Raw genomic sequence first — 144,179 nt, forward strand, 5'->3', positions numbered from 1 at the left:
GCCTTGATTTGAGGAAGACATTTCTGAGGCTCTGTGTCTGGACCACAGCATTGTATGGTAGTGAAACATGGTCTGTGGGAAAACCGCAAAAGAAGAGAACTGAAGCATTTGAGTTGTGGTTGTACAGAAGAATTTTGAAAATTAGGTCGACTGATAAGGAAAGGAATGAGAAATTTCTGGGCAGAATCAGAGAGGAAAGGAATGTGTGGAAAACACTGTCAAGGAGAAGGGACAGGATGATAGGACATCTGTTAAGCCATTAGCGAATAACTTTCATGGTACTAGTGGGAGCTGTAGAGAGCAAAAACTGTAGAGGAAGACAGAGATTGGAATAGATCTAGCTAGTAACTGGGGACTTAGGTTGCAAGTTCTACTACTAGATGAAGAGTTTGATACATGCGAGAAATGTGAAGGTCCTGTTACGCTCTCTTGTGGCACACCCAATGTTTCTTTCGTTGCTGGAGGACGTTCGCCGTCCGTTATGCCATATTGGGTTCGGTCAGTCAAATATTCCGCGTGATCGTATCTTCGTTAGCAGTCGACATATTGGAACAGTGTCGAACGTGGATGCCTAGGAAGAACGAATCCAGCTATTCACCTGCATTTAATTTTGGCAAGATGTGTATGAATAAAGAGGACAATGTTTCATACAAGTGGACTTTCCTAAATTCGTACTGATGCTTGCAGGGGAGGCTATTCTGAGCTAGTAGTTTAAGTGGCACTTCACCAGTGGGTTTATCTGGCCACATTTCAACAATGTTTATTTCTCTTACCACGTGTACTGGTGTTTACTCCAAAAATGTTACCGTATTTTGTACTGCGCGGAACTTGATTGTAGCAGTTAGCGCGCGATTCTGATCAGATGACGTGAAACATCCTTCTCCTTTCTCGCAGCTCAACCTCATGGGGATAAGAACGGATACTTACAAACGGTTCTCTCTTATTCTGTCCCTCTCTTCTACTACGGAATCTGTGTAACAAGGCTTTTTTTACCTGAAGCGTATAAAAACATGCCTGAGGAATGCAATTTCAGTAGAGAGACTTTTTCTTTAGCGGATATTTAAAGTCAGAAAGAATTTCTAGCATAGTTAATAAAAACACAGCCATTATATGAAGATATAATCTACACTCCTGGATATGGAAAAAAGAACACATTGACACCGGTGTGTCAGACCCACCATACTTGCTCCGGACACTGCGAGAGGGCTGTACAAGCAATGATCACACGCACGGCACAGCGGACACACCAGGAACCGCGGTGTTGGCCGGCGAATGGCGCTAGCTGCGCAGCATTTGTGCACCGCCGCCGTCAGTGTCAGCCAGTTTGCCGTGGCATACGGAGCTCCATCGCAGTCTTTAACACTGGTAGCATGCCGCGACAGCGTGGACGTGAACCGTATGTGCAGTTGACGGACTTTGAGCGAGGGCGTATAGTGGGCATGCGGGAGGCCGGGTGGACGTACCGCCGAATTGCTCAACACGTGGGGCGTGAGGTCTCCACAGTACATCGATGTTGTCGCCAGTGGTCGGCGGAAGGTGCACGTGCCCGTCGACCTGGGACCGGACCGCAGCGACGCACGGATGCACGCCAAGACCGTAGGATCCTACGCAGTGCCGTAGGGGACCGCGCCGCCACTTCCCAGCAAATTAGGGACACTGTTGCTCCTGGGGTATCGGCGAGGACCATTCGCAACCGTCTCCATGAAGCTGGGCTACGGTCCCGCACACCGTTAGGCCGTCTCCCGCTCACGCCCCAACATCGTGCAGCCCGCCTCCAGTGGTGTCGCGACAGGCGTGAATGGAGGGACGAATGGAGACGTGTCGTCTTCAGCGATGAGAGTCGCTTCTGCCTTGGTGCCAATGATGGTCGTATGCGTGTTTGGCGCCGTGCAGGTGAGCGCCACAATCAGGACTGCATACGACCGAGGCACACAGGGCCAACACCCGGCATCATGGTGTGGGGAGCGATCTCCTACACTGGCCGTACACCACTGGTGATCGTCGAGGGGACACTGAATAGTGCACGGTACATCCAAACCGTCATCGAACCCATTGTTCTACCATTCCTAGACCGGCAAGGGAACTTGCTGTTCCAACAGGACAATGCACGTCCGCATGTATCCCGTGCCACCCACCGTGCTCTAGAAGGTGTAAGTCAACTACCCTGGCCAGCAAGATCTCCGTATCTGTCCCACATTGAGCATGTTTGGGACTGGATGAAGCGTCGTCTCACGCGGTCTGCACGTCCAGCACGAACGCTGGTCCAACTGAGGCGCAAGGTGGAAATGGCATGGCAAGCCGTTCCACAGGACTACATCCAGCATCTCTACGATCGTCTCCATGGGAGAATAGCAGCCTGCATTGCTGCGAAAGGTGGATATACACTGTACTAGTGCCGACATTGTGCATGCTCTGTTGCCTATGTGCCTGTGGTTCTGTCAGTGTGATCATGTGATGTATCTGACCACAAGAATGTGTCAATAAAGTTTCCCCTTCCTGGGACAATGAATTCACGGTGTTCTTATTTCAATTTCCAGGAGTGTAATTGTTGTTGTTTATAGGTCCCCTAACTCTGACTTCAGAGTATTTCTGCTCAAAATAGAGAGGGTTCTTGATTCACTTTGTAGGAAGTACCAGATTTCAATATAAATTTTTTATATGATGGTGCAAGAAAAAGGATGTTGGTGGATCTCCTAACTTCATATGATCTGATGCAGACGGTGTTTTTTCCAACTAGGGTGCAGGGGAACAGTAGCATAACCGTAGACAATATTTTATTAATTCTGCATTACTAGATGGGCATTTTGTTAGGAAAATGGTGAATGGCCTTTCAGACCATGATGCACAAATTTTAACACTAAAAGGCTTTTGTACTCAAACAAATGTCACATATAATTACAAAGTATGTAGGAAAGTTAATCCAACAGCAATAGAGAATTTTTTAAACCTTGTCAAGGAACAAGAGTGGCAGGATGTTTATAGTGTCGATAACATAGATGATAAATATAATGCTTTCCTTAACACATTTGTCACGCTCTTTGAGAGTTGCTTTCCATTCGAACGTTCTAAACGGGGTACAAGCAGTAATAGGCAGCCCGGGTGGCTGACTAGGGGGGTAAGGATAGCATGTAGAACGAAGCGGGAATTATATCAAAATGTTAGAAGTAGTCACAATCAAGCTACAGTAGCCCATTACAAACAATATTGTAAGGTGCTTAAGATGTTATTAGGAAGGCAAAGAGTATGTGGTATGCAAATAGAATAGCTAAATCACAGGATAAAATTAAAATGATATGGTCAGTTGTGAAGGAAGTGTCTGGTGAGCAGCACAAGGTCATCAATATAAAGTCAGTTCGTAGTAAAAATATTTCTGTTACTGATAAATCAGATATATGTACTGTACTTAACAATCATTTTCTGAGCATTGCTGGTGAATTAAATAAAAATTTAGTTTCTACAGGGACTCATATAACTTTCTTGGCAAATGCCTTTCCGAGATTGTGTCTGAAATACTACTCTGTGATACAGACAAGGGCGAGACTGAGTCAATAATTAAATCACTGGAGACTAAGGACTCTCATGGATATGATGGAGTGCCTAGCAGAATATTAAAGTACTGTGCTGCACATGTTAGTCCTGTATTTAGCCATATTTGTAACTTTTCCTTTCGGAATGGTCAGTTTCCTGAACGATTTAAGTACTCAGTAGTAAAGCCGCTCTATAAAACGGGATAAAGGGATAATGTAGACAATTTTAGACCTATTTCTATGCTATCAGTGTTTGCTAAAGTTATTGAACAATCTGTGTATTTAAGGATAATTGATCATTTTATGTCAAATGATTTGCTATCAAAAGTACAGTTCGGCTTTAGAAGTCGTTTAACAACTGAAAATGCTATATTCTCTTTTCTCTGTGAGGTACTGGATGGGCTAAACAAAAAGTTTCGAACGCTTGGCGTATTTTTTTATTTAACTAAGGCATTTTATTGTGTTGATCACAAAATATTGCTCCAGAAGTTGGACCATTATGGAATACGGAGAGTATCTCGCAATTGGTTCATCTCTTACTTTAGCAACAGACAGTAAAAGGTCATTATTCATAATGTTGAGAATGGCTACAATGTGGGGTCTGAGTCGTGTACAGTCAAGTGGGAGGGGGGGGGGGGGCGGGTGCCCCAGGGATCAGTGTTTGTTGCCACTCCTGTTCCTTATTTATATAAATGATGTGCCCTCTAGTATTATGGGTAACTCTAAAATATTTCTGTTTGCTGACGACACTAGTTTGGTAGTAAAAGATGTGTGCAGCATTGATCCGGTTTCAAATAGTGCCGTTCATGACCTAAGTTCATGGCTTGTAGAAAATAAACTAACGCTAAATTACAGTAAGATTCAGTTTTTACAGTTTCTAAAACACAAATCAACAAAACCTGACGTTTTAATTTCACAGAATGGGCATATGATTAGTGAAACTGAACAGTTCAAATTTCTAGGTGTTCAGATAGATAGTAAACTTTCATAGAAAGCCCACCTTCAGGATCTTGTTCAAAGATCTAATGCTGCCATTTTTACTGTTCCAACGGTATCTGAAGTGAGTGATTGCTTATTTTCATTCGCTTATCTCGTATGGTATCATATTTTGGGGTAACTCTTCCCATTCTAAAAGGACAGTTTTGGCTGAGAAACTGGCAGTACGGGCAATAAGTGGTGTATGTTCACGAACCTCTTGTCGAACCCTGTTCACGTGTCTGGATATTTTGACATTGGCCTCTATTCCTTACTGTCATTTATTGTTAACAATATTAGCTTATTCCCAAGAATAAGCAGCTTTCACTCAGTTAATACTCGGCAGGAATCAAAGCTGCATTTGGTTCGGACTTCCTTAACTCTAGTGAGAAAGACGTGCAGATACTGCTGCATCCATTTTCAACAAGCTACCGCTCGAATTCAAAAATCTTAGCAGTAATCCTCGCGCTTTGAAATCGAAACTGAAGAGTTTCCTCAAGAGTTACTCCTTCTATTCTGTCAACGAGTTCCTTGAAAAATTAAGATGATTCTTGTTGTATTGTTGAATGCGTTTACTTAAATTTATGGACTGACTTTTTTCCTGTTCATTTTATTTTTTCTGTTATTACTTTTATGTTGTAATTTCATGTACTGACATGTTCCATGACCTTGGAGATTTGCTCTTCAATTTGGTCCTACGGAATTTGTCGTGTAAATAAAATTAAAAAAATATCACCGGCACTTTGTAGCGTTAAAGGACCGATGAAATGATTTAGTGTTCGAGAAATAGGTAAGTTCAGTTATTTACATAACCTTGTGTAAATATATGTATATTTTTCTTTTCTACTAGCTCTTCGTCTGACACTCCAGGCACGAGACGCCACTGATTCCTTGAGAGAAATGTTTGGGTTTAAAATATCCTCTAGGATCCTCCAACAGCTGGACATCAGCAGTAATGGTCGTAATTCTTTGGGTCCTGTGTTTGTCCTTTTTGAAACGTGTGCCCTTTTCCAATCATGTGGGGCAATATGACGCACGAGATATTCTCTATAGATATGAGTTAGGGAAGCAGCTAATTCCACGGCGTAGTAAATGCAAAAACTGATTGGAAATCTGTCAGGTCCTGGTGTGTTGTTAGCTTCAAAATAGTCTGTTTTGAATACCGAAGGTGCTAATATCGATAACGCTCACTTGCGAGTCTATGCTGCAACCACGCACTTGTAGGGCATTATCATCATGTGTGGATATGTTTTAAAATGCGCAACTTAGTATTTCTCCTTTATGTATATTGTTTTCAGTTTCAGCGCCACACTGAGCCACGACAGACTAAATGGAAGGTTTCGACCAGTTCATTGACATTACTTATCAATAGAAAATCCTAGAATTTTCGGGCAGATCTTTCGCTACTGTCACACTGTGAAAACTATTGTAGGCTTCACAAAGAGCCATTCATTTTGATTTGTTATTGCAATGTCTTTATCAATTGCCATGCTGTATCTTTTACAGCACGACGATAGTAATTTCTACCTTCGAAACACACTCTTCATGGTACTATCAAACCAAAATCAGTATTTTCCGTCTGTTATTACTTTATTTGATTCTTATTGATCTAGACTGTGATTTATAAGGCGTTCACCCGTAAGCCACCACTGATCTATGTTTGCCATATCTGATTACCCGTTCAAAATCTTCATATACTTTCTCTATTTCTACATCCTCTGCTAGCGACGTGGACGTGTTTACCTGAACTACTGTTGACGGTGTTGGTTTGCTGTCGAGTCTCATGAGAACAATCCTATCACCGAACTCACAGTAACGTACTCCCTGTCCTGCTTTACTATTCATAATGAATCCTACTCCAGTTATACCATTTTCTGGTGCTTATAGTAGTACCCTACACTCGTTTGTCTGGAATCCCTTTTCTTCGTCTGAGTTCACTTTACTGATCCGAACTAAATCTAGACCGAGCTTCTGCATTTCTCTTTTCAGGCTTTCTAGCTTCACTACCACGTTCAAACGTCTGACATTCCACGTCCCGACTCGTAGAACGTTACCGTTTCGTTGGTTATACAATCGTTTTCTCATGGTCACCTCCCGTTGGCAGTCACCTCTTGGAGGTCCGAATGGGGGACCAATCTGGAAACTGTTGCTAAGAGAAAGATAATCACGACACTTTATCAATTACAGGACACATTTCCTGTGGATACACGTTATAAATTTTTAATGCAGTGGCTTCCACTGCCTTCTGCATCCTCATGCCGCGGATTGTTGGTGACATTTCCGTCTTTTAGAGACAGTTTCCCAACCTAAGGGGAAGAGAATGCCCTGAAACTCTGTCCGCTCTTCCTCAATCTTTGACAAGGTCGTTGGCAAAATCAGCAAGAATCAGTTTGTCTGAAGTCGGCTACTGAAATTCTGAGGAATGAAAAAGAACTTTCGAAGTCGAAGGGACTGTGGATACATGGTTATGAATACGACAATGATCAGTATACCTACAAAAGATTGGACATCCGTGAAATAATAATCAAAAAGACGTATAGTTTTTTCATACGTACACACACCAAAATGTAAATGTTTGTTTGTTGAAAATCGTGTATCCCCGGAAGTTCTTGACCAATGTCTGTCTGTGTGTGTGTGTGTGGGCGCGCGCGCGCCCGCGGGTGTGTAACTTGTTGAGATATTTTGCTAACAATGTTTACCTATTAATAGATTTAAATAAATTTATGAAATAAATATATCCAAAAAAGGTAAAATAAAAACAAGTACGCATACCAGTATAAAAGGCGTACAGTTTTTTCGTAGGTATATACACCAAAATGTAAATGTTCGTTTGTTGAAAATCGTGTATCCCCGAAAGTTCTTGACCAGTGTGCGTGTGTGTGTGTGTGTGTGTGTGTGTGTGTGTGTGTGTAACTTTTTAAGATATTTTTCCAACAATTTTTCCCTATTTTTAGATTTAAATGATATTATTAATACATATATTTTAAAAAAGGTTAAATAAAAACACATACCTATACCAGTAGAAAGCTGTGTGAAAATTTCGAAGCAATCGGTCAGAAACTTTCGGAGATTTGCGAAGGGAAATGTTCGTTTTCTTATAATCTCAAATCTCTGAAAGTTCTTCATAGATTACTTTGAAATTTTCTCACAACATCGCATTCGGATACTCACCTGTTTTATATACCTACTGGAACACTATCTGGTATATATGTAGTACATAAGTAATAAAAGGGAGCCGCTACAATAGGTAAATGTTGGCTTCTTCAAAATCGTTAATCTTCTAAATTTATTGATCGGTTGCTTTGAAATTTTGAACAAATTTGAATTCTAAAATGGGCGTCTGTTTAGGTAGCTAATTTTTTCAAAACATTGTTACCAAAATTTTCAAAATTTACCGTTCCGAATTATTTCAATTTTTTTTCATGATACTACAATAAACGGTTAGACATATATAGAACATACACTTTTAATACATAAATGTGTTTATAAAATATGCAATAGTGGATCGTTGTTAGCAGACAGGAAAGTTCTTAGTTCATGATTAGAATAGAACTGTGGAATTGAATTTCCAATAACTGGAAACAAGGCTGAAGGTGAGTGAGAGGGAAGAAGAAGAGATGGACAGGAGGGTGGGAGGTAATGGACATAGAAAAAAGAGATGGGGGAAATGGGTAGATAGAGGAGGCAGGAGGATACTGAGAGAGAGTGGGGAACGGAGAAAATGGACAGAGGAATGGGTTTGGAGGTGATGGATTGAGGAGAGAGTGGGCAGAAGGGGAGAGAGGGGGAGGAGGAGATAGAAAGAGAGAGGACAGTGAGAGGATGGACAGTGAGAGGAGGAGGAGGAGGGGATGGACAAAGAAAGGGGGAGAGGGAGAGGGGCAGTGACATAGGAGAGAAGGAGATTACGACATATACCCAATTCCCATACATTCTTTTTCAGTTTAGGCAGACAGCCTCAGCAAAGTGTGGCTGGGTACAACTAGTATAACATTAATGTCATAACTGACTTTTGTTTTGAAATTTGTGCAGTGATTTTTGACTTTCTACGATTTAGCTCTTCCTGCCCCCTTGTGCTTTTCATTTAATGTAGTTCTATAGTAACTAAATTCAAGTAATTACAAGTAATTATATTCTTATTTTTAACCAGATCATTTGCTTACCATTGCTGTTTGCTGCTTGCCCCTTTTTGCTTTTGTTTGCCATCGTATATATCGTAAGGTTTTTTTTTGTTAGTCTTGTGCCCTGTGCTTATGTGGGTTTAGTGGTGTTGTTAGAGAATTTTGTGTATTTACATGCTATGTGAAACGTGCATGAGCTCTATAGTACGCAATTATTTTGTTGCTCTAATGATTCTCATTGTTGGAAAGTCTACATAACGTGGGAATTTTAAATCTGATGATACTTACGTTTACGCTGAGGACCCTTCATACTGCAACTTTCTCAGAGTTGTGGGAGAGCTTCCTCAGTTTCACGATTATATTTGGACAATACTGCGATTTGTTTGACTTCTTTCAGAAGAGTGTTCAAGGAATTTTTGTAATTTATATTACTTCGGTTTTATTTATTAATTACAAACGTGACCAGTACAGTAACTTTGGTATCGAGAAAGGTTTTCCAGGTTCCAAATCAATAAATGTCTTCATTACGGTTTTGGGTTAAAAATTTAGATTCCTTAATCTCATCAGAGCTAGTTTCATTACAGATCCGCCTAAAGAGACATTGCCATTTACAACACTCAACCTCAAATACGGTTTTTAACGTTAATTAATTTGTGAATCTTCAGTCCAGGACAAGCAACGACCACAACAAAAATTTGTCCATTGCAGATGTGGATTTGGCATTACGCGTCATTGTTGGGGACCCGTATTAACAGAATCTGAAATAAATGTTGGCGGATCTAAGGTGACCCCCACATGTTCCTATGATGGTTCCTATGATTGCTGAACAATATCGATAACTGAAATTGCAGTTGGCATGGAATCACTGCGAGTGGACCGCGGATCAAAGGAAACGGGTCTCACACGCGGATGAAAGTTGAAGGACAATAGATCAATGAGCGCGTCCAGATACACGATTATCCAGCTTGAGACATGCATCGTACCACTTTTGCAGACCAGTGGCGGCATTGCTATACTGTGGCAGACAATGCCCTTGAGTTCTTCGTGACCTTTGGCAGTAATCAAAGGGTCCATGACGGGTGTAAACTACGTGTGCATTATTGCGAACCTCCTACATACCTTTATGCTAGACGTTATCGCGTATGTAGCTTTTTTTCTGATAATTGAATGAAATGTTTTGTTAAAAATTCTCTTTTATGTTTGTTAAAAGCCACGGCTAAATTTTCTCAGGGCGCTATCGCCAGAAATATCATACGTATTCCAACGTGAAGACATCTATCTTACTCACGATGGATTGAAGATAATCTTTCTTTAATAGTTTGCGATAAGCCAATTAATCACAATGCTTAGCCGGACGGAGTGGCCGAGCGGTTCTAGGCGCTTCAGTCCAGAACCGCGCGACCGCTACGGTCGCAGGTTCGAATCCTGCCTCGGGCATGGATGTGTGTGATGTCAGTAGGTTAGTTAGGTTTAAGTAGTTCTAAGTTCTAGGGGACTGATGACCTCCGATGTTAAGTCCCATAGTGCTCAGAGCCATTTTGAACCACAATGATTAATTATTTTTTCTGTGAGGTTTGATGCTCCATGATAGCTGTCTATGTGCAATGGCAGCGTACACATTTATAGAAATTACTCTCGATAAAACTGTACCTCTGTCGAAAAATGAATTGGAAAATATTGCAAGACGCCGTTTTGTATTGATTGAGATTATTCTTTTTAATACCTTTAGCATTAAAATAGCTTATATCATTTTTATCATTAATGGCGTTGCTAGAACAATGAGCCTATACAAAATGGCCAGGGCAGCATTTAATTATTACGTAACTAAATCATGGGCAGGAAAGGTACTTGCTACTGACAAAAACACAATTTTTATAACCAGTAGTTTCATATATATTCCAAATATTACTAGTATTGCTACAGGTAATTGTATTAGATACAGACCGTGAACAAGAAGCGTCAGTCAGCTAGTGCATCAGAACCAAGAAGACAACGAAACGAAAAACGTTCATCCCCCCTTTTGTACCAAATGACAAAGATACTACAAATTACTATTCAGAGATCGCCTACAGCCCTTCCATTGTTGAGTATCGATAATTTCATTTATACTCTTTTTTTCCAGAGGCTCTGCTATAAAAGCCCTCTGGAATGCCATTTGCATAGATACATACAGTCTTGTAAATGGCATTCCACGATAGCATATTTCAGTTTATAATGTCTACGTAGAAACAGATGACGGTAGACGTATTTCTTTTAATCATGGTATTAATATATTTTAAGTTTGTCTGCGTCCAAACAGGTGACGACAGATTTATGTGATTTATTTTTATTGTTGTTGATTGAATTCATCTGCGTTCAAACAGGTGACGGAGGATTGATAATTGTATTAATAAGTTTGAAGTATGTGACTACAGACACATGTGATTTCAGTAGTTGTGATAATACAGGAACTTTCTTGCAGTTCTTGCACATGGATGATTTTATTCTGAAGTTGACTGCAATCTTTTTACCTTGTTTCCTCGGAATAATTTGTTTTATGCTCCCCCATTTGGGTAAACTCCACTGGGAGACATAGGGAAAACCATGGCAGAGCTATAAGACTGTACTCTTATTTAACATTTAAAGACATAAATACAGAGATAAATGCTTGCAATTCAGTTCATCGTTCATGTTTTTTACAAAATTTAGAATGTTCGTTGTTAATCTTCTTCCGCGGTAAGCTGGTGAAGTGATGAGTGAGTGGGCACCGGATTGCGTCCCCGACAGCGCTTACTGCAGGTTGTGACGTCACTGAGGCGAGCGATCAGCTGACGCGCGACAGCGACGAGCCGCACACAACACAGTTCGTCACACTTTTGTTGCAGTTTATATTTCCGTCTAATGTTGCTGTATGACACTGTTCAAATGTACAGTTTGTCATACGTTAACTTTTAGCTTCACACAGTTGTGCCCCCAGAGTAGGCTGTTTACACAGCCTCACTACTTCTGTCACACACCACACTGTTTATAATGTCACAAACAGGTATCTCCGGACATGCTTGCTTAGAACAGTTGTTATGTTCGCTTGCGAGAGCCGATTCCCATTGTTGACTTACTCCACTCCGATCATCGGTAAGATATTGATTTGCTAACGTCCGTTTAGATCAGCTGTGCTCCGAGTGCGTTAAATAACGTCCTTGTCCGAAACACACTTATTAGTTCGCCACGGACTGTAAGCTATTTACTACATTTTTTTTTTTAATTGTGGTAAGGACTATGGGACGAAACTGCTGAGGCCATCGGTCCCTAGGCTTACGCACTACTTAATCTAACTTAAACTAACTTACACTAAGGACAACACACACACCCATGCCCGAGGGAAGACTCGAATCTCCGACGGGGGGAGCCGCGCGAACCGTGACCAGACGCCTAAGACCGCACGCTACCCCGTGCGACCTATTTACTACATTTAACCTTTATACACTATAATAAAACCAACGTCTCTGGCGATGTACCGTTTATAATGTTTGATGAACACTGTTCATTACACTATAGTTCCCGTGTATGACGTTACTTATGGTCACACTGAATCCAGTTTATTGACACAACATTCATTCGGGTCTATGCAGACACAGTCACTGTTCTTTACAGTCTGTTGTGGCACATTAAATTGTTCATGAAAAATGTAACATTTTATCTACATGATGAAATACACACACAATGTATTCGAATGCACATTATAACTCATTACAATGCATATTATGTATTGGTGGCGTGAGTACCTTTCTGTTCCATATTCTTCGCCAATCAGACATACAATAACTCAGTTTTTTATATATATTGAATACAGAACTCCTTAATATGTCTCTGCTTCCGTGATATTTTTTAAATCACTGTACTTGACAGTCCGGTTCACTAAAAACGTGAACGTATCTTAGTGACATTTTATTTTTAAGAGTTCGGTAGATAAAACTACCTGGTTTCTACGTATTGATCTCTTTTTTTTAAGTTGATTCATGGCTTGTGCCGTTAGGTGTACTACGCTCATGACCAATTAATAAATTCTTTAGTTCCTTTTGCAGGCCGGGGTGTCCGAGCGGTTCTAGGCGCTACAGTCTGGAACCGCGCGACCACTGCGGTCGCGGGTTCGAATCCTGCTTCGGGCATGGATGTGTGTTCTAGGGGACTGATGACCTCACAAGTTAGGTCCCATAGTGCTCAGAATAATGTCACAAACCATTTTTTTAGTTCCTTTCAAAATTCTAGATATATCATTGCATTTGTCAATACGTATTTATAACAAATTCTATTATGACATTAAGTGCATAAAACTTTTACTACATGCTACGAAAAATTTTTCATCTTGACTGCAAATAAAGTGAAAATTCATCAATGTAATGAATCATTTTTAAACCTAAAAATGGTTCAAATGGCTCTGAGCACTATGGGACTTAACATCTATGGTCATCAGTCCCCTAGAACTTTGAACTACTTAAACCTAACTTCCCGGGCCCGGGAAGCGAGAACGCTACCGCACGACCACGAGCTGCGGACCTTTTAAACCTAAACTTTACGTCTATTACATACATACACATTATTTATAAATTTTTTCAGGTCCTTATACTAGTATAAACCCAATGGTTTCTTATTCTCAGGAGCAGTTAGAAAATAACTACATCCATACGGCATCCTTTCAATGATGTGCAGTCCACTACACAATATCTGCCACTTCTTCTTTCTTTTATTTATAAAAGAGGCCTTCTGGTGGTTCCTTAGCAGTACCATCTCTCCTACTTCAAACACTTGTACTTTTCTTAACTGTCTGTCGTACTTCCGTTTCCTAATTTCAGCACATTTTTTAAGAGAGGTCAAAGCTTTGCTGATCTTCTCTTCTCTAGTTACTCCAAAGAACTTTTGTAACTGTTCCTCCAAATTATCTGGCCTAGTCCTTACTGGCACAATAATTTTATTAACGTCACGAGCATCTGACACCAGACGTATTTTTCCACTATCTTTTGTAACTGCTAGTAATGGGCTGTTGTAAGGAGACATTGACAGCTCAATTTTTCCCCATTCTAGCATCATACGTATTACTAGTTTCACTGCCTCCTTTTTCGACCATGGAACGGAGTAAGTACCGTTACAAAATGTTTTGTGTGATATCACATCAATATTATACGTATATCCACTGATGACCCCTTGTCTTAGAGAATACTTCTATACTTTCCTTTAATAGCTCAGATAATTGTAATTGCTGCTCTGGTGTCAGATATGTGGATTCCTCTACTTTATCTTATATTGATTGACAGGACTCGGTAGTACTAACATTCTCTCCACTCTGATGGGTATAATCTCGCCCCCACCCCCAAAAAAAACACTGCTGCATATGCAGTATTTTTGGCAGGTTACATTTGACTTTACCATTCTGACAATATTTGCCATGTGTAGCTTTTGTGCGCAGCAATTCCAATTTCACTCGTACTTCTCCATTCTCTAAACTGCAAATACCTTGAGAGAGGTTGTAACACTCCCTTATAATTTGGTGTATCCGCTCGTTCGCGGATCTGAATAGCAGCCCAAATAAATAATTAATTAATGTGACCGTGTACCTAATGGGGCTGGCAATCGGATTGGACTGCTTGGGAGTTGTTACATTCCATTCTGTCCTTCTCAAATGCTGCAATAATGAAATGTCTGGTGGCAAGAGAACAACAACACAGCTTCACTAATCAAGACCTATATTCATCTCAAAAACCACAAAGATAAGAAGACAGCCACTGCCTTCGTCATACACTGTTAATAACGGCTAATCTCAGCACAGGTTTCTTCGTTATTCATAATCGTCACACGCAAAATCCAATCACTGTAATCCAACACTGTAATCCAAATAATGCCGACGCGGTAGACGCGGAATCTCAATAACGGCACACAAATATCACTGAATCACTCTAATAATTATACTGTTTCACTTTCCCGCATAATACTAACACAAAGGGGTTAAACCGCGGCGATGGCCACTCCCTTTGTCGGTAATTCATAAATTAACTACTGCTGGCTTCTGCACAGCTCTCTGCCCGCCTCGCGGGAACCTACAACACACACTGACTCTCGCTCTCGCGACCCAACACACTATCGATAGTTGCCCTGTCGACCTGTGCTGATGCAAACTTAGTAGTAAGGGCCTGCGGACCCCTTACAAGGTGCATATAGGCATTCCTTTCTCTCAAAAACTGTCAATCCGTTTACAACCATGAATGTGCAATTGAATGCTCCAGTTCTCATAAATACGTTCACCTGTACCTGGCTCTTAACTACCCGTGCTTGGGCACCAATGTCACCTGACACTTTGCAGTTCTGAACTGACAACACTGGCACTTTGCGCAATTGGCAAAATTTCTTATAGAAATCATACCTCATCACATTAACTGTAGCTCCTGTATCAATTATGATACTGACCGGTATACTAAGAACTTTAGCCTGAACCACAGCCTGTATCAACTCACTATCTACTTGGTTACATCTCTTATTACAGATAAAAGTTTATCCTGCATTCCAACACCATTTTTATATCTTAACATATTGACTACATCCTGTTCCTCTTTAGTCTCTTGTGAGCACTCCCTCCGACGCACTGCCAACTACGGAGAGCTAATTGCGGCCGTCATTAGTTTGTCGAATCGGTTGATATAGGACGATCATCATTCGTCACATCAACTATTCTCACACTTTGATTCTGGTCCTGCCCAGCCAGGTTGTTTGAAGTACTTGCTTGACCGTGTTGGTTCCTACTATTGCACTTCTTCGAGTATTTTTCGGGGTTATTCTGATTGTCCTGTCTCGGATACCAGGGCATTGCAAACCTATTCTTCCCCAGTGGCCCTGCTCTCACATCTGCTGTTGATTGCCACCTCCTGAGCCAAATCTTTCCTCATATCTTCGTTTTCATCTGTATTGAGGTGAACTGTTGCCCCAAGCCTGTCTATTTTATTACCTTTGTCATCATTCGGATGACTGATAACTGACTGATTTCCGTTCATAGGTTAACCATTGTGGTTTCGCCCATTAGAACAATTCCCACAATTATTCCAACTATTTTGTCTATTATTCTTCTTTTCTTTGTACTCGTAACCATTTCCATTGCTACTTTGTAACTTTGAGTCTTCCTGAATTAAGTCTATTGAATCCAAGACAGACAAGAGGTTATCCAAATCATTGTCTGGAACATAGATTAGTTTCTCTCTAATATTTGGTGTAAGTCTGGTTTTAATAGCCTGATTACATCACGATTTGAGGTCGGTTCGTCCCAATATCGCGTTTTGTTAATATATTTTTCTAAATACTTTCTTAGGCTTCCTTGTTTAGGACTATATGTCTCTGGACTGCGTACTTCTTTTCTAAATCTTTCCTGAATACAATGTGACCAGTACGTATTTAAAAATGCTTTCACAAATTTTTCACAGGTGTAACTAGTTTCAGCTGCATCTGTCGCACATAGAGCAGCGTCTACTACTATGTGCGAAACAATATCTTTTATCTCTCGCTCCTTGCTGTGGGCAGTATGTTTAGGAAAGTCTTTATGAATACAACGGGGGAATAATGTTCTTGCCGGTGGAGAAGGTTTCAAACTGGCAGTGTTTAATTAAACTCTCCTCCATCATTATTGAAGACACAGTAGACACTGCCCCCGCACCATTCAACAGTTCACTGTTGGAACTACACATTCCTGCCTGAACCCCACAGATTGTATTATAGGTGGCAGAGAAGGTCGGATTCTCGTGTGAAACATGAGACGCATGTATATAATTGCCATCCATTCTCATGTTATTTACCCTTTCCTGTTCTGTCTGATTAATCTGACTAGTCGAGTGAACTGTATAAATTGCGCGTGTCACTTCTGTCTGTATTTTATTGTCTATCTGTTTCTCTATGTTATCTGTCCATCTTTCTACTTTTTCTACGACCTTTTTAGTATGTTCCGCTAGGCAATTCTGTATTCTTACCTCATTTCCTATCTCTGTATTTTCTACCCTCCCGGTTATGTTCTAAATATCTGACTTCATGCTATTCTGCTCTATCTGCAGATTTTGTACGTCTAACAAATTTGGCAATTCTTGGTACGCTTGTTTCAAACTGGCTTTATCTGCTTTCATGACTTCGAAACTTTTAAGCTGTTTATATATTTTGTTTTCCCTCTCCTTTTCCCTTTCCTCTCTCTCTCTTTCTCTCTCCTCCTGCTGTTTCTGCAACTGATCTAACTTCAGTATGATTGCAGTTACGGCGTCGTAACCCTGTGCGACGCACGTATCAGTTTGCTTAGTTGAGGGCGCAGCTGTTTCACCCGCAACAGTTGGCAACATGCTGCTATCAACGCTACACTCTATCTCTGCGCGCCGATGTGCCGTTTCTATTCCATGACCCGTAATATTTTCTTGCATATTTCTATTGGATGTAGATCCTATGGGAATTTCCTCCAATTCGTTATCACTTCCCTCTGGTAAATCTGCTTCCATATCAACTTCTCTCCTAGTCTTACTATATAATTTCATGGACTCTGAACGAGACATTATTTTATCACAATTAGTTTCACACGACAATCACCACGATAATAATAATAATAATAATACAATCTACAGTTTCTAATTCTACACAAAATTTACAGCAAATATAAATTTTCTTGCCTACTTGAATTACTGTTTGCAAAACACTACCGTGCAGTACGAACCATGAATACTGGCAAACAAACGACACACAACAGCAAAAGATATTTTCAGAATCCCTTACCTTCGTTTTTATTGCCGGTTCTATTCTTATTCAAATCTGTGGTGGATTCCAGGTCTTCAGTTTCTCTTAACATCGGAAGTAATAATCATCGTAGACATGAAACGGATTATATATAGAAGCATTAGTTTTCTTATAATAGTAATATATTCTTTTCACATACAGATATTTTCTGGAACATCGAGCTCCACGTTGGGCGCCACTTATCGCGTAACTTTTTTTTAAAGAGAATATTCTGATAATTGAATGAAATGTTTTGTTAAAAATTCTCTTTTACGTTTGTTAAAAGCCATGGCTAAATTTTCTCAGGGCGCTGTCACCAGAAAAATCATACGTATTCCAACGTGAAGACATCCGTCTTACGATGGATTAAAAAAAATCTTTCTTTAATATTAGACGATAAGCCAATTAAACACGATACTTAATTGTTTTTTTCTGTGACGCTTGATGCTCCATGATAGCTGCCCAGGTGCAATGGTAGCGTACACATTTATAGAAATTACTCTTAATAAAACTGTACCTCTGGCCAAAAATGAATTGGAAAATATTACAAGACGCTATTTTGTATTTATTGAGATTATTCTTTTTAATACCTTTAGCATTAAATGGCTATTAAAATAGCTTATATCATTTTTATCATTACTGGCGTCGCTACAACAATGAGCCTTTACAAAATGGCCAGGGCAACATTTAATTATTATGTAACTATATCATGGGCAGGAAAGGTACTTGCTACTGACAGATACACACTTTTTATAAGCAGTAGTTTCATATATATTTCAAATATTACAAGTATTACCACAGATAATTATTTTAGTTACAGACTGTGAACAATAAGCGTCCGTCAGCTAGAACATCAGAACCAAGAAGACAACGAAAAAAAGGTTCATCCCTATTGTACCAAATGACAAAGATACTACAAATTACTATTCTGAAAGCGCCTATAGCGCTCCCATTGTTGAGTATCTATAATTTAATTTATACGCTGTTTTTATGGAGGCTACGCTATAATGTCTTCTCCAGTGGCCATGTCAACTTCCAGCAAAATACGTGTCCAACAATCGAGGGCAGAATCATGTTACAGTGGCTTGAACTGCACTTAGTAGATTCATACTGATGTCATTGTCATCATATTCCCCTGATATGAAACCAAGCCAGGACGAAGTCAGGCACCTGCTCTGCAGCACAAAGCGAGTAATTTACAGGAATTGCGTTATCTGTGAAAGATATCTAGTACGACACATCTCCAGATATCTACCAAGCACCATTTTAATAGCTGCTTTCTTGCTTTCTAAAAGATAACTATCACCATATTAAACGGTTCGTTATAATACTTTGGTCGATTTCTTGTAGGGTTACCGTCCGCAGCCCGTAGTCTCGTGGTCGCGTTCTCGCTTCCCGAGCACGGAGTCCTGGGTTCGATTTCGGGCGGGGTCAGGGATTTTCACCTGCCTCGAGATGACTGGGTGTCTGTGATGTCCTCATCATTTTATCATCGTTCCTGAAAGTGGTGAGACTGGACTGAGCAAAGGTTGGGAATTTGTATAGACACTGATAACCGCGCAGTTGAGCGCCCCACAAACCAATCATCATCATCATTATCATCATCATCTAGGGTTACCAGATGACAGTCTTTAGGACATTTCTAGATTCATATAAAAATTTGCCACTATTTTATAAACACTCGACATTTACATATGTGGCATTGAGATAAATTACAATTTTTAGAACTCCTGTCTTATATCACGAAAATATTTGTACTATGTATACTGAACTGTATGATTTTTCGCTGAAACATATAAAACATGTGGTATTTCATATCAATTTAATTAATCTCACATCATTAGAATAATATGTAGCAGACTTTAGCACAAACACTAAAAAATCGTTATTAGCAAACTAGTCATCTTCATCTATAGTATTACTCACTGAAGTGCTCAGATATATTTGGGATGACCAATTTCTCAAAGTTATTTCTTGTTTTTCAACAAATAATCATAAAACTGTACACAAGAGAAACCTTTATGATTACACTGCATACTTGTAATTTCCTTAACAGGATCAGTACTGGGTCTAATTCTATCTTCAGTTCACTGGCTGTTTACTAGTGAAAAAATCCTTTCTATACTGACATTGTGACCAGGAATAGCAAACAGAAATCTGCAATTTTTAGTAGCTCTGAGAAATGAGCAACATTCTTAGTCTCTTGGAAATACTTACAGTATGTCATTTGAAAACAAGTGAGCTCCTCCATTAACCTTAGCATGGTTCCTCAAAAACTTCTGAAAACTGCATAACTGGTCAGAGCATCTTATAGCAGATGTTTTAGTATTAAGCTTATCATTTAGTTACAGAACTGTTTGTTCCGCAGCTTCTAACTTCTCAGTTTCGAAATTCTTCAAATTGAACACTGAAAACTCTTGAGACTGGACCAATAATTTATTAAGATATTTAGTTGCCCATCATACACAGTGCTGTTTCTCCTTCTAGCATTTCACATTTACAACCATAACCTTCGTCTCTCTTTTTTATCAGAACTTCTTATAAATTCAAATATTTGAATTCTGGATTTGTCTTTCTTGAAAAACATTCAAGACAACTTCAAGAGTGAGTTTTTCTTCTTTTCTATGGCTAAGATATTATGATGAAACTATGACATATGAGAATAAAGAATTCATAATCGTGCTTCGAAAAGCTCATTTTGAAAAAACGTTTTAATCAAAACTGGGGTTTCGTTCTGAGAAATGAGCTACGATTTCAGTGCAGGATGTATTTCAATTACTCTTGTAACTCAAGGGGAAGGAGATAGCCACCTAGTCTTAAAATGACTTAATAGCTGCCGGTATTGTACATCTACAAATTTTTAAGAGTCAGCGGTGTACAGGAAAACAAATATTTTTTAATACAATGGTATCAATATTTGATGTGAGTCCTACATCAGTCCCATGTTGAAAATCGTTAGGCATAATCTAACCACGGCAGCCTACTCCTATTAATCTGTTGTTTAAACTGGTTTTCAGGTGGGAGAAAAGTTTTTTCCCGATCTCCTACCAATTCCACTAAATCCACCATATTTGTATTGTCACTGGAAAAAGCGGCATATTTATTATCATTACCACTACTTCTAAGAGTACCTCTTATGTAAGATGCAATCATTTCAGATCTTCCATTTGGAAGGCTTTTAAAACCTATCATTTTTGTCTGACTTCCCCCGGATTTAATGCCATAGTACTGAATTATAATTGGAAATAGTTTCACAGAACCATGGTTACTGCCATCTGCTGGAAGACCAAAACGTACCCCCTGAAACGTCAATAGACACATTAACAGAGTAAGATGAGAGTAGATAATCAATAACTGCTTGAAAATTAGGTGGACAGATAAGGTAAGGAATGAGGAGGTTCTACGCAGAATCGGAGAGGAAAGGAATCTGCGGAAAACATGATAAGGAGAATGGACGGATGATAGGACGTCTGTTAAGACATGATGTAATGACTTCCATGGTACTAGAGGGAGCTGTAGAGGGCTAAAACTGTAGAGGGAGACAGAGATTGGAATACTTCCAGTAAATAATTGAGGATGTAGGTTGCAAGTGCTATTCTGAGACGATGAGGTTAGCACAGGAGAGGAATTCGTGGCGGACAGCATCAAACCAGTCAGAAGATTGATGACAAATAAAACTGCTTATAGAGCGTGGACATAACATTTTCTAGCAATATTTCAGCCTTTCAATAACACTTTCTGCAGTTGATGTTTGACTGTGTGAAAAGATAGGTGCCTTCAACTACATGGGTCAGATCACTAAGTTTGGAATCCTTTTTTGCAAAAAAGTTGTCAACTTTGGACGAAGATGCTGCGGTACGAACCTCCGCTTTGTGTTGGCCATTGTTTTGGTGAGCTTCTAGGTCTAACTCGTCCCTGCCAAATAATAGTTATATGCCTTACTGTAAGTTATTCGAGAGCAATGAGAGAAGCATTCAACGAATTCGAACATAAAACATTGGCAAACAATCTAAACAAGAACCCTAAAAAGTTTTGGTCATATGTAAAATCGGTAAGCGGATCTAAATCCCCTATTCAGTCACTCGTTGACCACGATGGCACCGAAACAGAGGACGACCGAAGAAAGGCAGAAATACTGAATTCAGTGTTCCGAAACTGTTTCACTGCGGAAAATCGTAACACGGTCCCTGACTTCAGCCGTCGCACGGACGCCAAAATGGAAAATATTGAAATAAACGATATCGGAATTGAAAAACAACTGCTATCACTTAGTAGCGGAAAAGCATCCGGACCAGACGAGATACCCTTAAGATTCTACAGTGATTATGCTAAAGAACTTGCCCCCTTTCTATCAGCAATTTATCGTAGATCTCTGGAAGAACGTAAAGTACCTAGCGACTGGAAGAAAGCACAGGTCGTTCCCATTTTCAAGAAGGGTCATAAATCAGATGCGAATAATTATAGGCCTATTTCACTTACGTCAATCTGTTGTAGAATAATGGAACATGTTTTGTGTTCTCGTATTATGACGTTCTTAGATAATACAAATCTCCTTCATCATAACCAACATGGATTCCGCAAACAGAGATCATGTGAAACCCAGCTCGCCCTATTTGCCCAAGAAATTCACAGTGCCGTAGACACTGGCGAGCAGATTGATGCCGTATTCCTGGACTTCAGGAAGGCATTTGATACGGTTCCGCACTTACGTTTAGTGAAAAAAATACGTGCTTACGGAATATCGGACCAGGTTTGTGATTGGATTCAGGATTTCCTAGAAGAAAGAACACAACATGTCATTCTTAACGGTTCAAAATCTGCAGATGTAGAGGTAATTTCGGGAGTACCGCAAGGAAGCGTGATAGGACCTTTATTGTTTACAATATACATAAATGACTTAGTTGACAACATCGGTAGCTCCGTGAGGCTATTTGCAGATGACACGGTTGTCTACAAGAAAGTAGCAACATCAGAAGACTCGTACGTACTCCAGGAAGACCTGCAGAGGATTAATGAATGGTGCGACAGCTGGCAGCTTTCCCTAAATGTAGATAAATGTAATATAATGCGCATACATAGGGGCAGAAATCCATTCCAGTACGATTATGCCATAGGTGGTAAATCATTGGAAGCGGTAACGACCGTAAAATACTTAGGAGTTACTATCCGGAGCGATCTGAAGTGGAATGATCACATAAAACAAATAGTGGGAAAAGCAGGCGCCAGGTTGAGATTCATAGGAAGAATTCTAAGAAAATGTGACTCATCGACGAAAGAAGTAGCTTACAAAACGCTTGTTCGTCCGATTCTTGAGTATTGCTCATCAGTATGGGACCCTTACCAGGTTGGATTAATAGAAGAGATAGACATGATCCAGCGAAAAGCAGCGCGATTCGTCATGGGGACATTTAGTCAGCGCGAGAGCGTTACGGAGATGCTGAACAAGCTCCAGTGGCAGACACTTCAAGAAAGGCGTTACGCAATACGGAGAGGTTTATTATCGAAATTACGAGAGAGCACATTCCGGGAAGAGATGGGCAACATATTACTACCGCCCACATATATCTCGCGTAATGATCACAACGAAAAGATCCGAGAAATTAGAGCAAATACGGAGACTTACAAGCAGTCGTTCTTCCCACGCACAATTCGTGAATGGAACAGGGAAGGGGGGATCAGATAGTGGTACAATAAGTACCCTCCGCCACACACCGTAAGGTGGCTCGCGGAGTATAGATGTAGATGTAGATGTAACGAACTCTGAACTGTTATAGGCGAATTTCCAATACGGTATTTACGTACAAACTACCGCAAGGTAATTAATCTACGAATATACCAGGGGGACAATAAGACATTCTGCCCTTTGGTACGATTTCCATCTAACGTTAACAATGCTTCACTTCGCAACAACCAACAAGAAACTGAGAGTAGCGCAGAATAAAATAATCATTCTACTTTGAAATTTTTTTGCATTGCTGGATACGTAATCGTTTAAACTGACCACCTCACAGCTCGTATTTCACAAGAACGGTCACGCCAGTAATTTCAATTGTTCTGAAATCGTAACTTGATCTACGCTTGGCGCCGACGTAGAAAATAGAAGAGTCTAGAATAAATATTACACAGTTGGAAGGATGGTTAAATTCTTTTCAGTCTGCCATTGTGAGAGTTCAAAGAGTTGTATTTCCACAATTCCAAGCTGAAGCATTTGTATAAAGCAAAAAAGAGGATTTTCTCTTATTTTCATAAGAACCATTTTAGGATCCATAAAAGAAGAAATAGCTAAAAGAGAACGTCTGGTAACACTACTCTCTCCAGAGAAGTAGCAACAAAGGGAATGTTGATCGTAGAGACTGATTATCAGCTCGAAAAACTCTAAAAAATTATGCACAGACAAAGAGTGGTAACTAATTTGTGTACAGCACTTTAGGATGTTGCTTCAGTTGAAACTACAGAAGTTCCCATCACACATTTCTTAATTTTACATTACTTGGAAACACGAGAAAGTGATAATACTTACTGAAAACATGAAAGCAAGAAGACTTAACTAGCTTATTGCCTTTGTGAGGGTATCTGTCATTTTCTTTATTGTCCTCAGCCTCTAGAGCTCTGTGCTGATTCTCTGCCTCGTAATTGGAAAGATTCATTTCATATGCAAGAACTAATCCTCTTTAAAACAGATCGAAGATTAGGAAAAGCTGTGAAATATGCCGTTCAAATGAATGAACTGGAGTTATAAAGCAAAGCGCAAACCGCCTCTACTATCATATAAATGCTGTTGGTCACAACGTAGTTGACTTGTAGAAGGCAAGGAGAAAAGTTTATTCACAGTCAACATGGGGACGTGCTACACGAGAGAGATTCCACGTTTTCTCGTTATTTCTCCAGTGTTATACGCAGCTTGGATTGCTACTGGATTAGCACCAATGGAAAGAGAAATAAGATACGACACCTTCAGAGTTAGACTAATGTTGTGCCAAGGGAGGAAGTCTGTATTACGTTCGACCATATGGCTCTTAATTACCGCACTTCTGATAGCAATGTTGAGCTACATTAACGATAATTGGAACTTCCGTGAATGGGATCTCGCATTGGTGGCTTATATGTTTCAGAAGTGGATGGGAAGAATAAGTCTGTTGCTTACATACTGGATTTGCGCTACAACTGGACTTCGACATCTCCGGTCTTTCATCAGGGCCTTGAGATTCGCAGATCACTGTCTAAGTGAAAACGCTGGACAATATTGGAAGAAGGTGCTGGGTAATGTCGTCCTCGTGATCTACTGTGTAATAATGAGCAGCATACTTGTTTCAGCACAAAAACGTTATCGTGAAATTTATTCAAGGTTGATTGTCATTGTCGTGGTTTTCTTCAAGACACTGGTAACCCTGCAGTTCGTCTTTCTGGTTCTGGAGCTGCGGGAGAGATTCCGCAGTGTTAACGCCAGTATACGGGAGTTGCTGCCACCTCTCAGCGTTCCCGAGCTTCGCGCAGTGTTTGGAGAGGGTTTGTGCGGTGTGTCACCACAGGCCGCCTCTGGGAGGCTGCGCCAGCTGAGGGAGGTGTACGTCGTGTTGATCCACGCAGCAGAGACCCTGCAGCAGCACTGTGGCCTACCACTGGCCCTGAACATCGCCTGCTGTGTGGGTGCTGCCACTTTCTACGCCTACAGAATGCTCAGCGCGGTGGGAATGCGGCTGCCACCCTACCAGTGGGCCGGCATGACTGCACTGTGGGTGGCCAACTACTCTTTCCGGCTGGTGGCGATTTCGCTGGCGTGTGCGGCGGCTGCGGACTCGGCAGCCGACACTGGGCCACTGCTGCTCAGGGCGTCCGCTATCTGCGACTGGCGCGATCCAGAGCTGGAAGCCTTCATGCAGCTCACCCTGAGAGGACCACCACTGTGCTTCACCGCCGCTGGACTGGTCGTCGTAGACAGGCGCCTGTTGGTGTCTGCACTCGCTGTGGTCGTTTCCTACCTGGTCATCCTGGGGCAGCAGTGAAAAGGGTCCTGTGGGGCATGGTACTGAACGGTGTCCCTATTTGCATACAGCAGTGGGAAGCCCTGAGTGCCTTAGATACCTCTGTTCCATCATTGGAGTATGTTATAGGGTTAGCAATAAAAGTATGAAAAACTTCCTGGCAGATCAAAATTTTATGCTGGACCGAGACTTTCGTGGGTAAATGTTCTAATGACTTCTTTTTTTTTGGGAGGGGGGGGGGTGGATGGAGCGTAGTGGCAGAAAGGGGAGGGGTTACCACCCAAGGCCTGGCCAATGTGTCATCCTGATCACAGGTCTGAAACAGGGGAAGATACAAATGGTTCTTGTTGTATTTTTTGTTTATTATTTATAAAGTCCATACTCAGTACGTAAAAAAAAAAAACCTACAGTAAGCGGACTGTTCAAGTCGTCTTCTCATATGATGAGGAACTCTGTCGCCTGTATACACGAGATGAAATCTGCCTGAATCGAGGATTGTCATCGTTCATCTCTTCTTTCACCTGGAGCACCCCAGATAGCTGTATGGTCCACGAACAATGAACCCAGATACTTGGCAACCCAGGACCAGTACTTTGTCCAGGATTGTAAGCGTGCGTGTTTGTGCACCAGGAAGGAGCAATAATCTAACACTTCTTTGACACCATCGCTGAAGAAAAAGTGCAGCGCCATTCCTTTAATCTAATTGACTGCGTTTGTCCTGAAGGCTGGGAAGTAGAACGCATCTGGTTGGTATAGGGCGTCAGAATCAGTGGACGCAGGAGTGGCATCATAAGAATAGGGCTAAAATACTTTTTTTCAATAGCAAACGTGCAGCCGCCATACCACATGTCAATCAACATATGTCATAATCAATTACTTTGCAATGTAGACACAAAGGTGCGTCGACTAGTTGAATGGCGTGCAATCGTTTACCGTTAGGAAATTTATCATTCACTTCCACGTACCATTAAGACCGCACTTCTGTAGGGAGAAAATGTCGATGGATCGAACGCCGTACACTCTTCCATAGTACGACAGGCTAACTTCGTTCAGTCAAGTTGGCGTGGTGGTGTCTCAGTAACTGGCGATAATAGTCCTTTCCTGTGGGCAATCGTCTAGTAGGCAGGTCATGCAGCAATAACTATAGTCAATGAGGTACGTTCTAATGTAACTAAGGCGGCGAAATATGACCGTCAGGAACTGAAGGACACAGTGATTGTGGCGCCACATCGATGATCACAGTGCCTGTCACGCTTACGTGCGTCAGAATCAGTGGACGCAGGAGTGGCATCATAAGAATAGGGCTAAAATACTTTTTTTCAATAGCAAACGTGCAGCCGCCATACCACATGTCAATCAACATATGTCATAATCAATTAAAAAAGAGTTCTATGTTCCTGACATTGGTCAACCTATGCCACCTTCATATGAGGGAAACGTCAAAGTGTCATAAGAGATTTTTAAAACAAGTTCAGCATTCACGGACCGTGCAAATACAGCTTATAGCCTCGTTGCAATCTAATGGGCATGAGTAGGGCATGAACGAAATGGTTTAATTTTGGAGCTAATTAGACTTTAACGCACAGTGTCTGCTGGAACATGTCAATTGGCCTAGTTTGTGGAGTCTCACAAGTTCACATGTATTCACACCGACTGAGCTACCCAATCACGAATCACGACCCATCCTCACAACTTTTCTTCCTCCTGTATCTCATTCTGGAAACATTTCTCAGTCTTCCAGGAGTGCTTGTCTTGCAGGTTTTGCAAGAGAGGTTCTTCGAAGATGGGATGATGATGTAAAATTGTGTGGGATAGTTGTGAGTCGTGCTTGGATAGCTGAGTCGGTTGAGCATTTGCCTACAATCGGGTTCGAGTCTCGGCCCGGTACACAGTTTTAATCTGCCAGGAAATTTCAAACCAGTGCACAATCTTCTGCAGAGAGAAAATTTCATTCTTAAATAAAAGTAAGCGGTAAATTATTCTTGGCTATGATTCACACTCCACCGTTTGTCTTTATTATGTTGTAAGACAAAGCAAATACCTTTGTTAATTATTTTATGTGATTTTGCCTAAGCAGCAAGTGGTGTGGCAGTACCAGTGCCTATCGGCACTCTATAGATGGACATATTTCATTAAATGGATATAAATGTGACTGGTGTCCCACATACAGCCGCTGATGGAATTTCCCTTCCTTCTTCTTGCTCACAAAGTTTCCCTTAAAATTATCGTAATGGTTAATTTCCCTCTGAAAACCACTAAAGGAAATGCTCTTGTCTTCTCCCAATCACGCTTCTTTCTCTTTCCAGTTGCCGGCCGAAGTGGCCGTGCGGTTAAAGGCGCTGCAGTCTGGAACCGCAAGACCGCTACGGTCGCAGGTTCGAATCCTGCCTCGGGCATGGATGTTTGTGATGTCCTTAGGTTAGTTAGGTTTAACTAGTTCTAAGTTCTAGGGGACTAATGACCTCAGCAGTTGAGTCCCATAGTGCTCAGAGCCATTTGAACCATTTTTCTCTTTCCAGTTCTCAGTCAGTCACTTCACTTCCTTTCCCCTGTTTGCATTTATCACAATGCTCTATTCCTCCAGCTTCTAGGCCTTCTCCCATAGTTTAAATTACTTTCCTTAAATTTGTTTCTATTGTGTTTCTCAAAAGAAATTAAACTATGTTTTTCTTTGTTTCTGGACTACAGTAATTTCTAACTGTTGCTCAGTGTTGTATATTAGGGGTAAGTTATTACATTTTTATCGTGATACACGAGATCCTATTACAATTGGAACAATTACGTGCAACAGTTTAGTTAACGAATTAAGAATACTAGTTACTGCGCCATCAATGACAGATGAGTGCACTCAGCTATAAAAAAAAGCCATGCTAGTTCTGCAACAGCATTTACGTACATTAACCTTCCACCCTGTGTATACGATAACTTTCGATTTAAAAGTTTGCATATGGTTTTGTTGTACGAATAACCAAAAAGAAATGTTTTCATTTTGGTGTTTCTCAGGCAGTTTACGTCATTACCAAGCAGGCCAAGCATTCGGCCAAGACTCATTTTATCGTAGGGTGTCGTAATGACAGACGCTCTGTAATGTGAAATAATTATCGAGTACAATTAATTTCATTAGTCAACATGTGTGCTTGTAATGTCACTATCCCTTAACACCCAGATATCTATTGGTATAGATAATCATCACTTCTGCCAAACACTTAGTTATCTTGATGTCGGAATAACGTGTCCATAATATGATAATTTGCATTTTGATTGGAACATTAATCGATATCCAATACAGTACTCAGTGACCAGTGACAACATCACATATTCCCCCTTAAAGGATCACAAACAATTATAGATAAGGAATATTTTAGCTATAATAAGAAACTTTTGTTTGAGTACAGAGCGCTGAGTGAATATTTTGATAGAAAACTACCTAGAGGATAGCGAAATCCAGTGCAGAACTGCAATTATCTCTGGCAAATACTGACAGAAGGGCATAAGGGTTGCACCAGTCTACATATTAGCTAAGGTACAGGAATCGAAAGAAAATAAAAGTTTCTGTTGTGCACATTGTGCTTGAAAATTAAGACCTACGCTTCATCAACACCAGTTCTCTGAAAATATATTTATTCGTTGCCTGCAGTCACCGACGTTTTCCAGAGAATAAGCTGTATTCTTACTTAATATTTACCCACTACAGCTCCGACGTTTTCTCTTCTTAAGGTGAGTGGGTAATGTAAATGTGGTACCTGAGGAAATAATTTTGGCGTTATTACTGAACCTCAAAAATCAACATTTTGGACTGTTTATTTTTCCGAGATATTCAAGGATTATTGCTCTCCAAGCTGAATTAAAATTCACTTTTAATAGAGTAATCAGAGAACTTCTGGGTGAACCACCATATACACTGTCCATCCATGAAGTTCCGAGAATGATTTATTCCTGGTGCATAAGTGGCGTCAGTGCAGTAACTACGGTGTCAGCTTGAACTAAAAATTGTAAACATTAGCTGTCCATTCCACCAGTAAATAGCGAGTAGGCGGTATTAAGCAGCGGACGTTCAAACGTAGTGCGCAACGTCGCAGAGGCACTGCAGTGACAATCGTGGTGGGTGGTGGACACTCCACACTATGACCTCGACTTACCAAAGTAAGAGTCAAAAAAACTTGACTAGTTCTTAAATAACTCCTACTTGGCATTTGTTCCCTGTGTAGTGCCGATTTCAAAATGGGAATGCTTCCGGTAGCTAGGCGTCACTTTTGGTCTAGAAATATTTAATTTATTTCATTAACTCGTATTATCTAAATCAGAAGCGACTTAGATTTTCGACTTTTTCAGATTATTCCACGGTGATTTCAAAGAGTGAGATCTCTAGTCTCCACGTCTATTTGACGGTGTGATTTTATTCCATTTGGGTTTCGCCTATCTTTTTTGTTAAATAAAAGCCTACGAGCAACAGTGTTAAGAGCAGCACGGTTTTGGAAAGCATCGCTCGTGCGAAGCTCAGCTTGCCCTTTTGTTGCGTGATAGAATGATAACTACGGATGAAGAGCAACAGGCAGGTTCCACACTATAGATTTCCGGAAAGTATTTGACATGGTTCCCTATTGCAGGCTGTTAACGAAGGTACGAGCATATGGAATAAGTACAGAAATATGTAAGTGGCTCAAATACTTCTTAACTAATAGAACCCAGTATGTTGTCCTCGACGTCGAGTGTTTGTCAGAGACAAGGGTATCGTCAGGTGTGCTCCAGGGATGTGTGACAGGACCGCTGTTCTTCTCTGTATACACAAATGATTTGGCGGACAGGATGGGCAGCAATCTGCGGTTGTTTGCAGATGATGCCGTAGTTGTCGGTAAGGTGTCGAAGTTGAGTGACTGTAAGAAGGTACAAGACAGACAGAATTTCCAGTTGGTCTGATGAATGGCAGCTACCCTAAATGTGGAAAAATATAAGTTAATGCGGATGAGTAGGAAGATCAAACCTGTAATGTTCGGATACTGTATTACTAGTGTCCTGCTTAACACAGTCAAGTAGTTTGAATATCTGGACGTGATGTTGCAAAGCGATCTGGGATGGAATGAGCATTTGAGAACGGTGGTAGGGAAGCCGAATCGTCGACTTCGGTTTATTGGGAGAATTTCAGGAAAGAGTGGTTCGTCTATAAAGGAGACGGCATATAGGACAATGGTGCGACCTATTCTTGAGCACTGCGCGAGTGTTTGGAATACGCATTTGGTCGGATTGAAGGAAGACATCGGAGCAATTCAGAGGCGGGGTGCTAGATATGTTACCGGCAGGTTCGAACAACACGAAACTGTTACGGAGATGCTTCGGGAACTCAAATGGGAATCCCTAGAGGGAAGCCGACGTTCTTTTCAAGAAAAATTACTGACAAAATTTAGAGAACCGGCATTTCAAGCTGACTGCCGAACGATTCTACCGCAGCCAACGTAAAGAACACGAAGATAAGGTACGAGAAATTAGGGCTCATACGGATGCACTTAGACACTTGTTTTTCCCTCTCTCTGTTTGGGAGTGGAAGAGGAAAGGAAATGACTAGTAGAGGTACAGGGTACCCTTCGCCATGCACCGTACGTTGGCTTGCGAAGTATCAATGTGGATTTAGATTCGTACGAGGTAAGCTGAAGTGTGCAGGAGCTATCTGAAAGGATTATTAAGGTGTTCCAGTAGTCACAAACATGAAATGAAATTTCAATTGGTATTGACAGCCATATTCGGCTGCAAGTATCGTAATATTTAAGGTAGCAGTGTGTTCTAACAACTACACTTCGGTAATTTTCATACGCATGCTCTGATACCCTAGAGCCTAGAAGCATCGCTGGTGTGAAATGAGCAGTAAATAAACTACGAGAAAAATACACCACCTGCGGAGAGCTGCATATAGGTTGCATCTCATGATCACTTAGGTGAATTTCTTCCTGTTACTTTGGTTTCTCTCTGTCTTAAGCTGTCTCGAAAAGCTCATTCTCCTTTCCTTTGGTTTCTACTTAATGAATGACAGTTTTGCATAAGGATTACAGATTCAAGGAATTACTGACTGCGTTTAGTGTTCCATTTTCCGCTTTCTCATCGCACCTGCCTTATCCTTCATGTTATCAGAAGCTGGAATCAAACTTTCAGTGCATTGATTCACCTGTTTCTTTCTCTTAAGCTTTTTCAGTCCTATTTTTCGATCATTGTGCACGATTTCCTAGCTCAGCTTGATTTGCAAATTAGAAACTTTATGTTTCCCGCAGCTTGTGAAATTTCTTTGGGGAAGGTTGCGTTTTGTAATTAGTGTTATGCAGTCTTTTCATTTGTTTAATTACGAGCCAATGAAATAAATGTTAAGCAAAACTGTTTTTAAGTGCGTAATATTCAAAATCAGGTTATTTACTCATAATGGTAGTAGCATCCAGTGATACCAAGAATACGAATTGCTTCTGGTGAATGCGATTTTTAGAGTGCAGTTAGCTTAAGGTAGGAAAACAAAACCTGATCCGGCAGCTGCAGAAGAGAACTTCCCAAATAATTCCCCCTGCACTTTGTTTATGAAGTTCGAGTTGAGTTGGTGCATCTGAATATTATTTGTACGTTGTAGTCCCAAATCATAGTTGCAGGAATACAAATGAAAATCATTGGCCTATAAATATTTCGACTTCCATTCAAACTTCCCAAATGCTATCCAGCTCAAGAAACACATCAGTTATGGAAACTTACCTTCATGTCCAATATTCAGTGAAGATTTGGCAACAATATAGAACATATTTGGCAACTGTGTGGCCACCGATGCACTTCCTGGAGCGGTACAGAATTGCCCTGCTCAATTAAGTTGATATATTCTTTCCATTTCTCATAAATGATCTGAGTGAATCTTACTGGGTTATCAGATTTATGATCTCAAAAAGGTGGTCCTACACAGAATCTACAACTGATGTCATATATCACGTTGTGAATTATTTGCATTATTAATCGCTATAGCAGCCAATGTCTCCTGTATGCGGTATGGCTCACTAGCTAAGTGACAATGCGGGCACTCTGTGAAGGGGAAGATGCAGCAGCTCTTGGTTCCAGTCTCGCTAGAGACCAAGACAGTTTGTCCTATTCTTAATTCTTGTCTTAACAGACTAAAAGTTTCCAGACCTATCGCCCTATATAAGGATGTCTTAATTTAGCCATTTTATGTCCTCCTGCAGCTTTGAATTAGTGCCTTTTGGATCTAAGGATGAAAAATTTAAGAAATTTTAACGTTGTACCTTTGCAGAAACCTATATTTTTATGCTTATACTAACACAATTTTAGTTTCTTATGATACACTTTGACTGATTTATGTTGGACTGATTCCGTAGCTGAATGGTACGCATTGCTGCTTTCGATGCAGGACCGTGGTTAAAAATTCGGGGACCCGGTCAGATTTTTTCTGGGGTAAGGAGATCTGTTTTGTGGTCCACACAACACTTATGGGACCAAATGAGGAGTTTTTTCAATAAAGATGCAGTGGCAACGTCAGGATTCGTCTACTGGCAACTACGGCTGGAGGGATTGTCGAAATGCTGATCACAGATCGCTCCTCGTACTGCCTTGTAGGCAGCGATAGGCCAGTCGGAACAGGCTTAAGGCTTTACGAATGAGTGGTGATCACTTTTTTTTAATCTCTTGCAAAGAATAATTTGTTAATTGCGTTTCTTGCTGGGTCTACTCTCACTGCCAGATTTACTTATTTTCATGGTAATCCTTAAATGCTTCTTGGGTAGTACACAGGACTGCATGCTAAAACAGATCATATCGTGGTGAAAAGTGAATAAAATATTACCAGTGCCTGAATTTTTGGGCAGGCTTGTTTTATGGAGAGTACTTCTTTCAATAAATTAGACTTTGGTCGTGTGTTTACTACTGGCCTTTTCTGTGGGCTGATATGTGTATATCTCTGAGGAAGTTTTGCATCTGAGTATCTCTAAGACACAGAACCACACTAAAGTTACACTAACGCAAAATGTTTACCCAATTCAAATATAGTGTGTATGAGAAGTTATCCGGCCCTGTTCAGAGAAACTGAATTTATAATTTATTTTATTCCAAGACTATCCATATTACTCCACATTAATAAAAATTATCAAAGAATCCTATCTACCTGAACAACAAACAGAATTCAATATCAGGACACATCTATGACAAAAAATGAATGACATTGAACATGGCTCTACATAACAGATCAGTTGTGAAACTTCACTATAACACCCAAGTTTGTAAATGTCAGGTTGGAGAGTGATAACTATTTAAAGCTTGTTTTCACATCGAAACATGTAAACTTCGGTGCAGGGTAACAGAACTATATGAAAATTTAATTTTGAACGAAAATTTGCTAGATCGAACAATTCGCCTGCGAGCAAGCAACCCGTTTTGAATGAAATTTACGTATCCTACCTGACTTAAAAAAAAACTTCTCAGATTAAAATGTTGACCCTGAATATAGTTAATCTTTATGTCAGTCTGGTAGACGATCACTGTAACTGATCAAATGAACATAAAAATTAATGCATCAGATTTCCTGATAGAACTGCTCGAAAATTTACTGAAATCTTTTACTGGTATTAAGCTCAGAAGTGATACTGATATTTTCACAAAAATGCTCTGACAATCTCAATACGTCACGATGGACATGAGCTGTGACGGTAATTAAATATATTATCATATCTATATGCTCAAAATGCCCGTCTGTTCTGCAGCCTGTTGCTATTATGAATAATGATGTAAATGTAAAAAATCAAATTTGCTTTCCGGTACTTGCGATGTACAATGCAAGACATCTGACCAAGTTTCATAAAAATTCTTCTCAGTATACAACTCGCGATGTGCGATGCGAGTGTGCAAACAGTCATGAAAGTAAATGAAAATACGGAACTAATCTTAAAGACTGATAAAAGAGAACAAAGACTCCAAGTTTAACTATGCGTCATAAGCCATGAGAACAATACAACTTTGCGTAAAGTTCTCACACCTAGACGTATTAGAAGAATATTTCTTAATAACTTACCTGTGTACAACTGATTTCCTTAATACTTGTTTCAACTACGCTGAAGAGCCAAAGAAACTCGTACACCTACCTTATACCGCGTAGGGCCTCGAGGACGCTGAAGTGCAGCAACACGACTTGGCATGGACTCGACTAACGTCTGAAGTAGTGCTGTAGGGACCTGACACCATGAATCTTGCAGGGCTGTCCATAAGTCCGTAAGAGTACGACGGATGGAGATCTCTTCTGAACAGCTCGTTGCAAGGTTCAAATGGCTCTGAGAACTATGCGACTTAACTTCTGAGGTCATCAGTCGCCTAGAACTTAGAACTAATTAAACCTAACTAACCTAAGGACATCACACACATCCATGCCCGAGGCAGGATTCGAACCTGCGACCGTAGCGGTCGTTCGGCTCCAGACTGTCGTTGCAAGGCGTCCTAGATATGCTTAATAGCGTTCGCGTCTGGGGAGCTCAGAAGAGTGTTCCTCGAGCCTCTCTGTAACAATTCTGAACGTGTGGGGTGTCGCATTGTCCTGCTGCATTTGCCCAAGTGCGTCGGAATGCACAATGGACATGAATGGATGCAGGTTATCAGACAGGATGCTTACTTACGTGTCACCTATCAGAGTCGTATCTCGACGTATCAGGGGTTCCATATCACTCCAACTGCATACGCTGTGAGGTAACGAGCGAGTTGCGGCGCCCTGGAAATATTCTAAGTTCAGAGTTGGCGGCCACCGCTCGGGCCGCGCGGCAGGGCCGAGTTCGTTAGCAACCGCGTGGTGCCTCGCAACGGCCGGAGCACGTGGTCCATCGAGCACGTGGCTGGGAATTCCTTGGTGACGCTGTGCGCCAGGAGGGTCCAAGATGGCGGACTTTGTGAAACCTTAATGCAAACATTTCACAGTTCGTGTAGAAATTAATAGTAGCCAGATGAATCATGATACCTCCAAAAGAAACATGTACATTACCATTGTTTGCGCGAATATTCTGATGGTGTAATCAGATTTTCAATACCTTTATTAGTTTAAAGTTTAGTATCTGACTGTAAATTATACAAGTAACACACAGTAACGAATTTCCCAAATATAAACGCTTCATCCGATTTTGTCGATCACCGTGTCTTTAGAAAGCTATTAGTATAAACCTAAATTGGTATGAATTACAGGCATGTAACTTGAATAGTGCATTAGTTATTGGAGGTCAAAATGGCCGATTACTATCGATCACGTCAGGCCACAAGTACTCCACAGTTACACGAAGAAAAAGGTAGCATCATGCTTATAATTATATTTATTCGTCTATGTCTTTGTTTATATCTGATGTATGCTATTCATGAAGAAACTGCTCAATTATTTACTGTGTTTTAGAAAGCACAGAGACATTAGGCTCCTGGCCTACCTTTTCCTTCTTTTCTGTTGATATATGTTTATTTAATTGTTTATGTATTTAATAATGTGTGTTAGAGCGTGTTTATGGTCCAGCCGTAGGAATATTTATTTAATTTCAAGTATTTAAATGTAAATCCAGTATTTCCTATGTGCTTAAATATGTTTGTGAGTGTACGTTCGCTTGGAGACATGGCGGGAGCGCTCTAGCCAAACACAGCGCTCGTGAATGGGGAGACTGTTCTGCAATATCATTACATATCTTCAGAGTTCCTAATGTACACATCCGAACATTCTGATGGCTGAGATCCGAACTGAACTTAGACTTCACAAAGCAATTTTTTAGTCCACAAAATATGCGCTAGCCTACAATTCTGAGATTGGTTGAAACATATCACAGCCGATCTGATGGTATTAACCCTCAAAATTCAGCGTTTTTTGCTTTTGATCAATCACAACCTAAGTTTTTTATGGGCAGTTTATTAAAAGAACAAAATTTAGAAAATCCACAATCATCAAAATAAACTCCTCTTTAAATTAAAGAATCATCGTAAAATATCTCTTGTTTCATCATTTTAGTTGCACTTTATAAATTTCGCCTGAGTGTCTGATTCACTTACTATACATGTACAGTTCTCACATTAACTCAGTTATTAGACTTAACAATCTTCATTTATTATATTTCTTTTCACTCATATTATCATTCACAGAAACCATTAAATATATTAAATCTACAATAATTAATATACGATGTAATATTCACAGAGGATACAGTTTTGTTTCTAAAATATACTGGTTTAACTACATGTCGTTTAAGTCCGTAAGATTCTAACACCTTTCAGCCTTTCAGCCACAGCAGAAACTACTCAGGACTGCTAATGGATCAGTGCGCGCATCTGTATCCCTAGAACCATGACGCATGTATGAATCTGTCTGCTCGCTATTGTCTGGCATCCATAAGCGTGAAACAAGGCACTACGCCTCACATACCACATGACCTTCACAAAAACGCAGATTTGTGAATGCATTGCAAGCATGTATATAACGCTGCCCCTCTAAGTGCCGTTCAGCTGAAGTATCGTGAACGGACAAGGGTTCTTTTTCCCAGTTTAATTGTAATGTGCTTTTGAAAAATTACATTGCTCAAAAAATTTTTTGTACAGGCTAACCGCAACATTAATCTAGCCATTATCCAAAATATATTTTGTAACTATTAAACGATGGTGATGTACTTTACATTCCTGTAGATGGCGGAAATAATGATTTTATTTTTCATTAATATTCAGATGCCAAAATCAAGCGCAGTTACTTTATAACTGATAAATGTGAAGTCCACCAGGATGATGTAGCTAATCACATTCAGCAAAACTTTCTGAAGTCTCAGAATCACCAAACAATGCGAGAGTAGAACAACCAAACACGGAGGAACACAGAGGACAAAAATCTTACTTGCATTCATAACTCACTAGATCTGCACGTGTGTAAAGGAAAGTCAAAGACAATATTATGGATGTGACGCTGTTGACTGGACTCTGAAATCCTGAGGGTAACATGAGTGGTATAACGGGAGAGAACGTTTATCTACAAATTGTACAGAAATAAGAGTCGAAGGACGTGAAAGGGGCTCAGCGGTCGGAAATGGAGCGGGAGAAGGTTGTAGCCTGTCCTGACGTTATTGAGTGTGTATATTAAGCAACAAAACCAAGGAGAAATTAGGGAACGGAATTAAAGCTCAGAGAGAGGAAATAAAAATTTTGAACTTTGACGATGACAGTATAATCGCTTTGAACTGGTGTTATTCGATGAATATCACACAGCAAAACAAGGGTAATGGAATACAGACGAATCGAATCAGGCAGTTCTGGGGGGGATCGTAGCCCTGACAAGGCCGCACGTACGGAGACAGAGCTCTCGTGAAAGATAAGTTATTTAGGTTGTAATCAATTGTAGTTGAACACTTTTAACTAATTAAATACGTTCTTTAGTGTACTCTTCAAGCTCACCATTAAAAGTTTTTCTCTTATTTGCGTAGTGTTCTAGTAATTGCGAAAAGTTCGTTTGTTTACTTACGGCTGCTTAGGCCTAATTTATAGAGTGTGCATATTTAGCGTTATAAAGCAATTGGAAGTGCATTTTCTGTAGTTTAACTGATTAAATACGTTCATTAGGGTGACTTTCAAGCTCACCATTAAAGGTTTTTCTTTTATTTCCGTATTGTTCCAGTAATCGCGAAAAGTTCGTTTTGTTTATATTTCGCGGCTTTGCCTTCCTTTCCGAGTGTGCACACTTAGCGTTATACCGCAATCTTAAGTGCATTTGGTATAGATTAACTAATTAAATACATTCATTAGTGTGCTCTACAAGCTCGCCATTAAAGATTTTTCTTTTATTTACGTATTCTTCCACTTATCGCAAAAAGTTCGTTTTGGTTACATTCCGCTGTTTAGGCCTAATTTTTGATTGTGCATATTTAGTGTTATAACACAAAATTAAGTGCATTTGGTAATAGCTTACTTACATATTAGTTTCCAAAACATATTTAGTGTCCTTTTGCATCTGTATTTAACATATTAACGTTATCACTTAGTAAATCTCTTTAACTAATTTCCAAACTACCATGGATACTAAGTGTGTGAGCTGCAGTAGGAAAGTTAGTTCAGGGGTTTTGTGCAGCTATTGTGACAGGTGGTTTCATTGGGGAAATTGTAGCAGCGTGGGAATTGGGGAAGCAAACGAGACTCTTCCATTCTCTTGCAGGGTTTGCTCAAGAGATAGGATTATAGCTGAACAGGAGGAGAAAATTAGAGCCCTTCAGGCTGATTTGGACATGGCGAGGGAGGAACTGAAGAGGTTAAGGGGGGAGGAGGGCAAACAGCGGTGGGAAGTGGTAACTGGGAACAGGGGCCACAGAAAGAGGACAGTGGCACAACCAATAGATTTGCCTTGCTACCGCAGTTAAGTAAGGAATAGGCTCCAGTAGAAGTAGATGTAGTTAGGATGCAGCAGAATTTCACTAGGAAACCAACAGTTTCAAAAAAAGTAGAAAGTAAGAGGAAAGTTCTGTTGCCAGGTAGCAGCCATGGAAGAGGTGTGGGCCAGATTTTGCAGGAAAAATTAGGTGACAGGTACCAGGTCACAAACTTTTTCAAGCCAAGTGCAGGTCTTAGCCAGGTGGTAGAGGATATAGGTTCCTTGTGCAAGGGATTCACAAAGCAGGATCATGTGATGGTAGTGGGTGGAGTGGGAAACAGCATTGATAGGGACCAGGGCTACAGCATTGAGTGTGACCTGGTGAAAATAGACTCAGCAACGACCCATACCAATGTTGGGCTGGTGCCTGCTTTCGTGAGGCATGATCAGCCTCAGTTGAACCGCTCTGTCATGAGGGTAAATATGGATTTGGATCAGTTGCGTAGGGCGGCCTCTCTGTCAGACATTGGATTGGTTCCTGTCGAGGCTATTGATAGGGGGGATTTCACAAGGCATGGTCTACATCTCAATAGGAAAGGGAAGGGTAAACTGGCAGGGTTGTTAGCGAAATATATAAGGGGGCACACTAGTACTCATGAATGTACCTCTTTTTTAGGCTAATATCAGTGTCCAATTAGAAGTTCAGGCAGGCAGGTGCTAAAGAGGTCCAAAATCCACAAAATTCACACAACAGGAAAGTAAATTATAATTTTACCATATTTAATCAAAATATTGGTGGATTAAAGAAAAAAGTAGATTCTCAGAAAAGTAAAGTAAAAAATAATGTTACCACTTTTCACCAAAATATTCCGGGATTGAAGAATAAAGTAGATGAGCTCCTGGTTTGTTTAGATGACATTGAATCTAATAATGTAATAGATATACTATGCCTGTCTGAGCATCACATTGTGTCTGATATGGAAAAGGTAAATATCAGTGGTTATAAACTAGCTGCACATATGAGTAGAGAGAATAAGGTGGGAGGAGGAGTTGCCACATATGTCAAAAGTTATCACTATGTAGAAAGCTTGGATACAAAAAAGTTTTGTCTAGAGCACCATACAGAAGCATGTGCCTGTCAACTTAAACTGAAGGAGGGCTCTTTTATAATTGTAACAGTATATAGGTCCACTTCAGGTACTTTCATTTATTCCTGGAAAACTTGGATGCCTTGTTGTGCTATCTGTCAGATAGGGGAAAGCTAATTATTATTTGTGGGGACTTCAATGTTCATTCATTGAAAGAGTGTAATAGGGAGAATGACCTGGAAGTCTTGCTCGGTTCTTTCAATTTGACATCTGTCGTTAATTTTCGTACTTGGGTGGTAAAGGACAGCAGCACATTGATAGATAACACTTTTATAGACCAAGATAGGTTTAAAAACATAAATTCTTGTCCTGTTGAGAATGGGCTTTCTGATCATGATGCTCAGCTAGTTACAGTATATGACAGCTCCATTCAATAATTCAAAACTACCCTCCAAAGTTGTGTGTTCAATTAATGACTCAACAATTAGAAATTTCAGAGAAAATCTTCAGCAGTTACACTGGGATGAGGTGTACAAGGAACCCGATGCTAATTTAAAATATATCTTATTTCATGATACACTTGTAAGAGAATTTGAAAACTGTTTCCCCAAGAAAGTAGTTAAATCTAATTATAAGAAACTATGCAAAAATCCTTGGCTTACTAAAGGAATAAAAATATCTTGTAACCACAAAAGGGAACTGTATCTAACAACAAGAAAGAGTAATGACCCAGAAACAGCCAAATATTATAAAAACTACTGTGCTACATTACGAAAGGTTATTAAAAAGTCCAGTAGCATGTGCATCATGTCTGAGATTAATACCTCTGATAACAAAATCAAAACAATTTGGAATATTATTACGAGGGAGACAGGACAACCAAGAGTACAGGATGACAGCATCACCATCAAAGCAAATTGAAACTTTTCAAACAACAAGCTGGAAGTCGAAAACATTTTGAATAATCATTTTTTAAATGTTGTAGAGAAAATAGGATCTAAATGTTCATCAGAAGAAGCAAGGCAGTTAATGGAAGAGGCCTTACCCACATCATTTGATACAACTGAAAATCCACCCACCTCTCCATCTGAAATTAGGAAGATACTAAACTCTCTCAAGAATAAAAGCTCACATGGGATTGTTGGCATTTCCAGCAGGATAATAAAAGCTTGTTCCCAAGAAATAAGTGGGATTATGAGCCACATATGTAATAGCTCTCTGAAGCAGGGTATTTTCCCAGATAGACTGAAGTATGCCATTGTTATACCAGTGCATAAAAAAGGGGATACGTCTGATGTAACAACTACCGCCCAATCTCTCTTCTGCCTGCCTTATCCAAAATTCTTGAAAAAGTAATGTATTGTAGAGTAGCTTCACACCTTTGTAAAAATAAAGTTTTAACAAAATGTCAATTTGGTTTCCAGAAGGGTTTTTCAACGGAAAATGCTAATGAAATGTTAAATGCTTTGAGTAACAGGAAGTCACCCGTTGGGATTTTTTGTTATCTATCAAAGGCTTTTGATTGTGTAATCACGGAATACTTTTAGATAAGCTGAAGTGCTGTGGTATAAATGGGACAGTGCTCAAATGGTTTAAATCATACCTAACTGGAAGGGTGCAGAAAGTTGAAATAAACAGTTCACATAATATGCAAAAAACTGGTGATTTCTCGAACTGGGGAACAATCAAGAATGGGGTGCCGCAAGGTTCGGCCTTGGGTCCTCTGCTGTTCTTAATATACAGGGTGATTCAAAAAGAATACCACAACTTTAGGAATTTAAAACTCTGCAACGACAAAAGGCAGAGCTAAGCACTATCTGTCGGCAAATTAAGGGAGCTATAAAGTTTCATTTAGTTGTACATTTGTTCGCCATTTCAGCCAATAAAGTTTTTGGTCCCCTTTTCTTCGAAGGTGCTACTGTAACTGGACTACAGTATCTGGAGATGTTAGAGAATTGGCTGTTCCCTCAGCTCGAACAAGAAGCACAATTCATATTTCAGCAGGATGGAGCGCCACCACATTGGCACTTATCTGTCCGTAACTACCAGAACGTCAACTACCCGAGGCGATGGATCGGCCGCCAGGCAGCCCGTGACAGAGCACTTCATCACTGGCCTCCAAGAAGCCCTGATCTTACCCCCTGCGATTTTTTCTTATGGGGGTATGTTAAGGATATGGTGTTTTGGCCACCTCTCCCAGCCACCATTGATGATTTGAAACGAGAAATAACAGCAGCTATCCAAACTGTTACGCCTGATATGCTACAGAGAGTGTGGAACGAGTTGGAGTATCGGGTTGATATTGCTCGTGTGTCTGGAGGGGGCCATATTGCACATCTCTGAACTTGTTTTTGAGTGAAAAAAACCTTTTTAAATACTCTTTGTAATGATGTATAACAGAAGGTTACATTATGTTTCTTCCATTAAATACACATTTTTAAAATTGTGGTATTCTTTTTGAGTCACCCTGTATATTAATGACTTGCCATTCTATATTCACGAAGATGCAAAGCTGGTACTTTTTGCCGATGATACAAGTATAGCTATCACACCCGACAGACAAGAATTAACTGGTGAAATTGTAAACGATGTTTTTCAGAAAATCATTAAGTGGTTCTCCGCAAATGGGCTCTTTGGGCTCTCATTAAACTTTGACAAAACACAGAATATGCAGTTCCACACAGTAAATGGAATGACCCCATTAATAAATATAGACTTCGATCAGAAATCGGTAGCTAAGGTAGAATATTCAAATTTTCTAGGTGTATGCATTGATGATGGGTTGAACTGGAAAAAACACACTGAGGATCTGCTGACACGTTTAGGTTCAGCTACTTATGCTATAATGGTCATTGGAAATTTTGGCGATATACATCTGAGTAAATTAGCTTACCACGCCTATTTTCATTCTCTGCTTTCGTAAGGCGTCATATTCTGGGATAACTCATCACTGAGTGAACAGTGTTCATTGCACAAAAGTGTGTAATCAGAATAATTGGTGGAGTTCATCCAAGATCATCCTGCAGACACTTATTTAAAGAGCAAGAAATCTTCACTGTAGCCTCACAATATATATATTCACTTACGAAATTTGTTAATAACAATCCGAACGAATTCAGAAGTAATAGCAGTGTACATGACTACAACACTAGGAGAATGGATGATCTTCACTACTCAAGGTTAAATCTAACTTTGGCTCAGAAGGGGGTAAATTATGCTGCCACAAAAGTCTTTGGTCACTTACCTAATAGCATCAAAAGTCTGACAGATAGCCATATAGCATTTAAAGGGAAATTAAAAGAATTTCTTAATGGCAACTCCTTCTACTCATTAGATGAATTTTTGGATATAGCAAGTGGGTAATTTCCCAACCTCCACAAAAAAAAAAATATTATTGAGTGTCATGTAATATTTTGTCTAATGTAATATCTTGTATAGACACCTTTTATTAACCTGACAAGTTCCACATCATTACGAAGTGTCGTATTCATGATCTATGGAACAAGTACTAATCTAATCTAACCTAAATCAGATTAAAAATTGATCCTGTAAAGTTAGTAAACTAGTTTTCTTGTCTAGTTTATGTGGACGTTACACATCTCAGACAGGAAGAGGATATAAGTTTTAGAAGTCTGCTGCTGCAGATGATTGCTGAAGATTATGCAGGTTGATCTGTAACTGATTAAGAGATAATGCACTGAACTGAGGAGAAAAGTGATTTATGGCACAACTTGACTAAAAGAAGGAATGGACTGAGGTATCAAAGAAGAATCACGGTTATGGAGGAAAGTGTGGGGGGTTCGGTAAAAACTGTGGTGGGGAACCAAGGCTTCAGTAAACAAGGGCATGCTGGAATGTAATTCCTCAGAACTTTTATTCTGTTCTCAGTACAAGTACATGTCATGCATATCACTCGGTCGACTATTGCACTTAGCTGGCGCAAGTTACAATTCTCTACCACTAATGGACTCCTAATTGTTATCTGTAGCGTAGCGGTGCGTAACGCAACTATCTCGGTGCGTGAGAAACAGCTGCGAGACCCTCATAAAACTGAAAGCATGAATTTGAAGAGGTCGTCCACACATGGAGCAGCCTGACCTTCAGGATGACAATACCAGACCACACCCGAGCACTGCACTTCTGCAACTATTCTACTCCTTGGGTTTACTGTCGTCGGTCATCCTCCATACTGTCCCGACTTGGTCCCATCCGATTTTCAGCTCTTTCCATAACTTAAAGAACACCAACGAGAAACTCACTGTGATAGTAATGAAGAGGTGCTAACAGAGGTGAGGTTGTGGATTCGTCAACAAAGTCAAACTTTCTGCAGTGATGACATCATTTTTCCATAAGTTTAATAAACATAAAAGGTACCCATGATCAGACTGTAGTCATCTACAATATATTCGCCTACACTCTTTACACACAGCCTACCAACGCTGGGGTAGCTTTTCGATTGAACTACTGTAGAAATGACGTGGTTTCGAGACGAAGAACTCGTGTAGCCTTATTCGAAGCGCATTTTCATCTGGAAAGGAAGTTCCTTTGAGGTTTTGCGACAGAGGGCAGAAAAGATGAAAAATTGAGGGCGCAAAACCAGGTGAATAAGATGGGCGCGAAATCACTTCCCAACCCAGCTCCTGTGTAGTGTTTATTGTCAGTCTAGAAGAATGTAGACGGGCGTTATCGTGGAGTAGCATCACTTCACTCAGTCTTCCTGGTCGTTGTCCTTGGAATTCGTCTGCAAGACATCTCATATGTTGACAGTCGATGTCAGTAGTGATGACTCCACATCGGGGAAACAATTAGTAGTACACCACACCGTTGCTGTTCCACTGATTAGGTTAGATTAGATTAACTTTCATTCCAATTGATCCATAGTGAGGAGTTCCTCCAGGATGTGGAACATTTCAGAAAAACAATAATACATAACAAACATTTACAATTGAAACAAATAATCTAATGTACCTTCCACAGGTCCCAAGTGGAATGATCGTAATTTTTTTTTATGAATGCTATATGTAAGAATCATTTTACAAACAGTAATGCACTGAATTTAAAATAAAAATGTTTTCTTTATGAGGTGATAAACATGAAATAGAACTACTACAATACTTATTTATAATGAACACATTACTGCACTGAAATGGTGCGGAATGTACTTATAAATATAGAAATCAGTTGGTCCTACTGAGAAATTCATCAATGGAATAGAAGGAGTTGGCCACCAATAATCCTTTACGCTTCTCTTAAACTCAATTTCATTGGTTGTTAAGCTTTTTATGGCTGCTGATAAGTTATTGAAAATGTGTGTTCCTGAATAATGCACACCTTCTTGTACAAGAGTAAGTGACTTTAAATCCTTGTGAAGATTATTCTTGTTTCTAGTATTGATTCCATGAATTGATCAGTTGGTTTGAAAAAGTGATATATTTTAATGACAAATTTCATTACGGAATAAATATATTGGGAAGCAGTAGTTAGTATCCCCAGTTCCCTAAACAGGCTTCTGCAGGATGTTCTTGAGTTCACACCACGTATAACTCTTACTGCACTTTCTTGTGCCCGGAAAACTTTAGCTTGGCTTGATTTATTACCCCAAAAAATAATCCCATATGACGTTATGGAATGAAAGTAAGCATAGTACGTCAGTTTTTTCACTTTTATATCCCGTATGTCTGACACAATTCGCATTGCAAATAGAGACGCTTCAGCAGCTCTGTGGTGTGCTCCTCCCAGTTGAATTTATCAAGCTGTAATCCAAAGAATTTAACACTGTCCACTTCTTCTATCTGCTTGTCATCTTATGTTAGGCATATACTCGTGGGACACGCCTTACAGGTTCTGAACTGCATGTAGTGTGTTTTTTCAAAGTTTAGTGATAAAGAATTGGCTAGGAACCAGTGATTAATGTCCACAAATATTTTACTAGCCGATCTTTCTAAGACTACACTTGATTTGCTATTTATTGCAATGTTTGTATCATTGGCAAACAAAACGAACTTGGCATCTGATAATGTTACTGATGGAAAGGTCATTGATATACACAAGAAAATGCAAGGGCCCTAAAATGGAACCTTGTGGGACCCCACAAGGGGTTCCCAGTTGGATGATGCCTGATAGCTTTATTCATGTCTCTTTCCTAATAACACCCTTTGCTTCCTGCCAGAGATATAAGATTTGAACCATTATAAGATTTGAACCATTGCACAACATTATGTTTTGTGGATGCGTGCAGGTCTTTGTATGAGGAGTTGCTGCTTTGTTGGGCTCAAGCATTTCTTTCTTTCCCTTATGTTACCATAATGACGCATTTCTTGTCACCAGGAACGATACAGGATATGGGTGGTCGGTCTTGTTCGAGAGCCAATTGATGACGAACATGCAGAGATGCACCCACGGATTTTTGTGATTTTGGTTTAGAGCATGGGGTAGCCATACACCCGATTTCTGAACCTTCTCCACTGCATGCAAATGTCGCACGATGGTCCAGTGATCACAATTCACACATTTACCAGTTCTCTCGAGTACACTATGGATCACAGCGGATTAATGCCTTTGAACAATCTTCATCAAACCAGAAAGGGCTTCCTGAACGTGGAGAGTCAGTAAAGTTAAAATGATCATCCTTAAAACGAGAGAACCATTTTCTTGCTGTACTCTGTCCAATGGCATTATCTTCACACACGGCGCAAATGCTTCTGGCTGCATCCGCTGCTGTCACCGCTGTATTGAACTCAAACAGTAGAAGATGTCGAAAATGTTCCAATATCTCCATTTGGCACTCCATTTTCTAGAGTCCCCAGCTCCATTCACTATCTCCAAATGACAGAATGACAACATGTAAACTCAAATAGCAACAGCGGACTACAAATAAAAAATGATAATCGATAAATAAACCCATAGCAACCCGAATGCCATCCTCAAAAACAAAAACGCTACGCACTTGTGCACCAACTTAATACATGCACAATTGTCTTGAAATCATTGACAGTGCAATGGGCTTTCCTTATTCACCACTGTACTTGTTTACTGCGTTATCACCATTTGTTTCTGATAGCAAGCAAGGGCAGTCATATCGTGGTCAGGTAGCAAACACATTCGTACAGCAGGAACCAGCCCTGCTTTCACAAACAGCCGCCAGTGCCAAACAAGACACACCCATTCTGGCTGTCCAATCATGTTATACGTTCTTCTCCAGGAAGAGTTCATCATATACCAACGTAACGGAAGTGCTCTCCCACAACGATCAGCTAGCCCGCACCTTCTATGGTCAAACTTGATATCGCCGGAACTGTTACATTCTTCAGTGCCTCCTATAAGAGATTATCAATATGTCACACCTAATCTAACAAACCTTTTTCAAATGCTAGTACACCCTACGGTAAAAGACCTATGAAACTGGCCCTAATAACCTTAATAAATTCACCACAAAATACATCAGTAACGGAAATCTTATTGCATGCAGTGTTTAATATAATTTTACCTTCACCAATTCTCAGGATGCCATGACTCAAATGCTACCACGCTGATAGACGGCTCGACGCGTCAGTGGCACTGCCGTAATCTTCTGGCAAAACATGCGGCACTGGGAAATTCTTTTGCCTTAGACGGTTAATCTAGAAGCAATTACTGTGAAGATACTGTATGAACGTCCCAAGGTGACATAACATTAGTCTCGGTATACCACCCATCCCAAGGAAAACTTTTACTGGCTGGTCTCGAAAGTGTCTTTGGTGGTCGTACTGATCCCTTAATAGTAGCGGACGATCGTAATTGTAAACACTACAAGTGGCATCCAAGGACCACCTATCATAATGGGAACATATTGTTTACTTAATATAACACCTCACGTCTAACTAATCTTTCACGAAATGAACCAGCTTACCACGCCACAAATACTGCGTTCTTATCGGAAGTTCTGTAAAAATTTACCGTCCATAAAATGTTTGTACTCATTGTACTCTAATTTCTGGTCATAGCCCTTTATTAGTATCCGTTGGAGATACAGAGATAATCCAACCACGCAGGAATATTAACTTGGAACTACGTAATTAACGACTTCAAACAATGACTGATTTTCCCCTGTATACAAACTCTTAAAGAGCTACAAGTTGTATTATTTAAAGATCTTTTCGTCGGTGTATCATAAAACGCCCGAAAGACTAAGCGGAAGGACTGAACCTTACAGTAGGGGACCATTCGGCTTTTATTGTTCACAATATTTATTAAAGTCAATCAACAGAAATAACAATTGTCATAAACTTCAAGTGAGAGAACATTTATACATAAAGCCATCAGTTTGCTTTAGTTACTAACAAACGTATAGCAACTTTTCAAATGAAAAAGGTAATATCTTTTTACAGAAAATAGAAAACACTGCAAGCCCAAAGGGCTACCGTAAGTTCACTTAAAGACAGTTTTAAAATCTTGCCCAAATATATTCATTTAAAAGAAAGAGTAACCTTACATAAGGACCCCCAGCTGGACAGGCAATAATTTACGTCAGACACTTCTCTTACAAATAGTTCCCAGCTCACGGCATCTGCCAACTGTGGACATGAACGTCCTGCAGAGCTGCCAACACGGACCACACCTGGTTGTGCCGTTCGGGCCCGATTTATCGGCCCGACCATGGGTGCGGAGTACAGTACGTGCGTCCGACTTCACTTCCCGGGTGCTCCTTCCCGTCAAAAGGTTGATTCATAGGCCTGTTATTGGGTGCACCTGGGTCTTAACGGAACGTTCATTTCCGTCAGATTCAAGAACAAGCGAGAACCCGATGGTATGGCCCCGACCCACCACCTAGGCAGAGATGTAGAAAAAATTGTCAACAACTATAGTCCAACAAATCGCGTGTGCTGACGCAGCAACAACATGCTACAACCAAATGTCTCAAACACTGCTATTTTAATAAAACCAAAATCAGTCACTTAAAACAACTTTAAATAAAAAACCATAGCAGCAGCATCGCAAGAGTTAGAAGAAATTGCCACTGCTAAATTTAGCTTACAAGTAAGAAAATCAGGGTTGAGATATTTTAAGTTAACGATTGAGCTTACGAGGTGCTTTCAAGTTCTAAGGCCTCTGATTTTTTTTCTCCGGACTGGAAAGAGATAGAAACATGCGCATTGTTTTAAAATGAGGCCGCGTTCATTGTCAATACGTCCCAGAGATGGCAGCACCATACGGCAGATGGAATTTTACCGCCAGCGGCGAGAATGAGAACTGTTTTAAATACTTAAAATGGCGACGTTTTCCTTACTTGAACAGCGTGCAGTCATTCGTTTTCTAAATTTGCGTGGTGTGAAACCAATTGCAATTCATCAACAGTTGAAGGAGACATGTGGTGATGGAGTTATTGATGTGTCGAAAGTGCGTTCATGGGTGCGACAGTTTAATGAAGGCAGAACATCGTGTGACAACAAACCGAAACAACCTCGGGCTCGCACAAGCTGGTCTGACGACATGATCGAAAAAGTAGAGAGAATTGTTTTGGGGGATCGCCGAATGACTGTTGAACAGATCGCCTCCAGAGTTGGCAATTCTGTGGGTTCTGTGCTCACAATCCTGCATGACGACCTGAAAATGCAAAAAGTGTCATCCAGATGGGTGCCACGAATGCTGACGGACGACCACATGGCTGCCCGTGTGGTATGTTGCCAAGCAATGTTGACGCGCAACGACAGCATGAATGGGACTTTCTTTTCGTCGGTTGTGACAATGGATGAGACGTGGATGCCATTTTTCAATCCAGAAACAAAGCGCCAGTCAGCTCAATGGAAGCACACAGATTCACCGCCACCAAAAAAATTTCGGGTAACCGCCAGTGCTGAAAAAATGATGGTGTCCATGTTCTGGGACAGCGAGAGCGCAATCCTTACCCATTGCGTTCCAAAGGGCACTACAGTAACAGGTGCATCCTACGAAAATGTTTTGAAGAACAAATTCCTTCCTGCACTGCAACAAAAACGTCCGGGAAGGGCTGTGTGTGTGCTGTTTCACCAAGACAACGCACCCGCACATCGAGCTAACGTTACGCAACAGTTTCTTCGTGATAACAACTTTGAAGTGATTCCTCATGCTCCCTACTCACCTGACCTGGCTCCTAGTGACTTTTGGCTTTTTCCAACAATGAAAGACACTCTCCGTGGCCGCACATTCACCAGCCGTGCTGCTATTGCCTCAGCGATTTTCCAGTGGTCAAAACAGACTACTAAAGAAGCCTTCGCCGATGCCATGGAATCATGGCGTCAGCATTGTGAAAAATGTGTACGTCTGCAGGGCGATTACGTCGAGAAGTAACGCCAGTTTCATCGATTTCGGGTGAGTAGTTAATTAGAAAAAAAATCGGAGGCCTTAGAACTTGAATGCACCTCGTATTTCCACACGTGATGCAAAAAAAAAAAAACACCAAATAATATTTTATCCTTAACGATAACCGACCCATTGGTGGATGCGACATTCAAACCTCCACACAAGTGTCTCACTGAGTTAGCGTACGTTGCTACAACATACAGTTCAAGATCCACCAGATTGCCTGGAACAAACTAAACACTCAGTTTTAAAACATTATAGACAATAAGCCCCACGGTTGGGACGGTAAGACAGAATGTCGACGCTACTAGATACCAAGCAACAAGAGTTCCGTCAAAATTGTGCAACAAATTGCGAAGGATCCGGTCAGCCCACACGTATTACAAACAGGTTTCCATAACTCAGTACTCGCTAATATTTTGTCTCAGGTAAGGTACACTTGCAACACGGGAGGGAGAAGGTGCATGGCCAGTGAAAGAACTGAATAGAATCATGCCACTTTATCAGTCCAGCGAAATAATCGTCCAACAGCATCGGAGAAGCAGGTCGCCACTACAATCTCCCAAAAAAATGTCATCGGTTAACGGCCACCAACTGCTTGGCTGCGCAGACCATCTCAAGACCCAGCCTTTACAACTGTCGCCTCTTCACCGACCGGTTTACCCCCTCTCCTTGGGCAATCGCATCGTTTTCCCTCTACCTCCCAACTAAAAACTCACTCGATGCACTCACCGCCGCGCCACCTCGCGACCGACTCACAAGCACCGAAAAGTTATCATTTCTGAACAAATATCGATAGCCACAAAACCAGCATGGCTCACTTTCGACCACAGTGGCTAACCTCAGCATGTTGTTCCCCCACCTCCCGATGCACAAATGATGCCGCTAAATTTCATACTGAGTTTCATTGGCCAAAGGAAACTAAGAACTAGACACTCTGGCAATAGACGCGCGATCCAGAGGTAGAAACTAATTAGGTACGTTATGTTATGTTATGTTAACCGGGGACCTCTAAACGACGGAGAGGCTCCGTCCCCGCCGCAGCCGCAGTGATCCGCAACCCAACGACGCCTACCGCAGTCCATTTCACCCCTCTGCCACTCCACACCGAACCCAGGGTTATTGTGCGTTTCGGCCCCCGGTGGACCCCCCAGACGAGTGTAACCCCTATGTTTGCGTGGTAGAGTAATGGTGGTGTACGTGTGCGCGGAGAACTTGTTTGCGCAGCAGTCGCCGGCATAGTGTAGCTGAGGCGGAATAAGGGGAACCAGCCCGCATTCGCCGAGGCAGATGGAAAACCGCCTAAAAACCATCCACAGACTGGCCGGCTCACCGGACCTCGACACAAATCCGCCAGGCGGATTCGTGCCGGGGACCGGCGCTCCTTCCCACCCGGAAAGCCGTGCTAGACCGTACGGCCAACCGGGCAGGCAACTAGGTACGTACTACCACCCTTCCGCACCGACAATTCACCGCGAACGATATGGACAGCATTATATGCAAGATGACTTGCTACTATTTCTGACAATTCTAATGCTTAGCTTTTTTGAGCAATAATCTTAATTATGATTAATTAAGTTCTCTATCTATCCAAATCAATATCTCCATTAATGTGAAACTTCGTTTATTCACAGTACTTCACTCTAAATCAACTTAACATTAAACATTACACTTTAGTTTGCGATACTGTATCCTTGCTACAACACGGCTAGTTCACAACTGCCCTGACTTTCATCACAGATAAATTGTAACTCCTTTTTGCTTCCTGCCTGAGTGCGCCACTGAGTATTGTTGGTGTCAGCGACTTTATATACCAACATGTAAGGGTGCTGTTCCCCTGCATAGGGAACTCAGAGGAAGAATAATGCAACGTGAAAACAACGCATGGCACCATACACTTAAAATGATCAAGCAAGGTTCATATCCAGTCCGGAATGTTACACAGAAAATCCTTCGTAAGCCGACTGTAGTTCCAACACTACATGACGGACCTAGTGTAGCTACGCCATCAAGAGAAAAGGCGCAGATCTTAGCAAAAGAAACTGCATCATATGTAACCCCAAATCTTGCACCTTCCGATCCCTAGAACACTGTTACTTTTAATAATACTATTACCACGACGAAAATGAGTGCATTGGTGTCACTATTCTTTGAGAAATTAACAAGTTCTGTCTCACGTAAATTTGCGTAAATCTCCAGGTATTGATGGGATAAGCAATGTGTCATTACGAAACTTGCCTCCCAATGTCCTTAGATGGTTGGTCATCATAATTAATTAAATGTTAAAACTAAAACTTTTCCAAGCCAGTCGAAGTTGTTATAACCAAACAAACCCAAGACAATAGGTATCGCAAAAACTACAAGCCAATTGGTCTCTTATCAATCTGTTCCGAAAGTAGTTGAACGGGTTATACTTTGTAAACTCCACAAAACATGCAACGACAAATCAGTTCTCCGAAATTTCCCAGCTCAGATATCAGCTCCACTACAGTTACTGCGGCTACGAGGCAGTCGCAGGTAGTTACAATGATGCTAAACCCAAGCCAGTTATACACCTGGACGTTGTTCAAGCATCCGTTAGGCTAAGGCATAATGGTTTACTGTACAAGTTAATAAAATTACAATTCCACGCTATGTTGTCGGATTAATTAGTCCGATCTTAAGGACCGCATTTTTGGTGACACTGCTTCTGATGTCTATCCTAAAGGGTCGGCGTGTCACAAGTTTCCGTTTTCGGACTGACACTATTTAATATATATTTATCTGATATACTTGGATCTGGTCAATATAGCTTCTTTCGCTGATGCTACAGCGATATATTAGGCTGACAACAAAGTACCGAACATCCATTAGAAACTCCAGCGGGCTCTAATACCATGGCGTGCCGATATAGGTGCGTGCAAAAGTCAAGCTTCGTTTTATACGTGAAAAAGATAGCATTTATACGCCCCAGTTATGGTACTGAATGAAGGCGTCTCTTCGATTGACTTAGACAAATACCGTGGAGTTCATCTGGGTAACGTCTTACCTTTAAGAATCGTATAACCAACATTGTGAACAAAGTACACAGTGTATTAGATACCTTATACTCTTTAAGAAACAGAAGTTCTTCCCAAAATAGCACATACACTCTCCCAATTTATAAACCGCTTATGTGACCGGCTGTATGCATGCCCCATATGGGGACATGCCATGTCTACCCATTTCCACCACTTCAGGTTCTTCTGAATAAGGCACTGCGCTTCGTAGCAAATGCTCCGTGGTTCATTTGGAACACAAGGATTCACAATGACTTACAAATAACCTTTGTTGCAGAAGAGATGCGATCCATATCCGAAAGCTCTTATGCCAAACTTCCTTCCTCAACCAACACACTCATTCGTCAATTATCCATGTATGGACTCAATGACCTGCACAAACATAAACCTAGAAAACTGGTACTGTTACCATATTCGTAATCCAAACTGAGGCTGACATCCTGAAAGCAATGTCCTAACCATTGTTCTGACATGCTCATGTATGTTAGCGGTCAACATCATTATAAGTAATGTTTTGAAATATTGTAAATTGTAGCATTGTAACGTTAATATGTAAATTGTAAATAATGTTTTACTCTTTTTATTTCACACAATATGTTGTCCAATATTTACATGTAAGGCTATTTTTATATCGAGCTGTAATAACAATTTTCTAATGACTTGGTCTTTTGTTACACAAAACTTGAATCCATGTTCTATACTTACTTGTATCTTGTCATGCTGTATTGGGAGCTGACTGGATTGCAAAGGTGGGTCTGATTCCAGTAAGTTGTGCCGACAGTTTCGTTTTAAATTTCGGCCACAAAGAATTTTTTCAGTTTTCTCAGCATGGACAAAGAGGCACGATGGTGGTGGCGTGCGATGAACCCAGTGTTAATGAGGGCAATTCAGATTCGTTAGATGACCAATTAGCCCATTTAGATGAATGCCTGGAAAATAAGATCAAGGCATTCTGTGCGAAATTTCTGCAAGCGTTGATTGTCAAATTGTGGGGATACTGGAATTAAGGGATCAGGTTACAGTCAAGAAACCACCTTACAGACTGTCATCATGTGGATGAATGAATTAAGGCAAAATATAGTATTGCATTGAACTGGGGACCTAGAAACGATGGAGAGGTTTTGGCCCCGCCATAGCCCTCGTTGGTTCACAACCCCACAACAGGCAACAGCAGTCCCCTCACCCCACCGCCGCCCCACACAGAACCCAGGGTTATTGTGCGGTCCGATCCCCAGTGGACTCCCCCGCCCCCTCCCCTCCCACGTACCACCCCCCCCCACCCGCCCCCCAGGAACGTCTCACACCAGACGAGTGTAACCCCAATGTTTGTGTGGTAGAGTAATTATGTTGTACGCGTATGTGGAGAAAGTGTTTGTGCAGCAATCGTCAACATAGTGTAACTGAGGCGGAATAACGGGAACCATCCCGCATTCGCCGAGGCTGATTGAAAACTGCCTTAAAAACCATCCACAGGCTGGCCTGCACACCAGAGCTCTACACTAATCCGCCAGGCGGATTTGTGCCGGGAAACGGCACGTGAAGCCGCCCGGAAAACTGCGTTAGACCGCACGGCTAACCAAGCGGACGAGAAAACACGTAGTAAAGATGGCAGAAAAGGGTGCACTAAAACCATCAAAATCCCCGTACTCTGCTCCCGTTTACTTGGTTTCTAAATCTAATGGTGAGCACCATCCAGTAGTGGACTATGACGAATTGAACAGAGAGGTGATGTTGACATCATTTTCACAAAGGGATTTGCATTCATGTTAATAGTGGTTTCACAGAGTGTAGATATTTACCGCATTAGAACTCAACCATGTTTAGAATCAAATATCGTTAGAAGAGGCTTCAAAGCCGATTACTGCATTCGTTACGAACTTAATCTTATACGAATGTAATCGTGCACTGTTTGGATTGGCAACAAGGGCTGCGATTACTTCATGAATGCCATGTTTTCTGACATAAAATTTAAGTATGTTTTTCATAATCTGGATGATCTTGTGATCTACAGTAGTTACATTCAGGGATATATTCGGCACTCCTGGGAGGTGATCGGGCGATTATGGAGGGCAGGGCAGTATCCTGATTAAAATTAGTTTTTGATTGACAGGTGGAAGTTCTGGGAAGCAGAGTTGTCGCTTTGTACAGCATGTCACATGCACATGTGATCGATAGTTGCGTGTGCACAAAAAAAGAAACAAGTCGTCTACTTATCGACTTGCCAACGTCTTTGTAGATAGTTGGGAGAGTAGAACTGGGGCCCGCTGCTTCTGTAGGTACAGTGATGCGTTAAGATTCCGCAGAGGAACAAACTGAATGGCATGGGGAGATATAGCCATAAGGCACAACTTTTTCAAAATTGTGTTTTCATGCTACAACATTCTTAACAACGCCTTCTTCACATTCTCTTCAAAAAGCTCCGTCTTTCTGCAACAGACGGCATTATATGATGGAGTGCAATTATTTGCTCTGCCATCTGGTGATATTTTCAGAAGATGCATAGTCACCAGGCGCCACAAATCGCAGATGGCTCAGTAACATCTGAAGTGTCTGCATCTTCAACAAATATGTGTGGCAGACGGTAGTAGCAATGAAGGGCTTTATCCTTTGGATACAGACAACGATGAATCTTGGCATCCGTCGACCAACACTTCCAGCTCGGGTGATGTTTCGATTTGTATATAAAACTGTATATTTCTGGTGACTAATATCCCGTGGCTTGTGAGTTTGTTTCTCCTAACCTTGCTAACATATTAGTTCGCCGTCCTGTGTGTTAATGATGAAACTTTATGGGCACATTTCTATGACTGATTAACGCTGCAAGAATGTTGTTTTAATGGCAACCCATGTATAAAAATATTTGTCTCATGAATGTCATTTTAGAGGTATTCTATTTTTTATGACTTACGAGTGTATCTCACGCAAACTCTGATACTATTCCTTCCTATTACAGCCTGAAATAAGTAGAGTAAATGAAGAACCACCTGAAAATCAAAGCCCTGACGGAAAAGAAAATGAAGTATTGATCAGGGGGAAAAAAGCCAAAACGTCGATGAAATGCTGGTCAGCAGTATACGTCTTCAAAAACCAACAAGACTCTTCAGGCAGCCTCTATAGGAAGTCCCTGTACCTATTCAAATAAGTGTTACACAAAACTACTTGAGGAAGAAGAACATCTTTTCTATTTATTTTGTGACATGTGAAGGTTTAATGCCCAGAATACTTACCTGATGAGCTGAATAAAATTGATCCTAAAAAAACGGGGTTTGTTCATTTTTAAACACAAATGGTCTAATACGAGTATCTTGTAAATCTGTGTTATCTTGTTCTGTTTTTTCACAATTTCTTTCACAGCTGTCCAAGGAACACCACCAAGAAGACGACATCTAGGGCTGTAAAGTTTTCATATATCGTCAAGATATGTGGAATGGAAGTCATTATCTGCAAGGAAACTTTCGTAAGAATTCATGGCATACAGAATCATGCGGGAAGAGAGAAGAATTTACAGCAGCAAATGAAGCGGGGTTTTACACTTCCAAAAGAAGATGGAACAGGTTTGTGTGTTACACTGTAGTAATATGTTAGGCATTTACTCAAATAGAATATTGTAGAAGTATTTGTATTAGGAAGAGAATACAAACGCAATTTTTTTTTCTTTGAGGAAAACATATAAAGTACCCACATAAATTCCAGGATAAAGTTGTACAAGACGTAAAAGATTTTCTCAGTATCATATCAAAATATACAAGCCTTTATAGTAGGCAATAGAATCCCAAAAATTATTTAGAATGTGGTCTCACAACTGCATCTTTATTTCATGATAAATACTTGGAATACTGCAAAGAAATGCAAGTTCCTACAGTACCTGAAGGTAAATTGAGTAAAACTTTTGTATCTTAATTTAGCATAGTCTTCAAACTTCAAAAAGTGACACCTGTTCGAAATGTGATGCATTTCTAATGGCAGCAAATAACGCAGAATTATGTGTAGAAGAAGTTACAGAAAAGAAGCATCAATATGAGATGCATCTCAGTAAGGCTGACGGTGGGCAAAATGTGATTGTGTCTGTAGCTGCTCTGACTAAAGAGAACTCGAAAAGGCACCATACCAATGGACATGCAGAAGACGTTCCCCACACCTAAACTAACAGTCGGTCCAGCATTCTGCAAGAGGAAAGCACGGACATACAACTTTGGTATTCATGTCTACGGATGAAGTAGAGAAACTTCCTTGATACAACAGTCTCAGTGTAAAATAATTTATTAGTCTCAGTTACTTTTAATGTATGTACGTGTGTGTAAAAATTACAAATACTGGTCACTGTGCAAGGGTTGTTCGATTCGTTACAAATTTATGTTTAAAATTATTTTCTGTGAGATATAGTTATAAGCCACTATTGACTACATCCTAATTAGACTGACTCCAAAATTAATATTACGTAGAATAAAGAGAGTCGACAATTTGCAAGTATTAAGCAAGTGGTTGAAGTACAAAGAAGGTTTCTACATTGTATTAAAGATTTTAGATCTCCGTAAAACTTTAAACTTGCTGTATCTCAAAACTAGATCCAATGGCTTATGATTATTTCGCTCCAACCCATTCATTTTCCTAAATAAGCGAAGTAAATTGTAAAATTTCAACAGAACTGATTTTTTTGGCAACGCACTATACCGCTAACGGATGCACTCCGGTAATATCTGAATCACTTTCACTATTGTCTTTGTAGTCACTGTAACTGCTACCCGCCTCAGTGGCCAAGGTCCCTAGCGCAAGCTTGCGCCATGGTGCTCGACCCTGGGGTCAGCCGATTTGAGTCCTGGTAGCGGACAGCGCTGCTGCTATGCACGTAGCTGCTACTGTCCGACGCTTAGGACTCGATTTCGCAAGTGATCTGTGGTGTACAATTGCCCTCAACTGCCGGCGCTTACTGTCCCAATTACGTGCTGGGCTCCTAGATCATTGTTTATGACCCTTAGATCTCCTGCAACGGACAGAGTATGTTAATGTACATTTGGCGTCACGTATCCCCCATGTAGCACAGATACTCCCTATTCCGCCACTCGTGGTCCGTCTCATGCTATCGCCGTTGGGTTCATATGTTGTTTTTCAAGATACGGTACGAGTCCCTCATACTTCCATGGTGCATGTGCGGTTTAGGCCTGTATCATGTCCCTAACGGAGCAGTAAACCCTTTTGTGAAGCCTCAAATTGTGCTGTGACGTCATTGTCACACGTGCCTTACCAGCCTGTCGCTGGAGGCCCTTGAACCATGGTCTCTCTCATCCTGTATCCAGCTTTCGCACTTCTTTCATTTCTGCCATTTTTTCTCGATATGAGCTATACCCATATTGCAGTATCGCCAACGCGCTTGATGTCAACATAGGCGATCTGGGGTCACTAAATATGGTTGAGGGAAAGCATCCCAACATCGACTGTCCTGACGTCTGGAGATCGGTGTGTGCTCCTTACCTAGTCACTGTCGTCCAGTCTGCATGGAACCTTACAGTCAACGGGAAGCAAGTAAGTGTCAGCTTCACGAGGTTCGTCTTGCAGACACCCTGTTGTGTGTGTCGCCTGTGATGTTCTGGACACGTACAAGTATCGCCGATAGATGCCTGGTTCTTGGTACGACAGATGCTGTCCTTAATTACACGTACAACTCCTCGTCAGATACCTCCTGTCCTGCTCCTCTTTACGAATTCTGCATACTTACCATAAATGAAGACGAACTCCATGAAACGGATTTTTGGATACGCAATTCATTACTTGTTTTCTGAGTATGCGAAAAATGCTCTCGATATTTTTACCCTTCCTCGATGAACGACATTGTGCAATTGCCCGTAATCCCAAATACAGACAATTTTTCTTTAATTCTCTGTTGGAGTGTTACTACAGTGAAAAGTTGATTTATACCTATCCCACTCTTAGTACCGGTTATTCTCTGAAAAACTATGCATCGATAGTCCCAACAGTTGTGACAAATTTCTGCTCCTTCCTTCTCGCAATGTCGGTTTTCTGCTACACTTGGTGGAAGCAAAAAAAGAGAAAAAATAAAAGACAAAATAGTAAACAACTTGTCTCATTAATGCGCTTCGTGCATTTACTCCACGTTCCCTACGCTTTCCTTGGTTCCTGTGGGAACCCACGTTTCCCCCACCCCTCCCTTTGGGCGTCACGAAGATTTTTTTGGAAAAATGAATTCTGACGGGGGAAAAAATTTTCACTGCCAGTATTTGGCCGGCAAGGTGCTGGTGTAATTTCCTGATCACCAGACATTACGTCAATGCCCTGGTTTAAATACCACACCTCTCCGCACTGTCTCATGATCTCGTGAAGTGACGGCATGTGACACTGTTGATGGTGATCCGTTTGTCAGATGGGGACGTTAGGCATGGCGGCTCCCTTGGCGCTATTTACGAGGAGTAGGCAATGTGCTGGGACTGGGTTTCACCCTCTCCATTCTCTCATCACCATCGTCATCATACAACACAAATATTACATTACATTCCAGACACGCACACAGTATATACAGGTAGTGTTATAAATGCGGTAATGGTGTAAGTTGTAAATAAATAAACAAAAAAGAGCTAGAACAGGTGTCAGAATTTACTGATATAATAAGTTGTTCTATGGTATTTACCACTACACATCCATTCTCCCGTGCTTTCACTATTACTTCCTTGACGTGTCGTATATTAAGTGGATCTGACGGCAAAGTTCGTTTTATAGTTCGTTTTCAATTTTCCCATTTCTTCCAGTGTACATTTTAAGTTGTTTCTTGCCACATAAGCCTTAAGTTGAGCTCATATGAGTTTAATGGAATTGAAATCGCAGGGATCTGAGGTAGTCTGAGGACTCTATGGTCATGTTATTTTCCCAGTTCATCAACAACATTTTTAGGTTAAGGGGATTTTTTCTGAGTCATGAGATCCAGCAATTCATCCTTTCTACAGTCAAATGTTTTTGTTGTATCCAGTAGCTCAAGGATAGTTGAATGATAAGGTTATTACCGAAGACATCCTCAAGCTTTTGATGGCTTTTTGATGTCAACAAGAGCTATAGAACACTTCATGGAGTTCTGTATGCCTTTAAGAGAAACAAACCCTATTGTGTTTTGACTCATTGATCAAAAACTGAAACCAAATTCATGGGACTAGAAATAAAACAACATAACAGTTCATTACATTGATGAAAGTATCATACCAACTATAAGGAGACGTACTGATGCTTCTTCCACTCCCCTCTTCCCCTTGCGGCCTGCCATGCCTGATCCCCCCCCCTCCCCCCAACAACTGCTGGTGCGACTGCATTACCTAGCAAGGCTTGTCTCCACACAACAGGCAACACAGCAAGCATGTGGAGCCTGAGAAACTGCTGAAATTGGCTGACACCTTCCTCCTACCACTCGACTCTCTGAAACGTCAAACTAAAACTAATTTTAATCCCAGTGCATAATCACGTGAACAGAATCGACGTAAATGACCACGCACTGTACCACCATAGATTGGTAATGGGCAACTGATTTTCTGGTGCCTCTGTAGGGCAGTTGCAATATTTCCTCACATCAAGAACGCTGCTCATTTGTGATTACAACTCTCTGCAGTTCCCTTACTGACTGAGCTACTGTAGCTGCGCTATTTGCCTATTATGGATAGTCTACAAGATACATTCGTATCCTGTACATGCAGTAATATGTGTCTCGATTTGATCCATAGGTCTTCTCGTTATGCCTCGACAGCATCTTTATCTATCTTACTTAACACATACTTTATTCTAGTTGAAATTTGTGTTTTGGTATGCTTTATTCAATACGTTTTACGGTAGAGGTTTTTTTGGTGAAAGTAAACACAGTTTATAAAGATTAACATTCCACTTTCATTTATATTGTAACGTGAGCTAACATAGTAGGGTACTCAAAAAAGAGCAAATATGCACCTACTTTTGCAGCAACATCAACTAGTGGTGCTGATGCATTATACATACCGCAAAGAAAAGTACAAAATGGATCATATTAGTACTAAAGACTTATTCTGAAGTGTTCTGACTGATAAGTTTTGTAAGTGTGTGCCCTAGATTTCCTAAAAAAATCCATATACACAAGACCACCACCCAAGAAGCTCACATACCACGTAATGGATGGTTGGTTGAGCTAGCATATATCAAGTTTCTGAATGCAATTTTGAAAGCACATGTACTGTATGTTGCTGTATATTTAACTGTTCTTGGGTGGTCTCAAACATATACTTTATGATATTCCAGTAACACTGCAGACATTTGTGCGCTGAACATTGCGGTTATTTGTGCTAATATCTGGCCTGATTCATAGCATTCATAATGTAAAAGCAGTACCTTATTGTCACTGAATTGTGTTTTTCAAAAATTACCATACATTAAACTCATGATCCGAAGACAAGCCTACAGTGACATCTTTAGTGTCACTCACATTGTTTACAACTTAGAGAGCATAAAACTGTTTTCTTAATTGCACTATGCCACAGTAGCAGCTAGATGGGTAGTGTCAATATTGGCGATGCTGAAACTTAAAGTCTAGGAACAGTTGTTGCGTGTCCTATATCGATATATTAGGTAATCCAATTGTGTACTGATGACTTAACGGAGTCTTGGTGCGCCGGGGTGGTGCAGACATTGGAAACTCGAGCAACTATATGTCCAACACAGATAAATCACGTAGCTGAATGAGTGCTGATGTAGACAGAGGCAACTCAGAGTCTAGGAAGAGATGTGTGTCCTGCCCTTCCGCATTATGTATCCGCTGCACTGAGTGAGAAATAATAATAAATGCAAATATATATACACAAAAATAATAATAGTTATGATAATGAGAGAGAGGAAGGGGTTGATTAACTTACAGTTGAATGTGTGAGTCAGTCCTTTTTTTAAAATTCATTCTTCAGGTACCTGATATCTGCTGACACTTCACAGTGTCATGCTGAGCGCAAGTGCTGAGTCCATTTGACGCTTATCAAGCCTCAATGAGGGCTCGGGTGGGGGGTGGGGGGTGGGGGGTGGGGGGATAAGTGAGTGCAGCACCAGAGATATTGGAACAACTATATTTCGGAGTGGGAGGATGTGGCAGTGGAACAAAAATATTAGGTAGCCATTTTGGGTCATAAATTAAAATCAAGATAAGGCAGCCATATTGTGTTATAAATTATAGTAATCAAGACAATATTTGCATACTACATCACAAGTAGCAATTGTCATGATTAGGCAGCCATACTGTGTCTTAAGTTGTAACTATTAAGATAAAGGTGACATAAAGATAGCCATACATTATAGTGATAAGCTAATAAGGTACTAAATTATAGAGATAAAAATAAGAGTGACATAAATATTGCCGTCATAAGTAATCACAATAAGCTCAATCGTTTATAAATTAGATCCCAGGAAATACGGCGACTACACAGACTGGGCTGCTATGCCTCAGGCGATAGAATAACGGCCTGTCCACCAGTTTTTAATTTCCCATCATCTATTCAATTGGCCTAGAAGGGAGGGGGAAGTGAAAATGAAATGGGAGGGGCGGGAGATATGGCAACAATGGGCCTGAAATGTCTTTGCCACCCTACTACTGTTAGTATGTCTCAGCCCCAACGTCCCAAACCCCAAAATTCGTGTGAAACAGATGAAATTTAGAAAAGTAAACATGACAAGGATCGAACCCACAACATTCCAAGCATGGGTGGATCAAAACAGAATGTCCAGACACTCTGTGAGCAAAATGGTACTGAAACAGAGGATGACAGACTAAAAGACGAAATACTAAATGTCTTTTTCCAAAGCTGTTTCACAGAGGAAGACTGCACTGTAGTTCCTTCTCTAGATTGCCGCACAGATGACAAAATGGTAGATACCGAAATAGATGATAGAGGGATATAAATACAATTAAAATCGTTCAACAGAGGAAAGGCCGCTGGACCTGATGGGATACCAATTTGATTTTACACAGAGTACGCGAAGGAACTTGCCCCCCTTCTTGCAGCGGTGTATCGTAGGTCTCTGGAAGAGCGTAGCGTTCCAAAAGATTAGAAAAGGGCACGGGTCATCCCCGTTTTCAAGAATGGGCGTCGAACAGATGTGTAGAACTATAGACCTATATCTCTAACGTCGATCAGTTGTAGAATTTTGGAACACGTATTATGTTGGAGTATAATGACTTTTCTGGAGACTAGAAATCTACTCTGTAGGAATCAGCATGGGTTTCGAAAAAGACGATCGTGTGAAACGCAGCTCGCGCTATTCGTCCACGAGACTCAGAGGGCCATAGACACGGGTTCCCAGGTCGATGCCGTGTTTCTAGACTTCCGCAAGGCGTTCGATCAGTTCCCCACAGTCGTTTAATGAACAAAGTAAAGGCATATGGACTATCAGACCAATTGTGTGATTGGATTGAAGAGTTCCTAGATAACAGAACGCAGCATGTCATTCTCAATGGAGAGAAGTCTTCCGCAGTAAGAGTGATTTCAGGTGTGCCGCAGGGGAGTGTCATAGGACCGTAGCTATTCACAATATGTATAAATGACCTCGTGGATAACATCGGAAGTTCACTGAGGCTTTTTGCGGATGATGCTGTAGTATATCGAGAGGTTGTAACAATGGAAAATTGTTCTGAAATGCAGGAGAATCTGCAACGAATTGACGCATGGTGCAGGAAATGGCAATTGAATCTCAATATAGCTAAGTGTAATGTGCTGCGAATATGTAGAAAGAAAGATCCTTTATCATTTAGCTACTATATAGCAGGTCAGCAAATGGAAGCAGTTAATTCCATAAATTACCTGGGTATAGGCATTAGGAGTGATTTAAAATGGAATGACCATATAAAATTACTCGTCGGTAAAGCAGATGCCAGACTGAGATTCATTGGAAGAATCCTAAGGAAATGCAGTCCGAAAATAAAGGAAGTAGGTTACAGTACACTTGTTCGCCCACTGCTTGAATACTGCTCACCGTTGTGGGATCCGTACCAGATAGGGTTGATAGAGGAGATAGAAAAGATCCAACGGAGAGCAGCGCGCTTCGTTACAGGATCGTTTAGTAATCATGAAAGCGTTACGGAGATGATAGATAAACTCCAGTGGAAGACTCTGCAAGAGAGACGCTCAGTAGCTCGGTACGGGCTTTTGTTGAAGTTTCGAGAACATACCTGCACCAAGGAGTCAAGCGATATATTGCACCCTCCTACGTATATCTCGCGAAGAGATTAGAGCCCACACGAGCATACCGACTATCTTTCTTTCCACGAACAATACGAGACTGGAATAGAAGGGAGAACCGATAGAGGTACTCAAGGTACCCTCCACCACACACCGTACGGTGGCTTGCGGAGTATGGATGTAGATGTAGATGTAGATGTAGATACTTAAACTATTACAAGTCCAACAGAACTATCAGACCCACTGCACTATTTTTAAAAATTCAATATACTGGAATCAAACCTATAACATGTGGTTCCAGAGCTCTCTGCTTGTAAAAGGGTGTAGGGGGACAGGGGGAGTGGTGTGCGGCGAGAGATAATTAAAAGTAATTAGGTAGTGACCTTGACAGTCACATGTCACTGAAGTAGATGGGACCTACACTGCGGGCCGGCCGCTGTTGCCTAGTGGTTCTAGGCGCTTCAGTCCGGAAACGCGCTGCTGCTACGGTCGCAGGTTCGAATCCTGCCTCGGGCATGGATGTGTGTGATGTCCTTAGGTTCGTTAGGTTTAGGTAGTTCTACGTCTAGGGGACTGATGACCTCAGATGTTTAGTGTTTAGAGCCATTTGAACTATCTAAACCTACACTGCAATCTTTCTGTCTTAATCCAAATACTACTTAGTTTTACATTCTGGAGCCCATTATATTACAACATTCCGAAAGCTGGGCAATATTAAGATATGTTTCTCTAATTCAACAGAAGTATTCCTGAGAATTTTGTGTGTTTTTTTTGGGGGGGTGGGGGTGGGGGGGGGGGAGGGAGTTCTTAGCTACGAGCGTGACTTTTACAGTAACTTTCATACTGAAACAGGTGGTTCTAGTTTTCAAGTTATTAAATTTTTCTTCATTAGAGTTCTGAATTAGATATTTAGAAGGAATCACACCTAAAGGTCAGTAGTTTAATTTCATCAGAGCCAGCCTCGTTACAAAAATAAATAACCAAATATTCCGCAAAGTGTTTATTTATTACATCCAAACTGAACTATCATTTTCAACGTAAATGTATCCAAGGACTTGCAAACCTCGAGATTTTCCAAAGTACTTGTGGATTTGGGTTTCAACACCATTAGTGGGATCTCATATTAATGAAATCACTAGTACATATAGATAGGTCTAAAGACAAAACACGAAGTATTCCCTTGTCGACCAAACGATATCGTCTATTACGACTGCAGCAAGTATGTAATCAACGACATTTGTCTGTGGATAAATGGGCGCATTTTTCATAGTTGGATGAAACGCGTTTCTTCTTACACCCGTCCAATGATCATGTCTGAGTATGCTGTCATCCAGGTGAATAATTCCTTAACACGTGCATCGTGCGATGGACGCTGAGCAACGAGGTCAATACTATGCTCTAGGGGACCATAACGTGGGCTGCCACGGGACGTTTGGTAGTAATCGAATATACTGTGACAGTTGCGTACTGTTGATGTTATGGTCTTCATTCCAGTGATTGGTTTGATGCAGCTCTCCATGCTACTCCATACTGTGCAAGCCTCTTCATCGCCGAGTAACTACTGCTACTTATATCCCTCTGAATTTGCTTACTGTATTCATCCCTTGGTCTTCCTCTACACTTTTATTCCCCATACTTCCCTCTTGTACTAAACTGGTGATCCCTTGATTTCGCAGAATCTGTCCTGCCAACCGATCCATTCTTTTAGTCAGGTTGTACCACAAATTTCTCTTCTCCCCAATTCTTGTCAGTACTTCCTCATTAGTTACTTGATCTACTCATCTAATCTTCAGCATTCTTCGTAACACTACATTTCAAAAGCTTCTAATCTCTTCTTGCCTAAACTGTTTGTCGTCCATGTTTCACTTCCATACATGCCTACACTCCATACAAATACTTTCAGAAAGGACTTTCTGAGTCTTAAATCTATACTTGATGTCAACAAATTTCTCTTCTTCAGGAACACTTTCCTTGCCATTGCCAGTCCACATTTTATACTCTCCCTACTTCAACCATCATCTGTTAGTTTGCTTCCCAAATAGCTGTGTACTATGTGATAGTTATTGCGTATCAGCTGCATATATGTATGCTTGATGTCTTTCCCAATGGAGGTGGAAACTTCGAGCAAGATAACTGTTCATGAAACAAAGCCAGAATCGTGTTACAGTCATTTGAGGAGCATGAAAGTGGTGTTTTGATGTCTTGGTCACCAAATTCGCCTGATCTGAAACTGCTGAAACACATCTGGGACGCCCAGTTGCTGGTACTCAAAACATCGGCCCGTCATTTACTGGAATTTCGTGACGTGTGCCTAGACATCTAGTTTCACATACCGCCACAAATCTACCGAGAACTTGTCAGAACCATATCGTTCAGAATCGTTTCTGTACTGCGATCCAGAGGATGACCATCAGCCTATTACGCAGGTGGTTACAATGTTCTGGCTCATCAGTGTATGATTCATCTTTTCTCTCCTGTTAAGAGGTAATCATGAGATTGACCATCGTATAAATCAATATTTGGCATACAGTACTCTTTTGAAAAAGAAATGGGGAAATGAATGTCGGCGTAGATAATGTATGTATAGTATTGACATGTTTGTTCACTACAGCTACAACGAAATCAATGAAAACACACTCATACACTATCTCTAAAATCATAGCTGTACTCCAGCCTGGGTCACATCTCACGGGCGTACATGGTAATCTTACATGTCAGATGGTATGCTCCCAGTTGAAATTCCAGAAGTCCCCCCCTCGCCCACATGTTTCATAGCTGTATGTTACTCTTAGAATATGAGGAAGTCGTAATACTGACGAATGTGGAAACGTGAAGACTTAATTTCGCTTACTACAGTTGCAACAGTACCTGTCATTCACTTTATTTTCCTCAACCTGCAGACCGTTCTGTTTATCCTCGGCCTCGTAATTGGAAAGGTTCATTTCATATGCAAAACTAATCCTCTTTGAAAAAATCGAAGCTTAAGAAAAGGTGCGAAATAGGTCGAATAAATTAATTACGTGAAGTTATGAGTCATAAACTGCTTTTGCCATCAAATAAGTGACTAAGTGACTTTAGTCATAATGGAGTTGATTTGAAGGCAGCATCAAGAATAACTACTTCGTGAGGACAAGCTTAGCAAGTTCCAGCGACATGGAGGTGTGCTGTACGAGTGAGGCCTCAAGTTTTCGTATAATTTCTCCAGAGTTATATGCAGCTTGGACTGTGACTGGATTGGCACCAACAGAAGGAGAAGCAGCATCTGAAACCTCTTGTGCTAATCCACAGTGCTGCCAAGGCAGGAAGCCTGTACTACGTTCGGCAATCTGGCTCTTGATTATTGCGCTCATGACAACAGTGGTGAGCTACTTCCAGGATGACTGGAACGTCCGTGAATGGGAACTCGCCACGGTAGCATATATGTTTCAGAAGTGGATCGGAAGAGCAGGTATGTTACTTACATATGCGACATGCGCCACAGCTGGACTACAGCGCCTCCAATCTTTCATGAGAGCCCTGAGATTCGCAGACAACTGTCTAGGTAAAAACGAGAGAGTTAATTGGATGAAAACTTTGGGTAATATCGTCGTCGTGACCTACTATGTAGTGACGAGCAGCATACTTTTGGTAGCACAAAAGGATTATCGCGAAACGTATTCGAGGTTGAGTCTCGTTGTCATCGTCTTTTTGAAGACGATGGTAACGATGCAGTTCGTCTTTCTGGTTCTGGAACTGTGGGAGAGGTTCCAGAGTGTTAATGCCAGGATACGTGAGTTGCTGCCACCGCTCAGTGTTCCCGAGCTTCGTGCTGTGCTTGGGCATGAGCTGGGGGACGTGTCACCTCAAGCCGCCTCTGGTAGACTGCGCCAGCTGAGGGAGGCGTACCTGGTGCTGATGCACGCGGCGGAGACCCTTCAGCAGCACTTTGGCCTGTCGCTGGCCCTGAACATCGCCGGCTATGTGGGCGGCACCACCTTCTTCGCCTACGATGTGGTCAGCTCAGGAGGGAAGCGGCATTCGCCCTTCGAGTGGCCCATCATGTCCGGTCTGTGGATGGTCCACCACTCGCTGCAGCTGGTGGCGCTGTCACTGGCGTGCGCAGCGACTGTGGACTCGGCAGCCTACACTGGGCCACTGCTGCTCAGGGCGTCCGCTCTCTGCGATTGGCGCGGTCCAGAACTGGATGCCTTCGTGCAGCTCACCCTGCGAGGACCGCGACTGCAGTTCTCGGCTGCTGGACTGGTCGTCATAGACAGGCGCCTGTTGGTGTCTGCACTGGCCGTGGTCGTCACCTACCTTGTCATCCTTCGGCAACAGTGACGAGGGTCCCGTAGAAGCGTGGTACAGAGCTGTGTCCTGATTTGGAAGCAGGACTGGGCAGCCCTGTGATCTTAAGATACGTCTGTAGCAACTATAGTATCTACACCTACATTTCAAATGGCTCTGAGCGCTATGGGATTTAACATCTGTGGTCATCAGTCCCCTAGAACTTAGAACTGCTTAAACCTAACTAACCTAAGGAAATCACACACATCCATGCCCGAGGCAGGATTCGAACCTGCGACGTTAGCGGTCACGCAGTTCCAGACTGAAGCGCCTAGAACCGCACGGCCACACCGGCCACCTCTACACCTACATGACTACCCTGCAATTCACTGCTAAGTACCTGGCAGAGTGTTCATCAAACTACCTTGAGCCTATTTCTCTGCTGTTTTACTCAAGAACAGCACATTTTATTACTACAATCATTTCTCCCTAAGTAGGTGGGCGCAACAAAATATCTTCGTTGCTGATTAAAATTTTGCTTAAAGATCCTACCGGAAAGAAAAATCCCTTTGTTTCAATAACTGCCATCCCAACTCGCTTATCATATCCGTGACCCTCTCTTCCACATTTCACGCTAAGACAAAACGAGCTGCCCTTCTTTGAACTTTTTTTATGTCCTCCATCAGTTCCATCAAGTAAAGATTCCAGAATGCGCAGCATTACTCCAGAGGAGAACGGACAGGGTAGTGTAAGCAGTCTCTTTAGCAGACCTGTTGCATCTTGTGAGTGTCCTGCAAATAAAATGCAGTCTTTCGTTCGCCGGCCAGTGCGGCTGAGCGGTTCTAGGCGCTTCAGTCTGGAACAGCGCGACCGCTACGGTCGCAGGTTCGAATCCTGCCTCGGGCATGGATGTGTGTGATGTCCTTAGGTTAGTTAGGTTTAAGTAGTTCTAAGTTCTAGGGGACTGATGACCTCAGATGTTGAGTCCCATAGTGCTCAGAGCCATTTGAACCATTTGAGCAGTCTTTCGTTCACCTTGCCCCAAACTTTATCTATGTGATCTCAGTTTAATTTGTTCATGCTTGTAATCCGTAGGTATTTAGCTGAATTGACAGACTGCAGATTTGTGTGACTTATTGTGTAACCAAAATTTAACAATTTGCTTTCAATATTCATGTGGATCATATCACACTTTTCATCAGAGTCAGTTGCCACTTTTCGCACAACGTAGATACCTTGTCTAAATCATTTTGCAGTTGATTTTGATCTTCTAATGAATATACTAGACGGAAAATAAAAGCATGATCTACAAACAGTCTAACAGTTCTGCTCATATCGTCTCCTAAATCGTATATATATATATATATATATATATATATATATATATATATATATATATATATTAGAAACAGCAGAGGGCCTCTAACACTGTTCTGGGGAACGCCAGGCGTCAGTTTGTTTTGCTCGATTGTATTCCGTCATTTATTCCAAAGTGTAAACTTTCTAACAATTGCACAACTGAGGCGATATTCCATAGGCACGTTATCTGATTAGAAGTCTCCTGTGAGGAACTGAATCAAAAACCTTCTGAAAATCTAAAAATATGAAATCAGTTTGACATCCCCTGTCGATAGCACTCACTACATCGTGAGAATAAATAACTAGTTGTGTTTCACAAGTACGATCTGTGTTGACTATTTTTCAATAAATGGTTTTCTTCGAGGTAATTCATAATGTTAGAATATATGTTCCACAACCCTATCGTCAACCGACGATAGTGATACGGGTCTCCAATTCCTTTCTTCGGTACTGGTGTGACTTGTGGAAATTTCCAGTCTTTAGGTGCAGATCTTTCGCGGAGAGAGCAGTTGTTTATGATGAAGCAATTCCGTCAGCGTACTCTGAAAGGAACTAGGACGGTACATAATCTGGACGGGAAGTCTTACCTTTATTAAGCGATGTAAGTTGCATCAGTGCAACGAGAGATCTACTTCTAAGTTACTCATATTGGCAGTTGTTCTAGATTCGATTTCTGGTATATTTACTTCACCTTCTTTGGTGAACGAATTCGGAAAAAAATGTGTCTAGCAGCTTTGCTTTAGTGACACTGTCGTCAGTGATATCACCATTGTTAACGCCAAATGAAGTTATTGATTGTGACTTCCCGCTTGTGTACTTAACATACGACCGGACGTCATTGCTTACCGTTGTGTACTAGCAGCAGAAATAAAAAATAAATAAAGAAATAAAGAAAATAGAAAAAGTTCACAGAACCTAGCGTATTCACGCAGCGCTTTCTTCGCAGAGGATTCGCTGTGACAATAAAAGATTGACTTGCTCAGCTGCGGCTCCCGAATCAGAGACCAACGTTACCACTGAACGAAAGTAGAAAGTGAAAGCACTAACAGATTTTTTCTTTGTCAAAACAGAGCACGTAAAGTGTCAAATTGAGGAAAGACTGGTTCATATTTGCCGAACTGTAAAACAATAACACAAGCTAATTTGCATCGAATGTGCGACGTGTAAGAGCAGAGCAACGACATAATTCTGTTAGTATAAAATAGGCACAATTACGCCAGCGCGCACACTCCAGCACACACGTCAGGTGTACACCACGACTGAGTAAACTTACTCGATGTGTTTTAGACAGCGGAAGCCGAGCATCCTCCATAGTGAAGTCATTGAATGAAGATTTGAGACTGCAACTTTGCGTTTACAGGTTCAAATCACGTACTAGCTCATCACGGTGTCGTAACCTTGTCATTTTCGTCAGATGTCAAATAGCCGCTATTTGAGTCATCGTTTGTATAGTACTACATATCTGCTAGTAAAGAAACTTATACTTCATCTAATAATTTCTCTTTTCTTACTTTTTATTTTTTACGGCAGATGAAGTAGATATGATCGAACTGATGACGGGCATTGAAGAGCTCCTCCAAGAGATTCTAGCCGATGAGGAGGAGGACGAGGAGGGGGAGGAGGAAGTTGAATAGAATGATAATTTTTGGGTATATGTAATAAAAGCCGGCCGGAGTGGCCGAGCGGTTCTAGGCGCTAGTCTGGAACCGCACGACCGCTACGGTCGCAGGTCCGAATCCTGCCTCGAGCATGGATGTGTGTGACGTCCTTAGGTTAGTTAGGTTTAAGTAGTTCTAAGTTCTAGGGGACTGATGACCTCAGAAGTTAAGTCCCATAGTGCTCAGAGCCATTTGAACCATTTTTTTGTAATAAAAAAACATTGAAAAAAATAATTTCCTTTTTCTCTGACGTTAATGTGTAAAGAGCAGCTTCAAACACCTCACCAAAAATAAACTAGTGCTGAATGTTTCTAATTTTGCAACAGGATAATTTCGCCGAGCAGCGTTCCCCGAAGGTTTTGACTTTTTGAAAAATCTCATTATAGCATTGTGCATTGATTGTGGATTCAAGCTCGAGAAGATCGACACAGTACATGCTAGGCACCGTCGCTTTACTTCTTCATTCAAGTAGAAGGTGGGCGACGTGTACTCTATACTCCAAAAGGGTATCTTGCAATGTGATTCACTTACAGACGTGAGCTTGTGAAAGTCACCCGCAGCTATATGTGTGATTAGGGGACGCGACTGTCTGATAACCCCCATGCTAGACACCTGTGACAGTACAAACAGTATATTTACTAAGATGGTATCTGTTCTTTCGGACATGTCCGAAAGAACAGATACCATATTACTAAATATATAGTTAAGGCTCACCGGCCACTTGACTATCTTCTTCTTGTGTGAATGCACGAACAGCGCCCGAACTCTTACGGGAATCGGCAACGCGCCGCGAGTAATGAGTATAATGGGCGAGGGCACTACGAATGTAGTCCGGGACAATGCGTTGAGAATGTGGGTTTCGCGGGAGGCATGCCAGAGATAAATCGCTGCAGTCGCTCTATCCTTGTGTCCTCGGTGGCTCAGATGGAAGCCGGCACGGTAACTCAGCGTGTTCGGTCAGAGGGTTAGCTGACCTCTGTAATAAAGATACTGAGTTAATTGATCAATCACGAACTGAAACGGGTGTCTTGCGACGTCCGCCCCGAGTAGATACAACGAACAAACACGAACAAAATGAGATTAAAAAAAAAAGTGGATAGAGGGTCTGCCAAGTAAGCAGGAGATCCCGGGTTCGAGTCCCGGTCGGGGCACACATTTTCATCTGTCCCCGTTGACATATGTCAACGCCTGTAAGCAGCCAATTGTGTTCATTTCATTGTAATTTCAGTAAAAACAGTGTAGGAGTGCCGCAACAGGCGTCATTACATGTGTTAAATTAGGCCGTAATGTTGTGACAGTTATTAGAGCCTTCAGAGACGAGGTTGTTGATGGTTGCTGCTTTCGACGCTACCCCATTCTTGCACCGTAGAAAGCGTCTCCGCGCGATACCACCCTATCGTACACCGTGAGCGTAGACGTAACCCCGCTGACGTCTACGACCACTTGATATGAATGCTTGCTGAAATCCCCTTAGGAGGCTCCCGTCCAGCACATCCCGTGCTGTTTAAAACTGTCCAGACATCCACATGAGGTGGCTCGCTCACGCCCTGTAGAAATTTAAGTTAGCAACTTTTTGTAAATGAATTACCCTTTAAACTCTACAACAGCCCGATTCCATTCAGTCATCGCTATTGTACAATTAACTCTAATATCTCCCCGTGTTTTGAACACCATTTAAATCTTTCTTGAGCATATTTTGCTTCTTTTTTTTTTCTTTTATGGCAGCTGTCCACTCCTGTTTATTCGTTTCTTAACTTCGACGTCCTCCTTCTTTCCCAGTGTTCGTATACATAACACATTAACCAAGCGTAGGGGCCTATTATCTCAGCAGACAGACTGCAGAACACAGTAGGTATCCCGTTATAAGGTTATTCTTTCTTGTGTGTAGTAGGAGCTTATTGTCTCTTGGGACTTTAAATACACAAAGTTTATAAGTAATGTTGACCAACATTACTCTGTAACGACTCAGCTGGTGCACAACAAGGTTTTGATTCAGCTTGTGTACCGTGCCGCACGTGTAATGATGAGAACAGTGGTAATTTGTTACGTGTAGTAAACCTAAACAGTCACCTGATCTAGATAAAGTTGAGGACTGGCTCACACTAGAGAGCTTTTGCAAGGCAGAGAATAAATTGTTTCAAGATGCAAACCCATTTAATATTGATGAATTCTTCTTGGGTTATCAGCCAAGTGGTGGCATCGTCTTGTCGCAACGTTTGAATGAGTTTCTTACCCAGAGTTTCCCCAGTAGATGATGGGTACGAAATTCATTGAAACGTTGCGACAAGACGACGCCATCACTCGGCTGATAATCCGGAGAAGAATTCTTCAGTGGAATACGCCGAGAAAGACTGCAATCGCATATACCATTTAATATTGGTCTTGGACTTTAAAAAAGGACTAGGCGTCAAATAAGAAAGATTGTGTACTTATAATGTTTGTAAAAATGAAAGTACGGATAACGTTCTAAATAAAGCATTTGGTGACAGTATGTGTCTGCGTTGGCGTTTCTTTGATCAAAACTGGGGCCATATTCGTTACTGTCCTGATGGCTTGCGATTAACCTTCCTGGTTCCCAATTATGCATGATCTGATGTACTTGCAATGAAATTCTGTAGCAGTAACATAAATTAGTCTACAGCAGTTCTTGTACTCGAGTAGTTCTCGTACCACACCAAATTGTGAGTAATTAATAGGACAATTTAGGGAATCCTACAGACAGTATTTGTTGACACCAGATGGTATCGGGTATGGTAATACGTACTACGTACGAGACTGGGTAGGTGTCGACCTCTGTGGTGCACACATTAGAACCTCAAAAGAGAGGAAGAAAGTCCATCCTCAGGCACACGGTGAAACAAGCCGCGACAGTGCACCAGCGAATAAGGAGCTCTCCCACTCGGGGTGAGAAAGCTAGGCTTCTTTCAGAAATAATTTTGCAAATAAGATAAGAGTGTGCATGTGTGAGTGTGAGTGGCGCATTCATCGAAAGTTTCAGTGTCTACAATGTGCGTACGAGGTAATGTATTGTAAGGACGGCGTCCAACTTGGGTCCGGCTGCAAGGGCCGGTGAGGAAAGACAAAGAAAACAACTTGCACGCCTTGCAGAAGCTGAACGCGTGTTATTAGAGCGCCGCAGCCTTGGCCTACTTCTTCAATTCCACAGGATCGACCAGAACACGAGCGGCATTTTTCTGTGCTGTCACTGCCGGGAGTTGTCGCAAGCCACCATCAGCACCTTTAGTCTGATTCCCGATACGTAAAGGAGACACTTACTTAGATCGCCACGTTCTAAGGGTTTCGTATACAACTGAGGGTGTAAGTACAGGGTGGCGCACGAAATGTGTTACCAATTGTTTCTTTCACAATTTACGACGCACATTAGATATTCCGCTGGTATGTCTACAGCAGTACCAGCAGAGCACATTTGTTTAATGAGTTACGAAATGACGTGTAATTCACGACACTGCCGCTAGGAGACTAGTAAGCAGCAATGGCTCACAATGGAAGACTGACGACACCCCAACGATCGGCAATTGTGTTACTTTTTCATGAAACGAAAAGCCTTGTTGTGACTCAGAGGCGTTTTCGACAACAGTTTAACACACGATGGGTCCCTTGCAAGAAGACCATCCACAGGTTGTACGATAAATTTGTACAGGAAGGAACAGTATTGCAAGCGAAGCGACCTCGGCTTGTTCGCCGGAGAACATTGAAGCGGTACGAGTTGCTGTACAGAGAAGTCCCTGGAAATCGTGTAGAAAGGTAGCAGTGCAGCTGGGAATATCCAGACGCTCCGTTCAGCGCATTCTTAAAAGTGACCTCCATATGTACCCATTCAAAATGACCTGTGCACAGAAGCTCACTGAAGAACACAAGCAGCAGAGACTACTGTTTCCTCAGTGGGCGGAGGATAGGGAAGAAACTCTCAACAACGTTTGGTTTTCAGACGAGGCGCATTTTCATTTAGACAGCGTAGTTAACAAACAAAATGTACGCTTTTGGGCCACTGAAAACCCACAAGTGCTTCGTGAACGACAACATTATGCTCCGAGTATTACAGCGTGGGCAGCAATTTCCAGTCACGGACTTATTGGACCGGACCCTTTTTCTTTGAAGAAACTGTGAACAGCGAGCGTAATTTGAGCATGCTTCGCAATAGCTTCATTCTACAGCTTCTTACTACTACCTTTCCCTTCAACACGCAGTGGTTCATGCAAGATGGAGCAAGGCCACATACTGCAAACACTGTGTTGGAGTTTTTACACGAGCATTTCGACATGCGGAACATTTCACTCAGGTTTCCAGGTCGCTTCAATGACGGACAAAATTGGCCCCCCAATAGTCCAGACCTCAATCCATGTGACTTTTTTCTTTGGGGGTACCTAAAGGAAAAAATTTTCCCGAAACGTCCACGTGATTTAATGCAGCTCAGAAGATTTATTATTCAAGCTTGCAGTGAAATTACGGAAGACATGTGCCATAGGGTAATCATTAATGTCAGTGTTTGTTTGAAGGTAGTTACGTTCAAATGGCTCTGAGCACTATGGGACTCAACTGCTGAGGTCATTAGTCCCCTAGAACTTAGAATTAGTTAAACCTAACTAACCTAAGGACATCACAAACATCCTTGCCCGAGGCAGGATTCGAACCTGCGACCGTAGCGGCCTTGAGGTTCCAGACTGCACCGCCTTTAACCGCACGGCCACTTCGGCCGGCCGAAGGTAGTTAGGAAACGAAATAGTGGACATATTGAGCATGTGCTGAGTTAGAACAAATCTCCATGGACGGCTCTTCATTGTAGTATATGTTCCTTTCAGATTGTATTGACAATAAAGTTTATATTCAAAAACAAAATGGTAACACATTTAGTGCGCCACCCTGTATTATAGTTTTAATGGATTATTCGTGGATGTAGAACCACGATGGTCTAGTAAAAAAAGATACGAATACACTATGTGAGATGACATGCAAAAAAGATTTTGGGATTATTCATCGCTTACGAAATACCCCCCTCAGTGTATAAGTTGTTACATTAATATGTATTGATGATAGGCGCTAGAAAATAGAAACGGTTTTTAACAAAATAATTTTTATTACTTACGTATATATTCATTTACAGATTTTTAGTAATAATACCCCACGCCACAGCTATGACAGTGACATTTACCGTTCCACTCGGTAATTGCAGGCTGATGAAATTTTGGTACTCACCAATCTGCCACCTAATAATCTTCGTTACAGCACTAGATGACGATGTTGATTTGTAGGGCGCTCAACATCGTGGTCATCAGTGCCCGTACAAGTTCTACAGCATTGGGCAGAAACGATGGAGGATGGTGGAGCTAAAACTGTTAACACGGATTACCTTCGATGCCTTTTGCGTCTGACCCCAATAATTATGCGACTTTACTTCTGCTTTGTGACATAGCAGTGGTAGTAGTAGTAACAGCAGTAGTAACAGACGATTTGCCCATCACTTTCAACGCTGCAGTTCGGACCGACCGAGAACAATAATTATTATTAATAAGCACGTTGCCTTTAAACAATAAGACTGATTCCAGACAAATATTTACCTGTAGAACACGCCATCTTCCCATTGTAGTTCACGAAACATTGTTGTAATACTCACATGCTGATGGAGCCTATCGATGGAGTAACAGTAGCAATAATAATAATATTGTTCTCATTTTAGTTCAAAAATGGCTCTGAGCACTATGGGACTTATCATCCGAGGTCATCAGTCCCCTAGGACTTAGAACTACTTAAACCTAACTAACCTAAGGACATCACACACATCCATGCCCGAGGCAGGATTCGGACCTGCGACTGTAGCAGTCGCGCGGTTCCTGACTGGAGCGCCTAGAACCGCTCGGCCACCGCGGCCGGCGACTCTCACGTTAGTACGACTCGATGGTAGGGGCACGGGTGAGAAAAAAGAATCCGCTTTGTCACCATGTATGGTAAATAAATAATGAGAGTAGTACTGCTTTTTAAATAGTGGATGGGTGCAACTGAGTTACACTGGCCACGTTCGTGGTATTGACGTTGTTACATTCACGACCAACAAATAAGTGCGTTTTTTTTAGTACCCCTTGTGTTACATTATCTCTCTGTAGAAATAAATATGTATATATTTGCAACAAAGAACTTTTCATATATATTTTCCCAATCTAGAAAATACTAATACGTTTCTTTTTTTGCACTCTCATGTGATTATATAGGTGTTTCTACAATGCTCTAGTTCATTTGCCTATGCGTTTTGTAGAATACAATTGCTACATACATTAACTCGCCGTATGCATCACGCAGTACTCAATTGTGTAACGTAGATCTACGTATCCCCAGAGCATCCGTTAGAAGTCTCTGCAATACTTCACTCAAAACGTAAACGATCTGTAACATCTTGCAGTCCGCACAATCCATTTGAACCCTTATTCTTCTTCTTCTCTTGGGAAAAACTTCATGTACCTTCATGTACCTTAAGTAAATAATGATAATAGTAGTAGTAGTTGTTGTAGTATAGCACACCATGTCATCTGCAGACATACAGGATTTTCGTGCGCGTAACACACATTAAACCGAGCAATAAAATGGTTTGTGGGAGCCAGGTGTAATTCGGTAACGTCTATACTTGATGGTGCCTCCTGTTTTAATATAGCACTTCTGTATAATGCTTATATAGTCTTTGTTGGGGTCAGTGTTAAGAATTTAAAAAAATGGTTCAAATGGCTCTGAGCACTATGGGACTTAACATCTGAGGTCATCAGTCCCCTAGAACTTAGAACTACTTAAACCTAACTAACCTAAGCCGGCTGATGTGGCCGAGCGGTGCTAGGCGCTACAGTCTGGAACTGCGCAACTGCTACGGTCGCAGGTTCGAATCCTGCCTCGGGCATGGATGTGTGTGGCGTCCTTAGGCTTGTTAGGTTTAAGTAGTTCTAAGTTCTAGGGGACTGATGACATCAGAAGTTAAGTCCCATAGTGCTCAGAGCCATTTGAACTATTTAACTAACCTAAGGACATCACACACAGCCATGCCCGAGGCAGGACTGGAACCTGCGACTGTAGCAATCGCGCGGTTCCGGACTGAAGCACCTAGAACCGTTCGGCTACCGCGGCCGGCTCCAACGTTTGTCTTTGGAATTCTAAGCAACATTCTAAATTACGTTAATAACCATGGTCATAATCGAGGACATGGAAATAAAGACAAAATATTTCTCACGAAACACTGTTGAGAGGAAAAAAAAATACTTTCAAAGTGGACTGTGATTCTACTATGCCGCCAGTGTCGCATATATCTGACGTAGCGATAATACGAGGGCTTCTTGCTAAGAAGCGCGCCATTTTGTTGTAATTTACTCTGTCGGTGTCTGTCGTGCAATAACCACAAACCAAAGCGTTCGTCGCTTGATGTCAATAATTATACAACTTTCTGACTCACTGTTCGTCACATGCCAGAGTTTGAAGGACGAACTACCTTGCAGGATTGTTTGAGATGCTGTTCATCTCTTTAGATGCGTATTTTGTAGCTCTGTGTTACGCACATACAGTATCTTCGGTTGGAAGCATCAGAATTGTTTGTCTTTATCTCCAGCCAGTATGAGAATAAGTACTTGTTTAACACGTCCTAGTGCTATAGGAAGGCTTCGCAAGAGTTTATACGTCGATCTGTACTATTTCTGCTAGGTGTTCACTTCCCAATCAGTAGCCGGCCGCTGTGGCCGAGCGGTTCTAGGCACTTCAGTCCGGAATCGCGTGACTGCTACGGTCGCAGGTTCGAATCCTGCCTCGGGCATGGATGTGTGTGATGTCCTTAGGTTAGTTAGGTTTAAGTAGTTCTAAGTTCTAGGGGACTGATGACCTCAGATGTTGAGTCCCATAGTGCTCAGAGCCATTTGAACCATTTGAACCCAATCAGTACTATTTGCGCATAGTCTGTGATAAGTTTTTCTGGAGATGATCTCGATTTTCTGGTACAGGATGGATGTGCTAGCAGCGGTAATATGTAGCAGCACTTTGTATGTGAAATGTGAAAAAGATGAGGTGCTTTTGGTAACAGGAATTTTAATAATAAAGTAAGTTTTTCATTCGATCCTACTACGGCGGGGAGACATAGTGGTGTTCCTTCGGCTACAGCAGAGCAGGTGATCACTCTGCTGCTGCGAAGCGTCCGTGGGCAGAGAAGAGGATGCGATCTTGCAGATCGCAGTCGGAATTGTTCCTGCGACTCACTGTAATGATGTATAATCCAGGGAGAACGTAGCAAGTGCCTATTTCCTGAATTCCTAATAATGTTTGTGACGCTGTGTTCCTTCCTATTTATCGACGCATTTTTTGTTAGAATAAAAATTATAAGTAAATTATATTGTGATTGGCTGAGAGCATCATGGCGTCGACGTAATGCGGAATATTGAAATATGTAAAAATAATTTTGTGGTGGTACTTACATACCTTCATGGTACCTTGAAAGCCATAACAGAACACAAGTGGTGTTACTTAACGTAACTTGTCAAAGACAAAAAAGCCCTTTCCCTAGGTGTGTGTTTTTCTGTAGCACAGCAAATTTAGGCAACCACCTAACGAACTTTACTTGATGTCACACGATTTAGTACTGTAGGGATGATTTTGCAAGAGAGAGATCGCAGCATGGTATTTCTTATACATCACCTGTAATCAGAAACTGGTAGTGCTTCTAGAATTTTGCTACGCATGAATATGTAAAAAAAAAAGGTGGGAGTACTTACACACCTGCCTGTCGCCATCAATGAAGTAGTAGCAATGAAGGATGTTTGTTATTAGCAACAAACAGTCACAGACTGATCCTCGCCCTACGTTGTCCTGCTCCACAGTGTCCTTTTTAGAACAACTGTTGCTACTAACGATTTGTGGCTACTGTTCTGTAGTATTGTCGAACAAACAGTCTGTCGTCTTGTAAGACGTATGCGTTGCCGGCGATGGGCAAGACATAGCGGAATCTCTGACCAGAGAGTATGTCGTTAGTTGTTGCTTGTCGCGAGTCAGTCGGCTGTAGTAGTCAGTCTGCGCTAGTCTTGAGTAGTCTGCGTGAGTCGATAGTAGTCGGCGCGTGCCTGCGTGTGTCGGCAGTCTGCTCTGGTCGGGACTCTGGGGGATGAGTATTATTGCAGAAGGTAAAGAAGCAGCCTTGCGCATATCTTGTAATGTATATTAACTGTCATTAATTTATTTTAAAAAAATAATGCCCCCAATACTGATTTTCATAATATAAAGTAATTTTTTAAAGAAAAGCATTCATTTCAATTTAAAGAATATTTCCAATGCATGATCATTCCTTCCAAGAATTATATATATATATATATATACGCCAGCATTGCACGAAGCTGTGCCAAAAATTTCTACATAAGAGGAGATATATATTCGCAGTTTTTATTGAGGTAAGAATTTTTCCTTTTTTTTATTCAGAATACAGGGCCGAGGCGCAGCGCTGCTGTCGTCATAAAATTTACGAGGTTACTGAATTTTTTTTTATTATTTCGGGGTTTAGGAATTGAATTTTGTGGTTACATTAAATGTGAATGCATTTCTGCATAGAGATTATAAATGGGAGCCAAATTTGTTCGGAGGTTACTTTAAAATTAATTTTGTTCTGAGGTTACAATACTTTAAAAATTCATTTAATTATTATTTTCGTGCAGAGGTTACACTTGGTTTCTGGTTTCTTTTATAAAATTATTATTTTGTGGAGGTTACGCTTGGCTCATGGTTCATGGTTCATTTCATTATTTTTGTGGTGAGTTTATTTATGGTTCAAGGTCCGTGGTTCATATTATAATTAAAATTCTGTGGGGAGGTTACACTTGGCGACCCTGCCAGGATCGTATTTCTTTGTGAATCTTCTGAGAAGTAGTCATATATCTGCTCTTATTTATTTAAATGTAGATTGCATCTGGCACAACGCATTTACTAATTTGTCACTCTTTCTTTCACAGATCATCGGCAATTTGTTGCTCTTTGTTGTAATTGTGTTTGTTGCATTTTGCATTGTCCTTGTTTCATTTGTGCTTAATTCTGATTTGTGAAAAATGCCACGAAAAACTGTTAACAGTACATCGCGATGTGTAATGAGTGAAATAGCCGACTCGAATAGTTTGACCGACAATACTTGCGACACTCAGTGTCTTAATGATAGTCCTCCATTTACAGACAATCAGTGCATACCGATCACTAGTAATGATTTTAATGCTAATGATGAGCAAACAAATTCAATTGTGTCCTCTGTTAATTTAACGACAGTTGAAGACGCGGGACGTTCTGTTACAATGAACGTTGCCCAGCTTGACACACCCGGTTTGCAAAATTTACGTAACGAACAGATAAATGTTTCTAACGAAAATGAACAGTGTAATCAGAATACGTCAAAATTATTTAATTCCGGTGTTGTGACTAACAGTGCACATCCGCTTGGCAAACCTTTTCGAGAGTCACAGAATAACCAAATTTTTACAGAAAACGCGACAAAAGCAGATACGCCATCAAACAGCATAGAGAATAGAGTAGGTAATATTGGCTGGGATCGAGTCATAGCATTAATGCTACAACTTCATGAAAATCTCAAACAACAAATTAATGAAAGCAGTAAAAAACAAGACGACAGTTTCAAACAACTTAATGAAAATTACGACAAACTTAATGAATCGTGCAAACAACTCAATGAAAAATATGACAGGTCGATCGAACTATTTCATGAAAGTTTTAAACAGCCGAACGAAAAACACGACAACCTGAATGAACAGAACAAACAAGTTAGTGAACAGATTACAGCCGTTACCGTGCAACGTCATGATACTAAAGAACAATTACGTGAGGATACTAAGACTTGTGCTACGAACAGTAGTGAAGAAACTAGATCTGTTGCACAAGAATTAGGTAATAGACATGCAGGCACAACAGAATCACTTAGAGATGAAATTAATGCAGTCACTGAACAATGTTCAGAAAACGCAACACAGCTACACGACGAGTTTAATTTAAAGTCACCAGAACTTTTACACACTGTGGATACGGAAGTCGATAAGAAATGTGAACAGCAGAACAACCAAATTGACGAACGTATTAAAGTGACAGAAATGAAAAATGTTTCAGTCACTAACACGTCACAGCATATGACACATTCCGAACATTTGTTATACTCATACAGTCAGCATAACTTAAGCAATTTACAGAGACTACGCGACTTAAAATCCGAAAAGCTACGCGACTTAAAATCCGAAATGACACAGACAAACAGATTCTCACACAAACCTGAACGTGTTCTCAAATTCAGAGACGAGAACGTTGATTATAAGCAATTTTTATGCGTAAAAAAATCTAAGGTATTTAATAATGACAGAACACAGAGTCACGCTTTGAACTGGATACGACAATTTGTTTTTGTATTTTCAATAGCATTGCCTGTAATGCAGAAACTACAATTAGCATGGATACAGCAATTTGCTTTTGAATTTTCACCGGCATTGCCTGTAACGCAGAAGCTGGAATTTATTTGCAGCGCGTAGAGACCTCAGGGGATTCATTACGCTTTAATGAATGTGCCATAGCGTGCACAGGGCCCCGAGCCGTAGTAGTGCTGTTTCATCTTTAGTTTTCTGCACTGCTACCTTCTCTTCTACTATCCTTTATATCTATCCTTTATATCTATCAGCTCTTTAACTATTGCCCTATCTATGATTAAGAATGAGTAAAGAAAACCTGATACAACAACTTTTACCGAAAGTGACAATTTTATCATTATACGTTCCCGAAATGACAAGAACTACCAGTATAACTTTAATAACAGACAAAAATTTAATCATCAGTATGTGTAAAATTATCAGCAACAGCGAACGCATTTTGGTAACAATAGAAGTTTTTTCACCGCAATAGCAACAAAACCAGCCGGTTAGCATACCTAACCGACAATGCAGTCTGCAAGCTCAACCAAGTCAACCAAGCTTTAATGTTTCGCCGCCTGCACGTATAGCTTCAGCTCCAACAAATAGTAACGCACAGCAACAAGGAAATCAGTACGTACAGAAGACACACCATTTCAGTTCCTATCGCAATGCACCATATAGAAATGACTATCATGACAGACGTAAAAGTAATGAGCACAATTTTCAGCGTACGTTTAATAACAGTCGGTCTTACCAGCAGCAAACTCATCCACAACAACAGATTATCATGAATGAACCAGACAGTAGATATCATCCCGAACGTAATACGTCAGGACGAAATAACAAAACAGTACAAATAGTGGAAATGCCACAACATCCTCCCGAAAATAATAGCACGTCAGATAGAATTTGACTAAATACAGTACAGGTTGCATCTTCCAGTAACGCAAGCAATACTTTTGACACAAAGAATCTTGTACACGAAAATGTTATTACTTTTGACGACGTCTGAGACATACTTTTACATGAAAAACCAATAGTCTGAATAAGTCAATCTGAAAGATGCTTTGTTGAATGCACCACTTTTATCGCACCCAGATCTTACTAGAAATTTTTCCATTGCCGACGATAGTTCTAACACCACTTTAGGCGTACACATTTTTCAGGAAATTGAAGAAGATGGCACTACAGTAATTAAAAACATAGCCTTTGCGAGTCGCATTCTGTCACCTGCTGAACGCAATTATTCTGTTACAGAACTTGAAACATTATGTCTTGTATGGGCATTTACGAGATTTCGGCATTTTCTTTATGGAAGACACACTACCGTTTACACAGATCATAGAGCTATACAGTTTTTACTTTCGGCTAAATTTACACACGACAGATTAAGCAGATGAAAACTTTATTTACAAGAATTTAATTTTACAATTGTTCATATTCCCAGTACACAAAATATTGTAGCAGACGCACTATCCCGTTCTCTCAGCAACAATCAGCAAGACATTGCAACCAACTTCTACAAAGCAAATTTCAGCGTCATGTATATTCAACAAGTTGCATTTGAAAATTTCATTTCGTCGTCATTACAAGACATAGCACAAGAGCAGAGTAAAGACAACGCGTGGAAAGAAATTAAACACCTTTGGCAAGATAGGAATAATGTTACCATCAGAAACCATTACACTGTACGCAATAACATTCTGTTTCGCCGCTCTCACCCTGACAGCAACAATTGGTCATTATGCATTCCTGACGAACTTGTTAACAAATTAATCTGGTATGCTCATTTAAGTTACGCACATTACGGAGCGAGAAAATGTTTTCTTATACTGAGACAGAACTGTTATTTTACCAACATGGAGAAACGTATTCGACGAGTTTTAGCGTCATGTAAAATCTGCCAGAAAGCTAAGTCAGATACGACTTCACATATTCCTCCATTACATCCCATTGTACCTGTTAAATTGAGACACATGGCCGCTGTAGATATTTTTCGTCCGATTCCCAGAACTAATAGAGGTTTTTGCTACATCTTTGTCGCTGTTGAACTCACTTCGAAATTTGTTACCTTCACTCCATTACGCAAAGCTACTGCTAAAACTGTTTCGAAAGCATTTGTAATACATTTACTATTTCATGTAGGGCATGTGTTGAAAGTAATTTCCGACAATGGACCACAGTTTCGATCTGCTATATGGACACGTATGTTACGAGCCAGAACATTTCTCCGATCTATATATCCACGTACCATGCTTCTTCGAACCCTTGTAAACGATTAATGAAAGAAATTGGTAAACTGTGCAGAATATACTGCCATAAAAAACATATTAATTGGGACACACACATACTCTCATTCCAGGATGTAATTAATTCTATACCAAATGAATCTACTGTGCTATCTCTGTCTGTTATACTGAAAAATGTTGAACCACCTAACAAAATTAGAGAATTAGTAACCTTTCCTACATCTCGTCGACTACGACACCATGAAATAATCGACATTCCGCTGAACAACATCAAACGTGCCGCAGAGCGCCGGAGAAGACAGCAAAAACAGGTTTGTACACGCCGTGATTTTCACATTGGACAGAAGATATTAGTACGCACACATTATTTATCCAACAGAGGAAAGAGTAGGTGTAGTAAATTTGAGCTTCTATATGCAGGTCCATATCGAATTCGCAGCATTCCTCACCCCAATGTAGTACACGTCGAAACTTTGAGATCCAGAAAAACCAAAGGCAATCACCATATCTCCAACATCAAACCCTTTATTGAATGAACATATTTTATGATTTATCACACTGTAATGCCATTTCGTAATTACTTTTTTTATGACCACTTATGCAATTATATTCGCATGAACACTTACTGATGATTATCGTATTTTCTTTGGCAAGTGCCTGGCAAGGTAAGGTTAGCAGGTCGCTTTTCTTGTCGTTACACATCAGACTGTGCACATTTTCCATTCTTCATGTATGTATGATTGTTTTCCTGTTTTGTTTGTATGCACTATGAAATATTTAAGATGTAACAAACACCAGTTGATTTTGACATTTTGCCTTATGACATCTCAACATTGTGACTTTTTTTACTTTTTTTTTTGCTGCTACATTGTGATACTCTGTGTACATTTTGGCCTCTGAACACTGTCTATGTTTTTGACATATTACGTTTTCTGTCATGCTATGCTGTATGCTCAATTACATCACTAGAAACCAGCTTTTATTTAATGGGTATATGATTTAAATGCAAGACATTAATCATTGTTTATCATTTTCAGAAAGAAATAACGTGTAAAAGAAATACATTAAACAGAAATGAGAATTTCACATTCGAAATGAACGAAAGAGGATGAAATACCTCGTCACGAAGAGTAAATGGATCAGAATAAACAAGCATTAACAAGAATATACTATACACATCCTATGATAGCAGTCTTAACTAATTTCTTCTTTCAGAATACGAGGCGATTGATGCAGGCTGTCAGACAGAACTATACATCTTAGTTTTAGTGATGAAATATGTTAGAAATAAGGAACTCTATACTATGAATAGTTGTATAATGAATAATGAAGTGACTTTTTTGCAGATGATAATGAATGATGATGAATAGTGATGACGAATATAGTGATAAGGATAATGAAGTTTTTCTTTACAGGTGATGATAATAATGGAGATATGATGATATGGAATTAATGAAGTTTTTCTTTGCAGGTGATAATAGTAATGATAATGAAGTTTTTCTATGCAGATGAAAATAATGATGAAGTTTATATATTTACTGTTAGTTAAGAAATGCTATGTAGTTATTTAGGTATTTGTTGCAGTTCGTTTTGACAGTATGTCTTATGTCGCATGGTATGATGACTGAAGGTTTTGGAAAGGACAGCTAGAGAATATATATATTTAATACACATTTCATTACCTGTTAATTCGAAGTTCACTACTTTTCAGCATAATATGCGTTTCTTCTTTCAGTTTAATAATCCATTTTGTATGTTTTGCAGGAGAAATTATTCATGAAATTAATGTGCTATAAGGAGTTGGTCATTAAACCTGTGTTATTCATGAATGTGATCACATATACTGCCTTTGTTTCATAACCTTGCTACAGCTGACTCATGACGAATGACGTTACACATCTTCATTTGCAGCAATAAGTCAAATGCAAATATTGTTATGCCCCAGCAATTAATTATCGATCCCAAGGCAATGCATTGTTAGTATAAAAAAATGTATTAACAGTCCCAAATAATGCTACCTGTTTAAGAGAGTTCTGAGTAATACTGAATGATGCTTTGTAATAATGCATAAATACTATGCCAATAATTTCGGTAAATAATATTTTGTTGTACTCTATAAATGCTATGCCAATAATCAACTCTCATTTTGAATGATAACTTCTGAATAATACTGAATAAGGTTTTATAAAAAATATAAGAATACTTTGTAACTGGCCATTGAGTGCCAATAATTATTTTTAAATATGTCAGATGTCACTTGAAGGATGAAAAATGTTTTGTAATAATTAATACTTGCTGATCAACGAATGCCACTGTTTCTTATACTTTAAATTTATATTATGTCACTTTCATGCTATATACGAATTAGCTCCTGTTTTGAATGATGGCTTCTGATGATTTGTATCTGGTCAATGAGTGCCAATGTTCTCTGTAAACAGATAATTTATGAACATTATTCTGTAATACTTCTTACATGGTACAGAAATGTTCAGTAACTGGGCGATGAGTGCCACCAATTACTCAAATCAGTTGTTAGACTAGTAATTCTCAATGAGGACTAGTATGTGACTTAATGTCCTTCACCTTCTGACCTAATTACCAGATATTACTGCAATATCCGTTTGTCCTGTCTATCCTCATGATCATGGAGCACTATATTAGGTTTTTGCACTAATTCTACGTTGGTGTACCTTACAAGAACGTGGTGTTGACACGACATGCTGTCCACTACCTTGAGCAATGGAGATGTTATTATGGTCCCACTGTTTGGTGTACCTAATGTATTACCAAAATGATAACATGGAATATTACTACGATATTTCAGTGTCTTGGCTACACTGATTAATACTTCAGGGAAAAGAACTTCAGATTGTCTCACTTGGTGTTGTGCTTCTATAGAAAGATGTGGACTTTCAGTGCAGCTGCGTGCAACCTAATGTGCTACAACCATGACGCAATCCTTCCCATTCCTTTCCTAGTTCTTGTAAAATGATAAAGACATATACAGTGCGTGTGCACTTCATTTCATTTGTTAACAAGATCAGTTGTCCTAAAAATACTAAAGACTTTTACAGTGCGTGTGCACTTTACTTCACTCCATGATATGTTATGTAAAAATGCTAAAGACTTCTACAGTGCGTGTGCACTTTATTTCACTCCTTGATATGTTTATTTGTTGTAAAAATGCTAAAGAGTTTTACAGTGCGTGTGCACTTTTGTCATTTTGTTAACATGATTTGTATTCATTGCATATACATTTTGTGATTTGCTAATATGTTCTGAACTACAGTGCGTGTGCACTTTATGTCATCTGTTAATATGAATTGTACTCATTGCCTATATATTTTGTGATTTCCTGATATTCTGCACTACAGTGCCTGTGCACTTATGTCATTTGTTAATATGATTTGTATCCATTGCGTATACATTTTGTGATTTCCTGATATGTTCTTTACTGCAGTGCGTCTGCACTTTTGCCATTTGTTAATATGTTTTGTACTCATTGTGTACACATTTTGTCTATGCTTGATATGTTCTGTACTCAGTGCATGTGCACTATATTTTATTTCATGTTCTACACTTATATATATGTATATATTCTGTGATTGTAAACTTAGTTAGTTAAGAAAAATTTGTTGCTCATGGCAAGTCCAATTGACTCACCATCGCTGACAAATTTTTGCCCCCCCAGTGGAGGGTTATGTAAGACGTATGCGTTGCCGGCGATGGGCAAGACATAGCGGAATCTCTGACCAGAGAGTAGTATGTCGTTAGTTGTTGCTTGTCGCGAGTCAGTCGGCAGTAGTAGTCAGTCGGCTGTAGTAGTCAGTCTGCGCTAGTCTCGAGTAGTCTGCGTGAGTCGACAGTAGCTGGCATGTGCCTGCGCGTGTCGGCAGTCTGCTCTGGTCGGGACTCTGGAGGATGAGTATTATTGCAGAAGGTAAAGAAGCAGCCTTGCGCATATCTTGTAATGTATATTAACTGTCATTAATTTCTTTTAAAAAAATAATGCCCCCAATAATAATTTTCATAATATAAAGTAATTTTTTAAAGAAAATCATTCATTTCAATTTAAAGAATATTTCCAATGCATGATCATTCCTTCCAAGAATATATATATATATATATATATATATATATATATATATATATATATATATATATATATATATATACACGCCAGCATTGCACAAAGCTGTGCCAAAAATTTCTACATAAGAGCAGATACATAATCGCAGTTTTTATTGAGGTAAGAATTTTTCCTTTTTTTTTATTCAGAATACAGGGCCGAGGCGCAGTGCTGCTGTCGTCATAAAATTTACCACGTTACGGAATTTTTTTTTTTATTATTTCGGGGTTTAGGAATTGAATTTTGTGGTTACATTAAATGTGAATGCATTTCTGCACAGAGATTATAAATGGGAGCCAAATTTGTTCAGAGGTTACATTAAAATTAATTTTGTTCTGAGGTTACAATACTTTAAAAATTCATTTAATTATTATTTTCGTGCGGAGGTTACACTTGGTTTCTGGTTTCTCTTATAAAATTATTATTTTGTGGAGGTTACACTTGGCTCATGGTTCATGGTTCATTTCATTATTTTTGTGGGGAGTTTATTTATGGTTCAAGGTCTGTGGTTCATATTATAATTAAAATTCTGTGGGGAGGTTACACTTGGCGACCCTGCCAGGATCGTATTTCTTTGTGAATCTTCTGAGAAGTAGTCATATATCTGCTCTTATTTATTTAAATGTAGATTGCATCTGGCGCAACGCATTTACTAATTTGTCACTCTTTCTTTCACAGATCATCGGCAATTTGTTGCTCTTTGTTGTAATTGTGTTTGTTGCATTTTGCATTGTGCACCTGATGAGCATTATCCTACTACTCACGTACTACGTCACAGACTATGGACCGAGCGAGGTGGCGCAGTGGTTAGCACACTGGACTCGCATTCTGGAGGACGACGGTTCAATCCCATCTCCAGCCATCCTGATTTAGGTTTTCCATGATTTCTCTAAATCGTTTCAGACAAATGCCGGGATGGTTCGTTTTAAAGGGCAAGGCCGATTTCCTTCCCAATCCTTCCCTAACCCGAGCTTGCGCTCCGTCTCTAATGACCTCACTGTCGACGGGACGTTACACACTAACCAACCACAGATTATGGGAATAGTGTTTCATTTGCTCGTTTGCATCCTACAGAATATACACAGTACAGATACAATTCATACGAAGTCTTTAAAGAGTACTGAAGTTTCTGTTAACATTTGCAGGAACAAAATCACGAGACACTCTGTAAAATTAGTAACATACGAGAACGAAGCAATTATTCCTCTTCTAATGAAGTTTTGCAATATCATTCTGATCTGACAATTCTCTGCTTCAGTTACTGTTATAGTTCATGACGTACTGTTTATAATGGGAAATAGAGAAATAATCCTTGATCACATGCAGATCGAATGAAACGTTTTACACAATAACAACATGACGTACGTTAAAAAGTCGCAGGACTATGCAGGTACACAAAAGTTCTATGCCCGGAGACCAGAGTCGTATACCCAGTTACTATAGAGGGAACTGGTCCTAAGCGATAAACGACTGCTTACATGCCTTTCTACATTCATTCGTTGCATCTGCACCAAACGCACATAATCGCTGCGAGTCTGCGGTAAAACGACAGGTGAGTGCAATTGCCAGCTACATGGTAAGTCTACACAAATAATGGCATTGTTCATAGCTTGTGGAGGCGTTAGATCGCTGGGCTTCATAGTTGACAATGATATATGTAGCAAAAATCTATGCGATATTTATGTTGTTTATTGATTCTTCAAAATTACAGCCAGTTATCTGGATAATTGAAATAGATCGTGAAACATCTTCTGTTTAAAAATTAAATTATAACGCAGCTAAAGCAGAAGATTTTTCCGCGTCGCAAACCATGGTAATTGATGGCATATTCCAAATACACATCATTAAAAACAACGAAAGATTATACTCAGAAAAATTTTAGGACAAAAAAAAATTAATTTGGATGAAAAAGAAATCACAGGAAATCGATAAAGTTGTGAGCTGTCAAGGATCTACTTACACCATCTAGACTAAAGGTTCCGCAAAGGTCCGGAGTTCGAATCTGGGAGAAGAGCAGAGTTATAATCTGCGAAAAAGTTTCTCATTTTGCCGCATGTTGAATGTTTTTATTGTAATCTTCAGTCTAGGAATTGGTTTGACACAGCTTGTCTATCCAGCGCAAGCTTCTTCACCTACTGCAACGTACATCCGTTAACACTTGCTAAATGCAGTCAAAACTTGGTCCGCCTCCACATTTTTAAACTTCAGGCTGCCGCCCCCCCCCCCCCCCCCCTGCACCATACTACCCTCATTGACAAACTGACGATTTCTTGATGCCTCAATATGTGTTTTACCAAGAGATCCATTCCTTTAGTCAAGTTGTACCAAACGTTTCTTTTCTCCCCAGCTCAATTCATTACCTTCTGATCTATCTGTCCAATCAATAAATCTCCTGCATTCTTCTGTAGCACTGCATTTCAAGAGTTAGTATTCTCTTCTTGTCTGGACTGTTCATCGTCCATGTTTGGCTTCTTTACAAGGCTACACTGCAGATAAACTCCTTCAGGAAAACATTACTAATATTTTTATTTATATTTGGTTTAAGAACAATGTGTTCTACAGCTTTGATGACAAATCTTGCGTACTCATTTCCAAAATGCCATCTGAACGTGTATGGTCTATTTTGTGTATTACTTGTGGAGAAGAGAAAGAAAGCCCATTACATAATTATATTTTACACTTTTTCTTATGCATGCATTATAATTTCTTACAAACGAACTCATCTACATTAACGTACGTAATAAAATTCACATCATATGTTTTTCACGTATTGATACATTTTACATCCATAAACGCTACATTCATAATCGTGACATGTGCTGTGGTGTGTAATGTATGTAGAGCAAATTGCAATGTATAAAGCGAGCTACACTCTGATAGCGGCAACCAACCAGAACATCAAAAATCAAGCGTTAAAAAAATCTCTGCCATAGGCTTATCGTAGACTGCTTCTCTCTTTTTCAGTAGTAAAGCTAAGTCTTACATCAGACTGCCATAATGCTTACACACTAACATTAATATTACTAATATTACTTCCCGTGAGATCACCGAACGTGAGCGCTGTCGGGCGTAGTCGGCACATGGATGGGTGACCATCCAGGCCGCCATGCGCTGTTACCACTTATCGGGGTGTACTCAGCCTCGTGATGCCAACTGGGGAGCTACTCGACCGAATAGTAGCGGCTTCGGTCAAGAATACCATCATAACGACCGGGAAAGCGGTGTGCTGACCCCACGCCCCTCCTATCCGCATCCTCCACTGAGGATGACACGGCGGTCAGATGGTATCGGTAGGCCAATCGTGGCCTGAAGACAGAGTGCTTTTTTTTATCGGACTGCCAGAGGGTACAGCGTGATCTACCGCTCCAAATCAAGCGTTTCGAGTCGTCCACTGTCCAATGGTGTTGCTCCATGCACCACCTCCAGCGCCACTTAGCACTGGTGTCATTGATGTCTCCTGACAGAACCATTCTGCAGTTATTAAATTCTTGTTGACAAGATAGCACTCACTGCCTGGTTTTATACTGGTAGGTTCGTCACTCGTGACATCTAATGGTTCATATGGTTCAAATGGCTCTAAGCACTATGGGGATTAACATCTGAGGTCATCAGTCCCCTAGACTTAGAACTACTTAAACCTAACTAACCTAAGGGCATCACACACATCAATGTCAGAGGCAGGATTCGAACCTGCGACCGTAGCAGCAGCACGGTTCCGGAATGAAGCGCCTGGAACCGCTCTGCCACAGCGGTCGGCTACATCTAATGGTCAGTTTTCCATTACATAGGAGGGTATCCTTATACTTCTGAAATGATAATATACCCTATCAGCTTCCGTCGTTAGAATACTATTAGAGATCTGGCATTTGACACGTATTGTGGTTCAGGAGAAGCATGCGGACATATTTCCATTCGTACAGGCTACACGTAGCTATAGTACTGAAGACACTCATCCTCTCTCACTCTAATGATTAGTGTCAATACTGTAGGGGGTTACGTGAGAACGAAAAGCTTCTGTCCAAAATCAGCACTGTTTTAGAAAGCATTCCTCGCGCGAAACTCAGCTTGATCCTTCCTCACATGATATCCTGCGAGCCCAAGAAGAAGGGCAACAGGCAGATTCCATATCCCTATATCTCCTTAAACCATTTGACATGATGCTTAAGTGCCTACTGTTAACGAAGATACAAGCATAAGGAATTGGTTCTCAGGTATGTGAATTCCTCGAAGACTTCTTCAGTAACAGAATCCAGTACGTTGTCCTCGGCGGTCAGTGTGCATCAGAGATAAGAATACCGTCAGGAGTGACCCAGGGCAGTGTGAAAGGACCGCTATTATTTCCTATATACATAAATGATCTGGCGGATAGGTAAGTAGCAATATGAGTTTCTTTGTCGATGATGCAGTGTTATATGGAAAGGCGATCTTCGTTGAGTGACTGTAAGAGGATAAGACGACCTACTCAGAATTTGTAGTTGGTGTGGTGAATGTTAGTTTGTTCCACGTTTAGGAAAATGTAAGTCAGGGCAGAGGAGTAGGAAAAAAAACCCATAACGTTCGAGTACAACATTAGTAGTGTGTTGCTAGACACAGTCATGTGGGTTAAATATCTACGTACAAGTGATTGGCACGAAGCATGCGCATTGGCCTCCGCCACAGGAGCGTCCTCTATCGAAATCCACGCCCACTGGAGCTACTGTTCTATCTGTGGCGCGCAGGCGCATGCGTGAAGGTGAAAACTACATGTCTGCCCTCTGTCGGAAATCGCGCCCGCATCGCTAAAAACAGACGTCAGATGTCACCAGTCGTGTCATTATGAATAAAATGTCTTCTCCCAGAGGAAACTAGAGAGATCACCGGGTCCCGAGCCTTGTTCAGTAGAAATCCGCCATCACGATTTATAAGATTTTTTGCTAGGCGTATCTCCACAGATTCTATAATTACTGAATCCCAAGAAAGTTTACGCTGGGGCCAAGATTTTCGTGGCAGAAAAATCCACAGCGTGTCCTGTGGTAATACACTGCTCAGCTACGGCCGACTTGCTGGGCTGTGAAAGGCGAGTGTGGCGTTCGTGTTCAACGCACCTTTCATGTACTGACTGTGCGTGCGTCTGACCGATGTAAGCTTTGCCACACTGGCAAGGAATTTTATAGATCCCGCCCTAGGTGGCCGAGCGGTTCTAGGCGCTACAGTCTGGAACCGCGCGACCGCTACGGTTGCAGGTTCGAATGCTGCTTCGGGCATGGATGTGTGTGATGTCCTTAGGTTAATTAGGTTTAAGTAGCTCTAAGTTCTAGGGGACTGATGACCTCAGAAGTTAAGTCCCATAGTGCTCAGAGCCATTTGAACCATCCCGGCCTTCCGCAAACCCAGATCGTCCTTTACTGAACCGAACAGGGCACTAATCTTCGCCGGTGGCCGGAAGATTACTTCAACTTGATGCTGCCTTAGGATCCTGCCTATTTTAGATGAAAGGTTGCCGACGTATGGAAGGAACGCCCTGGACTTGAATAGCTCCTTATCTTCTTGATTTTGTAGGTGGTCACGTTTCTTTCTTCTTAGCGCTGTTCTAATCTGATGTGGAGAGTAACCATGACCTCTGAACACCAACTCTAAATGTTCCACCTCCTTTGTAAGGCTGTCTCCATCAGAAACAACATGAGCTCGGTGCACCAACGTTCTAAGGTTCAAATGGTTCAAATGGCTCTGAGCACTATGGGACTCAATTGCTGAGGTCATTAGTCAACTAGAACTTAGAACTAGTTAAACCTAACTAACCTAAGGACATCACAAACATCCATACCCGAGGCAGGATTCGAACCTGCGACCGTAGCCGTCTTGCGGTTCCAGACTGCAGCGCCTTTAACCGCACGGCCACTTCGGCCGGCCAATGTTCTAAGGACGCCGGTAGTTTGTGCAGGATTATGACAACTCGACGCTCACAGGTAAAGGTCTGTATGTGTTGGCTTACGGTAGACTGGATGCCCTACTGACCCATCCACTCTCTTAGTAACCAAGACGTCCAGAAACGGCAAGCAACCATCCTTCTCTACTTCCATCGTAAACTGGATGTTCTGGGTCTGTGGAAGGCCGGGATCTATAAAATTCCTTGCCAGTGTGGCAAAGCTTACATCGGTCAGATGACACGCACAGTCAGTACATGAAAGGTGCGTTGAACACGAACGCCACACTCGCCTTTCACAGCCCAGCAAGTCGGCCGTAGCTGAGCAGTGTATTACCACAGGACACGCTGTGGATTTTTCTGCCACGAAAATCTTGGCCCCAGCGTAAACTTTCTGGGATTCAGTAATTAAAGAATCTGTGGAGATACGCCTAGCGCAAAAACTTATAAATCGTGATGGCGGTTTTCAACTGGACAAGGCTTGGGACCCGGTGATCTCTCTAATTTCCTCTGAGAGAAGACATTTTATTCATAATGACACGTCTGGCGACATCTGACGTCTGTTTTTAGCGACGTGGGCGCGCTTCCCAACAGAGGGCAGACATGTAGTTTTCACCTTCACGCATGCGCCTGCGCGCCACAGATAGAACAGTAGCTCCAGAGGGCGCGGATTTCGATAGAAGATACTCCTGTGACGGGGGCCAACGCGCATGCGTTTTCGCGCCAATTTTTTGCTATAAAGTTGACTCCGGGAACTTGCAGTCTCCAGTGATGGACACTCACCTGAAGATGGCTGGAAGATTGCCAGCCGAAATATCGTGGCAAGAAGTCAACATGATCCGGCTGCAATCCCGAAATCTCATCGATCATCTACGTATAACGTTGCAAAGCAATACGAAATGGAATGAGCATATAACGATTGTTGTAAGGAAGGCGATTGGGTGACTTTGGTTTATTGGGAATTTTAGAACAGAGTGGTTCATCTGTTAGGGAGACCGTATGTAACACGCTAGTGCAACCCGTTGTTGCGTACTGTTCGAGTGCTTGGGACCCGCACCATGTCAGATCATCTACATCTACATCTACTTGACAACTCTGGAATTCACATTTAAGTACTTGGCAGAGGGTTCATCGAACCACAATCATACTATCTCTCTGCCATTCCACTCCCGAACAGCGCGCGGGAAAAACGAACACCTAAACCTTTCTGTTCGAGCTCTGATTTCTCTTATTTTATTTTGATGATCGTTCCTACCTATGTAGGTTGGGCTCAACAAAATATTTTCGCATTCAAAGGACGACATCGAGGCAGTTCCGAGGCGGGTTGCTAGATTTGCTACGGATAGGTTCGAACAAAGCGCAAGTATTACGGAGATGCTTCGGTAGCTCACATGGGAATCACTGGAGGGAAGGCGACGTTCTTTTCCGAGGAGCACTACTGAGAAAATTTAAAGAACTGGCGCTTGAGGCCGTCTGCTGTACGGTTTTACTGCCGCCAACGTACATTTCGAATGAGGAACATGAAGATAAGACCAACGGCCTTGCCGCAGTGGTACATCTACATCTACATCTAAGGGCATCACAGACGACCTATTCTTGAGTACTGCTCGAGCGTTTGGGATCCCTATATGGTCGGATTGTGGGATGACATAGAAGCAATTCAGAGGCGAGCTGCTACATTTGTTACTGGTAGGTTTGATCATCACGCGAGTGTTACGGAAATGCTTCAGGAACTCGGGTGGGAGTCTCTAGAGGAAAGGAGGCGCTCTTTTCGTGAATCGCTACTGAGGAAATTTAGAGATCCAGCATTTGAGGCTGAATGCAGTACAATTTTACTGCCGCCAACTTACATTTCGCGGAAAGACCACAAAGATAAGATAAGAGAGATTAGGGATCGTACAGAGGCGTATATGCAGTCATTTTTCCCTCGTTCTGTTTGGGAGTGGAACAGGGAGAGAAGATGCTAGTTGTGGTACGAGGTACCCTCCGCCACGCACCGTATGGTGGATTGCGGAGTATGTACGTTCATGCACCCTGACTCATTTGTTTTGCTGCAGGCAGCTGTAATTTCAGAGATTTTTTTTCGTCGCGATTGTCTTAGCCCCGTGGTGCCTAGTATCCGAGAACAAGACAGCTAACGTGTGACCTGTTGTTTTGGGTTTTGGAGTCCTGTTTGGGCAACCTAGTTATCACGCACACAAATGTATTGCTGCCGACTGAGGTTAGTCCTAATCTTGTGGAACTGAGCTTTCAGTGACTGGCTCGTCAGCAAATTAATTAATTTAACCTTTGTGGTGTGTTGTTTTTTTGCTTTCAATGGTGAATTTCTTGTCATTCATTTGTGTATGTTTCCCCGTTTATGATAACTGTAATATAGCAAGGTCTTGAAGGGCTTGCGTATCGTGACTGTATTTTTGGCAACTGTTCAATTTGATTTCTTGTTTGTGGGTCTGGTTAAAACTTATGCCAAGTTTACTAATTTCCGCCTGTGGTCCGGAAGTTGGTTTGAAGATAACTGTTAACTGATCTTGCGTTGAACTAATGCCATTCTTAAATCGTTTCTTGGGTGCTATAAATTGCATTACTATAGACAAGGAGACAGGGCACATTCTGTGGTCGAGGGGTAGGCACGGTTGCTGCTTTGCGCGTGGCGTCTTGTCGCTCGCTATGATTTCCCGCGTTAGTACGGGCGGCGTGAGGTTTGTTTGCTCGTGGTTGTATGGCCGCTAGTCAGCTGTGCCTGCTCCCGCTTCAGGGTGTGCCGTGTTTCGTAAGGCGTACGCCGACTTTCAGTCACTGTTACTCCTGTGTTGCTGTCGGTCGCTTACCGAAACGTTAGTCTATTTTAGCACGGTGGCCACTGGGCCGTGACGATGTCGGTTGATGACCAGCGTTGGGGCGGTCGTCCGCTCTGAGTGGCTTCGGTCGCTTGGACTTGACAGTTACCTTCTGGTTAAACAGATCAGACGTGTTTATTTGCTGTAAATTCCTAAGTAGTTTGTGAGAAAAGTTGTAACTCAGCTTTTCATAATTTTACTTAATTTAAGCATTCTTGTAAAGCAGTCCTTTGTCTACGTTTTATTGATTGGTAATTCTTTATTGGGGTTATTCACTGGTTGAAGGTTGACATATGTTTGTAACCAAGTTTATGTCCTTGCTTAATTGAGATTTGTTAAGAGCCTTTATTGCTGGAAGATCATTAAAGCTTGGGTGCTTCTAATTGTGAATACTGTTGTCTGTCTATGTTGTGGGCTACCCTTCCACTTCCACCGCCAAGTTGTCCTATCTACCAGTACAGACAGCGCAATGCGTATCATGCATTTCTCCAAGTTCAGGAAATGACTAGTACTGGTGATGGGTACAGTCCGCTAAGCGCCAGCGGTGGCTTGTGAAGTATGTGTATAGATGCAGATATAGGGTTTCAATTGGTAACATCAAATCTTGAAAACGTTGAGTAATAATGTTATTAGTTAATCTAAGCCATGTAGACGAATGTATACTGCAAGTTCCTAACACTGAAGCATTTATCAGAACTTTGAACTTGACAGTTGAGTCACATCTAAAAGAGATCACAACACCAAATGAAAAGATCGAGCTGAATCAAAACGACGCGATTCGTGTTATAAAATGACTTGGTGCCACAGTCATTATATTAAAAACCCATGGAATCCCTACAATGTCTCGTATCTAATGATAAAAGTAAAAGGGACGCATTTTAATACACGTTTAAACATCACGTTGCCGGCCAGTGTGGCCGAGCGGTTCTAGGCGCTTCAGTCTGTAGCCGCGCGACCGCTACGATCGCGGGTTCGAATCCTGCCTCGGGCATGGATGTGTGTGATGTCCTTAGGTTAGTTAGGTTTAAGTAGTTCTAAGTTCCAGGGGACTGAGGACCTCATATGTTAAGTCCCAGTGCTCAGAGCCATTTGAACCATCTGAACCATCACGTTCACGCAGTGGTGGGGGAGGAGTACAGACAGAGAATACGGAAGACTATAGCCGTATCTGTGTCTCGTCGTCACTTCCACTTCGTAGCTAATGTCATGTGACTGTTTACGCATGGGCGAGCGTGTTTGAATAAACTTGAAGCCTTCCGCAAGTTTTTGCTTAGATCTCAAGTATTGAATAGTATGTGTCATAAAATTTCTCGTGTGGCGCGAATTTTTGCGTTGTTTGTAGCCGTTCTCTTTTGTGCAGCAACTGTACAATGAGTATTTATGTTGTACTTCCTTTCTGATTTGTTTATCCAGTATTTTGATCGCTCGCCCTTCAGCGCGCGTGTTAATAATAAGCAAGGTGTATTTTATGGCACTGTTATATGACTGTGTAGGTGCTGCTCCCTCTGCATATTTGATTAGACCCTGATTTTTTCCCTGTGACGCACAGTATACGTGACTGGGTTTCCTAAGTTTTGATGTGTTGGCACTAGAGAGGCAGTTCTGACGGTAAAGCCGATAAGGGAAGCGTGGTTGAAGAAAAATCAAGACACGTTCATAGGATTTGTCGACTCGGAAAAAGTGGTCGATAATGTCAAATGATGCAAGATGATCGAAATCCTGAGATAAATACGGGTACGTTACAGGTAAAACGAGTAACATACAACATGTACAAGAACCAAGAAGGAACAGTAAGACTGGAGGACCAAGAACGAAGTGCTCAGCTTACAGAGGGTGTAACACATGGATGTAGGTTTTCACCCCTGTTGTTAAGTCTATAATTCGAAGAGGCAATGACACGAATAAAAGAAAGGTTCAAGAGCGGCATTAAAATCTGAGGTGAAAGGATATCAATGATAAGATTCGGCTATGATATTGCTATCTTCAATGAATGTGAAGAAGAATTACGGGATTTGTTGAATGAAATGGACAACCTAAAGAGTGCAGAATATGGACGGAGAGTAAATCGAACGAACACGAAAGTAATGACCAAGAGCAGAAATGAGAGCAGTGAGAAACTTAACATAAGAACTGTAAATCACGAAATATGCGAAGCTAAGGAATTCTGCTTCCTAGGCAGAAAAATATCCTACGATGTATGGAGTAAGGGGGACTTAAAAAGCAGTCTAGTTCTGATAAAACGGGCATTCCAGGCCAAGAGAAGTTTGCTTGCATCAAACACAGGCCTCAGTTTGAGAAACAAATTTTTTGAGAATGTACATTTGAACCAAACGCTCGTATGGTAAAGAAACATGGACTGTGTGAAAACCGGAAGAGAAAAAAATAGAAGCATTTGAGATGTGGTGCTCCAGAAAAATGTTGAAAATTAGGTGAACTGATAAGGTAAGGAATGAGGAGGCTCTTCCTAGAATAGTCGAGGAAAAGAATACATGGAAAACACTGACAAGAACGGTAGACAGGATGACAGGACATCTGTTAAGACATAATGGATTGGCTTTCATGCTACTAGAGAGAGCTATAGACGGCAAAAACCATATAGTATGATAGAGATTGGAATACATTCAGCAAATAATTAATGACGTAGGTTGCAATTGCTACTCTGAGAAGAAAAGGTTGCCACAGGACATGAATTCACAACAGGATGCTAGAAGCCAATCGGGAGACTTGTCATAAAAGGAAACTTTTACCTAACCTTAGTGTTAGGATTTCACACACGTTGCATGTTTAATGAGTTCAGTAGGGTCTCCACTTTATCAATAAATGTCGTTAAGCGTGAATTTAGTACGTTAAACGTTTCCCCGATGTGGATGCCAGCACGCATTCCCTCCCCATGTGATTGCTAACCTAAAAGAGGAAGTTCCTAGGAAGTTAAGTTCAGTCCCTGATCGCTAGATCTGAAGTCCTGTAGGTTAGTTCCCACTGCGTGGTTTCTTTTCTTTTTTTTGTGGTAAACAAAGGGTTAAAATCCAATTAATTTTTCTGGGACTTCAGGCAGCTTGGCACTCAGGGAAAGACAGAGATTTTATGCCATGTATTTCTTCAATAGGAAAATCACAGCTACGAAAGTCCCTTTTTGTAGGAAGATTGGTCGTCCCATAAAAGAATCAGTTACCAATATTTGGACGGTTTGCATAGTCAATAAACAGTGAGCATCTTCTAGTACTAAGAGTTTTTCGAAAGATATGCTTTTATACAACATAATAATATGTACTGGAGAAGTGGATGCACTAGAGACGTTTTTCGATACCTGTTTTAAAAACTCTGCTGCATTTTAAGAACAACAAACATATTTAACTGAAGCCACAATTACCCAACAATGCCGCAAAAAACTACCATACGTAATCGACACTTTAGTACCGAGTGACGTTGCGCAAGTTGTGAGGTATCTTATCTGCGGAGTGATATTCAGCGACTGCTCCGTTTGCTACAATAACAAATCGGCTGCAGATATCTCCCGCCATCACTGATTACTATCTTCCACGTAACCCACCAACTTGCAGAATATCATACTCCAGAAAACTGGAAAAGCTACTTCATGATCCAGCAAATCATTTATCTTCATAAACGTTATGGTTATCTACAAATGTTATGTTGCACAAGAGTGCAGAGCATTACGCTACGTTGCGCATGTGGAAGCACTCATTTTTATGGTCTACTGACAAACTTATTTTTCTACATTGTTACATGTTTTCGTTGCAATCCTTGTTGTAACTGGTTTGATGCAGCTCTCCACGCTAATCTATCCTGTGCAAGCTTTTCCACTTTTACATGACTACTACGACCTACATCCATTAGAACGTCATCACTGTACTCAAGGTTTGGTGCATCTGTACAATGTTTACCCTCCCACCGCAAGTTTCACATTTACATAATTACAACGAAGACCCATTACAACTTGCTTACCGTAGTCAAGCCTTGGTCAACCATTACACTTTTCAATCTCATTCTGCCTCTATCCACCCCCCTTTCCTCCCCCATAACATACTCACTTCATTAACAAACTGACTATTCCTTGATGCCTCAAGTTGTGTCCTATCAAATGAACCCTTTCTCCAGTCAAGCTGTGACATAAATTTCTTTTCTTCCCAGATCGATTCATTGCCTCTTCGTCTTCCTATCCAATCATTCTAATCTTAAGCACTCTTCTGCAGCACCACATTTCAAAATTTAGAATCCTCTCCTTGTCTGGACTTTTATTATCCACGTTTGGCTTCTGTACAAGGCTACACTGCAGAGAAATACCTTCATAAAAACTTTCCTAACGCTTTTATTTACATTTAATATTAAAAATTTATCTTTTTCTGAAATGCCTTACCTTGTTTTCAGCCAGCATTCTATATTCTTTATACTTAGGCCATCGTCACTTATTTTGGTGCCCAAATAACAAAAATCATCTGCCGCTTTTATTGTCTCATTTCTTAATCTAATTCCCTCACCATTGCCTGATTTAATTCAAATAAATTTCATTACTCTTTATTTTACTTATGTTGATGTTCGTGTTATCAGCTCTTTCCGCAGGATATCCATTTCGTTCAACATTTCTTCGAAGAATTTTGCCGTCGCTGACAGAATTACATTGTCATTGGGCAACTTCCAAGTTTTAATCTCTTCAAACCTGCATTGTAATTCCATTTAGGTAGATCAGAAATAACAGCCAAACTGTTGCAAAATACATGTTTATTAAACGTTGACCAAGGTTCCGACGGTTTGGAAACTATCTTCTTCAGAATATACTGTTCATAGAATCACATTATTTGTAGGCCATATGCTAGTCGTTGACTCTGTCTACTACATGTCATCCACTTCATCATCATTTAAAATACATTATATAAAAGTAGTATCCGTCTACTGTAAGGTATACTCTTGAAACTTTTTTAAAATATCACATATTTGACCCTGGATACAACATACAGCATACGACAGAAAAGATTTGTATAAAACTGACATTTAAATATAAAACGTGGCATCGGATCCTATAGAGTGACATGCGCCGACTCAAGTTTTATATTTAAATATCACTTTTATACAAATCTTTCATATGGCATACTACATGTCGTTGCATCCAGCGTCTAGTACATGATATCGTAATAATTTTTAAGCCTAAGCCCTAGAGAAGACGGGTACTACTTTTATATGTTGTACAAAATGTTCTGAAAAAGACGGTTTTAAAACCATCGAAACCGTGGTCAAGGTTTAATAAACCTGTATTTTGCAACTGGTTGACTGTTATTTCTAATCCACTGAAGCTCTTGGATGCACAGTTTGCTGAAGCGCAGCCATGTCCAAAATCTTGAAATTCCATTTCGATATTTCTCCTTGCTTTCAAGAACAATACGTATTACACATCACAACAGCTGTGATGACAAATCTTATATGCTTATTTCCAACATGTCATTAGAACATGGATGTACGATTGTGTATACTACTTCCAGGGAAGAAAAAAATCCCATTAAGTATAATTTATGCATTTTTTGACACATGTATGGAAGGAGTTCACCTACATTAGGGTATATTCATATCATGTTTTTCACGTCTTGATATATTTTACATCCATAAATGCGATATTCATAATCATGGCATGTGCTCAGCTATGTAATATATGTAGAGGAAATTGCAGTGTAGTAAGAGAGTTACACTCTGATTGCGGGAATCGATTGGAACATCAAAATCAAGCGTTAATAAAATCCGCATCATTGGGTTGTCGAAGAGTGCTCCCCTCTTTTTCAATAGTACACGTAAGTCTTACATCGGAGTGTCGTAATTCTTACTCACCAGTACTGATATTACTAGCATAATAAGGGGACTCAACCCTACCCATGAAAAGCCCCGTAATGGAACACTTTGTTACAGCACACAGAATTCTCCATCGGAGTGCCACAGGGTATAGCGCGATTCACCACTATAAATCAAGCGTATCCAGTCGTCCGTTTTCCATTAGCGTGGCTCTTTACACCACAAGTACCGCTTAGAACTGACCTCACTGATATCAACAAACAGAACTATTCCACCGCTGCAGCTTCTTTACTGACTGCAAGATGATCCCTGCCTACTTTATACTGGTAGATTCGCCTCTCGTGACGTCTAAAAGTCAGTTTCGCATTACATAGGAGAGTATCTGGAAATTTCTGATGTGATAGCGTGCCCTGCCAGCTTCTGATGTTATATCTGGTAGTCTGGTAGCTGACAACCAACATGGTTCAGAAGATGCATGAGGACGTACTTCCATTCTGCACGGGCTACATGTATTTCACTAAAGACACCCCACACACTCTCAGTCCAATGAATAGTGTGAATACGGTAGGGTTTCAATAATTAATGTCAGATCCTCCAAAAGATGAGAAATAGCGTCAGTAGTTAATCTAAGACGCGGAGGTGAAACTGTACTGATAGTTCCGAACACAGAAGAATCTATCAATATTTCGAACTTCTCCGTTCAATCATTGCCAAAAGAGATGACAGTACCAAATGGAATGATCGATCTGAATTAAAACGAAGCGACTGTTGCTATAAAATGACTTGGTGGCAACAGTCATTATAGCAAAAAACGCATGCAATACCTATAAAGTCTCGTACCTAACGATAAAAGTAGATGTACTGGGTATGTCTGTCAAAGGGAAGCATTTTAATACACGTTAACATCACGTTCATGCAGTGGTGGGAGGGGAGTACAGTCACAGAATACCGTAAACGGTAGCTGTATCTGTGTCTCGACGTCACTTCCACTTCATAGCTAATGTCATGTAACTGTTTCCCATATTGGCGACCGCCTGGCCCCGAGAGACAGAGAGAGGCGACGCCAGTCTGTCGATGCTTCTTGTATGGAACACGCATGCATGAGGGAGCGTGTTTGAATAAAGTGAGGCCCCCGCACACTTTTCTTTAGATTCTAAGTAATATATACACTGACGGAAAAAATTCCTGCACCAAGAAGAAGATGTGCGATATAAACGAAAGGTCGTAGGTGTGTTTCTACTCCTAGAAGATGACGTCTATTGAAATTTCGCATCAGTCGCGTAACAGTGGCGCTAGTGGCGCCAGTATTAGGATACAGAACATGTTTGCTTTAAATATGCCCTGTAAGATGTATGAACGTTAGTTACCTTTGACTTTGGACGTAGTGAGTTGATGTAAGCCAAGAATGTCTTTAAGGCGATGAAGACGCCATTATCAAAACCACACTAACGAGGTCATGTAATAGGGCTACAAGGATCTGGATGTCCCTTTCACGATATTACAGAAAGACTGGCAGGTTTGTAGCCACTGCACATGACTGCTGGTAGTAGTGGTCACGGGAAAGTTACGATCGCAACAAGACCGGGCTCCGGACAGCCACTTGGCACTGCCGAGGCGAGACCATCCTGCTCAGCATTTGTCAGTGGCGCATAGTACTGCATTTGCAGCAGCAATTTGAGTAGCAGTTGGCACCTCGGTGTCACATATCGGTTACTTCAGGGGCAGCTCCGAGGCAGACGCTCTGTTGCGTGCCTTCCACTGTCCCCAGACCATCGCCGTTTGCAGTTCATTTTAGGGTAGAGCTGAAGTCTGTTGTGTTTTCTGATGACAGCTGGTTCTGCCTTGCCGACAGTGATTGCCGTGTTTTGGTTAGGAGAGGCCAGGTGAGCGCCTGCAACCAACCTGTCTGCGGCCTAGGCACACTGGTCCTACAGCTGCAGCTATGATCTGGGATGTGGTTTCGTATGACTACAGGAGCACTCTAGTTGTTATCTCAAGCAATTTAACTGCAACTCTGTACGTCAATCTGGTAATTCGACCTGTTTTGCTGTATTCGTGAACTCCATTCCAGCGGATGTTTTCCAACAGGATAACGCTCGTTCACAGACCGCTGTTGTAACCCAACATGCTTCACAGAGTGTCGACATGTTTCCTTGGCCTCCCGATCACCAGATCTGTCTCCAGTCGAGCATGTATGTGACATCATCGAACGACAAATCCAGCGTCGTCCACAACCAGTATTAACTGCCCCTGTATCGACCGACTAAGTGCATCAGGCACGGGACTCCATGCCATAAACCGGAATCCGGTACCAGAACAACACAAGAGATGCATGTTTGCATCCTTGCATTCATCATTCAGCCACTTACGCCAGTTATCAATGTAGCAGCATTTCATATCTACAATGGTTAATCTTGCGCTTACATTAACGTGTGATCTTGTAAATTTAATCACTTATTACTCTACGTGAATTATTCCCTGGTACTGGGATTTTACCCTCTCAGTGTACCACAGAATTTCTCACGAGTCTGCGAATTTTTGGGTTTTTAGTAGTCCTGTTTTGTGTCGGAACTAAACAATGAGAAATTTTTGTTGAACTTCAGTTCCGATTAGTTTCGCCTGTATTTCGATCGCTCAGCCATCAAGGTGCATGTTGATAATACGTAAGGTGTATCTTCATGTCAGTGTGATGTGACAGTGAAAGTCTGCGCGGACTCTACTAACTTTGCACATTTGTCTACATCCTTATTATTCCCCTCGCGGCTCATATGAATACCTGCGTGACAGCGAATTTTGTCTAGTGTAGTTGGCTATTTCTTCTAAGTTTCGACGTTTTCAGTGCTTAACACACGCATTCCACCTACCACATATACGCTCTCGTTTGTTGTGTGCGTTTTTCTGAGGCATCATTCGTTCCATTGTACAGGAGTTGGACAAAAATATAAAAGCACCACCAGAAATGGATGCTCAAATACAAAGGTAGATGCTCTCTTGTTTCACAACGAACGGCAAGTGAACGGTGTCCTCAACACGTTATGTCAGTCGTGATGAGAACCGCGTTTTGTGTACTTTGAGTGCATTTTGTTGATGCTAAGTGAATTAGAACTTGAAGAAATTGTTATTCTCGTATGGTTGGTGCTTCTGTAACCAAAGATGAGGAAGTGTTTAGTGTTTCAAGGTGCACCAACACTGAAGATTTATACCGCATACAGGGAAAGCGGAAAATCATTCCCTAACTCACAACGCTGACGAAATTGAGTGTTGAGTATTCTTGACAGACGGTCGTTGAAGAGGATTGTGACAAAAAACAAGAGGACGACTCCAGCAAAAGTCGCTGCAGAAATAAATGTCCCACTCGCGAATCCTGGTTGGGTTGGATTGCGTTGTTTGGGGGAAGAGACCAAACTGTGAGTTCATCGGTCTCATCGGATTAGAGAAGGACGGGGAAGGAAGTCGGCCGTACCCTTTCAGAGGAACCATCCCGGCATTTGCCTGGAGCGATTTAGGGATATCACAGAAAACCTAAGTCAGGATGGCAGGTCGCGGTATTGAACCGTCGTCCTCCCGAATGCGATTCCAGTGTGCTAACCACTCCACCACCTCGCTCGGTACGAACCCTGTCAGCGACAAACACACACGAAGAGAGCTCCATAATCTGGAAATTGTAGGACGGTTAGGAATTCCAAACCAGTGATGCAAATGCCCGTAACAAGAAAACGTGGTGCCGAAGTTGTAAAACCGAGACTGTGGAGCGATGGAAGAAAGACATTTAATGGGATGAGTCTTGTTTCAATTTCTGGCCGAGTTCGTCTCAAGAGTGACACGGTGATGATCTGGGTAGTCATATCGTGGTTTTCCATGGGCCTCATTGTTACTCTGCAAGATCGCATTATTACCAAGGATTATATGACCTTTTTGGCTGATCCATCCCATGGTGTAATATTTCTAAGCCAATAATGATTGCTGTATTCGAAGACGACAGAGCTGCTGTTCACACAGCTCGCACTGTCCAGGAATGGTTTTGTGAGCACGAGCATGAACTGACACACCTTCCGTGGCCATCTACAATCACCGGATCTCAGTATTACTGAGCGTTTGTGGTCTAGTTTGTGGAGAAGATTGCTTGTGTGCCATCCACCTCCATCTTGATGTTACTATTTTGCAGGAAGAATGATGTAAGGTTCCCAGGAAAACCGTACAGGGTCTGTACTATCCATTACAAGCCGACTCGAAGATGTTTTGAATGCCAACGATTTTTCCATTCCATGTTAGGCTTGGTAATGTGCTGTCTGTGATGTCTCCATATTTTTGTCCACTCCCTGTACTTCGGAAATATGTAGCTGCCGCAAGTAAGCTATACAGTGAAAAAGTTTTCTAGTATAATTTTTTAACAAAATATTTCTGTTTAGTCTAGAATTTCTTGCTGCTCTCGCAGTGTAGACATTCACCTCCTAGTTACCACTATACATCCCTATAATAATAGCCTAGCGGTGTCTGCAGGATGATCGCCATGTCAGTTGCATGCATGTCAGCTGTTTAAATTCAGAAAGTCGCTAATTCGATGCTCAAAACCTGATTACCGCTGTTGCTGTCGTTGAAAACTATTCGTTGGTACTGGATTTATTACTATAAAAATGTTACTATTGCAACTAACGGCGCACGAGGAAAGAGGAAATATGCATTTAATACACACCGATGTGTCTGTATGGAAAAATAACACCTCATCTCTTCAAGGAAGCACATTTTTTACACAGGCGAGCATTGTGGATAGTTCTCATGGTCACTTGCTGTTTTCAGTGTACAACGTTATAGCTTCTCAAAGACTTTTGCTGTAATTACTACGTCTTTATTCTGACACAGTATCTGATGTATCGCACATAATGCGTTGCACTACCCAGAGATGTTGTTTTGGGAGATGACTGTAGACATATTTCTATTGAGTACTGGCTACGTGTATCGCACGAAATCAGCTCGACGCCTAACGTTTCACCAACCCATAATTAGTTCCTTATCATAGTTTCGCTTGTCTGGTGGTACTATCTTTAATTTATAGAGCATATATCTGAGAGCAGACTGTTCTTGAGACATTGGATGCTTTGGTGTTTTTATTTCTTTGTGATGTCAGTATGTATTTTTTTGTTTATTTGTTTAACCTGATTTGATTCGGGCTATCAGGCACTCTCTTACAACGGATCGAGGTTTCACACACACAGTATCTTTTTTGCATCATATCTAACAAAGAAATAACAATTTTAATATGACAAATAGTATTAAAATGTTTTGTGAGTCTATATTGACAATGTGAGTAAATAATACTGGCCATGAACTGAAAAAGTTGATATTAACAGTACTCCTACCATTACTGCTGCTTCTGCCGCCTTTATTAACGATAGTAATAATAATAATAATAACAATAATAAAGACCGTAAAAACACGAATGATACGGGGCAGAAATAAAAAGAATTTATAAATGTACAAAGTAGATGTTTTCTGATATAGCGAGTTCTGGGGAAAGGAAATTTAAGGAACTGTGCCAGGCAAGAATACTTGAAAATGAGGAAGATCTGGTTGGAAATAAGGCTGTAAAAGGGCAACATGGGTGTACAGGGGCAATGGTAACCATTATTGTTGCTTCATTAGATATTTAATTAACTATCTTCCGAAGCCTGAGATGTAATTCAGTATTCTAATATAATGCGGAAGGTTATTCCATGGTCGGGTTCCTGCTACTGAGAAGGACTTCCACAAAGTGGATGAGGGATGGAGTGAGACTGAAAGGATGTTTCTGCCATGTTCTCCAGACAAGAGGGCCAAAATCGAGAAGAGGTATGAGTGACAAAGTGATTAGACAATAGAGATGACAGAGGGTATGGAAAATTTTCGCACTTCTCTGCACGCAGCCAGGATAGCTGTGCATATGATGGTGAAGTATGAGCAAAGAGTCAAACAACACAGATATAACGAACACAGGCATTCGTAACCAGTTCCAGGCGCAGTGAGGTTTTCTGAGAAAGACCTTGCAGGACACCATTGCTCTAATCAATAATTGCAAGTACAAGTGTTTGTACAAGTTTTCTTTTTCAGGTCAAGAGGGATGAGCTCTTTATATTTATGTACGGCATGGAGGGTCGCTAATTCCGTCTTGCTCCTTGGAGTTACGCGCTCAGTCCAGTTTAGATTTTCATAATTATGTAGGAAATTTTATTGCCCTGCTTGTTCGTTTTCTCTAATGTGGACTGCATGTAGAGCAGCAGACGAGTCACTTACTGCTATGCGAGACTGAGCTGTTGAGTTCTATTCTCGTGCAACTTAACGGTCCCGTCGTAATGCCTCTCCGTGTGGGAGCATTCCTTGTATGATTAGGTACGTTCAGCGCTTTCAATTCCTGGCCTCGTGAGATTTACAGGCTGTTATCCGTCGTTTAGCGATGGTTGTACGGGAGAGACGAATGAGTGAACGCGTTTGAATATAGTGGATCCCTCCACACATTTATTTAGATTCTAATTGTTTTATGGCGTTGCAATGTATAGTAGTCTATTGTTTATTAAATCGGGGACCTAGAAGCGACGGAGAGGCTTCGTCCCGTCATAGCCCTCAGTGGTTCACAACCCCACAACAGGCTACAGCTGTCCACCCACACTGAACCCAGGGTTATTGTGCGGCTCGGCCCCCAATGGAACCCCTCTATCCCTGGGAATGTCTCACACCAGGCGAGTGTAACCCCAATGTTTGCGCCCGCATCTCGTGGTCGTGCGGTAGCGTTCTCGCTTCCCACGCCCTTGTTCCCGGGTTCGATTCCCGGCGGGGTCAGGGATTTTCTCTGCCTCGTGATGGCTGGGTGTTGTGTGATGTCCTTAGGTTAGTTAGGTTTAAGTAGTTCTACGTTCTAGGGGACTGATGATCATAGATGTTAAGTCCCATAGTGCTCAGAGCCATTTGAACCCAATGTTTGCGTGGTAGAGTTATTATGGTGTACGCGTACGTGGTGAAAGTGTTCGTGCAGCAATTGCCGACATAGTGTAACTGAGGCGGAATAAGGGGAACTAGCCCGCATTCACCGAGTTAGATGGAAAATTGCCTTAAAAACCATCCACAGGCTGGCCCGCTCACCGGACCTCGACACTAATGTCGGGCGAATTCGTGCCGGGGACCGGCACGCCTTCCCGCTCGTGAACCAGCGTGTTAGACCACACGGCTAGCCAGGCGGGTATGTATAGGAGTACTCGCATGGTTGCAAGTTACGGACAGCGGTTATTTTTTTTTATGTTTTCAGCGTCAAAGTACGAATTTCGTCTGCGTGCAGATTTTGAACCACTTGGTTCTTTGTATGTGGAGAAACTGTATAGGAAATAAGTCTTGATGAAAAAACCATATATTTGGCCTAAAATTTTGCTATCCCTTATTACGAGGGCTATCCACAAAGTACATTACGCTTTGGAATTAAAAATAAAGTATTGGAAATTTTTTTTATTATATACAGATGAAAGCCACACTTAAATACTACTTTTCTACATAGTTGCCATTTAAATTAAGTCACTTATCGTAGCTATGGACGAGCTTGGAAATTCCTTCGTCGTAAAATTCGACCGCCTGCGCCTTCAACCACGTGGTTACCTCTTCTTGAAGCTGTGCGTCGTCATCAAAACGCTGCATAGCCAACCACTTCTTCATTGCTGGGAATAAGTGGAAGTCGCTCGGTGCCAGCTCGGGACTGTACGGCGGATGAGGAAACAACTCCCACTTAAAAGATCCGAGAACTTCACGAGTGGCATTTGCCGTGTGGGCCCGGGCGTTGTCGCGAATCAGCAAGATCTTTGAGCCCAACTTTCCCCTGCGCTTGTTTTGTATTGCTCTTCTGAGGTTGTGCAGAGTTTGGTAATACCTTTGAGAGTTTATTGTAGTGCCTCTTTCCAGGAAATCCACAAAAATCACACCTTTTCTGTCCCAAAAGAGGTAACCACGTGGTCGAAGGCGCAGACGGCCGAATTTTACGACGAGGGAATTTCCAAGCTCGTCCATCGCTACGATAAGTGCCTTAATTTAAATGGCAACTATGTAGAAAAGTAGTATTTAAGTGTGGCTTTCATCTGTATATAAAAAAAAATTTCCAATACTTTATTTTTAATTCCAAAACGTAATGTACTTTGTGGATAGCCCTCGTATATCTCTTAAAAAAATAATGTAACTATTTATTTAGAGGAAACACTCTCCTAGATAAATTTGTTTGTTCTTTGATTTATCGTAATCTGTTACTGATTTTTAGTGAAGTTAGTTTTTACGTTTAGTTTTCAAAAAAATACAAAAGAGATATAATAAGCAAAATAATGAATTTCGTAGGTTGCCAATTACGTATTATATCTGGTTTTATCGAGCGCCAGGCTCCCTACAAATTACTTTAAATGCAATAGCGTAGTATTACTCAGCTCCAGTTCACTAATCTGAAATTATTACTATCACAGAAAATAGACAAGTTTTAATAAAATTGTTTCACTGGATTCCTTCAATTAATCTCAACGAATATTTTTACATAATTTCTTCCGCTCCGGCTATCAGACATTGTGCTGTGAAAAAATATTTTAAATGTACCGCGTAATGGCAGCTAATTGTTTCACTGGATTCCTTCAATTAATCTCACTGAATATTTTTACATAATTTCTTCCGCTCCGGCTATCAGACATTGTGCTGTGAAAAAATATTTTTAAATGTACCACGTAATGGCGGCTAATTGTTAACAGTCAGAGATCACTGTTACTCGCTCCACAGCAGCTAGAAACATGCTGAATAATTTTTATTAAATATTCTTTTCATAAGATAAATGTGGCGTAGGTTCTTGAAACAACACATGGAGATCACTTTATACTAATATATTCTTACCAGGAAACAGTTTACACCATTAAATATTTGCAATTACGTTACGACAGAAACAAATGCTAGCGCAGCACAACAGTTTGCGTACCTTATTCCAGCTAACACCAGAACGAACAGAACGAAACAGACTAGACAGAAGAATGAGCATTGCATTGTGTTCAAATGATTCAAATGGCTCTGAACACTATGGGACTCAACTTCTGAGGTCATAAGTCCCCTAGAACGTAGAACTACTTAAACCTAACTAACCTAAGGACATCACACACATCCATGCCCGAGGCAGGATTCGAACCTGCGACCGTTGTGGTCGCGCGGTTCCAGACTGTAGCGCCTAGAACCGCTCGGCCACCCCGGCCGGCTTGCATTGTTTTATACTCTTACAAAGATAATAATACTTCTTTCAATTATTTAGACATTATAATCCCATACAAAAAAATGTTTTTTCTGCATCTATCGATCTATATTGTATATTTTTACAGTTAGTGTTATTACCTTTCGCAGATAAATCGATGTTTGCAGTTCATTTTGAGTCACATATAGTCATTTTTATTTATGTTTCCCCTCGATAATGGTCAATATTGCAAAAGGGACACTACACCCTCTCGATGTAAACACGTTCGCTCCATAGAACCCATAATCTCCATAATCATGATTTAAATTTCCTAATTACAGCTATACGTTGTAGTTTTTGAGAATTAACGTGTCGACGCATGTGTGTGATGTGTCTATGAGCTAAAATGTTACCCATTTGAAGTATTGTGATTGTTGAAGACTATGTTTATGCGAAGTTGTCTCCCACTTATATTACAGCTTGTCAAGTAAATGGAGTGTTGCAGATTTACGCGCATTCGGGAGGACGACGGTTGAATCCCGCGTCCGGTCATCCTGATTTAGGTTTTCCGTGATTTCCCTAAATCGCTCCAGGCAAATGCCGGGATGGTTCCTTTGAAAGGGCACGCCCGACTTCCCTCTGCGTCCTTCCGGAATCCGATGAGACCGATGACCTCACTGTCTGGTCTCCTCCCCCAAACAGCCAGCAGACGTATGTCACCATCAAAATACATAGCCAATGCTCTCTGCTGCATACGTTCGCTTCCTTATTACCATTATGTCTGCAGTTGCTTCGATAACAGTAGTGAGGGCTGTTACCGCAGAGTCTGAGATCTTTCATTTCAGAAAATGTTTCGTAGCACAGATTTCCTAATTACAGCTATTCTTTGTAGTTGTTTGGCATTATATTGTGCAATGGAGTATCATAACAATTCAAACTGTTTGTGGATGGGGCTGAAGAACAGTTGTTTACCTTTCTGCTATAAGTGTGTGCTGTGATTGTGCGTAGCAAGCTCCAGTAAATTATTTATGGTGTAAAATGGGTTTGAAATCACTTCTTTTTTGGAATAAGATTTGGAGCAGCTAGTTTTTCGTTGTGAGCTGACAGTTAACACCATCAGTGACAGGCTGAGGCCGAGACATCTTATTGTATAATGGAATGACATTCTCGTGTCGTATCAGGTATTCATGTGTGAGAGGTACGATTCATATGTGTATGATTAAAGTATAGGTATGCAACTTCACGCCCACTTATATAATAGCTTACACTATATACAGCTGTGGTTGCAAAGGAAATGAAATTTTTAGTGATAATTATTTGTCACTTTGCATGTTACACATATCTGTAGCTTTACCATCGGTAGATTCACTATCGGTAGCTTCACTATCAGTAGCTGATTTCATCTCAGCACCGGATACCGGACGATGATATCTGTCTCACCTTCGGTAATACGTCGTTAACTCAGGTTTCCCTTCTCCTAATACACGTTTACTAAATTGTGTCAGTGCGGGCGACTTTTGGTGAACAGCTTTAACTTGTATGAACACGCTGACAATTAGCGTGTGTTTGACATGATTAGTGCTGAGACAAATGATGTTGTAACATAATGACAGCTTGGTCTGGGTGGCAGTAGTGTTTAAAGCGGCATTAATATTCGAATGTTATTTTCAACTGTGACTGCATGAGGTGCTGTAGGGTGTTTCAGAAAAGCGGGTCGGTTTGGAGAGAGCGAAAGAGGCCGATTGCAGGACGCCGTCACAACAACGAAGCAATTGCGTGTTACCATTTCACACTCTGCTCTTGTTTTGAAAATGATGTGTTGCAGGTGGCTAATATTGTTACATGACAGACAATGTGCGATATAAATCGTTCGCGGTATGTTCAAGCATCTGTATAGCAATGTATCTAATTCTGCGCGAATGGTGTATCTCAGTTCTACAACTGTGTAGACGTATAGCATGCAACTTGTATTGCAGGAACGCCCAATGGAAGCAATCACATACCGTTAAGTCCGGAGATTTGTAAGGCCACGAAATGCCCCCATTCCTTGAAACGATGTGATTACCAAACACTTTGAGCACTGCTGCCATTGAAAGTTAAGCACCATCTTACTGAAATCACTACTTCTACAGCGGCAATTTAAAATAGTTTTGTAATATTCTACGACTGGACATTCCTACTGCTGCCGTTATTTGTCTCAGAGAACGCTTTGGACTTTTGGTTACATTTTGCAACTCCGCTATTCGTTCTTGTGAGCTACAACTTCTGGGTGTTGCTGTCGAATTCAGCTTAAGTGCACTTTGTGTTGCTTCAAACTTTTTCAGTCATAACCTCAATGCATGTGCTCATGGTACAGGATCATTCCGTCCAAGGTTGAATGACGACAGTATTCCCGTCTAGCAGCAGCAACACAGTCACCGTTTTTGTAAGAGGCCTTGAGTCATATCAATTACAGGCCTACGCCAGCGCTCCATCTCAGCAAATGGGGTACCTACCTGAAACGTATGACAGACATTCAGTATTGCCAATAATACCATTCCAATTTTAGAGACTGATTAAAACGGTCCGCTTTTCTGTTGCATTCTGTATATTAAGTGTGATTCCGTATAACCTTGGACGTTTTCTGCGCGATATTCCTAGCATAACACTGATGTTTCCTTCATGTTATTGTAGTGCTCAGAATCGGTTTTGTTTTGCATTTTCTGTTGCCATAGTTATAATGATGTTCGTTTTTTCCTCGATTTGTTTAGCTTGTATTTTGACCGATCAACCATCAGCGTGCGCTTAAATATTACGTAAAGTACATATTTATGGAGCAATGATAAGAAATTCCGCGTGGCTGACAGCGATCTATGCAGAATCAGTGGTAGGATAATATTGAGACATCTTTCAATCCATTAGAATGATATGTATTTCCATTCAAATTGATAAAAAGTAGATTATTAACAAAATCAGTAACTTAGTTCTGGGCTCTTCTAAAGTTGCCATATAGAGACATGATAATATTTACTACGGTACCGGAACAACTGAATTGTGACCGCTGGACAGTTGCTTAGTACCTTATGACTACAGCATTGTTAGAGCAATGCCTGGATTTGAAAGTGTGTGTGCGTTGTTTGCAATGCCCAGATTCGAAAGTAAGTAATCTCTGTTGCAATAGTTTTAGAGAATACGTGAGTTGAAAATAAGTATATATTAATAAAATTAAACACGTTGGATCTCGAACCCAGAACAATCTGTCTAAAAATCTGTCCTACAGCCGCAACGCTGTCTGGCAATCTTATAAACACTTCCACGGCAGTAGGCTGTTGAGTGCGAGTATATCCTGTTGGCTGTTCGGTAATTAGCTTGTCCCTCAAAATTACACACGCGCCGGAGCAGTTGCAGGCTACTGCCATATGACCTGTGTCTCCTCGGTAACTGACATGTAACATTTCGTGTGCTGAAAATTACACAAATGCCTAAGGTCGAACGCAGAACCATCTGACTACAAAGGTTAAATCTCATGAAATTACACATGCCAAAGGTTGGATCCTGAGCCTTGAAACTCGGAAGCTTAGGTGCTTTTGTCAAATTATATAGAGGCTCGAGCTCTGTGCTTTTTTCATTAAGGCTGAGTGTAATTGCCAAAAAGTGAAAGTAGGTGAGTAATTAAAATATGGACATCTCAAGCTGTCTAACGACACGTAAGAGCCTGGGATAATTACCGGAAAGTGAAATTGGGGACTAAGATAATTGCCCCGGCGTGAAAGTGTTTCTAGGTAATCAGTGTGTGACCTAGTCTTGGACCAGAAATGGCCAACTCTCCCCACTAGCAACTGCAAGGAGACATCACCATTTTATTCTCATACCTTTTGATCATTATTTAATCACTGTATAACTGTCAAACAATATTGTAAATTGTTTGTACTAAGCATTCTATACTAGTTAGCTGGCATTTCTATCTCGTGACGAAAGTTGTCGGTTGTATGAATCATTACAAAATTATGAGGGGTATTCAAAAATTAAACGTCAACTGACTATTAAATAAAGGAAAGTAGATAAAATTTTGGTATACAAACAGCTGGACACCTGGCATGCCCAGCTACGTACCTATCCCAATCTTCTATTAGTCAGTCTCTAGCTTCCCCCTCCCTCTATACATATCTTGCAAACCTACTCTCTGTCCACCTCTTCCAGCCCCCACTCTCTGTCCAGCAATCCCTACGCCTTTCCAATCCCACCTACTCTTCCCCCTCACTCTGTCCGTCTGATTCTTCCCCATATGTCCATCTGCTCCTTCCTCCCCCACCCATCTTCTCCTTCCACAGGTGTCTACCTCATCCTCGCCCTTCCTCTTTTTGTCCATCTCTTTCTCCCCCTCTCTTTTCACATCCCCTGCTCCCCCTCCCTGTGTCCATCTCCTCCTTCCCCTTCGCTGTCTGTCCATCTCCCCCCTCCCCATCTTCTCTCTCGATGTTATCACCCCCACTTCAACAGTAGGATTGTGATTCTTCCCCCCCCCCCCCCACACACACACACATACTATTTCCTTTCACATCCCAACTAATATGTGTACGTGTTTGACTGAAGTCGTTCCATGGGCTTAGGATGAGCTTTGTACTCATGAATTTGCCAGCATATAAATATGTAAAATATAGTTCACAGTATTTGTATACATATTTCCCCTCCATCCGTATAGATTTTCGCCCCACAGTTTCATTTTCGATTGAAGACGTCATATCTCCTGAACTATGTGTCTGTCGTACAATGATATGGTGTTTTAGGTACATTCAGGCACATTTGGGGATACTAATTGAAAAAACGTGTTGCGAAAAGAGTTAATAGTAAAGAAGCAATAAATTATAACGGTTGTGCAAGAAGTGACAGTTTTTCACGCAAGTCATTGCTTACGACGTCATATTTATGAACGGCATCTCACACCACGATATGTTTTCGTAGGTACTTTCAGCAATATATGTGGATACTGTCCCCGAAATGTGTTGCGAATAGCTAGTAGTAAAGAAGTAATAGAGTAAAACGTCATGCATGATGCGGCAGTTTTCACACATCTCACTATTGGACGTTATATCTCCTGAACTACGTGTGGTACCATGATATAATTTTGCTGCTACATTCAGTGGTATATAGGAATACTGTCTGCAAAATGTGTTGCGAATGCAGTTAGTAGAAAGAAGTAATAAATGCTTCATGTGATAGTTTTACTGCAAGAACATCGAAAATTTAGTAAGCGATAAACTTTTTTCCTCTCCTCATTTTGTGGGGATTGTCAGCGATAAGAAGTTTCTTAAAGGTTTGAAATTATGTGTAAGTTTGTTCAAAGTCAGTAAGTGCTCTCAATTTGAAATAATGGATGAATGAAAAATGGATATTCTCGCGTCATGGGCTACACTTCTCATCCAACCCCACCCCAACCCCTTTGATAGGTAAGTAGTTCTTACCTCACGGTGATTCTTTCAAGACAATACGTGATATGAGCACCAAATTTGTTTGAAATCGGTCCAGCGCTTTTGGAATTGATGTAGAAAATACATACATGCATACGTAAGTACATCCGTTTTCGTAATATGTTTGGATGATTGCATTTTTATGTTACTTCTCCTTACAATCTCCACCAAAATTCAAAAAACTTCTTTACCCTTTCATCAAAGTATGGTGCCGCCAGTTATCTATAGCTCGGCATTGGTGATGAAGGCAAAATTATTTAGACAATATATCGGAAGGTGCGAAAAGTGGCAACTCAACCCAAAAAATGAAAAGTTGATGTCACCCACAGGAGTTGTGTTACACGATATATCATGCTCATGTAAAGTCTGTCAATTTAACTAAGTACCTAGAGACCATAATTATGAACAACTTAAATTTGAACTATTGCATAGAATGGGGAAACCAAGCCAAAGGCTACGTTTTATTGGCAGAATACTTAGAAGAGGAGGAGGAGCTGCTTAGTGTTTAACGTCCCTTCGACAACGAGGTCATTAGAGACGGCGCGCAAGCTCGGGTTAGGGAAGGATGAAGAAGGAAATCGGCCGTGCCCTTTCAAAGGAACCATCCCGGCATTTGCCTGAAGCGATTTAGGGAAATCATGGAATACTTAGAAGATGCAATAGGTCTACTAAAGAGACTGCTTACACTACTCTTGTCCTTCCTCTATGGTACTGCTGTGCTGTATGGGATCCTTGCCGGACAGAATTGACAGAGGTCATAGAGAAAGTTGAAAGAAGGGCACCTCATTCTGTATTATCGGAGAAATAGGGTAGAGTGTCACGAATATTATACAAGCGTTGGCTAGCAATCATTAAAACTAAAGCACTTTTAGTTGCTGTGAGATCTTTTCACGAAATTTCAATTACCAGCTTTCTCTCTCGAATGCGAAAATACTTTGTTGATACCCAACTACACAGGAAGAAATGATCACCGTAAGAAACTAAAAGAAATCAGAGCTCACATGGAAAGATTTAGGTGTTCGTATTTCCTCCACGCTGTTCGAGAGTAGAACGGCAGCGAAATAGTGTGAAAGTGGTTCGATGAACCCTCTACCATGCACCTAAGTGTGAGTTACAAAGCAGTTATGTCAATGTGGACGTAGATTTACTCTCATGAAATCAGCTGTCAAAACCCTCTCGTGATCGTAAAAAACGCTAACAATTATTCTGCCGATTGACAGCGTCTGCTTGATTCTTTTGAGGTTTATTGGGGACATAAGTGTGCATCCACTGCAGGGACTGTTCCTTAGTTTGAGTTCACGTGCTACATCCATGTCACGTCCCTAGTCACTATATAGTTCAGGATTTCCTCTTCAAGATAGCCCTGAAAGGAATGTCGGTGCCAAATTCAGTTTTATGAAGATTGGTTAGACATATTGGTATCCACTGTGCACATTGAAATCTGTGACACACATTCAGGAATTTCGGAAATTCTGGACCGACGTCTAACACGCACAATTCCGTCAACATGCTGCTCAAGTTCACGTTACATCTGAATGTCTTCCTCGACCACTTTCAACATCCATATCTGTGTCACAGGCCTTGAATCTTCTGCACCATTCCTTCACAACACCGTCACTCAGTCACTCATAATCCTGACAACATATACACGGCACAATCGACGATGATCTCGGCGACATGACTTCTTCCGCTTGTAGGAAGGGAAAAGCAGAAAGTACCTTGCATCTGGCGGGAGACACAGCAACATTGTCGACTTCAGCCACTTGCTGCTTGCTCCATGACGAACACACAAGAGACACCACTGATGCAACTTTGTCTTGAATATCTCCTTATCCAATCTTGCAAGCACGAAGAAGTTACAGTCCTTCGTTAATTTGTAATAGCCCATCGAAAGTTAATTTATGAATCTCACTCGTATACAACATTGACAACGGTCGCAACACATTAGCAATTGTGAATTTGTGCTACTATGAAAGATCGTAATATAGATCTTATTGGTGAAGTGTGAAAATAACCTAAGTAGCCAGGAAAATTTATGTCACATTACCCAACGTTTTTGCGAAGCTTAAAGCTAAAACCAAGGAAAAGAAGTATTTTTTATGGTGTTAAGAACTCCGGAAAAAAGCAAAGATTGTATGTTTGAGCTAATCGTCGCATTATTATGGAAATATCTACCTCGTAATACTGCCATGGATTCAAATCGTGATTTTTTGAAGTGGAACAATACCTCAGGCGCTAAGTATGGAGTACATCGCTGTTTGCACCATAGCAATGCGTAAATAAAAAATTAATAACAGCACGATAGGTCTCTGTGTCAATTGCCACAGTCTGTACATGTCAGCTCAGAAAAATTTTTCTCTGGAGAAAACCTGCATCAGAAGTATGAAAAATGTAATGCTATGTTCGTATTACCCTGATACAGCAACATTACAAAGCGCCGAATGAAGCCAGTACTTTGGCGGCTCGTTAACCAGACTTGACTATCTTCGATTGTCTTCACTGGGGAGAGCTGAAAGACATTGTTTTCAAGAACATATTGACTACACTAGGTCATAGATAAAAAAGTGGTTCAAATGGCTCTGAGCACTATGGGACTTAACTGCTGTGGTCATGAGTCCCCTAGAACTTTGAACTACTTAAACCTAACTAACCTAAGCACATCACACACATCCATGCCTGAGGCAGGATTCGAACCTGCCACCGTAGCGGTCGCGCGGTTCCAAACTGTAGCGCCTAGAACCGCTCGGCCACTTTGGCCGGCAGGTCATAGTTAACGAAATATTACACGTGCCCACACTGAAATTACTGATGTGCATCTACATACATATTCTGTAAGCCACTGTACGTTGTGTGGGGTATGGTATCTTGAACCACCTTTCCTTTCCTGTTCCTTTCCCAAATGGAACGAGGGAAAAACGACTATCTATACATGATATCACAGAATGCCGTTTTAAAATTTTGTGAGACGGTCGAGCATGAAGTTTTGAACGTTATGATATAAGGAACCTATAGCCGTAAATGTGAAATAAATTTTCTACAACACTGTGCACATTGCACGTATTCGGTAGGCTAAATGAAACCCCAAAATACTGTATTCTGACAAACTTGTATTGACAATAGAGTGCAACCAAATACTATTAACAGATTCTGTGGTTTAAGTTCTGTAGAGTAAATGGCCGATGTGACGAGCTTCGTGCAACGACGAACCAAGTTTTGTCTGATTCTCTGTAAGACTCCAAGCTGCCCTCCGATGGTATCAAATCCTGTAAAGATGTCCTCAGTAAGCTCAGGTACTGTCCCTAAAAAGGGATTTTACGTAACCCCAGAGGAAAACAGCAAGGGCGTCGCCTTCCAGTTGCTTTCTGTTCGAAGTTGTCTGTGAGATACGCCCTGGGTACATCGTTCTGAAATGATAAAGTAGTGCGCAGTTGCAAGGGAACATCCTCAGACAAGGCATTGTCCAGAAATTTCAAATACCATGCAACATTCAAATGATATGGTAAGGTAAGTGGTCCAAAAGGTGATCTCCAAGAATTTCAGCCCAAGTGTTCGCTGAGAATCTCATCAAACATCTTCTCACACAGGTAGTGCATGGATTTTCAACAGCCCAGTGGTGGATGTCGAAACTTTATTTCACATTCACAGCTATGGGTTCCTTGTATCGAAACGTTCAAATTTTCATCCTCTACAATCTCCCAAAATTTCAGAACGTCATTTTGTAACATCCTGTACGCCTCTGGACGAGTCCCAACTTCTCTTATCTTCGTGAAACTGGCGACAGTAGAATCGTTCAGCAGTCAACTTCAAGTGCCAGTTCTGCAAATTTTTTCAGCAGTGTTCCGCGATAAAGACGTCGCCCTCCCTAAAGGGATTCCCGTTTGAGTTTCCGAAGCATCTGCGTAACACTTTCGTGTTCATCTAAAATACCGGTAACAAATCTAGCAATGCTCCTCTGAATTGCTTCGATATCTTCCTTTAATACGACTCATTGAGAAACCCAAACACTTGAGCTGTATCGAAGAATGGGTCGTACCAGTGTTCTACATAGGTCTCTTTTGCAGAAGAGCTACACTTTCCTAGAATTCTCCCAATAAATCTAAGTCCACCATTCTCTTTGCCTACTGCCAGCACTAAGTGTTCGTTACATATCATATCGCTTTGCAACGTTCCGCCTCGATATTTAATAGACTTCAATGTGTCAAGCAGTACACCACTAGAACTATGTTCTAAGAGTACAGGGTTGCATTGTTCTTCGCACTCGTGTGCATTAACTTACATGTTTCAGTATAAACGATCCTATATGCTCCTACAGTCACTCAACGACAACACCTTTTCAGTACGCCAAAGATTCATCATCGAACTGCAGCAGATTGCTGATCACCTTGTACGTCAAATCGTTTAAGTATATAGAGACTAAGAGGGGCCTATCATACTCCTTTGGGTCACTCCTGACGATACCCTCGTTTCTGATTGTCTCTCACCGCCGAGGAGAACATGCTGAGTGCTATTGCTTAGGAAAACTTCGAGCTACTCACATACCTGGGGACATAACGCCGATGCTTGGATCTTCTAAAACAGCCAGCAGAAGAGCATTGTGTCAAATGCTTTCTAGAAACCCAGGAATATAGACTCTACCTGTTGCCCTTCATCAATGTTTTGTAGAATATCCTACGAGGAAAGGGCATGCTGAGGTTTTCAGAAGAGATACTTGCTAACATTGATATTCTAAACTAATCTAGTTCTTTTCGTTAACGTCAACTTGTCAATTTTTAAAAAATGCAACTTTCTAAAATAAATATACACACGCTAGAGATGATTAAGGTCCGTGCATAGTCTGCAATTGTAGGCCCTTGATTACTCTTCATTTCTTACATTTCAGAAGTGTTTGAGGTGCAAACTTTGTGATAGGGCCTACATAATAAGGAAAATAAATTAGCTAACCTTCCATTTACACAAGTAGTCCAAATATAACTTGTGAAAGCGATCCAATGCTATGAAGAACATTGGTGGTTTTTTATGTACATCATCACACCCGCTATCATAAAACAAACAGTGAGGACTGTCACGTAAAAATAACGACCAAATAATGTGTTAAGCACCTAGAGATGCGCATTTAGGGTTCGAATGGCATCGTGCTTGAAATAAATTTCAGGTATGTGATTGGAGGTTAGAGTTTTTTTTTTTATTTACATTTTACAAATGTAAATCGTTCACTGCTTCAACAACAACTGCTACAGATTACATTAACAACGTTATGGTACTATGTGCGTGGTGTGTGCGTGTTTTTGATGGAGTTATTTCATTTAATAGTTTTTGGTATACGCTAACTGTAATATATATGTAAATGTAAACCACTCTTGTAAATGTTCGGCATCTAGCGGTCGCGAAGCTCTTCATATGCTTTTCAGGCATAGCCTACTCAAAAATTTGAAGAAAAGTTTGCAATAAGAGTTAGAAAACAGTGTAAGTTTGTTTTGTACGTTACTACAGTTCCATTCGATCCATCCATGAGTTGAGAGGTCACTTCGTTATGCATTCTATCCAATTTAACAGTTCACAGGAGGCTTATAGAAATAGCCTTTTGTTTCCACATGGCAGCCGGCAGAGCGGCAGGCAGTCACGTACGTCGTAAGAGTGTGGTATTAAGGTTTGCCTCAGATTGTTGTAGTTGTATAATTCGTGAGTCCATGTGCTGAATATTGTTTTAAGGTTTGTGCAGAGGGAACACTTCTGTCTTTATTTCACGAATTAGATGAAAACTATTTTCAAATTGGACTTAAGAAACAATGTTTGCTTATAAAGGTAAGCGATCCACACTACACTAAGACACTAAAAAATTTATGAAAAACAGAAAATTTCATTTTCCTTGGAATAAAATGTGTCTTTTTTCAAATAAAATTCAGTCATCAGTTGCAAATAAATTTTATTATGCTTTACTGGTTTCGACAAATTAGTCATTTTCTGAAGCCTACGTAATTAGGAATATTACAAATCTTTAGACTTCACTATACATTAATGTTATGCGTAAAAAGGATATTTGAGAAACTTACTTAGTATTGGTTTAGCAGATGTCAATATCTTCTTTATAGAAGAATGCCATGTATGTCCAGAAGTGGACACATTGTAGGTGATTATTTTAAGCATTGATTGATAATTTTCAGTAACTGAATCACATCTATGTATCTGTGCTAGCAGCAAAGAAAATATATAAAAGCATATGTAAATATATAACCGCATATATAAAGAAGTTATATATAATATATTTGAAAAATACATAACACATAGTTCTAATATACTATATAAAAGGAAAGGGCTCATTTTCGCATTTTATAATAGATGATAAGCAATCAATATATTGTCTGTTTTTTATGTAAGTTGATCATTCAATAAATACATTTGACTTTAGGTGAGAATGTTTATATATTTCAAACTCTTCTAAAAAGTTTATTTTGTAGCCTTGTTAACAACATGTAATGGTTGGAAACATTTTACGTTTGGACTACTGAAATATTTTTTAAAGATCGTGTGCGCGTGCGAAAGTTCTTAGTTTTCTTCTCTACGTACTTAACATTTAGTGATGCCGACAGCAAACAAGCACGGATGGAGGAGGAAGTGTGTGTTTCTGTTTTGAAATGTTCTGCAGAAGTTGATTTATATGAAGTCTTACCAGCTTTGTTGAGCAAGTGTTCACGAAAGTGGGGTCTTAAATGCTCTTCCTCTAATCTACATAAAACCTCGAACATACATTACATTATATTTTATGTACTCCAGGTTTGTTAAACCTGTGAGAGGTTTCTCATTATGTATAAAGAGCAGCTTGGTGGCAATATTGGTTGTAAAGGGAACAGTAGTGTCATTTTTTAAATAAATTTGCTATATGATATGAAATGTCACCTACAAATGGAATTGTAGTCCATTTATTAACAGTAATGCCGTTTTTATCAAGTGTAAAGGAATTTATATTCATATCGCTTTTATTATTATAAAGTTATTGTACAAGGTTTGCTTGATATCCATTTTTGAACGCTATGTACTTTAAGTTATTAAGCTCTGTAGCAATAACATTCCATTAATTTTTAGCAAGCCCTCAAAGAAAACACAACTCTTGGAAAATAAAGGAGTCAGATTGCCTCAAACATACACTAAACGCTGGAATTTCAAATCACGAGCTGTTCAAGCCAATATATCTTAAATACCATGAGACGTTTTCCTAAAAACAGGTGATGATGATTGGAATGAAAAGCTGTTATACAGTGATTCTAGCTTACTTAGCGTTCTTAATAAAACTCAATTCCTTTCCTGCCTCAACTTTACAAAGAAATATTTGTATGTGTTGACCATCTATTTGCACTCTGCTCTACCACAAAATTGCATGTGTCTTACTATGTGTAATGCTGAAATCAAGAAGGCCATCAGTTAAGGATATTCGATCAGGAAAAACTGTTACCTTATATACTGAAACTTGTAACAAGAAATTTCACAGTGAAATAAGTGTTTGTGAAATTGACTTCCAGTCTCTTAAGATGTTATGAGCTCTTAGGTAACATTACAGTGCAAAGGGAGAGCATTTTGGAGATCTTCAGCTCTTTCAGTTTGTAGAGTTGCGCGGTAAGGATCGGCTTCGAAATTGTAGATGATGTTTCCCAACAGTGAAACTGAAGAGCTCTCACAACTTTCCAGTTCGTCATCAAAGAATGACTGGAAAATAAAAATTTTCCCATTTCATCGTGGCACTGGTGTACCCAGGGTAACATGCTGTAAACGTGGTAAATTTTTGCGCCACGTATTTCTACTTTCTCGGTGTTATTCTTGCAATTTCTCTCTTTTCACTAGGTCCACTTCATGGTTTAGACGTTTCATAACGGAAGGATTATTGGTATTTATCTTCATTAGACGTAGTTTTATGACTGATGGGTCACGTATCCAGCTACTTTTACGTAAGTTTTTATTACTTGTAGTTCATGTTGTCTGCGTAGCCGTGCAAGGTAGGATTATGCCCTTTCCTTCCATCTGTATCCATCTAATTGATTTCGTACTTTTTGTAGACAATCTGATGATGCCGCAAAAGGGTGAAACACGTCATTGACATTAAAAAATAATTTTGCAACCGAGACATTTTTCTGGAAAACCGGAAAATAAGTTCAGAACATTTACATTGACAAACATAAAATTTATCTCCTGCAGACCTTCACAAATCCATAACGGACAATGATATTCAAAATTTTGTAACAAATAGCCCGTCTTATCATACCGATGTTTACATTTCCTGTCACTACAGCTTCTTCTGAAAGAAATATGAGCGCCCTTTTAAGAATTAAAAATTGTCTTCGCAAATCAGTGACAAATGACAGGCTAAGCTCTCTCTGCACAACTCCTACATTTAAAATCCTGGTTAAACAACTTACAAGTGATCGGAAATATAAAGATGACTTGATTGATAACGATGCTACCAAGAAAAATTGACGGATGGATCTCCTGTAGAAAAAGATACAAGTAATCCATTAGTTTCGCCTCTGGCATCTGTTAATTCCTTTACGAAGAAATTGTTTCCGAGTTCAGTCAAACCGACACATCACCGTCATGATTAGTGTAACATGCAAATAAGTAAGCACCATTCTTATGAGGATGTAACTGCGAGTGGATTGCTGTCTTGATGTCATCCAGATGTCCACGCCACTCCACTAAGGGAATAATATTATGCACCCGAGTGTGTTCAGCCTGCTTGCAGATTTGAAGATTCCAAATTCGTTCGTCTATAGCGTCTGGAGGCTGAAGTTTTGTCGAGTGAACAGGTCCATGCCCATTCAGGGCACTTTAGAAAAAGGATCTGCATCTTCATCCACTGTACACCAAATATGCACTATCAGTTGCACTGAATTCTATAAGAATACGATTCGTCTCAAGTGCACACCTTTTCCTAGTCATCATTTCTCCGAATGAAATGTTCATTACACTAGGACAGTGCGACTTGCGGATGATATGCTGCTTGTCTACAAGATAGCCCATGTATTTTAGTTAGCGTGTGATCCATGTTTTGGAGCTAAATGTTGTGGGGCTGACCGCCGATTTATTGGGCAGTCAGCTGCCTTAAAATATAAAGGGATCGGTTGACTGTGAGACGTCCTGTGGCATCAAGGAATCGTCTGCTTGGTGGAGGGGGGGGGGGGGAGTTTGGGAGTAAAAATTGTAAAGGGAAAGCAAAGGATGAATAGAGTAAGCAGGCTCAGATGGCTGTAGGTTGCAGCATTTATTTGGAGATCACGAGGACAGATATGCGGAGGGAGCTGTATTAAACGAGTCTTCGGACTGAAGACCACAGTAACAACAGCAACAACAACAAAAATGTTCAAATGTGTGTGAAATCCTATGGGACTTAACTGCTAAGGTCATCAGTCCCTAAGCTTACACACTACTTAACGTAAATTATCCTAAAGACAGACACACACACTCGAACCTCCGCCGGGACCAGCCGCACAGTCCATGACTGCAGGCAGCAACAACAACAATACCCGAACTGATGAAAATATATTTTTATTGTATTCTTTATAGTTGTCAATGGCTCGGTTCATTTACGGAATGTCCTGAGTGACTTGACGATCTGCGTGATTTGTCACGCATCAGACACCAATAAAACTCTTAGTATATATACGAGTATGCATGCAGCTCGTTGGAATGAAATTACCATGAAATTACAACCCTTAGCTGCTTACAGACGTTGACATATGTCAATGGGGAGAGATGAAAACGTGTGCCCCGACCGGGACTCGAACCCGGGATCTCCTGCTTACATAGCAGACGTTCTACTCGTCCTTTTTTTTAAATCTCTTTTTGATCTATATTGTTCGTTGAATTTGTTCGTGGCGGACGTCCGTTGACACCCGTTCAGGTTGTTCGTTGATCCGTTCACTCAGTCTTTTTTTTTTTTTTTTCAGGTAAACCCTCTGACCGAACACGCTGAACCACCCTGCCGGCAGCCATTTGAACCACCGAGGACACAGAGGATAGTGCGACTGCAGGGATTTATCTGTGGCACGCCTCCCGCGAGACTAACATTCTCAACGCATTGTCCCGCACTACATTCGTACATGTCTGAAAGAACAGATACCAATATTCGTATATATACATCAGACAGTGCCCGAACTCCTACAGGAATCGGCAACGCGCCTCGAGTAATGAGTATAATGGGCGGGGGCACTACGAATGATGTAGTACGGGACAATACATTGAGAATGCGCGTCTCGCGGGACGCGTTCCAGAGATAAATCCGTGCAGTCGCACTATCCTCTGCGTCCTCGGTGGCTCAGATGGATTGAGCGTCTGCCATGTAAGCAGGAGATCCCGGGTTCGAGTTCCGGTCAGAGCACACATTTTCATCTGTCCCCGTTGACATATGTCAACGTCTGTAAGCAGCTAAGGGTTGTAATTTCATGGTAATTTCAAAACTCTTAGTTTCCCACATGGCACCACTTGCTACGTATTGTCTAAATCCGTTGTGGACAGGATGTGAAACGCGCGTATTAAAAACTGTTAAGTGACACATCAGTGACAACTTAATACACGTAGCCATCGCCTTGACAGAAATCGACAACCACGTTTAAACAATCACAAACGGTATAGAACCGAACAAGAGAGGAAATTGAGGGGCCTCCTTGCAGAGGGAAACATTAATTTTGGGGTGTTTTAGTGGCGTATGATAATGCAGTTTTTGTGATAGTAATCTAAGAAAAGGAATTTACCTCGACTATCGACGTGGCACTCGTACATTCGACCGACCACTGCGATCTAAAAGAGTTCTTGGCTGCATTTTTACTCATACGGTGGGGCTCTCTCTGTAAAAGCCAGTAGGGCTCTCTCTGTAAGAGCCAGGAATCCTTTCACGGTTTTAACTCGCCACACATCAAATCTGCAATCAATAGTTCACTAATGGTTGGAAACATTTTACATTTGAACTACTGAAATATTTGTTAAAGATCGTGTGCGCGTGCGAAAGTTCTTACTTTTCTTCTCTATGTACATTATTTATTTAGCGTATGGCTCATAACATCACAGTAAAAATTACAGAAACAACATGATTTTAAAAAAATCACATATCTATAAACAGAACAATAAATAACAGTTTGTGTATAAGGACACCACCAATTGTAAATTTACACTCACAGAAGATCAATCACAAACAAACGTCCAGCTTAGATAATATGTAGTCGGTTGCCTCTTGGGTCGCCATTATGAAATCCTGCACGATGTGTTTGACCGTCTGTCTCTCAGCGCCACAGTCGCAAGCGGCCGAAGGAAGTTTACCCCATTTGTGTAAGGAGTCGGCGCATCTCCCACAGTTGGTTCTGATGCGATTAAGAGTTGACCAAACTTTGCGAGGGCAATAAAATCCTTTTGGTTTACTAAAGATGCATGGCATACTGTGGCAGTTTACTGCTGTTCTGCTCTCCCATTCCTCTTTCCATCGGTCATTTATTTTAAAATTGGTTTGGTGCAGCGCCTGTGCGGTCTTTAGTGGAGCATGCCTAGACCGGTGTCGGTTTCCTTGGATGTCATGAGTATCTTCATGTATTTGTAATTGAGAGTTGGTCATGATTTTTTGAAATTCTCTAACCAGAGCGTGTTCTCGGCGCAGGTTAGGAGGGGCTATGTTACTGAGAACGGGCAGCCACACTGTAGGAGTGTACATGACATTAAGTGATGCCGACAACGAACAACTGTAGAACGCATCGTGAGACAGAGAAATATTGTAACTGCCGTTTCCCGGTCCATTCACATTGTCACCACCTGTCAAAACCTGAATAACTACTTTTTGCAGCAGGGACGCGCAGGAAGACAGTCAGAGAGGTTCTGGAAGATACCGTCAGGGATGTAGGGCCATGCCGACTCCAGTGCTATGACCCGCTGCGATAGGTTTCTCGGTCGAGGATCCAAGGCGCGAACAGCCCGATCGAGATGGTCCCACAGCTTCTGAAATGGTTTAAAATACGAGGAGTTTGGCGACCATGGCAGTACGGTAAATCCATCCCGGTGCTTTTCGAACCATTCACGTTAAATGCAAGCTGTGTGAAAAGCTGCATTGTCCTGCTGGTAGGTGCCATAGTGCCTAGCAAAAAACAAACTGCATCTAGCTATTGACAAGCCCAAAGAATTGATGCAAACTTGTGTTGATCCACTGTGCCATACAGAATGACGATATCACCCAGGGAAAGCCACAAAAACATTCTGCAGACAATAATGCTCCCTCTTCCGGCCTGGACCATTCCAGAGATTGTCGCAGTTCCGTACATGCCAACGGTCATCTGTCTGAAGGTGCATAAACAGTCATATTTCTGTCGCTACTCAGTGGACGCCCAGTTTCGGTACTGGTATGCAAATTCCAGCCTTCATCGCCTATGAGCAGCAGTCAGCATGGGTGCATGAGTCAGGCGCCAGCAGCAACGTTTGCTGAACGGTCGTTGAGGAGACACTGTTGGTAGGCGTTTTGTTCGCCTGGACGGTCAGTTGCTTAACAGCTGCACGTATTTTCGCCCGTACACATCTCAGCAGGCGTCGTTCACCCCTGCCATCTACGGCCCGTGGCGCAACACAATTGCCTCAGCGCCGGCCTTGGATAGCGCCATTTTCCTTGAACGATATACTTTAACTATGGCGTCACACGAACGGTATACAGACTTACCCGTTTCATAATTGCTTTCACCCTTGGCTGAAAGGCCAACTCTCATGCTCTTCTTGACACGAGATAAATCACTCCGTTTCTTCATTAACGACAACGACTGCACTGTTTTTTCGCATTCCCCCGACACGCTTCGTATAACCTCCACTGCTAGGGTTGCCACCTACCGTCTGTGGGTGATTATTGCACGTTGAAGCCGAACATAGGCGGTGATAACATTAATGTGACTGTACCGTGTGACTGTGACTGTGTTTTAATCGGTGTTAAACGTTTACACAAACCATTGTAACTTCCCTATTCAAGTAACGTAATAACATTATTGCAGTCACCCAGAATGAACAAATGAATATTCTCAGACGTCACAGTCATTCCTCTGCTTTCTTCCTGTTTTAAAATACTGTCGGGGACTGTGTGCTTTGTAGTTGCACTCTACAATGCAAGTTAACACGTCGGAGTGGGATACGAGCGTGAAGTTGTGCAATAACTCGCGGCGTGTCTCTGAGAGGTGCCAGCCGGTTTCAGTCCGATAAGCAGTGACTTTCTGTTTTTCGAACAACGGCGTTCATCCCTGTGATAATAAGTGCGTTGTAAGCCGTGGACGATAAGCTGGACTCGAGTGATAAGAGTCTGTCACCGGTGTCGACGAGTAACACTATCGATGTAACTTAGATTCACGTAATATTTTCCATGTAGCCGCATGAAGGTCGCCCAGATGAACTGCGGTGTCCCTAGTTAACAAAATGTAGGTGGCCTACTCATATTTCTTATTTCTTTTCATACTTCCATACAAAATACGAAGGTAATAAAATTTTATTTCAGTAATTTAAGCAGCAACAGAGGCCATGTTCTTTGATTTTTGGACTTGTATCTAACTAAATAATCACCATTGCTAAAGACATTGCAGCTACCCGTGACAGGTGACCCTTATTAGCTTCCTTCTCGTAGCAAGGATAAAACATTATGGGTTCCCCATCATAAAGTTGTAATATAATGTCCATAATGTGCCAAAAGCTTGTCTACAATAAACACATTTTCAGGCTTCTTCCTTTTTATTGTGGAATATACCTTAATTTTCGCGCTTCCTTAGTCAAGTTGAACATTACGAAAATTTCACTAATTTGTCATCTTGCATTGTCAAATACAATACGGGAAATCATCGGCAAGTTGGGCATTAATTTCTGTTCCAGCCACCTGAAACGAATTTGTTATTCATTCGAACTGCAATATTGCTATACGTAGACATTTGAAATGAATGGTAATGCCTCAGATGATCATTCTTGAAAAATTTAAAGCAGTCATCGCTTCATGGCATTCTCCAAGATTACTCTCTGACTGGAGTATTAAAATCGCATTTGGAACAAAACAATGTTTTCCTCCTGTAGGGGAACAATTTATTTTCAAGACACGAATAAATTTGCTGCATAGTGCATAACTATACAGTCACACGATACATGTTCGTTACCTGCATGTACTACAATGAAACGTAGTCCTTTTGAACGAAGCGCTTTTATTCCTGCAATTCAGCCACCAGATGATTCGTTGGGTCTTGTGTGAGAACTACGTATACACTTCTCATCTACATACATGACGGATGTGCCTCCTTTGAGGTAATTATTACGAAAGTCAATACATTTACTCCGTATAACAACTTTCAGCTAGCAGCTTTCTGTTAGCTGATGGATTCCTCCGCCTGGTAAGTGTTATACAATGTGAATTATATGATTTAAACACATAAACAAGATAGGTCCAATAAATAAAAACTGACGTCTAACTTGTGTGGTAGGGTTTTAATGATGAAATGACTTCTTTGAAGAAAGTATCTTCTCTGATTAATGGAACTTGTGAATTTAATGTCAGGGACTGTTTATGTAAATGAAATGTCACAATTTCAGAGATTTTACTGGTGTCATGCAGATATGATTTTTATGTATATGGACTGAAGCGGCGAGCGAAAATTTGTAGTACGGCCAGGAACCGAGCCCGGCCCTCTTGCTCACTACGCAGATGCGTTACTGACTGAGCTACCTTAGCACAGCGGTTCACACAACTATATGGATAACCCTGGCACGCCTCCCTCCTTGATCCAAACTCTCACTGCCGTCCCAGTCTACGTTAAATTACCCCTTATACACAGCAATTCTGTCCGTGTATAAGGGGGAAATAAGTAGGAGACCCGGTTTAGATTATTGGCCTCGGTACAAATTTTCACTTGCCGCTTCAGTCTATATACACAAAAAAAGACTGTTTACGTGTCACGTGGAAATTTTGCATCAGTCTAGTGACAGGAAATTATCTAAATTTTCATCTCATTCTTCAGCGTGTTTCGTGAAGTAGAGAAGCCTGCAACGGGACATCCTCCGCTAGCATTACTTCTCCTCGACAGTAGTTGTCGATACTAGTATTATTTTTCGAATTTTGGACAGGTCAGTATTACCTCAGCTGCTTTTCTGAAAACTTTCATATAACCTTATACACAGTATGTTAATTTCAAGCTAAAATTTATGAAAAGGAATTACTTTATTTTTGATGTTAGAATCGATAAGTACTGGCTCCGAATGTACAGTTAAACAATTTTTTTAGAAACATTTGAAATTACGAATTATTTAGTACACTTATAATTTCAATTATGATTAATGACGCAATCTAGTACTGTTTACTATGTTTATTTCTGGATTCGTTTATCATACAATAATCGAATCTAATAGAAAGTCATTCGTCAACAAAACTTGTAAACCCCTTGAAATATTGTTATTTCCGCTGAGGGAGATAGTGGTAAGCATGCCTCTGATGTGATCAGACGTATTTTTGTATTTTGGGCAAACAATGTAATTTCGGCTTTGTTGACGTGAAAATTCAATTATCTATATCATATAGTAACATGTGACAAAATATCTTAATGTAACAACAAAAATTCTACAGTAACAATCTTCAAATTTATTTAGATCCATCCAACCATGAGGACCTAAATCTTGAGAATTTCAGGTTCAAGAATCATACCCCTAGACAAGAAGAACTGGAGCCAAATCTACACGAAAAGCTAAGTAAACTAGAAAGTTTATTGATATCTTGGCTCCTCTCAAATTTTTCGCAAAAGACTTTGCTTATTGTGGTCAATAATTCGAATCAGGAAGGAGAGTGGAGATTACAAGCCGCGGTCTTTATTCTCTTTATTGATGGGAAATACCAGTGATTCCTACCACGTTTTTTAGTAGAGTTTTTACGCTTTCATCTGCCTTTCCGACATAAAAGTTATGACACTGCAGACAATATCCCAATCCTGTCTATGAAGCACTTTCTCTCCATCTATGGCGCGTGGAGATTTTGATGCCATGCTGTATAGAACAGCCAGAACACACAAAGTATGTGGTTCGGCAGGCGACACACAGTTGACAACTAACTGGCAGACGAACTGCATAGGTCAGCATGCAACACATAAATGTTGCAGCTACACCTTTATAACAACGGAATGGATTCACGCTGCATTCTAGACGAGAATTCCTTTCTGTGTAATGTGTGTACTGTGTAAACACAGTACACATGTGCGTAATGTGTCTGTTATTCGTGCCATGTCATACCAAACCAGTAAGCACATGCCTGGTGCCAGTTCTACGTGACAAAAGGGTGATTTTTTTCTGCTCCCCTCTTCCACTGTCTCACGCCCCTCAGCTGACAATATACTAGAAGTCAATGGGGAGAGCTTAATTTCTCTGCTTCCCACACTCCCGAGAGAATTCTTTCATGATGTTGTGAGCAGACTATATTATGTACTCCCCAGTTTTGTAGCTGAGAACAATCAAGTGAGAGTAAACTTGGTGTATATAATAGAACAGTTATCATTTGAAACTAGAATTTTCGGCTTTTTCCTATTTTGTCATTAATAGGGATACGCAGGTCATCGGAGAAGAAGCAGTAGCCAGTGTCGGTAAAAAATACAGTTGGAATGCAAAGGCGAGTCTGCATCAAAAACAGACACAGTGTTTGACCTGTGTGCTGCCGTTCTTTGTGCATGACGCCACAATCTGAGATGGCGATAAGCTACATTCCTCTTGACTATCATGTGACAAACCACACACCCTTACTATGATGTCACAACCCAAGGTGGTTGTAAACCAAAATCCTCTCCCCCAATCACAGCCCAGTATTTAATTGGCTACTAAAATAAACTAGCCAATCACTATGTTCAAAAGTATCTTAATATTTCTTCGCAATTTCAAAACTGTGTGACAGTACAGAACTCCCTACCTCTGTGTTTTAGCGATAATGTACTTAAATGAAAGAGCCGATTGCATACCAGTAACATCGTTAAAACAAAACAGCCAATCACAATATAGCACCAGATCGGGTGTCTTGGCCATGTTCAAAAGTATCCAGATGATATGAACTTAATGTACCATGTTAAAACCGTTAATTAAAAATTTTGTAACCGGTATAGCGTCCAGTATTTCCATAAAATGCATAGACTTTATCATCAGCAACAACAGCGCGCGCGCACACACACACACCCACACACACCCACCCACACCCACACACACCCACACACACCCACACACACCCACACACACCCACACACACACCCACACACACACACACACACACACACACACACACACACACGTACACACACAATTTTACCTGACCGGCAAAAGTATTACACGAAGCAGGTGAGTGTATTTTAAATTGTAAGTTAGATCAGCCATAGTTCTCAAGTGTATTCATAGTGTTATACAACAATTTTTTACATATTTTGACAAATTTAATGAGTGGTGCAAAGCTCGAAGTAACCTCATTGACTACCCTATAATTTATTTCGGAAATGTCAATAACTAATAAATAGCAATACAGACAAAGCAGATGTAGAAATACTCGATTTGAGGTTTCACTGTGCCTTGCAAAGTGTGGTACAATAGCAGATCTGTGGTTCAAAGCTAATTTTTTTGAGATATCGGACCTTCATCTCTGTTTGTTGAACCTCGTCCAACCTTTATCTTTGGCCAAGCTGTACGTAAAATTTTGTATTCAATGCATGATGAGAGTCTCCCTTCCTATTACAGAAATATGCAGTTTAGGTGTTGCAACACAATAAAGAACCTGTCAAAAATCCTAATCCCCCTAAAATGTTTCTTGGTCAGTTCGTTAGTTTAAGGTATGTTGCTTGTTTTTATTTCGTATTTTACAACATTAAGTTTTGGTATTATTCAACAGTTGTTTATGAAAAAAAGTCTGTAAACGTTTTAGAGACACTTGACTGTATAGTTCCTATTGTATGAATGTGTGTATTAAACCGGGGACCTAGAAACGCCGTAGCCCTCACTGGTTCATAACCCCACAACAGGCCACAGCATTCCACCCATGCCATCGCCACCCCACACCGAACCCAGGGCTATTGTGTGGTTCGGCCCCCAGTCGACCCCCCTCGGGTACGTCTCATATCAGGTGAGTGTAAACCCAAATGTTTGTGTGGTAGAATAATTATGGTGTACACATATGTGGAAATGGTGTTTGTGCAGCAATCGCCGACACAGTGTAATTGAGGTGGAATAAGGGCACCAGCCGTCATTCACCGAGGCAGATGGAAAACCGCCTTAAATACCACCCACAGGCTGGACTACACGCCGGACCTCGACACCCGGCATGCCTTCCCGCTCGGGAAGCAGTGCGTTAGGCCGCGCGGCTTGCCAGGCTGGCTGTAGTTCCAATTGGTATATGTCGCAGTGTTCCGCAAGAGTTTGCTTTTGTACATAGCCACGAATATGCCATGGTCAAACGAATTAAAAAGCAATATTAGCCTATTCGTAACATCGGTCATATTTTCCTAGCATAGAGCTTGAGACATGTTCTCAGGCCTCTCCAAATGATGCTTGGTGAGGGGGCGCATTACAGAAAAACTTCTACAATTTTAACATAAAGCCGCGCGTGATTAGCCGAGCGGTCTAGGCGCTGCAGTCATGGACTGTGCGGCTGATCCCGGCGGAGATTCGAGTCCTCCCTTGGGCATGGGTGTGTGTGTTTATCCTCAGGATAATTTAGGTTAAGGAGTGTGTAAGCTTAGGGACTGATGACCTTAGCAGTTAAGTCCCATAAGATTTCACACAGATTTTTTTAACATATATATTAGACGTGGAAATACTGTAAGTTACACCCTCAACATGCTTTCATTGACCTTTTAAACATGAAAATAACGTTGTGACATTTAACATAAATTTGGCAATTTTTGTGTTGCTGACGTATTTTTGGAGACATTTTAGATGTGGAAAAGTATTGTGACAATTGACAAACTTCACAGAACAATTTTGACATGAAAATGTTTAATCTAGGGGTCTGCTGCGACTTTCACCAAGAATGGTACAGAGTTCGAGCTATGGATTTCAGTTACTGCTTAACCTGTAAGTTCTTCATGTAAACATTGTGTGTGTGTGTGTGTGTGTGTGTGTGTGTGTGTGTGTGTGTATTTTACTGACAATGAAATGAAGATTACTTATTTTAGACATAGACATGGAAATAGTGGAAGCCACTTTTTTTAACATGGCATTAAAAATTTATACCATTTGTATACTTTTTAAAAAAGCCAACACAGCAACTCTGGAGGCTACGTTGTGACTGGCTGGTTCCAATATCCTGCAAATTATACAATCTTCCTTTTGTGACATCGTAGGTAAGAGGTGTGTGGTTTGTCACATGCTAGATTAGGGATGAAGCTTACAGTCATCTCAGATTGTGACTTGATGTACAAAGAAGGGAAGCACTCACTCCTCATACTGTCAATGTTGTTGATACAGAGTTGTCATTGCATTTCTTATTAGAACGAAACGTAACAGACTTCGAAGATAAGGTAGGAAACGTGAGTACCTCAGTCGGCCGAATACATCGTCTCGCTGGAGCCCATGCATTGCAGCTGAGTAACGCCAAGAACATGACCAGCAGCCTGTTAGTCGGCTGACAAATCAACTACTTCATTAGAATGAAAGCTGGTAGTCTGCGTGCCGCGCGCTGTCCAGTGCAGCTATGTGCGTCAATGGGGAAACACAGAGAACGCTGGTTACTGTTCCAATCAAGGCGCAGCAACGCAATTACTGCTAGAACGTCATGAACGCCCTGTTAGCACGGCACTCTTTCTCCCAGGATCTTACAGAAATTATAAAGAAATTTTATTTTTACTTTACACATAGCTTTGTACGTCATATTCATGGTGAACTGCCCGTCATGTCGCTAATATCATGCTTATTGTGATATTGTCATTTAAGTAAGTCGCTGCGTGAAATTCGAAAAAGTTTGAGAATGGTGCACATTATACCGCATGCTGCTACGAATGAAATTTAGCTAAGATATTGAATTTTTCTTTAGACTTGATGGGATGTCTCTATAAGTCTCCAATCTTGAGAAAATGGAATTTGTGCAGCATGTACACTTCCGATCGCATGCCTGCGAGAGTAAAATATTCATAACATACCGGTGCCTCTTGTCTCCTAAACTGATCGAGATATCGATATAAGATTTTGGCAAGTGATACCTTACCAGGAGGAGAGTAATTTTCTGTATGGTTGACATATGGAACTCTCTTATCTACAACGATATAGTATAAGTTATGATTTTTATTTTATTTTGTCAATCCAGTACTTTTTTTTAAGTCTTAGACAGCTATTGAAAAGAGAACTTGCGAGTATATAATCAATGTAGAATTTCTTGTCTTATATTACAGCAAACTGACGCAGTGAGGTTTACTACAAGGTATTGACCATCCTGGACACCTATGACTTGTTCAATAACACACTCTCTTTCACACATCTGACGCAATACCTATTGCAAGGTGGGTTTGTGCACTTTATGCTGTATTTTGGCAAAAAAGCAAAATTAAACTTGTTAACAAGAGAAACATAGCCGTTCCTCATAATTCATGAAGCTTCTTCTAATATGTAGTGGTTAACAATTTAGACAAAAGTAAATCGCCAATTCTGTTGCAGTTTCGATGAAATCCTGCAAACTTGCGACTGCAGGCTTTCTCAGCGTATTTCATATCATGTTAACTATCGGGTTTTTAATACTGAGTAGCTGGAATGGAAACTTATCAAAGTATATTCTCCCTGTTTTTCTTGTGAGAAATATGGAATTTATATATATATATATATATATATATATATATATATATATATATATATATATATATATATATATATATATATATATATATATATATATATATATATATATATATATATATATATTTCTTGTCTTGTATTACAGCAAACTGACTCAGTGAGGTTTAGTACAACGTATTGACCATCCTGGACACCTATGACTTGTTCAATAACACACTCTCTTTCACAAATCTGTCGCAATATCTATTGCAAGGTGGGTTTGTGCACTTTATGCTGTATATATTCCATATTTCTCACAAGAAAAACAGAAATTTTCTATGAGTTTTTGCAACAACATAAGCGTAGAAATTCTAGGAACTTGACTTGTCTCATTTGATATTGCTAATTTATTCACAAATATACCAGTCAAAGAGATAATTATAAGGGAAAACCTTATCAAGCACAAAACACTAAAAATACCAGAGATTTCAGAATTGGTCAGTCTTCTTGAGCTATCCCATAACTACTTCACTTTCAATGATAAAATCTGCCAACAGAAAGAAAGCTTAGCTGTGGGTAACAACATGTCAACTCTCCTGGCTGACATTTTCATCACTCACTCAGAAAATAAATTTTTGAAGGGAAAAATGAACTTGTTGAAAACATGGTTTACTACAGGAGATATGTGGATGACACTCGACTCCCATTGCCATCGCAAAAGATGAACTTGATGAACTTCTTACATATTCAGTTCAATCCAGAATAAAGTAAAGTTCACAACTGAGCATCAAACAAATTAGTCCATAAACTTCTTAAACATCACAGTTGTTAATGAACAACAAGAACAAAATTTTTACATTTACCAGAAACTAACCTGCACTGATATCACAATACATAAATCATCACACCATTCAAACACACACAAGTATGCTGCATTTAGATCCTTGTTGAACAGGGCACACACGATATCTTTGAACACAAGAAATTGATACGATCAAAGCAACATGGGTATTCAGAAAAATCAATTGACAACCTATCCAACAAAATACAGACCAACATCAGTAACAGAAGCACTACAAGAGTAACAACTGACACAACACACTTCATCAGAAGTATTCCCTATTTAGGCAGAATATCACAAGAAATTGCTAACTTATTTAGAAACACCAATATTAAAATATCATTCACCACAAACTACACACTTGGACACCTCTTACCTCATACAGTAAACACAAACACCCCAATAACAGAACATAGCGGAATATATAAAGTACAATGTAATAGCTGCCTTGTATTTTACATACGCAAAACAGAATGAACTTTCCACACATGATATGAATAACCACTTTGAATAATCGACAATAGCCAACCACATGTACCTTAACAGACGAAGACTAGTGACATCCACAATATCTTATATGTACTCCTCACATAAAACCATAGTAAAAAACTTGAACTCCTAGAACAATTAGAAATAACGCTACACAGCGTAAAATGTTCTGGAGAGATGTTGAATAAACAAATAGCAGCCACGTTTTTCAGTAATTTTAAAATTTTACTTTTTCCTAAACAAACAAGTATTTAATAGTGCATCCGTTTTACAACACAATCCGCATTTGACATATTCACAAATATTTGCTTTGTAAATGATATCCTGTATACCTAATAATATAATGGCTTTGTATTTCCTTTGAAATAGGGACACCTGTGTATTTGTAGAATTGCTGCATCTTTACATTTGAAATTCTGTGACTTGTTTTGACTTGAAACTCCCTGGCAGATTAAAACTGTGTGCCATACTGAGACTCGAAATCGGGACCTTTGCCTTTTGCGGGCAAGTGCTCTACCATCTGAGCCACCCAAGCACGACTCACGCCCTGTCCTCACAGCTTTACTTCTGCCAGTACCTCGTCTCCTACCTTTGGCTTTTGTTTACAAAATGTGCTGTAGAACTAAAAGTGTATATATGTATGTAAACATGTTTACTCACGCGGTGCTTCAAAAACCCTGTGTCCATCACTGAAAACTATAAGTTATTCTTCGATCTGTATTAGTTTTGCACACTTATATCCACAATGTGCCCATTTTGTAATATACCATTATAATTTTACCAACAGCAAAATTAAACTAAATCTGGTAAAATAATCGATGTAGACTGTCAAAGCACGTGAAGGTGAGCCCCCAGGGCTTGAAATACATCATGCACTGAAATAAAATCACGATTGTGACAGAAGGCAATTATTCTTTATTTTAACAAAGTAAATCTTCATGGAAGAAATCCTGACAAAAATGGATAAAATTTTTAAAAATGTTTATGGACTCAGATGAAAGTTATTCGCCAATTCTATTGAAATTGCAGGAGAATCCTGTAATACAGTGTAGTTTTAATAATGAATAGCTGGGACTGAAACTTTCCAAAGGATTTTCTTTCAACACCTCAGTTATATTTGACATATGAAAAAGTACAGCAAATATTGTACGATCTATCCATTCCTATACATGTACAGAGTGGGGGGTGAAGCTTCTTACTACAAATATTGTTTAATTTATCACTGATATTGATTATGAGGAATGGTTGGCGAAGTTCTACATGTCATCAATGTTTTGACAGCTTCAGAGTTAGGAGAGATATAGGAATGCAATATTGTACCATAAGAATTAACGAGATTGATGCCTGTGTATCTGCAGATAGGGATGTTAGAAAAATGTGATAGCCATTGCTTTACGAACAGCTTCAGACTACTCATTAAATTTAAAATAATAAATATGTATAATCTATTCTTAACACGTGATGTTTGTCTCCCCTGGTGGCCAATCTTTTTATGGAGGATTTTGAGGAGAGAGCGCTCGACTCTGCCACTTTTAAACCGACAGTATTTTGGCGGTACGTTGACGACACTTTTATAGTGTGGCCTCATGGTCTGGACCGTCTCCAAGAATTTTTACGTCACATGAACTCCATACATGAAAATATAAAGTTTACCATGGAGATAGAGAAAGATGGTTGTCTGCCATTTTTAGACGTCTTGGTGCGATGGAAGAGTGACGGCACACTTGGTCACTCGGTGTACAGGAAGCCCATTCATACAGACCTGTATCTACAAGCTACTAGTTGCCACCATCCAGCACAAATAATGGGCGTTCTCAAAACCTTAGTCCACCGTGCCCATACTATCTCTGACGCCGACAGTCTTCAAGCGGAACTGGAACATCTGCAAAAAGTATTTTTGAAGAATGGCTTTTCACCTAGGCAAGTGAACAGAGTGATGAAGACCTACAAACGACGGAACAAGGAAGAGGAAGAGGCTTTCAGGTCGACTGTTTGTCTACCATTTATTGGGAATATTTCTTCACAGATAGGCAGAATATTGAGAAAGTACCAAGTGAGAGTCATCTTTCGTCCTCCTTCCAAAATTTCATCACTGGTGGGATCCGTTAAAGACGACCTGGGCCTGCGTAAACCAGGTGTTTACAAAATTCCGTGTGAATGCGGCAAATCATATATAGGGCAAACGACACGAACTGTGCAGGAACGCATTGTGGAACACCAACGGCATACTCGCCTTCTCCAACCCACCAAGTCCGCAATCGCCGAACATTGTATTTCCCCAGACCATTCCATGAATTACGACGACACAAAAATTTTGGCCCATACATCAAACTTTTGGAGCTCGATTATCAATGAATCTGTGGAAATAAGATTGTCTGACAACGAGACTCTCATCAATCGAGATAGCGGTTATCAGCTAAACTCTGCTTGGAATCCTGTTATAGAGAAACTTCGTAGTCGACGTAGTTATCTGCATAAAGATGGAAATCGACCTGGCACCGATACGTCAGGCTTTCACAGTGGAGGGCGCGAGGCGCAGCGCACGGAGCCGTTATGAACGCGCACGCTGAGCAGCGCATGCGCAATGTCACCTCAGAAAGCTTTAAATAGCGGAGCTCAGCGCGTACTCGCAACATCCATAGTCGTTCCGCCGCCCAGTTACGGCGGTGGCATCGGTTCCTCTCCTCCCTTCAAGGCGACCTCATCCCCATCCCCCAGCACACCCGTCCCGAATCCAACTCCACTCCTGATGTTATCCTCTCCTCCCCCAACCTCCTTGGCCGCATAACGGTGGATGTCCTGGAGCCTATTGGTAGCGACCATCTCCCTGTCCTCCTCACCGTTTCAGACGGTCGTCGCACCCGCCCCGACCCTAAGTATGTCCATGACTATTTCCGTGCCGACTGGAATGCCTACCGGGATACCCTTTCCACCCAGGTCGATAGCCACCCCTTCACATACCACCACCCTGACGATGTCACCCATGCCGCCTCCTTTCTCCAGCAGACCTTGTCTGAGGCCGTGGAGGCCCACATCCCTACTGTCGCCATCCACCCCCACCGTCCTACCTTACCCCCACAGGCTGTCCTCCTCCTCCGTGAATCCCGTCGTCTCTACCGTGCCTTCCTCCGCACGCGTGACCCGGACACAGTACGACGCCACCGGCAACTCCAGCGACACATTCGTAATTTGCTCGCGGCTAAGAAACGCCGGGACTGGCGACATACATGCACCCGTTTAAATGTTACCCTACCAATCAACTCGTCCAAGTTCTGGTCGGCCTTCCGTCGCCTTACCGGAACTAAACCCTCCCCCTATTATCCTCTTCTCCATGATCATCACCCATTCCCTGACACCCTTAGTAAGGCCAATCACTTTGCCTCCTACCTCTCCGATGTATTTTCCATCCCCGATGATCCCCAGTTCGATTACTCCCTCTTCCCGGATATCCGCGATCGAACTGACACCTCCGTCCCTCCCCTCGCTCCTGGTTTCCAGTACTTGGACACCATTGCACACATGGAACTCAATGCCCCTATCACTACACAGGATCT

At 41.0% G+C, this 144,179-nt stretch overlaps 1 protein-coding gene across 1 annotated transcript; it reads left to right on the forward strand.

Moving 5' to 3' along the window:
* Positions 1-68,005: 68,005 nt before the first annotated feature.
* On the forward strand, positions 68,006-68,620 carry LOC126235476 (putative gustatory receptor 2a). Its single transcript, XM_049944196.1, has one exon. The coding sequence runs from the start codon at positions 68,006-68,008 to the stop codon at positions 68,618-68,620; it is 615 nt and encodes a 204-aa protein (XP_049800153.1).
* The last annotated feature ends 75,559 nt before the right edge of the window (positions 68,621-144,179 follow it).

The sequence above is a fragment of the Schistocerca nitens genome, chromosome 2, assembly GCF_023898315.1.
Source record: "Schistocerca nitens isolate TAMUIC-IGC-003100 chromosome 2, iqSchNite1.1, whole genome shotgun sequence".
NCBI lineage: Eukaryota > Metazoa > Arthropoda > Insecta > Orthoptera > Acrididae > Schistocerca > Schistocerca nitens.

Coding starts and splice junctions, on each gene's coding strand:
- LOC126235476 (XM_049944196.1), top strand. CDS start 68,006: ATGCAGTTCGTCTTTCTGGTTCTGGAACTGTGGGAGAGGTTCCAGAGT.